This window comes from Echiichthys vipera (assembly GCF_963691815.1).
Source record: "Echiichthys vipera genome assembly, chromosome: 14".
Taxonomy (NCBI): domain Eukaryota; kingdom Metazoa; phylum Chordata; class Actinopteri; order Perciformes; family Trachinidae; genus Echiichthys; species Echiichthys vipera.
In genome coordinates this window covers 15,610,747-15,754,925 of record NC_139839.1, presented here as the reverse complement: position 1 = coordinate 15,754,925, position 144,179 = coordinate 15,610,747, and the positions used below count along the sequence as shown (strand labels likewise).

General features: G+C 39.9%; 5 protein-coding genes across 7 annotated transcripts in view; 1 reads left to right on the top strand and 4 right to left on the bottom strand.

Moving 5' to 3' along the window:
• Positions 1-11,138, bottom strand: part of LOC310956449 (uncharacterized protein) — a 17,225-nt gene extending 6,087 nt beyond the window's left edge. The window contains exons 1-7 of the mRNA XM_083926671.1: positions 11,058-11,138; positions 9,740-10,337; positions 5,363-5,507; positions 5,045-5,147; positions 4,104-4,142; positions 3,966-4,007; positions 2,297-2,579 (exon numbers count right to left, since the gene is read on the bottom strand). Of these exons, the coding sequence (XP_083782797.1) occupies positions 2,297-2,579; positions 3,966-4,007; positions 4,104-4,142; positions 5,045-5,147; positions 5,363-5,507; positions 9,740-9,911 (784 nt within the window). The 5' untranslated portion in view covers positions 9,912-10,337; positions 11,058-11,138. The remainder of the gene's footprint in view (positions 1-2,296; positions 2,580-3,965; positions 4,008-4,103; positions 4,143-5,044; positions 5,148-5,362; positions 5,508-9,739; positions 10,338-11,057) is intronic.
• Positions 11,139-13,750: 2,612 nt separating this feature from the next.
• puraa (purine-rich element binding protein Aa) lies at positions 13,751-17,199 on the bottom strand. Its single transcript, XM_083926885.1, has one exon. It carries the CDS (start codon positions 17,143-17,145, stop codon positions 16,288-16,290), a length of 858 nt encoding a protein of 285 aa, XP_083783011.1. The 5' UTR covers positions 17,146-17,199; the 3' UTR covers positions 13,751-16,287.
• Positions 17,200-48,256: 31,057 nt separating this feature from the next.
• nrg2a (neuregulin 2a) lies at positions 48,257-102,772 on the top strand. Of its 3 annotated transcripts, XM_083927493.1 has the most exons (11): positions 48,257-48,412; positions 58,027-58,192; positions 59,350-59,468; positions 80,696-80,816; positions 86,294-86,352; positions 90,177-90,200; positions 91,803-91,905; positions 92,156-92,279; positions 92,432-92,559; positions 92,805-93,026; positions 99,546-102,772. In XM_083927493.1, the coding sequence occupies exons 1-11, from the start codon at positions 48,325-48,327 to the stop codon at positions 100,198-100,200; spliced, it is 1,809 nt and encodes a 602-aa protein (XP_083783619.1). In that variant the 5' UTR covers positions 48,257-48,324; the 3' UTR covers positions 100,201-102,772. The 3 variants fall into 3 exon arrangements, with proteins under 3 accessions (XP_083783619.1, XP_083783621.1, XP_083783620.1); XM_083927495.1 differs by lacking the exon at positions 90,177-90,200; XM_083927494.1 differs by lacking the exons at positions 86,294-86,352; positions 90,177-90,200 and adding an exon at positions 85,798-85,874.
• Positions 102,773-104,800: 2,028 nt separating this feature from the next.
• On the bottom strand, positions 104,801-109,589 carry slc22a6l (solute carrier family 22 member 6, like; the record flags this gene model as incomplete). The annotated part of the gene is made up of 10 exons (XM_083926554.1): positions 104,801-104,888; positions 105,032-105,235; positions 107,412-107,520; positions 107,605-107,819; positions 107,917-108,032; positions 108,125-108,248; positions 108,388-108,556; positions 108,641-108,795; positions 109,009-109,112; positions 109,194-109,589. 10 exons carry the CDS (start codon positions 109,587-109,589, stop codon positions 104,801-104,803), a joined length of 1,680 nt encoding a protein of 559 aa, XP_083782680.1.
• Positions 109,590-117,294: 7,705 nt separating this feature from the next.
• Positions 117,295-130,454, bottom strand: LOC310956713 (glycogen phosphorylase, muscle form-like). Its single transcript, XM_083927052.1, has 20 exons — positions 130,096-130,454; positions 126,938-127,039; positions 126,734-126,812; positions 126,486-126,589; positions 126,226-126,357; positions 126,026-126,137; positions 125,849-125,931; positions 123,498-123,641; positions 123,190-123,282; positions 122,819-122,965; positions 121,885-122,048; positions 121,608-121,722; positions 121,423-121,524; positions 119,866-120,013; positions 119,697-119,755; positions 119,449-119,590; positions 119,077-119,284; positions 118,303-118,437; positions 117,950-118,016; positions 117,295-117,769 (listed from the first exon to the last, which is right to left on the bottom strand). Exons 1-20 carry the CDS (start codon positions 130,336-130,338, stop codon positions 117,620-117,622), a joined length of 2,529 nt encoding a protein of 842 aa, XP_083783178.1. The 5' UTR covers positions 130,339-130,454; the 3' UTR covers positions 117,295-117,619.
• Positions 130,455-144,179: the final 13,725 nt, after the last annotated feature.

Below are 144,179 nucleotides of genomic sequence, written 5' to 3'. Positions count from 1 at the left end.
AAGGTTGCTTATGAGCCACATGAGAGACAATGGCAGTTTTTACTCTTAATCTGAGTGATGCCATTCATCTCTCCTAGAAAACATTCAAATACTGAAGAAGAAGTTATATGTAAGCCTCTTTGTATCTGAAAAAACGTAACAATGTCTTCCTACAGTAATCAGCGTGTAATTGATTAGTAAATGAATCAACAAATCTGTAAAAAAAAATATGCAGAAACATCACACTAAATCTTGTGTTTAACAAAGATGTACTCATAAGTTTCTTGGGGAAAAGTCATGCAGCCTGAATAAAGCATTAATTACTTATCGACTAAAGAAATCCTAGACCAGAATGATTGCTGGACGGATCCACTAAAAAGGGGGCAGCCCTGGTAACCTCCGGGATCAGTTGCAGAGTAGTTGCAGAGTGTTTGCAGTGTGGATACGCTGTAGGATGAACAGTTTTCCAGCAGAGGGACCTTATAGAGATCAGGTTTTCTATCCAACTGGACTTTTTTATTCTACAGTATCATTTTTTTCCACTGGATGGTGCTAACTTCACCCTATACTAAATAACTGGGTCACTGTATGGTGAATGAGTTTTTGGTCAATTCATGAAATTGAGTGCTTTGTTCAGAACGGGAAGTATCACAATGGTAATTCAAACAGTAAGTCATGCGTGCAACATAACTGTAACTGTATGCCTATAGACCATTATATCCATGTCTAGGCCCCAGATATATTATGAAGAAAAATATCCCTATGTCTACATAGTGAACATCTGTATGGACAAAGGCAGAGATTTGCAAGTGACACAGATCACATAACAGAAAGGAAAAGACAGATACAGCATCCCACTGGTTTGTGAAAACGGAATATAATGGCAAAACCAGTTTCAATCTAATGCCTGTAAGGGGTGCTGTGAATTGGTTAGTTTTGCCCACACTCTCCCCTCATGCATTTGTGTATTACAAAGTTACCTGTTCTTACTGGTTTAATGAAGGCAAATGTTGCCAAATAGCACAGAATCTTCTCATGTTACATAACTAAACCAGCTAAAATAAACCAAAATAAATGTTTTTAAATGCTGTGTTTCTAGGATATTTAATTTCCGTGAAAGTATCTGATTTAATATAAATTGAATTCAAGGTTCATTGTGGTTTTGGAATAAATGGTGGATACTGATGATGTCAGATAACTGAAAAGCAGAGGGGAAATAAAAGATTTGAATTGATTTAAATATTATTTTGAGAATTCGCCTCTGAAAACTATTCTTTTTAAAAACTCGGGCCAGAGTGGAGATTCCAGAAGACTCTGGGTGCGCGTCGGCATGTAAACAGAGAAAAACCGACAGCCGACATCACAGTACGTGAACTTGCGACTGCGTCATGGGTGTGACCTATGTTTCCATTTTCATTTGCCCGTGGTGATCATGGATGCATTGGCTAACGTGGGTTTGAGCTTCTCTATGCACTGCCACCTACAGGTTTGGCATGCTCTTGATGGCATATTCACACAGGTTTGTGTAAACAAAAACTTTTCTGAAATGGACAGATGTGCACAATGTTATTTTTGAAAACGGAGACAGTGAAATGTCCGTTTATGAAAATAGCCGGCCACATGTAAACGTATTTCTCTGAGGGACCAGCAGTCCATCTTATATCAGTTTGTCTGCTAGCCCCAGTCTTTGCCTTGTTATATGACCTCTGCACCTCAACCAAGATAGAGTTTTTATTAACAACTTCACTGCTAGCAAGTGAAGCACAAGCAGGGGGTTGGCGGTGATGCTGTACCACGACACAACTCCCAGTCACAGAGACTTTTTTCCCTGCAGCCTGGCCTCTTCTTACTCTGCCTGTCCATAAAGATTCCAGCGAGCTGAGGCACTATTTGGCGAGCACATCAGGTTTGGAGAAGTAGTAAATCTAACTTCCGTGCCACTTCCAGCACTGGGAAAACTATCTATCTGATGTTCAGACTGGTTCTGTTCAGGAAAGGGGGGTTCTCTTGTTGGCTCAGTAGTTTTTGGTGATTGTCATGTAAGCTAGTTGCAATATTGTCGACTTCTGTTACTAAAAAAGGATGGATATTCAGATTTCAGGGACGTCTCTATTAGCTGTGTTTATACATGATGAAACCAACCATCATTATGTTGCCGTTTGTGTATTTCTTTTAATATTCCAACAAGTGAAAGACTGCAGGGACTGGAAACTATATGATGGGTATTACAGTTAATAGGCATAGAGTAAGATTTTCTTTCTTTATTTTGACATCAGACCCATCCTGTACCCTTACCCGCGATGCTATGTTGACTCACCTTTCTCACCCTGTGATTCCAGGGGCTTCTGAGATCCCTGTGCGTGCAGACCAACTTTGCCCGCTCCAGGGTCTATTTTGACAGTGCTGCTGGGGGAAGGGGATGGTGCAGCAGTGGCCAGCCTGAGATTCGCAAGGCCGGGTCTCGTGTTGACAGAGCCTGGTGCTGCATTTGCAGAAGCCGGTCTCACATTGACAGGGCTAGCTCTCATGGGAGGCCGGGAGCAGATGGAGGGCTGGGGAACTGACTTCTCCTCAGTCGCACTGGCTGGCTTCAACTCGGGCTGCAGAGGGAAGAGTGACAAAAGACGACAGCAGAGCGCGATCAGTGTTGACAGCTAATTCACATACAGTGGAATTACTGTCATGTTTGATTAAATCATTGCGTAAATGATTCACCAGATTACAGTTGTTCACTGCGCCATAATGAAACACACAGGACTATGACCACTGATTAAGGGTTAAAGGATGTGCGAAGAGAAAATTATAAGGTGACTTGGAAATCAGGCAGCCGCGCCAATCTTCCTCCCTGATCTCACGCCTTCTTAATCAACAATCTCACTCTCTCCTCCTCTCTCCGGCTGACTCCTTCCCTCTCTAAATCAAGTGGAGAAAACCTGCAGCATGGCTAGTAACAACCGTTAATGCAGCTGCCGCACTAAAGCAACCCCACCTTTTTTCCAGAAACAAATCACTCTACCTACAAATACGATATTCAACAGAATAATGAATCTTGTAAGGGGAGGTTAAGGTTGTCAGACCGGCCAACCCACTTAAGGTGTGCATGTTCATTGCCACATCAGCATGGGTTGCCCAGAGATCTGTTTGGGCCTGCAGTGTAGAGAGTCTGGTGTAGATATAAGAAGTAAGGGAAAGACATCTCCTTCAGTGGCAAAGAGGAGAGAAAAACAGAGGAGAGGAAAAACAGAGAACAGAGGAGAGCTCACGCGCCCAAACCTCAAGAGACTATCTCACAATCCCATCCATCTGCGACTGACGCATTCTCTATCTCTGGCGTTTAATTCCCCGATCAAGTTCATCAACCATCTGTTCTAGGGCAGTCCAGAAATCCTGCCTTGCCTCTGTGATTCAGCTGTTCTCACGGCGCGTGTCACCTGCACACACACATTTGCGTGCACATAAATGCAGAAAGGGAAATAAAGCGAGGGAAAGATGGAGAGCGTACTCCCCAGACAGCCCAAGGCTGGAGCAATGATGGAGCCAGAGGGAGGACAGTTTGGTTCAGCTGTTCCCCGGAGAGAGCTGTGAAGGGGTGCGGCAGCTCAGACGAGCGAGAGCATAGAGAGGGGAGAATGCTAGGGGAAAGATGATCTGCAGAGAGGCTGGGAGTGAAGGGACAGCTGGCCTAACCACCATTTCCTGTTACTCAGAGGGTGAGACTGCCATTAAAAGACACGTACACACAATAAAAGGCACATTTCAAAGTGCTAAAGAGAGGTTTGCTATAGCCTACTGTTATTCACACCTTGGTGGGCTATGTGACGCTGTGTTTGATGTGTCGTTCAGTGCAGATGGCATTGGAACATTACCTGTTCTTTGCTTTATAGACCATCTAGAATGTATACTAAGAGCAGAGAAATACATATGATACAACTGGATTGCAGCAACTACAAAAAGAAAACCCTGCAATTACTTTAATTCACAGATACCTTTTCTGCTGCTGGAGCTGATGAATGCTCACTCACTGACACCTGTGGGTTTAACAGAGACATTACATGTGCGTTACAGGCCATGATGCAACCCCAGAGCACAGAGCTCAATTATGACAGGCAGTTGCTCCAACTCACCGGCAGAGGGAATAATGCACTCGTCTGCTCACACTTCCCCTGTTGGGAGAGACATTACATGTTAGATGATGCTAGAGGTGACACGTCATTCTCCTTAACTTTGAGTCAGTACTTGAATGAGCAGGGAAAAACAGAGAAACAGAGTTATATAGTTAAATAGGAGTTTATCATGTACAGATAGCAAATCTTAGAGTATTTAGAAACGTATGTGTACAGTGGGTGTGTTAATGTGACTGCAGGGAAATCAGTGACTGGCTGTGATGCTCATATTTCCACTGAGTGAGCAGCGTGCAGCTTTAGCTCAGAGAACCATCGTGGTCAGGCCAGATGAGACCCCGGCTCACTCTGGCTCCGTGAGTGCAAGGTTGCCATGACAACGCTGCAAATCTCTTTTAAAGATAGTGTGAAAAAAGACCCAAAATCAACAGCTCACACACCGCCACACACCGCCACACACACACACACACACACACACACACACACACACACACACACACACACACACACACACACACACACACACACACACACACACACACACACACACACACACACACACACACACACACACACACACACACACACACACACACACACACACACACATTATCACCACCCTGGAAATGATGTACAGTGATTGATTCAATTCTTTAACATGGCTGTATATATTTAAAGGTAAGGGTTGATTTTGAGCGGTTAACATTTTAAATTGCACTAAATCTATTTACATCTATCCTATTGGATCCTATTTATGTCATATACAGAGTAGTCCAACCAAATAATGATTTTCCTTTATCAGGTTGTTTTGTTTGATCAAAAAATCAAGAGGCCAGGAGGCACCAGTCATTTCACATTTCACAAATAAAAAACAATAGTATATGAAATCACTTTTGTTCCCCAGCTTGAGAATCATTATGACAACATGAAAAACAGCTACATACCTTTAAATTCAGTGAAATGCCAGGTTGTGTTTTAGGAGGGAGGTTCTCTCTCTCAGTTCTGGCAGGTTCTGTGGTTTTTCTGGTCTTCAATATGGTTTGATGGCTTCAAAACATAATCAGACCATGTTATATGTCTTTATATAAACAGTACTTATCTTTCATAATGCCATATTATGATTAGGTTTACAACAGAGACCCCTGATGACCCTTCAAATTACAGTCAACAACACTGAGACACTAACAGATCGTTTACATGTTGTTCACTGGCTGTAGTTTTAAAAATAACCCTGTCTGTGTTATATTACAAAAGTATATTACTATGAAGTGTTCTGAAGACTCTGCGCCTTCTTCTCTCCAAATCCTGCGCAGATGAATTTGGAGCTCAGCTCATCCAGCTCCCCGATAACAATGACCGCCACATCTCCGTCCCGGCCGGGCAGCCAGCTCACATTCTTACTGTTGGCTGGAGGAAACACACGCACACGCACATGCACACGCACACGCGAACGCAAACGCACACACACACACAATATGAGTTAGTTGGCTATTAAAACACTGCGCATGGAAATGCATATAAATGTCATTTATAAAAAGATCCTCTACTCATTGAGAGGTTAGACGAATCAAAAGTGAAACCACATAATTACACGTAATAAAATAAATATCTATGATGATATATATGTGTCCTCTTCAGTCATTGGCCAAACGTGCTCCGCTTTAATAAAACACTACATTTCTGCCCACTTCCTCTGAAGATAGACTTTTGATAGACTGTCTAGACAAGTATTCCAGATTTCTCAGATAACCAGTTAAAGCTCTGTTCTCACTAAAATAAAACAGTCAACTTTATCAGTGTATCTGATATATTGAGGCTGCTGTTTTGGTGTAAAGACCAACGGGACCAACAGCTGGTGGGGCCCAATCAGCAGATCCCAAATATCTGAGACAGGACCTTCATATAGATGATATAAGAAGAGCTGACAGGGGAAACCTCTGCCCTCATTTATGTTCTATTTACTGTTTTCAGTCCCACATAAGCGTGCAAAAACAGTAGGACACACACACTTATAGCAATGTCGCTGCTTTGAAGTGGTGGAAGAACTATTCCCTGAGTAAGAAATACTCTGTTACAAGTTAAAGTACTGCATTTACAAAACTACTTAAGTAAAAGTATCAAATATTTCAGTATTTCAGTAATTGTATGATTGAATGATTTCATTGTATTATTTTGTCATGCAAGAACAATATGCCAAGCCCGGAAGAGCTTACAAGACGCCAATGTTAACACAAAAAGACCAGAAACCTAAAGCAGCAGCTTGACAATACTGACACTAACAAAATAAATCATCCTGATGTTTCTTCCAGGCTTTTGCGACAAAAGAGGCTGACTGATAAACACAGAAAGTACAACAACCGTTCCATCCTGTCATCAACGGTGCTTCAAAACATTCCAGGATTTCTAACAAACGTTTCGTTTAAAGGAGGTATTCTCAGCAGGTCATGGAAGGGACAATATAAAAAAGAAAATAAGATCCATTCTCAACCTCTCCTAAATCACAAAGTCCACAAAGTCTGTGTTTCTCCAGGGTGTTTTTAAATCTGCCGACTTCAAGGGCCAGAGGAAGGTAAGTTTTAATAAGAATTTAACCACTTTTCTTCAAATGTATTTTTAGAATTATTGATTCATTCAGTGCATCACTTTAATATTGCAGCTGGTAAAGGTGGAGCTAATCTCAACTTCTTTGTATACTGCTGGGTAGGTCAATCTAATAATATATCATAATTGATTAATAGATTCATATTTTGTTCAATCGTCTAAATCTGCAAAGTAACGAGTAACTAAAGCTATCAAATAACTAGTGGAGTACAGAGTGCAGTATTTGCTCCCAAAGTGTAGCGGTGTAAAGTTTAAATTAGCATAAATACTGATGTAAAGTACAGGTACCTGAACATTTTACTTACTAACAGTAGCCTATACTTGACTAAATGTTATTTACACCACCGCTGCCTTGTAACCAATATTTGGGAGGCTACAGAAAGGCAGGCTACTTTATACAGAAAAAAACAGCTGACGTAGGCTCAGAGGGTGAGAGCTTGTTGGGTTGAAAACAGGTTAATGTACTTTCATAGTGAACTGGTTTTGCCAGCCTGCCCTGTAGATCCAATAGCAGGACATACCAGGATGACTACGAAAACACAGCCGTGCCTTGGTAAACAAGTTATCAGGCAAATCTGACAGCTACAACCACAACACCATTGTCATGTGGGATGAATCCTGACAGCTAGGGACATTTAACAGATGAATGTGTTGGCGTGTGACCTAGGTCCTCCTACTGTAACAGACAGTGTTAAACACATTTACGCATGTACTTTTTCCATATCTCAAGAACAAGGCCGAGGTAACTAAAGAAACTCATTGCGGCATGTCTCTGCCTCGTGAATGTCACACTCTGCACACAACATAAACATGTGCACACAAACACAACGGCATAGAGTCATGAGTCAGAGCACATAAACGCAAATTAAAGTCAGTCTAACCCCAGCAAGTCCTGTGATTTAAAAAAAAGGCTAGAGGCTGAAACTGTTAACATCATTCAGCTTCATTCTATGCACAAAAACAAACTTAACTTGTGAGCTCTCCCACAAGGCCACGCAGATAAAATCAAACTCTCTTTTTGTTTTTTAACACACATACATTTCCTGCACGCTTCCTGTTTCGCTCTCTGTTAATTGTTTGAGGGTCTTGACTCACTTCCTATTTTTACACAGAAACACGAACTATCCGGCATTTCCTCTGCGCTGTAGATGCTGAGCCTGTTGTGGGGAAGAGTTGGGTAACCATGTGATCCCAGTCCCGCAGTCTCCATCCAGCCTTAAGAACAGCTGCAGTGGTTAATAAGAGATAGAAAGAGTACTGTTCTCTCACTCGGCTCCACAGTTGATAGTAAGTTCTTTGTTATAAGACGAGACAAGACAGATCACATTACTATGTCAATGAGAGTTAATGCACCAACAGCAGTGCGTTGATAATTGGCTTTAACCCCTGTGGAAAAACATTATAATTCAGTTCTGTTTTTTTGTTTTTTTAATTTTGCACAAGCGCATGCTATAAGTATTTTTAAATTTAGAATTCATTTCTGATGTAGAATTAAAATGTTTAAAGGTGCACTGAAACAGCTTGACATATATATTAAAATGCACTTTTTAAACATATACTTCGAATGAGGTGAATTTAAAGTACACTTTAATAAATAATAATAATAATTAGTAAAGAATACTAATTGTGTATTGCAAAGGAATACTAACATAAGTATTTGCGATTAAGTATACCTTTTATCAGAATTAGTAAAAATATTTAGGCTACATTGAAGTTGAACTTTTTTTGCTTCTTTTTTTGAAAAGTATATCTCAAATATGCTTTAAATTAAGCACATAAACACATAAAGTAAAGGTATAGCTGTAATAACAACTAAGATATGCTACTTTTTGACCTGGGTGGATTTTTTTAATCAACTGTATACATTCCTACAACCCCCCTGTAGTTTGCTTTTGTCATCTACAGTACATAATCTTTCTTTGCAATATAAAAATAGAACAATTTGTTGTGTCAGAGGAATTACGCCGCATGTTCTCATACAATACTAGTCCGTGCTACCAACAAAGAGGAAATGCAGACGGACAAGATTCTGTAGTATGCGTCAAACCGGTTTCAGGATAGACGTGCGGCCTCCTGAGTTTCTGGTTGTTTGGTCGTATGGCTGCATGTATACTGGTGACTTCAACTGCTGCCTTTGAGCAGAAACCCATTTACCTCTTACACTGACTTGCATCACGGACATAACTTTCTCATCACCTCTGTCCATCTAGTTTTCCATCACAGACAAATTCCAGACGTGAGTGACATCTCTGACCCACTGAATATTTCCTGTCTCTTGCTCTTAGGCTCCTGTTGCGTTGTGCAACCGGGAACAAAATGATCCGAGTGAGAGCCTGAGAGCAAAATATGTGCGTGTTAACACTACACCTACTTTACATTCACCGTTCTGTAAATATCTATAATAGTGCCTCTTAAAACACTATTAATACACACCATTCATTTAAGAGTGAATATTATTTTACCATGACATCTACTTCACTGCGCTTGGGTAAATGTTACCATCGCCTGTGAGTGTGATGTCAACATTGATCCACTAACATCATCAATCTGCAGCAATTGTTTAAGACTTCATATATAAATAGAACTGTTAGTGAAGTGTAAATGCTCATTGGTTTCTGTCTGTATATCATACTGCATGACAGACACATTAATGCAGAGCAGCTGGTGTTTGTTAGCCCAAGTTTGTGTTGCAGGAAACTCTAAACTTGCCAAATGGACTTCAGGTAAACGCTGTGCCTGTCTTGGCACACAGCTGTTGAGGTGACAGGGAACATGAGCTATACAGCAACAGTACTTCCAGCAGCCAAACGATATCTGTCAAAACCAATGCACACGCTTTGAAACTCTCAGTCGGGTAATTCACAGCAGACATCTTTACTTAAAGGATTCAGGTGGTTCTCTAGGAAAAGCTTTGTTTGAAAGTGTGACGGGCTGTATGTTTGAAAAACTTGATGCAGCACCCATATGACAGTACACATACAACAGGAAGGAGAAGAGTTCACACAGCAAAGAGGGTGGCAATGTGTTGGCATGGTTACCTTTTTTTGGCTCTGCATCACCTCCTTCTCTCTCTAGTTTCTCCTCTCGTTCTTTCCAGCGCCGCACCTGCTCCTGGCGCATCTTCAGGAACAGAGTCTTTTTCTGGTCCTCGTTAAGAGCGTCCAGCACATCGGGGTCGATGTACATGTCCTTTAAAATCTGCTGCAGCATTGTTGGGCGTCTGAGCGTCGGGTTAACCCGGTACCACCTGTTCAAGCGGGCAGAGGTAGCAGGCGCTGTCCTTTGGCCAGCAGCTTCTTGAGGTGGACAGTGTTGGTTTAGAGTCTCATGTCATCAAAAGACACATTCACAGCGTCTTTATCCCAAAACCACGTTCATTGACATACACTCCTCTTCATGAATCGAGGCGCACGCTCATCTTCACACAAGCTTCCATATATAAGGTACAATTTCACACATACACACACACTCACTCACACACACACACACACGCACACACACATACACACACACACACACACACACACACTCACACACACACACACACACACACAATCCTGTTTCCTTTCTGTGTTGACAGTTTCACTACTAAGATGTCATGTTTCCTTTGTCTTTGGAGGTCATCATTGGGACAATCTACGAGAAAAATAAAATGCAGAAAATGCTTGTAACAAATATTTGGAAGATAATGTCGTACCCTGTAGATTCTACATTTTTTTCTCACTCTCGCATATTCTTGATCCCACCTTTTTAACATTCAGAAAACGTTCTCTTCCAGTCATTCCTTTAGAAAGTCTGTTTTGGTGGTGCCCCTCCCTTAATGAATACGGAAGCGCCCAAACCTTGTTTCCAAACTGACAGAAAGACTGTAGCCCTGAATGGGAGGAGATTCCAAAGGAATGGGACTGTTTCTGTCATCAGTGCCCCCTCCTCCCTCCTCCCCTCCACACATCCCTTCCCATGTTCCTTTCTCCCTCAAGACTCCCACGAGATAGCGGCTCCATTTTACCATAGACTTCTGGTTGTAAGAGGACAACAAAAACCAACAATAACAACAGGGTCACAGCCCAGGACAGCATGAGCCGGTTTCTCTAACAAGGGGATTGAAATGGACTCCTCCAGTCACAGTGGGTAGTGAAACAATGGCTACCACATAAGCAACACTTGGAGGGAAAGAAAGCTTGTCTCCGACTGAGAAGTATCACACTGGTGGAATACAGATTGGTATCTACTAATCACATTGTAGGGTGCAGAGAAGGAAACCCAGGGAAAAGGGGGGATGTTAACAGAGAAAGTAAGTGATCACAAAACAAAAGGGAGTTTTAAGAGAAGGGTAGCATTTGCTGAAGTACTCACAGTGGGATGTAGACAGCAGCTCCACAGCAGTGTGTGCTAACTAAGCTGAGAGAGTCAGAGCGCCTGTGGGTCCTCCTTGTCTTTGTGTGTATGACTGGGCTGATGACATCACAGCATTCCATAATCTCCCTCCCTCCCCCTCTCTCTCTCTCTCGCTCTCTCTCCCTATGTCTCTCTCTCTCTTTCTCTCTGACACACTCATATGCACTCACACACTTGATTTAAAAAAAAAAGGGAAGAGAGCAATTCAGGAAGTTGACCTCACACATTAAATAAGTTGTAAAAAGAAAACAGTGCTCTTCCACCCAAACAACTCTCTTACATTTGAATACAATGTTTTTTACATCAAGAGTGCATGTAAAATAAAAGTTGTTGCAGCATTACTATTAAATAGACCTAAACCTACAGTTGCTGTTGTTGTTTTTTTATTGCCTGTAGTTTATACAAAGTAATTCTTTCATTATCAAATTATGAAAAAAGTAATGAGAAATGTATGTTGATATATTGCACTTTAATACACATATAATACACTTTCTTCTTCCTTTAAATTACGATTTTATATTGTATAATTTGCATGATGGCTGTATTGATAAATAGTGGCCTAAATTGTATGTTGGGATTCTATATTGTATGTACATATTATATGCAGGTAAAAGCTAAGCTCTGTTAAACTGCCCATGTGGCTCGTAGCATTTGTCTGTTATTAATCCTACCACACTGAAGTCAAAGGCAACTTTCTTTTTCTTTCCTCCCCTCTGCCTTCAGTTTCTGAGCCTATATCATTTATAGGTAAAGACCACCCTCCAGTGGCCAAAGCCAGGGACGGCTGCTATGAATTACGTCACCACCCAGCCAAACTGCTTCAGCATTATAGCACTACAATACAAAGATGAATAGACATGGAAGCAACTGTGCGGCAAATTCAAACACATGCTGAAAAGCTTTGCAACAGCACAAATATGAAGGTGCTCTTATACAAAAGGTAAAAAAAAAAAGTGGCAGGGTGTCGTACATTGTAACAGGCCTTATAGTGTTGTCAGGAGTGCTCAGGTGATGATGACCATGTTGCAGCTAGCGGTGTGGCAGCTGGACCACACTACACCTGTTATATTAACAGCATTGTGCTTCTAAGTATAGGATGACTCCTAATGGAAATTGAAGAGATTTCTATAGCCTTTCATCAATAGAATACATTGTGCTTTCACAAAGATACTCTGTGTTTGACTAAATTCATCACCAGTTCCACAACCTGAAACAATCTCTTGGATGAGGAGTGTGAGTTGGCATCTGGGATGGAGTCTATCTCAGTTAAGCGCACCCCCCTTCAATTTTTTTTCACCAGCCGTCCTCCTGGCCAGCAGGGGGGCCGAGAGGCTGAGAGACCATCGCCTGCCAAACAAAGCCCCGACATATAAACGCACTGCAGAAATGGTTTTGAGCATGTTGAGTCCGTGCACTCTGACCTCCCTGGAGAGTACGTTTTTTTCTTGTATGATTTAATTTTGTTTTTTGGCCTTTTATTGCCTTAATTAGAGAGTAAATCCCAGACCGAGGGAGAGAGAAGCAGAAATGTGGTTCCTTCTAGTAGGTGATCGAGGAGAAGGTATAGGACTGTTTAATAAAGATCCGCTCAATGTTGACGGTCCTGGCAACGTCCCCTTACGTCATAGAAACTCGGCCATGGCCTGATGTTGTGAAGGATAATGCCTGTTTGCCTATTGTTTAATACCATCTATGAACATCTACATCACACTATTTTATCAATATGCATTTAACCCGGAATCTTAAACGGCAATTGTTGCATACAGATGATCACAAATCGCAGTCAAGATGTTTGGAGAACAAAGTAATGCTTTATTTTACAGCCTGGTATTATACAGTACTAATGTAGAAATGTCTAAGAAGACATGAGTCATCGGTCACTTGTCATCGCAAAGTTTGTATTTTAAAGGCTGTAAAATCAAGCTTTAGTAAATAGTATAGTAGGTGGTTGCAAATGTAGAGTAAGACATTGTGGACAACACTACATCAAAATTAAACATACTTTTCACCAGTGAATTGTAGACATTTGGGAAGCCCCCCCCCCCCAACAAGAAATGAAACATAATAAAAACACATACATTTTCAATGTAGATTTTCCCTCATTGGGTAAATTAAATTTATTTTTGAAATTTGTCAAATGTACATAAATTATATTTAATGCATCAGAACCAAAATGAGCAAATCAAATACTTCTTTATCTTAAAAAAAAATAGAGAACGACATTCTTTGTTGAGATCATTTTAAACAAGTATTGGTCAGGTATTTCATTAACCTGGGAAAGCAAAGTGCTACACACAACAACCACTGAAGACAGTTCACCATACACCTTAATGAGAATTGAAGCACCTTTTCTTAGCGTAAAGCTAAAATGGAGAGTTCAATGTTTTTTTTTCGTTTTCCTTTTCACAAAAACTCCATTGTGTGTTCATAGTCTACCTTCAACAACCCATAAACAGAGTTTACCCTTTTCCTAAAGAGAGGCTTACTTGCAGGGACATTGTTCTATTTCAAGTTAAAGTACGTATGTGAACTGCTTGACCAAACAGGCTGCTAAGACCTTGGTTTACTATATTCTCCTCCAGGATGGAGCTTTGAGTGCAAATAAAGGCATACAACTCCTTCATGAGAAATAAACATGGAATTCAGCCACATGCGTTCAAATAGTAATCATATATTTAATTGATATACATATATTGCCACCATTGGCACATACGATATTGCACACAGTGATGAAATGTTGCACAGAAAAAATAGATATATTTTTTGTGGGCGAAAACATTCCAAAATTACAAATAATGTGGAATAACGCTGAAAAGGTAAAACTACGTAAAACAACAAAAAAAAAAACAAGACATGCTTGCTGCTCCCCATTAATTGAGCGACTCACAACTTACACATTTGACTACCCAAGCCATAGAACGAGCATTTCAAAACGGGGCTTGCCAACAATATTTTATAGAATTTCAGGCTACTGATGTTCCCAATCAGCCCCTGCTCTCACAGCTAATGCGCTTGGCTAGTGAAGCTAGTGACTCTTCTGCATCATCTTGCATCTAGGTGACCACCCCCTTCCATGTTTACAAGTAGGCCGATACCTGGATGGCTGAGGAATGGGGATGGCAATGAAGTTAGGAAAGAAGGACGGTAGCAGAAAAAAAGTTAAGAATTCTGCTCCAAATTTTTTTAAGGGTTTTTACCAAACCCTCTTAGCACCACGAGTCGTGCGCTAGCACACAAGGGGGCTGAGACACAAAAATGGAAGAAAGAGAGAAAACTATACCAGAAAAGAAGCCAAACTGCGATCCAAAGCACCAGGCCAGCGTGTAAGCATGCGGAGTGTGTAAGGCACCAGGTTGTTTATATGCTGAAGAGGATGCTCCCAATCAGGTATCATTTAGACTATACCAGAGGCTCCAAAACTAGGTGGTCAAGGACTGTCTAGTGTGCTGGTTTCCAGTCAATCTAAACATGGGAGCCATCATTTAATTCAATGCTGAGGTAAATATGACATTATCTGATTGTTGCCAGTTTCTCTGGAGTTTACTGACAGAGTTTATAAAACTGCTATCACACATCTATGAGATGCGACTGAACTGGTTTAGAACCAGTTGTTTTCCGTGTGGCAGCCCAAATATTTACAATTAGACCAAAACAGAATCTCATGCCACCCCTCCCCCCCCCCCAATAGATATTTGGACCTACAAATCTAAAGTGGAGCAATGAATATGTGTACAACGTAGCCCCACTGAACTTCACACCTTCAGATCTTAAACTTGTAGGGGATGGGCAGATCCATGGACACACTACTGGAGGTTCACCAGCGGGTGAATCGAACCCTCTTCACCTCGGCTTATCCAGTTCTCCTCAGTGGCCCTCCTCGTAGTGTGATGGTGATATTTTGATTACTGTTCGCGAGGTTGCTCCTTTTACAATCACACTTTGAAACAACTTCCATTACAACTACGCCAAGCCTTCGGTTGGAACTCACTCGGTGCTCAAACTTGAGATTCGTACACTACAGGCAGATAAAGATACATATGGAAGGGTCGTTGAGCCAATAATTTGGGAGACCAACGAAATCTATCTTAGTGCAGATAAACATGCAGCAACAGCACTCCTTGGCACCATTTGGACTTTGATGACTAAACAAGATCACAAAATGATTCATAAGATGTAGTAACCAATAATGCTCCGCTGAATTTTGCCATTGTTTTTTCAGACCACTAAGCCAATCAGCACAGTACGTGTAAAGTGTTTGTCTTGTTAATTAATCTGCAATTCAGGCCATTTGCTACATGTTGTCACTGCATTTCCTCTATCATTACACATTTAGTACCTTTAAAATGAACACATTGCATTAACAACGAGACACAAAGGTAGTCTATAATATATCCATCTGCATGGCAACAATTTTAACTGAAACAAAATTACAATATTAATTCTTTGAATGCTTTCGGCAAACGTCATATCAAGATCCATTGACCAGTTCAATATATTTGATTTTTATGCAATGCATATTGCACGACAATTAGAGCACTTGTTTCATTTGATGAAAATGCCTATATATATGTTCCTCTTTTTTTTTTTACTGCATGACATCTAACCAGTTTTTCAAAGCAGGCCTAGCCCTCATATGATTTATGTGTAAACACATCTCTACTCACAGGTAAAGGTAAATAACATGGCAAGTACATGTGACAACCTTTTACAAAGTTTTTGAATTTTGGTTTTTAAAAATTAAAACATCTGATTTGTGCTGAAGTCATTAGCTCACATGAAAAGGAAACTTCTCCTCTGTACTCGGCAATAATTCCATTTGAACATTGCAGACTCTTTTTTTTTTTACAATAGCTTTAACTGGTACAAAAGTTTTCTGTTAATAAGGGAAATAAACACTCGGTTCAATATTGTTTGTCAAGTAGGAAACAATGTTCAAATATAATGTTATTACTTTGTTTAGCAGCCTGTTACTGTATTAATGGTGGATAAGTGGGGTAACATCCAGCGATGAGTGACAACATGTCAAAACTGTCAGGTTGTGGAGGTTTCTTATATTGTGGGTGATGCTCCCTTGGAGTTAAACCATTACAGTTAAATCTTTAGATTTCTTTCTTTATACAGTAGAGTTTTTAATTATATTTCTCTTGTTATTTTCATTACTCTTGCATGTTTTTTGCTATCTATAATATCAATCCTCGTCTCCATCGTCCGCCTGCATCTCCTCTTGTTGCTGCAGCTCGCTTGCCCTTTTCTCCCGCTGTTTCTCCTGGATCTTCTTCATCTCCTCGGCATATTTACAGAAAGTATTCCCAAATTTGGACCACACTTTGTAGGGCACCGTGATCGAGTTGCGGTACGTTGGCTTCACCTCGCTTACCCTCATGAACACACCGTACTTATTGGATCCGACGTCGAAGAAAAAGCGTTTGTTGTCCACAGTCAACGATGACCCTTCGGGCAACTCCGCAGGCTCGTCCTCTACACCATAATCGTCAATAAGTTTAGCCAAAGCGTCACGAAACTCAATAAGTCCCTGGGCAGGCAAAGCGATCGTCTGGCCTTGTGTGGATCCCAAACCGGGCCCCCGGTTAACGGTCTGTCGGATCCTCAGGAACCGTCCCCTCTGGTTCTCTTTCAGATCCATATAGTATTTCCGATTCTCCCGGACCAAGAACTCGCTTTTGAGTGCTCGCCTGGGCTCGTCTTGTACCAGCGCCGGGTTGCTCGGACCCAGTTGGGCGTAATGTTCGATGAAGTCCCCCAAGTAGTCACGGAACTCGACCGCCACGGACATGGAGAGAGTGAGGCGGCTCTTGTTTCCACCGGCCCCGACTTCTGCTATCTTTAAGAAGCGGCCTTTTGCGTTCTGCTTAACGTCCAAATAGAAGCGTTTGTTTTGGATGTCAACCCGCTTCGACGCCAGCTCTTGTGTCTCGTGCTGGAGCCCGGAAGCCGATCCCGCCCCTCCTGTAGCTGGGTGCATGGGACCGAAGCCTGGGCCCGTGGCCGCTCCTCCCTGCTCACTACCACTGTCTCTGTCCGCCATGATGCTGCCTGCCTGCCTTCTCCCTCTGTCTGCTGCAAAGCCACGGCCAGTCACAGCGAACACACGGAGCTCTCGCGAGATCTACACAGAGGTATAAAAATGTGAGGGGGAAAACGTTAATGCAGAGGGAGAAACATGGGTGTTTTTGCCTCTATACAGTCAAGTTTTCCCGACACACAAATGATCGATAATGTCACGAGACGTCACGGAAACGAAAGCAACCGTTGTTTGGAAGAAATGCATCTCTGCGGTTAAGTTTCGATTCGTCGAAACAGCCTCTCAAAATGCCGGTATGTTTGTTGCTACCTGGAAAGACCCCAGCTTGCCCTCTATTTTAAAATATCAAGGAGCAAACATCTGCCCAACGTAGAATCAAAATCATGAATTCATGCATGACTTAATGCATGAAAAAAATCATGAAATAATTCATACTTCATGAGCTATCAGAAATGTACAGTAATTCATACTAACACGGGCTAATGTAATAACAAACGCCTACGTTAATTAATGCAACAAATAAGGTTTATCATCATGATTATGGTTATTAATCATCTTTATGTCTTATTCTTTTCAGGTGGGTTTGCAGTTAAAGGGCCCTGTCAAAGAAGAACTACCCACAGCAGCAGCGCAGGTGTATTCTTTTGATTTCAAAGCGGTGGTCCGTATTTAACACTTATATATAGCTGATATATGTTTTATGCTGGTGTGTTACCTGTTTATTGCTTATGACTCAATCATCTTTGTGACGCCCTCCAGTGTATACAGGCATGCATTTAGAAAATGCATAGAACAACTGCATCCTCATTTTGGACACCATTTCAGTTATCAATACTATTTAGGAAAAGGACATTAGTAGGCTTCACACTGTATTAGCTCAAAGCTCACAAACCATTTAAGATATGTCACTTGTATTTACAAACATTAATTGATGATTGAAAGCCAATAATTATCGTACCACTTTTTTGTTGTTAACTTATTTGTCACAAAGATAATTGACTGAGTCATAAGCAACAAATGGCTAACAACACCATTAAATATATGTGTTTTATGAGTGTTGAAGACAGACCAGCACTTGATTTGAAGGGCTACAAACATGATATAGTCCTGAAAAAGTCATGCTTAGTTAATCATGATTACCACACTTTTTTGTTTTTTTGTGTCCTGTCCTTTTAACTGCAAACTTGCCTGTATGAGGACGACTTGAATAAACATTATTAATAATTCATAAATCGTAATAAGTTAAATAGTTGTTGTATTAGCATATTGTTCTTGCATTAACTCATGCATGAGTTTATGATAATTTGTGAACCCTTATCATAAAGTGTTTCTCTGTGCATGGTTATTTATTTATTTATTTTACAAACAAATTAGTATTGGTAAACTGACACAAAGTTTACTGCTTATTTTAAGTGTAAAATGTTTGTGTATGGATACAAAATCTGGTAAAACTCATTGATTTCATGAGAACATCTTTGTCCTAGTCTAAATCTTAAACTTTTGTGCCCTAAGCAAGTAATTAGGCCTCATCACTAGTTATTATAGACATATTCGGATAATAGATTCTGGTTTGACATAGTAGTAGACATATTTATTTCAAAATGCATACTACTCGTGTGAATCATGCAACATCTCCATATTTGTTTTCAGACTTTACTTTAAAATTTGGAAAAGGGCAATTTAGCTTAGGATACTGGTTTTAGGAACAATATACATACCTCACCACATTGTGTCAACTAGTGGATAGTTTGCCTATACTTACCTTTAGTTAGATTAAAAGTACTACAAACAGGCCTATCCATCTTGGTTTGAACGAGGACTGGTAAAACCTGCAGCTTATGGTTTCTTCTTTCAGTGTGATCAGTTTGAAGGCGTTTGCAAAATTTTCACAGAGGTAAAATTAAATCAAAGCGTCAATGAGATACTTTCAAAACAGCTCCATGCTTAGAAGGCTTTTAGTCCAAACAGTTTCACCCAATTATATAACACTCTCTGAGCCTGAACTTCCATCATCTTGTGTTTTGTAGCGCACAAGCACACGGGAAGCACAAATGGAACAATAGCATTATTTCTAGTCTTTGGCCTTGGGGTGACCATCAAGTTATCTCTAAAGTCATCTGATTTATGACTTCATGTCACACATTATAGTCAGGAAACTATTTTCAATGTGTCCTTAGCCGGGAGTCTGAACATTGTGTTGTATACATACATATTGATGCTGCTAATAGGCCCATCTCTTCTTCAATTGTTTACATGGCCAACCGACTGCATGCTGCTATCTCATTGTCAGAGCTGCATTCTTTTTCTACAGTCCCATATCATAAAGTAGAATCATATTTGTAGAAATCTGTGTTGGATAGGCCTATAAATAATACCCAGAATTCATTATGCCTGTGTGTGTGTGTGTGCATATATATTCACACATTTATAGATGTTTATAAGCTACAGCATATACTGTCATGTGAAATGACCAAAACTTGCATATAGTAGTAGTTTTGCATTTATGTTTACTCCAAAAATGTACTCAATAAACACACTTTAACACATTTTAATAATCTACAACATTAACCTTTTATTGGTCACTTGTGAAAATACTGTTCCCATGCTGCCAAAACTTTCTCCACAGTAATAAATCTTCCTTCTTATCCACCGGGAAGGAAATTTGAGTGCGGGCCTTTCACTTGAAGCGCTACATATGGGCTTTTTTTAAAATTTATTTTCAAGTTTGTTTTATTTTTTTTAGCCCAAATTCGTTTTGGCAATTTTCTATTGCTACATATTTATTTATGATCATTTTGATATTTCCCTCAAACATTCCCTGACATTAAAATCATATAAGAGAATTGTAAATAAACCTATTCTATTTTGAAAAATGCTGAGAAATGGCGCCAGAGTTAAATTAAGAGAAAATGACGTTTAATATGAGTAATTAAATCAGCAATTTGGTTGCATATTCAAAACTAACTAGCCAGACTATTATTCTAATAATTCAATCTGGGCTTGCGATTAATAATTCCTGTCAATAAAGTCGAATTAAGCTTTTTTATAAAGCATTTTATGACTAGTATGTATAGCTGAATCTTTTAAACCATGGACGTCCTCTCACTCTCACCAGTGGTCTCATGGGAAGATGTGCGCAGGACTCCTCAAAGTCTAAATAAAAAAGGGTGACCAGCAGCTGAACTCTGTTTGAAGAAACGCTTATTCAGAACTCTTTCAGTCAATATTCGTTATGCACTTCACAAATATTCATCTTGAAAAGGGCGAGCATTGACCCGTGGCGTTTTATTTCATTTAAAACAAGTCGATTATCCTATGATAGATGGACAATTCTGTAATTATCTCCGACAATGAGATAGACTCATGTTTTGCGGTTTGTTTGTCTGCCAGCAGGATCCCGGGGAAACACTGTATGACGGACCTTGGCGGAAGGCTTCATGGAGCGGATTGGCCTTGGCGAAGGTCTGCGCTTTGATCTGCGATCTTCCGGTTTTGTGTGCATGCAATTTGATTTTATTGTATACTGAATAAATAAATACATTTTCCACATTGACAGATTTTTCAAGAATAAGCCTAAGTAAGAATCGTGGACATTTCTTCATGCAGGCGTCCTGACGGCAGCCTGAAGGCCTGATAGAGGAAGGAAGCCTACAATAAAACATTTCAATACATATATAGATGCCTTTTTATTTACTATAGGCTTCCAGATATGTATAACTCTTGATTATTATCACACAGTGAAATACAAAGAAAAATAATAGTAAAGTGAATGAGCATATGCGGACAAAATAATATGAAATGGAGTTTAGATTGTGACATTGAGTCAGAATATTGATAATAGAACAACTGTTAGGGTTTGAATGCTGCAATAAACATGCTAAGGAATAAGTGACGTTCGTTATTTGAAAATATCATCTAAAATAGCGTTTGGGCCAAAAGCCCATTTACCTTCATGTGAGGCGAAGTGAGCATGTCGGCCTTAAGGGATTAGCCTGCCGTTTAGCTGATGTTCTCTTCTTTAACTTTCTTATTTAACCTCGATGTGTAGCCTACATTCGTTTGTTAATGATAAATAATTCAGATTCTGTATATGTCCTGCAAAGGTCGCACGACTTCCTGATTGCCTCCGCATTTGTCGTCAAGTCGTATCTGACAAAACCAGTAATGCTTTGGGGAAGTAAAAAAAAAAGTGAGTAAATGCTTATGGTCTTAATAAGACAGGCCAACATTCACGGAAGCAAAAGGGAATTAAAACGAGTCCAAACAAATAATTAAAAAGAGGCAAATTCATAGTTTATAGGCCCTACATGTATCATACTGATGTAGGCCCACGGAGGCTATTATGCTATAGCCGGTTGGTGGTTTATCCTTATCTTAACATGAACTTCCCATGGACAAGCATTCTCATTTATTTTGTATTATTTGCAGCAGGCCTTATAGCAAGGACATGCGCTTCCTTTTTTGTTTTTCTCAACCAGGAAGCCTATGTGAGTCTGGATGCATGCATAAGTAAGTCATTTATATGAAATTGATCATAATGAAACTCGTTGTTTTGGTATTGGATTTGTATGTAGGGCTACCCTAAAATGTAATACCCCCTGCCTCTTGGGGCCCCAATGCCCCATAAAACACATTTAAATGTTTTCCATCTCACCATGCATGTTACATTTCTGTCTATTTAATTACCTATATAGACTGTATCTTTGTGCAGTGGTTTCTCCGATGCTCCGACACAACACACACACGTTATTTAATTAATTTACCATCACTGAGCAGCAAACTTGGCGTATTTTGGGGATACATTCTTTAAATCATGAATATGAATCAGCAAAATCAGTTGCGTTTGGATGCCGAGCCCACGTCCAACGCAGACTTCAGCCTCAAAAAAGGTGTCGTCGCAGTTTGTAAAAAAAAAAAAAAAAGGCAGTCGCCGTGATCGCCTCATAAAGTTTTGCCCTACATCCCAACACCGGAATGCAAGGGGCGCTGCTACAAATGCAGCTACATTGTTGTTTCAGACGCACGGCACGTTTGCTGCATATTATGCTTCTGTAAACTCCGCGAAGCGATGGCATATGCTTGGCTGCACGTTTGGGCACTCAAATGATGCGGCAGGTCGTTAACAATCCGGATGACATGTAAATGAAGCGTCATTCCAACCAAGTGAGATCCTATAACCTACCTTACACCGCTCAGTCTGCAGTGGTGGATGGGGTGGGGGGAGAGCGTCTTAAAGCTTCGACGGCTTGCCGCAGGAGACGAGACAAGGAGCAAGACACATGTGAATGCGGTCGGGAAGGCCCTTTGTGATGCCACAGCGGACTGCTTCTGCTTGCTTCACAAGATGGACAAGAAACGGCGAGTCGTGGCACGGAGAGAGACACACGCACAAGTTGAACGCCGCACGCTTCACCTCTGATGTCAACACGCACTGTGGGAACTCAGAGGACGCGCGCCTCCCCTCGGTGCTAGTGAGGTATTGCAGTTTTGCCTTCTGATGGTAACAGGTAGGGCAACACTTTTTTTTCGCAACTGTAATGGAGGGCAGCGTGTCTAAAGAAGTAAGCGAACATTGCTGTCACCTTGTACAATTTTGGGGCGGTATTAGCCTGTGACACGCATCTCACTCTGGTTGAATTTTCCAGAGAATACTTGTTCACACCCATGCTCAAACTTGTTTAAACAGCGCATTGGCAATTCTTGTTACACGGAAGAGCGCTTCAGTTCACACAGCAATACATTATGGTATATGCTTTGTCCTACATGAGCACTATTAGGCCTAATGTATAGGCGTCGTAGAATTTCAGCACCACGGAAAGCAGCCAGGTGTCAGGTCTGCAGAGCATGCTAACAAATGAAAACATAAGTAGAGGTGTAGGTGTCTTTTTTTAATAGTAAATTTGCTTTTTACGGTGTGCTTGTTCTGAGATTCATAAGCTTTAAATTGTTTTGCATAATTCAATATAAACATGTGCCCTTATTGCCCTAAACTGTAAGCTATTGGCCACGGGATGACTTCAGTCCACACTGAGCATATTTTATTGGGCAAAATTCAAATTGTATACCCTGCTTTTCAATTTAGTACCATTGCTGTTTGATTTACAATAGCATGTACAGCAAGTATGGTGTCAAATAGCTCATAAATACCCTATGGTCAGCAGATGTCGCTCTTTGTGAAAATACTGTCACCACAACATCCTGTATCCGCATTCTGTTTGGCATTTAGGCAAAACCAAACCATTACCATCATAACTTGACCTAAACATTGCAATTAGTGATAATAAAACGTTTTATTATTCGTCAAATGATGTTTCTTAGTTAGGTCTATGTGTCAAAGTGTTCCCCCTGAGCTATGATGTGAATACATTCAATTGTAATATTAAAACCACAGAGAAGCATACTTTCATTGGTTTTTTTTACCCTTTCCAAAGTGATTTAAAACATATTTTCCCTGCTTTGAACCCCGATATTGCAGCTGATTTAGCTGTATGGATTTAATGCGGTGCTTCAACATCAGTTTTTTCAGAGGCAGAGCAGCGAATGTGACCTGAATGCAGGGCATGACTTAATGGGATGAGACGCAAAACTCATTCAAAACAGTCTCTTGAAGAATCTGAAATGCTTTCGCAGCCTTAGTCATCGCAGCCATATGTTTTTTTTTCTAGGCCCACCGGACTATATGCGGCTGCATTTTTCAATGTGAACATTTATTTATTTTTTTGAGTGATGCCTTGGCTACAGTAAGATGCGATTTTGAGGAGGGACGGTCATGGATTTAAGATTCCGTTTGTTTCATTATAACGTGAGATCTCCGCTGATAAAACACCATGGAGTGATTGACGTACAGTAACTGGGCTTTGGGAGAGAGGAGATCGACCCTTTGGTCCATCCGTTGCCTGTGTCTCAGTGCTCTAATCCTGCGTTTTTTTTGTGTTGACGGAGCCCCTTGGCAATCGGCATTATTTTCTTTCCGTCTGTGGCTAGTGGGGGAGGCGGAGAGAGCCACGGTGGAAGGCTCCGTATTAGCGTTATAGCTGCCGACCAGAAATATTCTTGTAATTTTATTTTTTTGGTTGGGGGAATGAAACGTGGCTTATGTTTTGCGACCGGACTACCAAACTTGTGGTTCACTGCAGCATTTTGCGTCTTTTCCCTCCGCTGCAGATGATACAGAAACCCATCATAGCGGTACCCCACCACTGCAATTTTTGGGCAAAGATAAGAGTGGCGTCGTCTTGCAGTTAAGGCTACTATGGCAGCATAGGGGGCATCTTCTGGAGGGGGAGAATCCGCCGATTCCTTGCTTAATCTTTCTACAATGCCTTATTATTAGCAGATAGCAAAGACTGGATTTGAAACCCAGCATCGTCCCCGCGGTTTCCCCGTTTCAAAGCTGCTGTTTACCCACTGAAATCACTCGAAGAAAGCAGCGGATCCCGATGGCATGGACACTTATGCAAGGTCTGCCGCGCTGCCGTGCTACTGGAGCCTACTCGCTGTCTCTTCATTCAACCCAGCTCCATCGCCATCGCCCCGCAGCCGAGAGAGCCCTGCCGCAACGCGACCAGCGACCACCGAGCCAAAGCAGGCGGCATGAGGCTTGATTCAGTACATTTATCCATGCTGGTCATCGGGGTCTCATTCGCCTGCTACTCCCCGAGTTTGAATTCCCTGCAGGACCAGGTTTACAAATCCGCCGTGGTGATCGAGGGCAAGGTGCAGTCTACGCCTGTGAACGTCTCCGCGGAGCCGTACCGTGTGAATGTCAAAGTGCTGGATGTTTGGCCCTTAAACAGCGGGGGTTTGGAGCGAGAACAGCTCGTCACCGTGGGGGAATTCGGATCCGAGGCGCCGTGCACCAAAGTGAAGAAGAACCACAAGTACATTTTTTTCATGGACCCCACTGACGAGCCCTTGGTTTTCAAGGCATCGTTCGCGCCTCGGGACACGAGTGTGAAGAGCCTAAAAAAGGATGTTGGGAAGATCTTGTGTGAGGACTGCGGTAAGTTAATGTATTGGGGATTACCGGTGTGAAGTCCAACCCGGAAGAATGAACGGTCTGTAAACAGCACCCTGGCTTAGGGCTTTTGGTAACGGGGCACTCTGGTGAATTGTGGTTATTATGGCCACAGCATGGTTTGGAGTCAGTGGTTACAAGATAGGTGCCTAAGGGGCGTCTATGCAGCAATTTTCGACAACTCTCGCAGGCTCCCATAGCCCACATGATCAATCAAACTCTCTTTCTCTCTTTCTCTCGCCCATTCTCTCTCCCCCCTGAACTGCATCAGACATGCGCCTCGCACTGTTGCTTGTGAGGAATTGCAGTTTGTGTGTATCGAACTATCTGCATCCTGCAAAAACCCGCATTCTACTTTAAACGTTTTAGACACTTTCCAATGCAACCTTTTACTTCACATGCTTAACATACAGATGTCTGTTTTCTGAAACTGTAGAAGCTTCCTATATGAACTTCGACCACATGTATTTCACGGACAATTTCAGGACCAGGGACAGCGGCCTGTATCACCGGTATCACGTGTGGAAAATCAAACTGCCTTAAGCAAATTGGTTCCTAGGCTATATTTAGGCTCACGCACTGCTGTAATGCTTTAATACCCCCCTCACTATGGCATCGCCTATCTTAGATCAAGTCCTGTATGCACACATGCATCTTCAGTGCTAGCAGTGGGTTAGCAGTGTGTGATACAGTCCTCCCCAACCATGGGGTTGATGTTGAAAAAGATCTAATTATCAACTTTACCAACACCAGGCACATTTTATTCGTAGCAAGGCGTTACTTATTTGTGTGATCATATTTTTTTTATTATTACTGATAATATTCAAGTGCATTTATATTGTTTCAATGGACAATGAAAATCAAGGCTGATCATGGCTTTGCAAGTAATTGATAAAGAACAATGCAGCATAGGGTTGCACTTTTGTTGATACAGTGGGCTGCACACAGATACATTTGTTGAGGTGCATGTGTACGTGGATGCACACACACAAATTTGTGTTTGAAAATTGCGTATTGTTTAATGACAGAATGCATGGTGTGCCCTGTCACCAGAACCACTTTACAACTTCTCACATGTCACATGTGTCTTTTTCGTGCTCATCACCATGACAAAATGAGTCTCTACTACGTTAATTAATAAGTAGTGTCAGTTTCTGTAACTGGATCACACGCAGTGTTTGTCATGGAGCCACTCATATACTTGTGTCTACAATACTACTTACTTGAACCAATAAGAGCATATGTACATATCGTTTAAAAAAAATACATGTTTACTACCATTGTATGGTACACACATTTGTTCTTCCACTCAAGTGTTGCGGCCTAGGACATGATGTGTGCCCTGTACTGCCGCCTTCTTAAATCCTCTTAGCCTGTACTCATGAGACACGAATGCTCCCCTCTCTTCTTGATTTTTCCACACTCAGTCTGGCTTTTAAACTCATCATCCCATTAGAGAGGTAACACAAAATGGACCTTATTACCTCCTGAGTTCTTTGAAGAGCCTAAACATCCCCTGTCAATTCTTCTGCCACTTAGCAAAGCTCGTCAGTGACGTGATCAAACTGGCACGGCCACCTCACTGTATTACCTGAGAGAGTTGCCACGCCCGCTACCTGGGCCTCTGTAGATCTCTTTTATTTAGTTCAAAGTACCCAACAACATACCGGATTTTGCTCTTGTGGGCCATTGTAGTTGAGGGGGCTTCTTACTCAGTGTAATTGATCCCATCACTGTAACTTTTCTGACCCTAATCATGCCATTTCAAACATAGCATTTCATACAGACAGATAAACAGTCAGTCCCTTGACATCTTTTCCCTTTGAGCTCCCTCCTCCAACAGCAGGGACTCAAGATCAACAATGTTCTGTTGACACCTTTTTTCATTCATATTAAGTCCCTTAACACCATATCGCTGCGTCTATATTTTAGGCCATTAGCCCTGAACCTTGAACTGTTGCATATGCAGCTTTGTCTGGGTCCAAACTTTGCCTCCAGGCCCACTTAGCACACATCTTAAACTTGCCTTAAATCCCTCTCGTGCAGAGGCACACAAGCTCCCAAGCGTGTGAACCTAGGGACTGAAGAAACAAACTGTATGTCTCTGAAAGCTATGCAGTTGTTGTCTTCCGGCTGCTTGATAAACAGGCTACCTACTGTGCTTGCCACCTGCACCCCTTCAGGACTCAGCTGGGAGCACTGAGTTCCTGCCTAAGAAGAAAAGGAAAACAAACAAACACATGCAAACACTGGGTCACGTCAAGATATCAAATCCGCGTTCTCATACTGAGCGTCTCGAGCAGACCATATTGTATCTGACTGGAGCTGCAACATTGTCTCTAATATCAATGTACTGTAAAGAAGAGAGAGTGTACAGACTGCGAAGGTCTGCGAAAGTCCAATAGTGTTCATACATACAAAGTGTTAAGATCTAGCATATCATGATTATCTATTATAAGCAAAGTTGATTGTGTGCTGTGTTATACAGGTTGCTATTCACTGCTTTTTTATCTACTGAGGATATGAGAAGAGATGACAGAAAAGAAAAATTACCTTAATGAGAGTGGATATGTTTTCAGTTGGAACAGAGTCATTGCTGTACTTAGAACTGCAATTTCATATCTGCCTTTTAGCTCTTATTATTTAGTATAACAATAGTTCTTTTTGTCCCTCATGGCTCAGCCTAAATCAAAAGTCTGTGTAATGAAACAACTGTGGTAGGTTAGGTCCCTAGCTTTTTGTCTATCCAAAGACCTCATGGTGAAGACCAATTGCATTTTGTGCTTGCGTGTGTGGGTGTGTGCAGACTGGTGGGAGCATTGTGTCAGTAAAAAACGCTGCAAACTCACACAAAAAGAAAAGGTTATCTAAGTTGAGGAGTAACACATTGCCCCTAAACCGCCTTCACACTTTTTGCTCTTGCATTTATTGCTTGTTAAGCCTGTTTATTTTTCTGAAATAAATGAATGTTACAGTGCCGCTGTGAATGCACACTGTATCACTAATCCGTGGCCGTGAAGTCCCACTGTATGCAGGTCGCAGCTGCTGCAATGAGGTGGTAGACAGGCAGCATTTTGCCCCCGAGCTATGCATCTTTCTGTGAATTGAGAGACTTCCTTAGAAGAGCTAGACATAGAACATGAATGACAGCTGCTGATGGCTACTGGGTTTTATCTGGCAGCTGCATGAATCAACAAGCTTCTACAGGCTGGTCATGATACAACACACTCAAGGGCAATGTAGCAAACAGCTGTTGATTGTGACAAAGGTGCTCATTTACTGTATTCAACCATCAAGAGTATTGTCACGTACAGGATGTGTGTTTGTTAAGATAAGAATGATTGAAGTGTTTTTCAACTGTCAATGCTGTAGTGTCTCTGGCCAAGGGCAGAGGCACAGGCTAATGAGATTGACCAGCAGGAAACTTGGATTTGTTGCGACTGTATGTTTGTGGGGATTGCTTTCTTCGTTCACTGGGTCATTTACGTCGACTTTCTGCCCTGCCGAAACTCTGTTCCGGTTCTCTTCTCTGAATAGACAGCTTGATGTATTTTTATAAGATGTATGAAAAAAGGGCATAGCCATTTTCAGTAATTGGCCCCTCATTTTCCTTTCCTATTAGGCACTTTCTCAGAATCACTCAGACATAATTTTACAAGCCATTATTATGACAAAGTGAGCATGTTGGGTCTCCGCTTTTGTGTCTAAAAATGTCAATATTCTGCAGTGACAGACCCCTTTTCATGGTTGAGTTCAGGTTTACAGATTGAGGGGTCATGGTTGATAACTGTTTGCAGAGCACATATTTGTGCATTTGGTAGTAGTATTGTGTAGCAAGCTGATATTTTGGCTAGTCCGCTACAGTGTCAGTTGATTCATGTGTTCTATAAAGCACTGTGAAGCTCTTAAGAATGATGCCTGTTTGCAGAGGTTAGGTGACTAATACAGGAGAGGAATTTACATTCCTTTTTAGCATTTACATTTAAGCATGGCACATTCAGCAGTCCTTTCAAATTCAATCAGTCTTAGGCTTCAATATCCATCAAAAAGTCTGATCATATTTTCTTAAAGGGGCTGCACTCCAATGTATGTAATCCAATGTTTTGGGCATGTATCTGATACCGACACACAAGGCACTCCCATGCACTCATATGCACACGCAGTTGGACCCAAACAAGCCGAGAGAAACTACAAAGAGGGAGAGTGACTTCATTCTCTGCTCAGGGCGCCATTACGGCACTATATCTTTACACATATCTTACATATCTTTGCAAATAATAATAAAAAAAATAATAATCTTTTATCTTTAAGATAGGGACAGTGCACATTCATGAATATCAATATTTACATACTCTTTAAACATGCTGGATTATAGCAAAACTGCTAATTTACAGCCGTAGTCCGTAATAAAAAGAAAAAATATATATATACTGTATATAGAAAATAAGAAGAATCAGCAAGTAAATAGATAAAATACAAACAGAAGAGACAGGACACACAGCAAAATACATTACATACTCAAAAGGACACCAGTTATATAATGCTCTGAATATTGAGCCCTTTAACTGGGCTTAAAGCCCATGCACTATAATTATTTGTTTTATTATTTCATCCTCAAATTAATTTGGGAATTTTGCTAAACTGTGTGTTGTTAAGTGTTTTCTTTCATACCTTTTTTTTATGTCACCCGTGTTACAGTGCACTTGCTACATTATATAGTCCAATTGTGCTTGTGTGCAGCATCTACTATTGCTGTATCTTAAAATAATATGCTTAAAGCCCTGTAATGTCAGGGTAAATAGGTGTGTATTGTTTAGAGGTTCTAGTCTACCCTAGAGCTATGCAGTTAGTTAAGCTGTATTTCACTGTCATAACACAGTAGCCAAGATAATATGCTGGTATTGCCCAACATTAATACGCTTTCTAGACTTTAAAATACAACCTATAGCTCAATGTAGTTCTTACTGAAATGTTTGCTAAATGGGAAAAAAAATACAAAATTTTGTCAGAAAAATGTATGTTCCCCCATTGTGTTTACTCACACACGATTTGGAATTGCACCTGCAAAACCATACCTCACATCAAACCAGTATAATAATATGCTAATCATGAATGTTGCATGCTGTCGGAACAGTTTCGCATAGCCAGAACTCCATGGCGCTGTGTCAGTGCTCAAATATGGCCTGACTACTGTCTGTCTTATCATTCTCAGATAAGGGAAAAAAAACCTCTCACTTGTTTGTATTTCTTTAAACCAATCCCGATTATCTTGGGCAGAGCTAAGCGGATGGTGCCTTTGCAAAGTACCTTTGCGGAGATAGCGTAAGCGGCCTGACATCCGGCGCCAGATTCGTAAAGCCAGACTACTGTCGGAATGACTTACCAACTTTGTTCGGTTTCATTAGATTTTTATGTGGTTAGATATAAGTATATCATACTGTATATTTTTGCCATATAAAACCAAAAGCAAATTAACTAAATTGATTTAAACGTATATGATCAGCTAACCTGTGTTTCTTCAGTTACAGGCTAACCTAATGTTTTGCTAGCTAATACAAAATGCAGTCATACCATACAGAGTAATTCCGACAAAGTTTAAAAATACAATTTACATCATAACAAGGTGCCATGCACAAACTTTGACTTTAGTTATTAGTTGCCTTAAACCTATATCCATCTACAGTTACACAGGGCAATATTAACACCTCATGAATGTAAGTCTAATAATTATTCTCCTTGTGTGTTTGTTTTGGTGTCTACCATGTGTTAAAAAAAATGCAATGGATCTGTAGCTTGCTAGCTAACTTTGTCTTCCATTTGGTGCTGGGCAGTTTCTTTAACAGTTTTAGTAAAGAACAGCTGCCTGGTGCTACTGGATCAGTAAAGTGGACCAGTAAATTTTGCATCACACCCTCTGAAGTTCAAAGATTGTTACTGCGGGGCCAGAACGCATGCATCAGCATCGCATATGCATTGCATATGCATCAGCATGGCATGTGCATCAGCATCGCATGTGTTTTTTTTATTTCTGTGCCAATGTTAACAGGCTGGAGCAGCTCAGGCGCAGCTCAGCTTTGCGTTGTGTTTGTTTTTTGTTTATTTGGATCCCCTTTAGCTTTAGCGTAGCTGGAAGCTATTCTTCCGTCAGCTACGGAAAATCTCAAGATTCAAGGTCTCGCCTATTTTATATGGGAAAAGAGACAGTGAATGGTCTTTTGACCATTGTATTGACGTCATATAACAGAACTTTCACTAGTTTCAATGAGTATATATGTAGAATATGTCACAGACATTCGTAGATATTTGTGCCTAACTCAACACTCTTGGTTTCTGTTTCATTTCTAGGGACAAAATCTAAACCTAAAATAAATATAAATGAAATTATTATAAATGAATCATTAAAATTAAACACAGCAGCAAGACTTTTATCTGTCTCAGCGTGTACAATGTGACTTGTCATACTGTGTCGCTTTGCTAGACGTATCTCCACAGCACTGTGTCAGCACTGGGGTATGGTTTGGGACAGGTGAAAAAATGATTGTTTCTTTAAAGTATTTACGATTGCCTTGGGCCCGCTAAACTCGCATGTTAAACTCTGAATGCAGTGTTGGTGCCCTTGAAAAATAGATAGTGGAGATAGGCAAGGCAAGGTTTTTTGTAAAGCCCAATTCAACAACAAGGCAATTCAAAGTGCTTCACATAAAACATTAAAAACACTGGGAGAAATAACACATAAAACATATACATTTAAAACATATAAAAGGTCAATTAAAACAAATACAAGATTTAAAATGCATAAAACCTGTGCTAGATGATCTGAGAGGTCTTGATGGTTCGTAGCTGAGCAGAAGATCTAAAATGTATTTCGCTCCTAAACCATTCAGTGCTTTGTAAACCAACAGAAGCACTTTGAAATCAATTCTTTGACACAGGAAGCCAGTTTAAAGATCTGAGGACTGGAGTGATATGATCGACTTTTTTGGTCTTAGTGAGGACTCAAGCAGCAGCGTTCTGGATTAACTGCAGCTGTCTGATGGACTTTTTAGGGAGACCTGTAAAGACACTGTAGTCGAGCCTGCTGAAGATAAATACATGGACAAGTTTTTCTAAGTCCTGCTGACACATAAGTCGTTTAATCCTTGATATATGCTTTAGGTGATAGTAGGCTGACTTTGTAGTTGTTTTAATGTGGCTGTTGAAGTTCAGGTCTGAGTCCATGATTACACCTAGGTTTCTGGCTTGGTTTGTGGTTTTTAGCATTACTGCTTGGAGTTGGGTGCTGACTTTTGATCGTTCTTCCTTGGCTCCAAAACCAATAATTTCAGTTTTTTCTTTGTTTAATTGGAAAAAATTCTGCTCCATCCAATCGTTGATTTGCTTGATGCATCTGCTCAGTGCTTGTATTGGACTATAGTCGTCTGGTGATATAGTTATGTAGATTTGTGTGTCATCTGCATAGCTATGGTAACCTATGTTGTTGTTTTTCATGATCTGAGCCAGTGGCAGCATGTATATATTAAACAGAAGAGGCCCCAGAATGGAGCCTTGGGGAACTCCACATGTAATTATTGCCCGCTCAGATGTGTATTTCCCTATAGACACAAAGTAGTCCCTGTCCTTATAGTAGGATTCAAACCATTTTAATGCTGTGCCAGAAAGTCTCACCCAGTTTTCCAGACAGCTGTTCATTAACAGGAAGTTAATGAGATAACGGTAGGGGAGGATAATGCCTGTTCATTTGGCACTAGAGAGACACACTAGATGTACAGACATTATCCCAGTACTGTGCATCTGGAGAGCCAGACTATACCAAGACAAGCACAGGTGTAACATGTAACAATTAATGCTCTGATGTAATGCAGCCATCACAAAGGTTATCAGTTGAGACAGGTCTAAGCAGCTTTTCTTGTATGTCACACTAACAGACCTTTGATAGGTATATCCATAATGTGATTACGTCACAGATGAGATCATGAGCACATTAGTGTAATAACCGTGCCAATGTCCAAATTTGAGAAAAGGAAATGAAAAGTAGGTGGAAAAAGAGAAGAAATTCATTGTCTTTTTGGGTGTAGAAAAATATCTGAAATTTGATTATGTTAAATTGTATTTCCCTTTCATTCTAATTGAATTAGTTAGTTAATTATACAGCTTCAAAGTTCACACTGAACTAAAGGAATGCCAAGTACAGGAATCGTGTGAGATTTGTGAGATTTTCAGCTTTACACTCCTAAAAGACTTACAAAATGAGAAAGTGAAAACAAAGTTATGTTATGTTTTGATAGACTACAGTAAGTCAGAAACCTCAGATTACACTGTACATACTCTTATCCCAACAAAAGATCCACATCTGATGAAAAACGACTTTGATGAGCTACAGCACTGTTTGCTTAAGTTGATATCACCTGCTCTAATGTGCTTCACCACAGAACTAAAGTACTGGCAGCCATTATTAGTGGTTTAACATGAGTTTAGTTCTACATGAGTGGTTTAACTACTCTACTGTGACATATATTTTCCACAGTTTTGAGTGTCTGTTTCACATGCCCTTTGATTTCACACACACCAAAGCAATACTTTGGATGATTATAAATTTCCATGCTGTAATACAGAATTATGTCGGGGCTCGTGGAGAATAATGGGCTTACTCTAAGTTCGACTGCATAAGAACTAGGAGAACAAGTCTGCAACGCCATGCAGTTAAGGCTTGTAATGTTATCAAATTAATTCTCCACATAACTGCAAACTTTTTCAGAGAGAGCTTCAAAGAATTCAAATGTCCCATACCGTAAAACATGATATTTCTGTGTCCTATTTATTATAAAGCAGGTCTAAGTGCTATATAAATGTTGTTAAAGTATTATTTGTTTTGTGTTTGCACACAGTTGACAGGACTTCTGTATGGTTGGGATGTCTCATCTGTACTACTATATACAGGTAGAAAGGGCTTCTTCAGTGCCGTTACTGTCATTTCCTGGCTGCAGTGACAATGCAGAGATGCGGAGAGTGCAGATGCATAAAACGCACGAGTCAGGCTTGTAGTAAGGGCAAAAGTGTAATAGGAACGTGTGTGTGTGTGTGTGTGTGTGTGTGTGTGTGTGTGTGTGTGTGTGTGTGTGTGTGTGTGTATTTAATGGGGGTAACATATAGGGGACGGACCGGAAATAGAGAGATAAATGTTTTTTTAATAAAGTTTTCAAAAGAGCAGAAAAAAGTTAACACACATAGTGACTGCAAATATGACAAGATGGAGGGCTCTGAAAGAACAGGCAATTACATATTACCACCAAAGAGGCCGCTAGGAACAACGTATTTCAAATCTTACAGGTTATGACTTTAAAACATGTTTTATCGCCTGACTGTGTTTTGTATTAATAATCAATAATAATCATATCCACATCTATGTCAGGTGAGCCATATGCTATTTTATATTCATATTTGTAGGTACAATGGTTAAAGAATAGAGGACGATGTGTTGGATTTTATTGGTTCATCTTCTAGTGCCTCGACATGATAGCCAGGCTCTTTCTACCAACGTTTTCCAACCAAGGCTACATGTATTCTCATTACGAGAACCTTAACAAACAAGTCAACCTTTTCTTTGTATGAAAAGAGAAAGATTGTTTTTTTATCTATAATATATGTAACCTAATTCTTTTTAGAAAATCCTCATCTACAGTACTGCTGCAACATTGCAGCTTGCAAACAGCCAGCTGAAATCTGCCATCAGACAGAGGAGCGAGATTGGATCAGCTGCTGCTGGTGTGAATGCAGATTAGTGTTGCAGTTAGTACATAATGTCACTGCCAATAATCTCCATTAATCTCGAGTTTGAATTCATAAAATGGGATGAAAGCTGCTTTTGGAGCTGCAAAACTATTTAGAACAGAATTGTACTATTTTCAGAGAGGACATGCATTTATGACTTGCGGCTTTGGTGGTAGCATTGCATTTGCATTTTTGTCTTATGCTGTCAGTATTAAGCCATGAGATATTTGGTATTTGTGTGTAATTCCACAGCTACATCTGCTAGGTCTGAATAAAGAATATGTCCTTTTTTCATAGTAGGCTTATAACTAGAGAAATATTTATGCGGAATTTAAGACATAACCTAGCTATAAATATAAGACGATAAAAAGAGGGGTCATGTAAACATCTTTATTATATGACCATGTATCTAAGATTAATTTGTAAAATGACAATTGTGGTGTTTGGTTTATCATAGGAGGGTTGTTTGATTACTGCTATGGGTAGCTTTTCCATCACAGATGTTGCACGTTGCACCATTTGCTAAATAACTTGAGATGTTTATCCAGAGCATTAAACTGTATTTACATCTAGCATTTATTCCTTAAATATAAACATCAGATGAACTGCAGTAAGGTGAACAGGAAACACAATCCCTTGCATTAAAGTTGCAATCACAATGAAATTACACTGTAATTATCATTTAATCATAGATATTTTGCTGGCTGCAGAACTGAAATAACTCTGAAACACGGATGAGATTCCTAAACCTTTATATAGTTTAATACTTTTGACTGTGTCCCTTATGTGTATCACTATTGGATACTGTTTCTGGCTAGCAGCTGTTTGTTCAGTAACAACTCCTTCATACTATCTATAACTGTAATCTGAGACGACAAAGAAGAATTTACAGCAAATGTTGTACTAAACAGAACAGCATTCTAACAAAAAAAAAAAAAAAAGAATTACAGTATTTGGGCTATAGCTTTTGGGAACACAGTGTGCACCCTATCTCTCTGCTTTTCCAACAATTAGGACTCTGATTTTTTTCAACCCACTGAAGAATGTTGCCTTCACCACAATGAGGCAGTATATGATCAGGATCAGGAAGCAGGAGAAACACTGAAAACTTGAAAGGGATGAGTCCGTTGGGAATGCCAGAGCAGTTGTTAGACTCCCTGCCCCTGCGGCTGGAGCTGTGTCAAAAACACTCAAAAGCCCACAGTCACGGCAACAGCCTGTGAGATATGAACGGGATAACAACTGTGAAAGTCCCTGCCATTTGGATTTTGACTTTGTTCACAAAGGAAGCCATCTTTCTAGTGTTACTCCTGTGCTGTTAATACTGCAGTCAGCTATAAGCCGGTGTGTTCTTTTGACTAAACTAACTGTAATGGGTAGAAGCCATCATGTATGGTGTGAGACTGTGGTCAAAAAGATGCAGTTATAATTTCCAGATGTGGTGTTGTTTTAAATACACCCCCCTCCTGCCCCTGGTGCTGGATAATTCCCAAAAACAACAGTAATTTCTAAATACAACAGTATTAGATAAGATTGATACCTTACAAACATGGCGTCCTGAATACAAATTTGTTTCTTTTTGATCATACTTAACATTTAGCAATATAAGGCACATAGCAACATTAAAATAACACATGACAAACAAATGAAAAAACATGGAACACAAACCTGCTTTATAATATGGCGTATTAAAACCACAGATGCCACTGTTTAATGTGTTTATACTGGCCTGCTCTTTACCACCACTCTGCTTTGTGAAGGCAGTTTAAGTTTACCCTGCCTTTTGAATCATTCAGTAATTTGCAGCTATCTTGGGCTGCAATACTCTCCCTTCGCAGGCTGCAGCCAGTGCATGTAATTAAATATTTAAAGCTTTTTTTTCTGTGCACAGCATGAAAGGTTTGTTGACTAAATTAACCCTTTACAGTCACAAATAGTATCAGTATAACAAGAAAAACGGGTGCCAAAGTAAAAGTAATAAATAAACGCACATTAGTAATAGGCAAGTGTGAAAGATACACTCACTGTACAACGAAAGCAGGTGTATAGGAAAAAATAGGTCTCTTTGTCTCTATTTTAGCATGACCCACCACCGATTTTTCATTTTGTAACCAGAAAACAACAGAACAAATCACATCAATCATTCACCAACAGTAAAAAAAATATTATTGCCAGTCTGCCAGTTTTAGAATCTGCATCTCAGTCTGGTATGTGTTCTAAACAGAAAATAAAGTAGTTTTATGCCCTAAATCTGTACTACATATACATGGCCAACAGGCTGGCTAATACTTGGGTAAAAAACAAAAGCTTCCAAAAATTTCTGTCAGGACTATTAACCTTTTGTCATACGCATTTGGCTTTGTTTGCGTCTATCGACAGCGCCATTATTAACCCTGTTTAGTTCGGTAAGCCAGCTCTGGATCAATGCATGTAAATGGCATAACTCTGAATACCCCAGATAAGCTCATTTTTCAATGATCTAAAACCTGATTAAGCTGCTTTGCTCCCTCAAATATCAGACTGGTTACTGTGGCATGTTAAATCTTTTTATACCCACGTCTGGTGCTTGTTATCTCTGCAAACTCATACTGACACAGGGTCAGATTCACTGTTGATGGATACTTCTTATGTGCAGTATAATTGCCCGTCACACCAGGCTTGATGTCAGGAGCGTCAAGATCACACAAATTACTGTTGAGATCAACATTGTTTTGGCATGTTGTAAGTAACTTACTATTGCGCCGTCCAAGAAAGGAGGGTGAAGCTGGCGGGCACAAATTTTTCATGTTCTTTCTCTTGTAGATTTTTCTAGCTGTGGGCGTAGCACTCCGAAAACACATTCCATAATATTCCATAAACTGGTTTTATAGATGTCTTCAGTGATCCTCAATCGCAGGGTATCAAAGGTTTGTGTAAACAGCTTAATGCCTTCAGTGTCAGCCTCAGCTTCAGTTTATTTATAGAGCAATGACACACAAAAGTTTAAAGAATATCTGCATTGTCTTGTTGCCAATGTGGACGGCAGACACAGGTTTAAACTTGAGCAATGTCGCAATTTTTATATGCTACGTGTCTTCGTTTTTTTTTAGGTGTGTGTTTATGTCTGTGCATCTTTTTGTGTTTAGTAAGTGGTGCTCGGATGAGTCAAAAGTGCATGGAAGTCAGTGCTGTTCAGAATTAGATTCGGACAACTTTGTTTATCCCGAGAAGGTTGATTTGTTTGCAGCCAACACAGTTTATATAGAATATTCAGCTTGTAGGATTGATTTTATTATAGTGGCTTGAGCATGAAACCTGCTCCTCAGTTACTCATTCTTAGCAATGGGTGCTTCTCCGTTGCAGGGTCTTCTCGCCAATGTGTCAGGCAGTTTCACAGGAAGCAGCATGACACTGAAGGACAGTGCAGGAGATAACATTTCACTGCAGACTCATTCTCCGGCATTCATTTACCATAGCACCTCCTGGTCACAGCTTCACTCTTACTATGCACCAGTTTCTGCGTCTTCTCCTGGATTTATTTTAGCATGTCATGTATCATGATTTAAGTATTATAAACAGCAGCCCTTTGGCCATTTGTTTTAGGTCATGTTTTAGTCATAAAGTACTGGGACTGGTATGCGACTAACATAACATGCCCACATATTCTACCTTTACAACCATTTTTGAAAACATGCATGAACTAAAACATGTTTCTTCCTATTGAGCTGCATCAAATTTAGCTTCAGAGAGTTCGGTATGCACACAATATACTTTAAGTCCATTTCCTCCGAGGTCTGTGTAGATGATTGTCAGTGCTTGGGTGTGTTTTTTCTTTCGGTAATTGTCTGAATTTTCATTTCCAAAGTGCAAAGTGCATTTGCTATAATTCTGTGTTGGCAAGCAAGTAAGATTAAAGTTTGTCTGCATTTGCTCAGTGATTCAAGTATAATTAGCGCCACGTACTCCTGAAAAAAAAAATTGCATTGAAATGAGTGTTTGTCCAAAGGTGTAATATAACTGTCAGTTATAAATGTCCAGAGAGAAAGCTGACAGAGTCCATGACAGGAACTCCAACAAGACGATAGGGAACAAAAGGACCATGGGAAGGGCAACTGTGTTTGTGTGCAGCGTGCCGAAGTGTTGAAAAGAGGGGCTGCCGGCACTCCCGCTGGGCGCCTCCTGGTGTGTTTAAGGGACGTGTCCGGCCATGTTCACCCCACACACACTGCACATATCCTGAGAGAAGGTTTGTTTCCTCAGGTATGTTGTAGGTGTGGATTGATGTGTGTCTTAACATGAAAAGACTTTAAACAGAATGGAATGGCTTGTTAGCAGAGAAAAATCATGACTCCCTCAACAGTGAAGGGGTCTCCTACTTGGAGCCTGAGGTCTGTTTCAGCGGGGTTAAGCGAAACACATTCATAGAGAGGCAGAGATGAATTGCCTAATTTATGACAATTAATCCTTGCCATCCTGAACGCAATGCAGAGGAGGAGCTGATAAAAGATTAGGACATTGCTGACTCACAGAGTAACTTGTAAACAACTCGACACACGTATTCCTGAAAATGTACAGTATGGTTTGGGATATTTAGACGCATTTCAATTCACCGTCATCCCACTATGAGATGCCCTACTCGACACCCACAGCCACTCATGCGTGCTGACTGTGTTTCTAAAAAAAAACTGTGACGCCATCAAGTTGTAAATTTTGGCGCTTTTTCAGAGTGAATGATTTGGGAAAGATAGCAAAAATTCCCCACAGGGGTTTCATCCATATTCATACAGGGTGATACTTTAACATCACATGTAACACACTTGAATGGTTACACTCACACCCAAAGTGCAGGGGACACAATATCGCTAATTTTGATATCAAGTTCTGATTATTAAAGATAAAAGCACACGTTTCTAAATATTTCTGCATGTATGCGTGCAGGGGTGTGTGTGTGTTTTGGTAGTAGGCTGGGACTCTATCCTTTACCCTTGCTTTCTTCTGACCTTCCACCGGTGCTTCTGCTCATTATTGTGTTGCTCTAATCTGGAGGGGACAGGACTGGGTGCAGAAGTGTATTTATCTTCCTGCACAAATAGGACCTCTTTCCGTCTGGTCCCTGCTCAGCTTGTTGTTGAAAGATAGTGAGCAGCGTAGAGAAAGCCTCAGTATGCGCGTGTGTTTGTGTGTGGGTGCGTGTGTGTGCACGGGTGAACTGAGATGTGTCCCAGCTGGCCCACAGACCAGCACACTAACCATCACCTCACTGCAGCAAATGTAGACAAAAGAGGAATATATCTCCCTTGTGATATTGATACCCCTTAACTCTGGGGGTATTTTACCCTAAATGAGAAAGCAACATTCCTCACAGAGGTCTGTTGTACTTGTAAAAGCTGGTAAGATCAGCGTTACAGAAAGTCCCTGTAGTGTGAGCCCTGTTGCTCCATTTCCGTTTTTTCCTCCATCACATCTGTTGGGATGTGTACTTTTGCTACGCATTGTCTAGGCATGTTTCTTTTCATTCCCTTGTTGTCTCCATGACATTTGGCTAGCAAGCCAGCAGTTATCATACAACACATGGCCATGGGCCAAGAAACCACTGTAAGAAAGCCAGCATTACAAAACAACACTAATTGTACCATGACAAATAATACCAAGGATGGCTTCTTTTTTTTATCCTGTCAAAACTGTATATAATATTGGTCAACAGTTTGTATTTTGGAGTCAACAAGTTTACAATAACCCGTGTTCCCCTGTCTACAAGTGTGGTTTAGTATAATATCATTACTGCATGACTTTTTGAGCAATAATTCCTAATAATTCTCTGATTTTACAACTATTAGATTTTTGGCTAAAGCCTTTGGACTGCTGCTCCATCACTAAGCCACTCATACTGGTGGTGGCTTGTCTATTTAGAACAATTACAGCTTTAGCTAGCTTTGACCTCCTTCTTAGTACTGGGGTTGTCAGTCACTGGTGCTCTTGGTGATAAATTCAACAGCTTCTAGGGGGATGGAGAGGGTTTTTGTATGCATGTGCAATCATCCTGTGGCTCTGAGATGACCCAACCACGGTCCTGGCTTATTTTCAGCCATGTTTGGCTTGCCTGAGCACAGTGTGAGGCCATCCTGGCACCGTCAATTGGGGCCACTCTCTTGCCCACCCTACGAAGCTCACTCAGTTTGAAACCGCCTTGATCTGGGCTTATGCCGACAAAGCGTGATCTAAGCTTACACATGCGTAGTGGCCTGTTTTCCAGGAAAAGCCTTCATTGGTGAAAAACAAACAAAGAGATAAGACAGACTGTTGATAAGCCCAAGCTCAGTCATGAGAGGCAAAAACAAAAATGCAAATGATTTGACCAAGAAGCTGGTTTCACTCTTGTGTGAAACTCCTCAGTGTCCTCATTGTGACATGTTTGTGCTGCTCTAAGAGCACATTCTGGAGATAAAGGACAAGTGCAGAGCACAAAAGGAATTTGATTTGATGCGAAGAATGCAAAGCAGAGAGCGGATGCACGCATGTTTTTGAAGGGGGACGGTTACTGATAAGAGCACAACCTTCCCTTGTTTTCCCTCATTTAAATTTACACTTGTGCAGTTTTTGATTTTAAACATGTACGACAAACCCTAACCCTTAAATAGATACTCATTTACTGTGATGTGAAATGTATCATTAATGTATTTCAATCCACAGTTTAAATGTTTATTTACTATTGTAGTAAGGGTAGGGTTTGCTTTAAAATAAATGTGTGAAGGTTCAGGAATCATTTTTTAAGATCATAAATAATGCAGTGTCCAAGTGTGCAAGTACAAACGGTAAAAATTATAACATTCATGGCTATAGAAAATGCGGCCCCATATTATACTTATTATCAGGTTCATGCTTATATTTTGGGTTTCTACTGGAACATGTTGACGAGCTGCACTGAAGCGGCAGTGTAATAGTGACATTACAATGATACAGAAGCTTATTTTAACGCAAAGTTTTTGAGTAGGGGCAGTGTGCATTTCTCTGTGGTTTGAGCGTTTTGCTACTTTCACATTATTGATATAGCAACTTGACTGCTTTATTATCAAAAAATACATGGAATCTATTTTTTTTTACATTATGGGACCTTTAAGACTTATTAGTTTCTTTAATTTTTATTTGCATATTTTTTTCATAATGTAGACGTAACATGTCTAACAAGTTAGTCGGCCTGTTTTCTAGAGAAATATATGTGCGTAATGGGAGAAAACCCACAACAAGCCATGATTCAGATGCGGTGTCTTAAAAGTCTGTTTCGTTTGTATTAGGTGCACTATGAGTGGAAAACAGGCCCATTTTGAACGCATCAGTGACCCTTGTGCTTCTTCTATTTACATTTGGATGCACCTGTGTGTTTGTATGCGTATGCGTATGTACGTGTTTGAGGGGGTCTGTTTGTATTTGAGTGTGACAGTGTATACTTTGTCGGCCCGGGGACACTTAGATTGAGTGTGTGTTGTTCTCTCTGGTGAGAGCGCACATATGTGTTTGCATGAAGACCTGGTTCATGTGGGTGTGTGTTTGATAAACTGTGAGAGCATGTGGGAGACCGTTTGTCTATTCATCTGGGCGAGAGCGGGAGAGAAAGAGCAGAATGAGGAGGTGGAAGAGATCTGCTTCCAGCCTCTATCTTCAAGTCAATCTGCTCACAGTCACACAAACCTTTTTCAAACAAACCTCTCTCTTAGACAGAAGGGAGGGAGACAGGCATAGAGAGAGAGAGAGAGAGAGAAAGACAGACAGAGAGGAAGAAAAATAAATATGTATACATCTGAATCAGAATCAGAATCAGAAATACTTTACTAATCCCCCGGGGAAATTATTTTTTCTACAAAAATCCAGATATACAAACAACAAAAATCATACAGACAACATATATTAGAAAAACTCAAATTTAAACTTAGAAATTAATATTTACAGTAGTAAAAAAAAAAGAGGAAAAATACAGAAGTGGCAGAGAGATTCAATCTGGCAGCCTTAAGAAGATAGAGCGGATTTTTGTTTAAGAGGATCATCAAAGTCACGCTCAGACAGCATCTGTCATTAGAAATATTTGTGCTATTTCAGTATCGCCAAAAATGTACAATAAGCTATAATTGTTCTATCCAGAGGCCCCTTTGTTATCATCGAAGAAATATGAAGTTGTAGCATGGCTACGTTGATACTCATATTTTTATCTACTAATCTAATGTCATCAGCAAGCGGAACATTATTTTACTGCATTTGGTACTTTAGTTACGGCAGAAGTTGAGTGGCGATTGACATCCTCTGCAGTTTCTATTGTTCTCTCACACACACACACACACACACACACACACACACACACACACACACACACATACATACATACAGTGCACACAAAAATTTTGTCTCTCTCACATACACACGCTTCATCGCATAACTGTGACTGATGCCCAAAAGAGGCGTCAATTTTCAGGTGATGAAACGGAAAAGCATGCAATTGTGCCTCATCGGGAGGATGTCTGTTTGTCTGCCTGTCAGCGCAACAAGCAGAAAGAGCGCAAAATAAATAAATAAATCAACCTCAGGTTAATTGCAGGTCTGACACAAATGTATGGCTGTCATTTGCGGTGCAGCTCTGGCAGCATTCCAGATAAGGAAGACGATCAGTAAGAGTTCGCAGGCGCAGAGATCACATCTGGCAACACGGCTCTGTTTGTGTGTGTGTGTGTGTGTGTGTGTGTGTGTGTGTGTGTGTGTGTGTGTGTGTGTGTGTGTGTGTGTGTGTGTGTGTGTGTGTGTGTGTGTGTGTGTGTGTGCAGGCTGCTGGCCTGTTATTGCAGTATCATGCCCCATTGGCTGATGAGTTGCTATGCTCATCTCTCGTTCCTCTCAGCCCCAATCAAACCTGTCACAATATGAGTCAGCCGGGCCATAAGTGGGAAAGATGCCTCTTACCATTAGATCAATCAGTTATCTGACACATCGGTCAAATTCTTATCTAGCGTGGAGCCACATCTGAAGCAGAGAGAGAGGCAGTGGTGGTGTGATGTGCTCATGCAAGCTGGATAAGTGACAGATGGAGCCTGTATTGAGCTGGAGAACTGAACAAACTAAAAGAGGCGAAAGAGCTGAAACCTCATTTCCTCAGTGGCCTTGGGAGTGGAGCATGCTCAGTGCTGATGTTTGTCATCTCTCCCTCTCTGAGATGCTACTGCAGTGCCTTCCCAGCAGGCTTGGCACAGGCTTTGCTCATGGACATCTCTCTTATGGAGCGATACAGTGGCCGGGCTGCAGCTGCTCACTGGATACCTCTCTGTGTTTCTTTGTTTCGCTCTTCCGTTTTTCTCTGTTTTTGCTCCAATTCTCCATCGCTCTCCTGTTACCTTTTCTTTTATTTCTGCCTCTCCCACTCGTCCTCCCATTGTATTTCTTACACATTATCTCCTACCTTCTCGCTTGCATCCTTTCTTCTCCCTCTCTCTCTCTCTCCCCCTGTCTCTCATCCTCACTCCGCCCTTACACATCTCTCTCACACATACTCTAGTTGCTACCCTTAAGACTGCGGTTACCATGGTGACAGCTATGTGCTGCGCAAACGTCAAAGAGCCAAATCCACCCAGGATCACTTCCTTGCTTTAACACTTTCTCGCTGTTTCACTTTGATTTCTAAATGTCAAACAGCCACGCTTGATTTTGAATGCATCCATCTAGTTGCTGCATTGGAAATGAGGCAGTGGTTGTGATATTTTGTCTCTTCCTGTGAGCCCGATCTCAGCTGTTGCTAAGCAGAGTCATTAGTAGGCTGACACTCCGGTTTGGAATCTCAGTTGACCTTGGCACAGCTGACCTTGAGAAAATAGCCCCCTTCCTCGGGGCCTCCAGATGTCACTGACATTGATTGTCATGTCTGTCTTTAAGGGGGCTTCACCAGCACTTTCCGGTCACATAAGTCATTCACTTCACACTCACAGAACATACATTGAAACAAACTATATTTATGTTCGTTTTTCTTTATCTCCTCTGTCTGTACTGACAATAGATATTGCTTCTGGATGAGCAGATTTTTTTATTTCAGTAATGAGGCAGCCCGCCCTATGTTGTTCCGACAACACACCTCAGTGCGTGGTCAGCTGAGTAAGCAGATGCCTTGTTAAAAGGTGAATATCAGCAGGTGGGGCTGTTTTCTATCATCTGATGAATAGGACATTATTTTCACTCCCAAAGCTCTCTTTCACACTTTTTTTTTACCTTCTGCCCTTCCCTTTCTTTCCCTCCTCTTTTTTTTTCTCTTCTGTCCCTGTTTCTCTTAGAGGTTGTGTCCTCTCTTTGCCCCCACCCCCCTGCCCTTGCATCACCTCTGAAAGTCAAAACTAGAGACGTGTGTTAAAAGCAGGCACCCTACTTTAAGCCCCCCCACACACATCCATGTACACTTTGTTGGCAAAAAAGCAGACAGATGTAAACAACACAACCTAATGGCTGTTTAAAGCCATTATGTCCAAAAAGATAAACTCTGGTGCTTGAAAGGGCAGGAGCTGTTGAGCGGTATCACTGTGATGATGTGCAGGTATGCTGTTGTTAGGAGGGAGGTGCTCAGCTCCATCAAATGGGGAAGCTGTCTCCCCTTTTTGGGGGGTCAGCAAGGAGGGATTAGGAGGCAGGCAGAGATGGGGCCTGTGGAGCATTTATGAGCAGGACACACTAAGGATCCATGTCAGAACTTTTAGGGGTTGGCTCCATTTCTTTCTTTCTTTTTCTTTTTTATATGCTCTTCAAGTGATGCACCTCCCACACTGGCCTACTGTGCCCCTCCACCTCCGTACCCTGATCCAAGGATGGCCCACGGCTGTTGAAAAACAGCAGATGCTTTTGACTAGGAAAAAAGAGAAAGAGATTGAGATGAACATGCCCATATTTGTGTCTGGTTGTGAAGTTCATTTTGGAGTCCATTGTTGTACTCCACAAGCTCATATACAAAAGTTCAATCTTGTTCAGAGCTCTTCACACAATCCAAAAGAATCATACCTTAATTTTCTTACAGCGTGTAGTCTGCTAGGACTCCATTTCCTTCCCTCTCTTGTGTATGTGCATGCACCTTTTGCATGTCCATGATTTATGTAACTTCAAGTAGATACAGGTTCGATCGTCAAACATTTTTTTTGCATCCATACTGCTATATGATGCATATTTTAGAATTTGTCCGCAGTTCAGCAGCAGCTCTGCTAGTTTGAGAGCTCCATATCAATGTCCGCACGAACATGCTTCCAATGCTCCTACAGTTATGTGCAACACACTCTCATAACTCATGTCAGCGAATGTTATATTTCCCTAATTTGCATCTTGTGTGGTTCGGCTTGAAGACAATTGTGGGATCTTGAAAGAGCGGGTTGAGAAATGTCTACATCCTATCATCCTTAAAGTGCCGTTTCTTTTGTCCTGACGTCACATATACTCTCATTTCTGACACATACATAAACCGCACGCCCACCCACAGACACACAGGCCTGGGAATGAGTCTCATCTTGTTGAATAGTAGAAGAGGAAGTGAGTGTTGAGGTTAGGGGGGGAGATAGGGCGGCAGGGGCAGCTCTCTGACACGCTGTAGCTCCTGCCAGTCCTCATTTACCTTTGCTGACAGATTAGATCATCGAGAACAACCACTGGGAGGCAAGGAGAGGAGAGGAGAGGAGAGAGGCAAGAGCAAGTTGTTTCTGAAGTACAAAACAGCACTAAACTGGATCTGATTGGCATTTCACATCTTGGACTTGGTTTGACCCCTCCAGTCTCGTTGCCCACAGATGAGACCTATGCTACTGAGTGCACTGACCTGTTAAGACATGACCCTTCCGCTGCCCCTTTCCAATCCACGCTGCTGCTGCCGCCTCCTCCTCCCAAGAAACGTCAAGAATTCTCGGAGGGCTGGACTGAGACTAACCCCAGGAGGGCCCCGCAGATGACTCATCTACGAGTTTCATTGAGAGTCACTCTGCTGTTGTTGCGACGTGTTTTTATTGCCTTGCGACTAAGCATGAAATTAGAAGACCTTACTTCGGTATAGCAGCTTCAAATAATACTGCGATCATCATGTAGTCAGAATTGGGGCAATGTCAAATGAAGATAAAAAGATAAGCCGCAGCTTTGTTGTTGAAGTTATGTTTGCATCATAAATTGTTTCACACAAACCTGAGTCAAATATCCTCTTGTTGTATTAAAGTCAGGCCTGGAGTCAATTGACACTTTTAGAAAGTGCTGCACTTTAATTTATATATGTGTCTCCCCTTGCCTTATTTTCCTCTGTGCTTTCAAACCGACTATTGAATATATAGAAAATCAAATAAAAGGTGAGATGCCCACTCGCCTTTCAGAAAAAAAAAATGTATTGGACTTATTTGCAGAAGGCCAGGGGCTGATATATAATTTGCATAAAGTGAGTTTTTAAAAGATGAAAAAATTGTTTGAATGGTTCTGAACTGCTGCATGGACATTGATGACACCTGGCTAACAGCGACAGTAAAAAAGCGAGATACAACCGCAGACAAGCTGAAACTCGCCTGAAGTACTGAGAGGGGGGGCTGACAGACAAGAGAGGTGAGGACGGGGAGCAGCTAGGAAAGACAGGAATGATTTTGTGTAATTTGCAAGGAGCAGTCTGTCGCAGATTGTGATCTGACATTCAGCACCTCACACACTGCTCTCCTGCGCATAACCGCAGGATCAGTGAACAAATCTGAACCAGATGCGTATGGGTTTTGGGACCCCCCAACATCAACCTGGCATGGACAGGTCTCTGCCTGAGTTATCTTGGTGGGGTCAGCAGTGCAGAGGGGACAACTTAAGTGGTTTCGCTGCACTTTTGCATGGGTCATTAGAAAGGAGAAGATGCTCCTGAGGTAGGAACTAGATACAGAGTTGGCTACAAGCCGGGGCCATGGAGCTTGAATGGACACACTTCAGATTTCTGTGTGGACTCCATAGGACTGGACAATCTCTCCCTGTCCTCAGTTGTGGCTGCAGGGCCTGGAAGAGCCGCTGCTTATCTGATAGATCCAGTAAGGGAACAGTTGATTGCCTGAAAGCAATGGGAAATGCCTTCCTTGCTCCCTCCCTCTTTCTGCCCTCCCTCCCTCCCTCTTTATTCCCTCACTTTTCCCCTCTTAGTTTCTTGAGCAGTGCCTCTCTACCTTTCTCTCCATATTTTTCTCCCCACTCCCTCCCTCCCTCCCTCTCCCTCCCCTCTTCTCCCTCTCTCTCTCTCTCCCTCTGCCCTGCTGAGTAGGTGGTTCCTTGATTGGTGTGAGTCTATATAGGAGGAGAGGCGCTCTAACAGGCTCAGAGTCTAGTGGTGCCCACTTGCCACACGTTCCCAATAGGACTACCTGTTTTTTTTTTCCTGTGTCTTCTCCTGAGAGGATTTACTTTCTTGTGACAGCATGACAGAGAGCAAGAGGAAAGATAAGAAAGGGAGAAAGAAGGGGGCTAAGAAAGGACAAAAGGAGAAAGAGGGCGATCCCACTACAGGTAAAAAAAAAAGTTAAAGGTGGTTTCAGTGTAACATTTTATGTATACATTTATGTGTGTGTGTGTGAGAGAGAGAGCGAGAGAGAGAGAGAGAGAGAGAGAACGAGAGAGACTTGGAGGAAAAAAGAGTGAGATTAAATTTGTGTTACTGTATCACGGAAGTGTAGGACAACGTTAGTATCCCCTTGGCTTGTCAAAGCTTTCCGCAAGGTTGTCATATGGATCGGTCTCCTAACGTGGACAGCGTGGACAGCGTGGACAGCGTGTAGAGGCACATCTGGTTTTGTCAGTTGTAAGGAAGTGAAATGATATGACTTGTGTACAAAATCAACTAAAAGTTTTAGTTTGAGCTAAACCAGCTCTGGGCTTCACAGAGCCAAAATACAGCTGTATCACAAGCTCTCTTAAAACTAATGACAACTATAACTTTGCTTTAAAGATTTTCGTTAATTCATGTCATGATTTTTAAAAATGTTATTGTGTTAAAAGAAAAAAGTGAGTTTGTTTTATCATAAGTAATGTTTGTCTAGCAGAAACAATATTTCATTACGTACTTTTTGACAGGGTTAATAATTCAACGGTTTAGTTGCGTTAATCTTAATTATAAGTATATGGTGAGTCATCCAATATGAAAGTCTGTCTTCACATTCGTTGGAAGCTACTTTGACATTGGGATAGTATGTGAGCTGCTTGTCTTTCAGAGTCACAAACGGGCAATATGCTTGCTCAGTGGTGGATCCTACAAGCCGCAACATGTTACTGTAGTTCGACCTCAGGTCATGGGGAAGCCCAACCCCCGTTTCAGTGACACTTTAAGGACAATACCATGATTTCCATTGGAGATGCTATGTGCCATTGTTGGTTTGATCAGATACTGTATCTTAGACAGCATCTCTTGATGTTGGTAGCCATTTTGTACCTCCTGTCAGGTTCCAACAGGGTTTTTTTTAAAGATGATTTCTATAATATTCTAGATATTTAAATTACTTTTCAGTTTAAACATGCATGCATGGTAGTCTGCTCTTGAATCATCATTTTCTTCGTTAAAATGAGATATCTCATTGATTCATCGCAAAAGTGGGAAAATGGGTAGCCTGTGTCAAGGTACATGCTTACCCATTGTAAAATGGAGCTTTGAAAGTAGGCCAAAATGATGACATCCTCATGAGTGATGCTTGTTGTGTCTGCACTAATGGTACTTCACTCACTGCATCAGGTGTGTTCTGGGCCTAAGGCTCTAAAATGGGTCATCCAAAACAAAAGGCGAAGATCCAAAACACCACTTTAAAAGACTGATAATATACCCACTCCTTCTCCTCCTCCTCTGATTTGGCTTTGATAAATGTTGCCAGCTAATTATCCACAGTGACATCACTTCATTGAGGATGTGATTTTATCAATATATCAAGTTCAAAAGAAGCAATTATTTGCAAATCTGGAATCAAGTCTGCACAAACACAAGTGCGGCTATGCATTATCAATGTACTAATTAAAATGAGTTGAATGAGTAGACGTACTGCATACTACTGCATCAGAACAGTATGCCAGCTTCCTGTGTCTATCTTTGTTGTATGTGCTTAGTTCAAAAGCTAATCATAGATCGTTTATCTTGCTAGCAGCTTTGCTGGATTGCTAACTGACAGTCGCAGCACAGTTTCATCCAAATGTAGTGAAATGTGCTAAAACTGACAAAGATTAGCGTCTGTCGTGCTGCTTGTTAGCTGTGAGGTATTAGATGGAGATGGCTTAAATAAATACTATGGGGGTTTTTTGACAATTTTCCCATTTGTTGCACAAAAATACTTCCAGTTACATTTAAGCTAGTTTGCCTCCCCGGACTGTAGTCTAATGTTATAAGCCTACCATTAGCCGCTTATTTCAGCCATCATTCTCCTCTCCTTCTGCTATCTCCACTATCTATTTTGCAAGGGCACAATAGCTGTATCCGTGGTTACCGTCCAAAATTATTGTGATTGGCTTAAAGAAATACAACAAACCAGAGCATTTTATCCCTCTGTACCGGAATGATCCAGACCTTTCTTCAGTGCTGTGGAGATGCCACGTGTGACTACATTTAAGCATATAAAGAAAAGGCAAATTACAAAGAATATAATATTTTTAAGCAACCAAAATGTTGTATTATCAATGTAATAGTTTACTGGGGACCCCTGGTTCGTCTCAGTGCTTCTAAACATCACTGCTTCTTTGTAGATTTTGATTACAGCCGGTCAAGTTGTATATGACTTTTTTTTTTTGTTGAGGTCGCTGATATGGCTGTCATGTACTTTCAATTTGTTTAATGCTATACAATTATTCAGCCTTCTTCAAGAGGTAACTCTAACTCAGCTTTTTGCAGTATGCTGCATGGTGGATGTTACCTTATACAATGTACTGTGTCTGTGTGTGCTTGTGTAGAAGAGGTGTGTCAAAATATAATTGTATGTAATCTAGCCAATAAGTGCTCTGCTGAAAATCAATCATGCATCACTGACATCCCTGGAACAGGACAGTATTGTCTTGTGTACCATATATTTCAGAAGTTTTCCACATTTAGTTAAGGTGATGATTTCACAGTAGGTTCCTCCTCTAAAACAGCCCTTTCATAGGCTATGATGTCTCCAGGATTTTGACCAGAAAGATTTAGGGAATTCTGCTGCTGCGATGTTACATGATGATTTCCTTTCAGGTCTCTTTTTTGAAAGGCCTGTGTATTGTGGCTGAAAGTTGACACTCTTTAAATAATGTTGCAGGACTTTTCTAATGGCCCAGAGTTAGAAAGGGAAAACTTATGCAGATCCCAACAGAGGCATTTATGCTACAATGCTGGATTTTGGGCTTACTTATTGGAAAGAAAATACCCTCAAGGGTTGGAAAAAACTGTGCAATTTTGGTGTCTTGTGAATAAGACAAGGAGAGCAAAATGCTACAGGCATTTCATCAAATCTGTCATCAATATAATACAAGATAAACGTCTTCAAGAAGTTAGAAATTCCCAGAGAGTCTGCCTAAACTTAACAAATATCCTTCTGCTTGTGGTGATTTTGTAATACATAAACCTTTATCATCCAACTTTTAAATTATGCCAAGACAAATCACAACAAGTTCCTTTCTGACTGGGTTTGCGTGCATTGTAATGCTGGTAATAATTATTTACGGAAGTGAAGAGTTGGCTCCTTCGTTTTTTGCCAGATGCTTTTTATGCTTTAACACCTACCACGCCTTTCTAATTGAAATAGAGCTACTTAAATTATTCAAGAACAAACTGTTTTATAGAGGCCAGTAGTCAGAGGAGGGGGTGATGAAATTTCAAACAAACCTCAGCTTCCAATTCAGGTATGATCTTGCTTCATATAATGACTCTTACAAAACTACTTTTTAGCGTGCTGGTTCAAACAACAACTGGAAACAGGAAAACTAATCAGAAGTCAGCTTCAACTGACCTATTCTTAAAGCGTTATAGTTCCTTTAAAATACCTTGAAATCAATGCAAATTTGTTTTGCAGTTCAGTAATAGTCTCAACACGGTTAATCAAAACCACAAATTAGTAAGCAAACAGAAGTGACTTGAAGGGTGGTTCTCAAAGAAAATGTTGAAACAAAGTATAACAAGCTTTTAATCTGAAAGTAATCTGCAGATGAAACTTTTGAAATTGCTGGTTTACCAACTAGCCTCCATATGATGTAGTGAGTACATGTTACTGTATGCGCTTTAGTTTTCTGTGCTGTTACAATGTTATCCATTTCTGCAATTACTTTGACAACAAATGCCCGTCGACCAATGTCAGTAGCCCAGGTTAGGAAGAGGGCAAATATAGTTTTAACCAATCCAAAAATCACTCCATCTGAAAGGGTATTACATATCTAGCAGAAACTGCGTAACATGTGCATCCTATTGGAGTCCTCACTATATATAATGTTAAAGTGTAATACAGTATTCAATCTGGTTTGATCTACCAACTCATGAGAAACATATGTCTTTGGTTTTCTTTCCCAAACCTGTATTTAACATCCTCTCTAGTGTGTGTGAGCTTATGTTTTGGAAACATCTGGCTACAGTGTTATACGGGGAAGTCAGTGAGACCCAGAAGGACCCAAGAAATGGGAAAATGGGTACCAAAACAGAAGAGCCGGGAGTGGCTGAAGGCTTGAAAGGCTATACTGGGGCCAGTAACTGCTAATGAAATAAGGACTATTAACAACCTTTTCACATGAAACAAAACAAACAAACTTCGAGTTGATAATGTTTTATTTAAATTGTCCATATATCTTGAGTAACATTATTTAATTAAAACCACAAACCACAGATAAGTTGATATGAAACGCAAAGGTAATTCATGCATACATAGTTTGCCATGGCCACTGCGACATCATATCTACATATGACATACATGTCCACCAAATGTGTTTGCAATAACACAAAGCATTCAGGAGATATGGCCTTTTTTGTAACATTAGCCCTGCCCTACAGCATTTAAGTACACTTTAAGGACCAGCTTTACCAAAGTTGTATGGGAAAGCAGAAATACGAAAAAGTAACTTTTTTCCGGCTTATTGGTCCAGAGATGTTCTCTACCAAATTTGATGATGATTGGTCAAAGGACTAGTGAGAAAAAATTATTTAGACACAATTAAAAAAATGGGCGTATGAATTTTGTTTCTGAGACTTATCATTCAAAAGTTAAAGGCCAAAATGTAAAGTTCTTTGTTATAGTGCCACCATCTGGCCAAATTGCACCAAATGTGACACAAAGCATGTCATTGGGTTCCCGGCAATACACCTGCCAAATGTGAAGTAGATTGGATGAATGGCTCATGAAAAGTGCGAAGGACACGCATAAAGACAGAGATTCTTTGCTTTATAGTTAGATGTCCTATTTTAGAACACATAGTCCAGATAACTGTATATGCATGAACATAGATGTTTACTTAAAAGTATTAAAAGTACTTGATTCTGAATATTCTAGCCCTACATTATCCTGAATATTCCCAAATCATTGGAAAACAAGTTTATAGTAAAAAACTGCAATATTGAGTTTGTTAACCAATGAAAAAAAGGCACAGTTTTTAACCTATTCTCTGGCAGGGGCAGGCAGAAATGCTCGGATTGTGGCCGATGGGTAATATTTTGGTTCAGCAAGTTCAGCAGTGACCAAATTAGAATAGCAGAACTGATTAAAGTCTGACATGCAGTCTTGGACTTCTTCATGTTTTACTGTCGCAGGCAAACACATAACATATGTTAATAATTAGAGTAAAAGAAACACTATTAGTCCGATGTCTGTAGAGTTTCGTAGAGGCAGAAGTAGAGTGTTTTGAGTCACATATAAACAATGTCGCAGATAATTATTTGGGGAAAGTTTCGTTGTGGTGGGAGGCTGTTGAAATGATCTCTTTGAACAGATGTTGGGTTACAGTGACTAGTGTGCTGCGTCTGAAGACCATTCCCACATGCAGAACCCATTTCTCGAGCGGTCTCACCATGTAATTTGTCTTTTGACAACGTGCAGTGAAGTGACATAACACCAGAGTAATCAGGGATACTTTGTCTAGAAGCGGAAACACAAAGGCATGCCTCAGATTCCTTTTGTAAGCTCCTGGAAGTAAAACTGAAATGTTAACTCAATAATACGAGCAAGGCATTGTTAATTCATCAAGTGACTTTGTTTTTGAACCCCTTTCCGGGCTGAGGTTTCCAACTGTTACCCAAGGCTTGAGCTGTTGACACGCCGGTTAGGCTTCTATTCTCAAATTTGGTTTTTATAGTCCATGTCTGCAGCTGCCCCTCTGCTTCAAAAAGAGAGAATCAGGCTGTTGTTGCTGCCTGATACTTTTTCCACTGGTGTAATTGAAAATGAGATAACCATTTGTCTCCAAGAAATTATTCTATTTCTAATGATAATCACTTGGTTTTCCTGTTGGAAAACACCCATTTTAAAAAGAACGTGCTTTATGTCAAATACAGTTGACTTGACTGTCATCAAATATCTACTCTATGATACTCTGTTTTTCACATATGCCATTCCAAACATGAGCAACTACTGTATATCACTGACCAAGCTGTCACAGTTTACTTTTTTACGATTTTTTAGCAGTTTATGGATTTTAAGAGGCATTTGTTTTGTTCATTTATGTTGTATTACACAGATGAAAGAGCTGTAAAGACATTATTTAACATGAACGAGAAGACTAATCTCTATGCTGTATAAAACATCTGTATCTCAAAGCTAGTGTGTCTGATGGACTCCTGTGTCTTCATTAGAACTGTATTCTGTAGATGGAGCAGACTCTCTTACACATCTGGCTCACTGGCTTGATGAGAAGTGCAGTCCTGTATATCTGTAACTTTTCCAGGCAAGGACAAAGCTTGTTTAATTTGCTTGGCAAGGACCAAATTTTGTCCAGGCGAAGTACAAAATATTCTTTCTATATGGTGCAACCTCATTCTTGCTAGTCTCTGACTATGAGTGACGAGGCTTTCCTCGGGCAGTACGCTGGGTTTATTCTGGCAGAGTTGAGTGTGTATGGAAATCCTGTAGAGTACATATGCAGATTTGAGAGCGTAGACTCTTACAAGTCATTAGATCATATTTTCATTAGATTCAAATGTATATTTTTTTCTTGTCAAAGTAAATTTTTTAACTTAAATGCAGCTCATGGAAATGTGTGATGAAGCTGCTTATCAAACACTGCACATACAGTATATTAATACCATGCAGTTACAAAACGCTGTCATTAAGTACAGTACAAATGATTCAGTGTTCAGCCAGCATAATGTGAAAAATAGGGGGATCAGTAGACCATAGAGCATTTTGCAGTCTGATCTTTATTTAACATCAAGTCCCATATAGCACATTACATTTGTTAAATAACAGAAAATGTTTAATGAAGAACATCTGGAGCATCAGGGGTCTCATGTTCGTATGGTCCTGCTGGGGGCTAAACAGACATTACTTGCAGTTGATTTGAAATGGTGATGCACAGTAAATGTGTAGCCTATATAATGTTATGACTTTCAGCAATTTCTTTACTTTTTTCTTTTTTTTTCTGTCCTAAACCCTTTTGGGACAGCGAAAAAATGACTAAATGCTGGGGCATTGGCAGCACACAGATCCATTCTTAAAATAAGCTCATTAAGGCACAAAGGCACATCCGCCTCATGTTAGATCTTTGTCTTTATTTTCCAAATGTCATAAATATCAACACTCACATTTTCCAACAGGAAGCTGTTCACAGATAAAAGTCCACTATCTTACCAGCTACAGAATAATTTTAGTAACAAATAGCTGCTATTGAACTAAGAATAGTTATGTTTCCATTGATCTGAGCTGTTTGTGAGCTATTTAAAATTTGACATTTCACTATCTGTGATTCCAGTGGAATTCAGCACAAAGACAGCTCTATTAGTATGTGGTATCAGGACTGTTGTGTAGACCAACTTAATCCAGTCCAAGCTAAGTCCAAGACCAGGTCCAGTCGAGTCCAAGTCAAGACCTAGTCAAAAGGCAGTTGAGACCAAGTCGAGACTGAGTCCTGAGCAAGTCGAGTCCTGTTCAACACCATAATAGGCAGTAGTGTCTCGTATGCATATACAGCATTGAGACTAAAGAGTTAAGATGGATGTATGAACAAGATTGATCTATCTGCTAACATCAAACTAACCAATGTATAAAGTTTAGGCAACGTTCTGTACAGCTGATCCGGAATCAGCAGCCAAGAACAACTTCAGTAGTTCTCAATAGCCCAGTCCAGACTAAAGTACTAGAGCCCTATGGGACATTCAGTATTGTATGTGGTAGTCAATATTGTGGGATATCAAGCCTGCTTATAATGAGAGTTACTTTTTGTATTCTGATAAATTGGTGCCCCTTAAATTGGACATGCCAATGCTGCTTGAATAATATTTAAGAAATCAATATTATTAAAAAAGCAGTAAACATCAAAGGTCTTCAGCGCTGTCAGTGATCCCTCTAAGATTCTTAAGACTATACATTTCTAAAACAATATAGACATCATTTTTTTCCAACTTTATTATTCGATGCCCATCACGTGAATGCAACCATCACTCCACATCAGAATGATTTTTGCATGAATACATTTTGAAAGTGTTGAAAATTGTTAAAATACTTATTAAAAATGTGTACAAAACTGTACAATGAAGTATTATGTGGGCATGACTTTACCACGCCATAGACTGTGTGGGTTGTAGCTGCTACAGTAGTGTGCCAGTCACACGTCACATTAAATCAAAGACCGCTTATGATGATTGATTGTGAGAAAAATAATACAAATAGTCCTTTTTTTTTTTCTAGATTTGGGTCCAAAAAGAATCAAATGCAGGTAGTGACAGTGGCAACGTTGAAATTGTAGTGAGAAAATACCATTTTAGACCCAACGTAGCCCAAAATCAATCACTGCTGGCCACTTACGTCCACAAAGAGATGAACAATGCAGCAATATTAAGGTTTTTCTTTCCGTGCAGACGTGTCACCTTTTTGAGGTCAGTGAAGTGGGACAGTCTCTCAAAAAAGGGGACGACGGGATAATTTTGGTGCACCTCAATGTTTAAATGAAATAATTACCTAAGTATACTTTACTTTGCTTGTCATGCTTTGTTTGCCTGAGGTGATGCAGCGCAAACTGCTCAGGACTACTCAGTTAAGCATATGCATGAAATTGTGAACGTTACACATGCTGAGAGAGTGTGTTTGTGTGTAAGATAGAGAAAGAGTGAGAAGGAGAGAGAGAGAGAGAGAGAGAGAGAGAGAGAGAGAGAGAGAGAGAGAGAGAGAGAGAGAGAGAGAGAGAGCGATAGAGAGAGAGGGGGGGGGGCATCTTGGCCAGCCCCTGGTTGACCCTTGTTCACCCCTTCTCTCTTGCTCCGCCCTGGATGAGTTTTCTCCTAAACATGTGTGCAGCTGTCAGCTGGCAAGTGTTTGTGTGAGTGTGTGTCTTGTGTGCATCTTTGTGTGCGTTTCATTTTTTTTCACATCAAATAATTAAGGAAAACAGATTAATATATAACGTGTGTGTGTGTGTGTGTGTGTGTGTGTGTGTGTGTGTGTGTGTGTGTGTGTGTGTGTGTGTGTGTGTGTGTGTGTCACATAATAAACGCTGCTGTATAACATACGAACATAGCTTAGCAGCATAGTACTGTAGCAGATGAAAGATTTATGATAAAAAGATTTTTCTGTTGATGTTGCCATCACAGCAAACTAGTTATTATAGTGTCAACCTTTTATCTTCTTATTTACCAGTTGCCTTTAATTGCACATACGTTTGTGGTTGTGAATGTTCTTCATCAGCTTGTGGATGTTTGCAAAATATTGCTTCAGGTGTTTCTCTATCAGCAAAGCCAAAGTGAAATTCAGCATGTTTATTAGTCTGAGGCAAGTTGATAATGTCTCTAGTGACAACATCTGGTGGTCACATGAGAGAGTTGTTGGCTCGGTCCATAGAGATGTTGATTGGCTCTACTATTCTTCTTTGTCTCGGTGTTTCGCCTAAAACATGGACACACACAAACATAAACCAATTGTGCAAACCAAACTATAAGCAAGTTTGTGTCTATATATAGCTGTCACTAACGTTGACTTTTTCTCTTTGTCTCCTTCTAGCTGCTGCTCCAAAGTTAAAACCGATGAAGATTCCAATAATAGTGGACGAGGGAAGAAAGCTCATAGTAAAGTGTGAGGCCACAGGGAACCCTCTCCCCACCTACAGATGGTTCAAAGATGGCAACGAGCTGAAGAAAAGCAAAAAAGTCAGGATACGGAACAGCCAGTGAGTCACCCATGTCCTGTAAACCTAAAACACAAACAGTGTAAGATGAAATGAGACAGAGGTACTTCAACAGTGCTATTATCAGCATCAGTTTTTCAGAAAACTGCAGTTTGAAACTAATTTCAAAATCAATATAAATACAGAAATTGAATGAAAACATTGATTTAATGTTTGGGTTTACCAAGACCTACTGTTTATTGAAATGTAATGTAATGATTTATTCAAAATTAAGCCAATTTACCATCCCCCTTATGCCTATGTATCTTTCTCATACAAATAAAAAGTGAGAGGCAAGTTACCACATTTACATTTGCCTTGTAGAGTGCAACCACTGGCTAATATTTGCTAACTTTAGCCTAGACAATTACCCTGTGTATAACTGATCTTAAAGGGTCATTGTTAAACATCTGAGTGATTTAATCACTAGAGTAAAACTGCCTATGTCCCACAGTATCTTTGCACAGTTGTTTTTTCCTGTTATGGTCCTGTTCCATGGATGTTTTTTTTATATATAAGAACTGGATATAAGACATAAGATAAGTTGGTGCCCATTCAAGGGAATAAAATGTACTCAGCGAAACTAGTTTTCTCTATTCCTGGTTTGCTGCTAAGTTACCTTTAGTACTATTTCTGGGGGGGCAACAGTAGATTTTTTTTTAAATGTTGCAGTTCCACAAGTGGCCAGTGGGGCAAATTAGCAGGGTTCTGAGGCGCCACCATATTTAGGTCTCTTAATACATCCATGGTCCTGTAACACTCTCTAACAGTCAGGTCGGCTGATGATATAGATCTAATTAAAGAAACTGACTCAAGATAATATCTAAAACGTTTTGGTTGTTTGGCATTTTTAGGAGAAAATACCCAATGGCCTATGTACTGTAGATAATATTGTAGTAAAGCCTCCTTCTGATGTAAAGATATTGACATGGGCTCTAAAACCAACCACCCCTTTTATGATACAGAACCCTAAGTAACACTTGGTCCTGTGCTTTATTATTGTAAGCATATCCCTACCAAAGCAAAGAGTTGTTGCCATGCTGCCGCTTGCCCTGTTGTCTGCCTCTCTGTCCCCCATGTTTCCACTTGTTGCGTTTCCATGCTATTTCCTCTATGCCCTGATTCCCCTGACTCAGCTGTGCACTCGTTGTCTCCCACAGGAAAAACTCCAGAGTCCAGATCAGCAGAGCGAAACTGGAGGATTCTGGGAATTACACATGTGTGGTGGAGAACCCGCTGGGAAAGGACAACTCCACTGGCACTGTTAATGTCCAAAGCAGTAAGTATTGACTCCTAAGCAACAAGTGAAGTGGCACAGATGCACGTTGTCGATGTTGTTATGGCTGCTCTCTCGCCAAAACGAGAGATGAAAAGGAGCCGTCGCAAACAGGCATGTAACAACGGTAACACGCATGAAGAGCAACTGTCCACACATGTGGCTGCGGCCCCATTAATCAGCGGAGCAGTAAATTGTACTCGCAGATGAATGGAATTTAAATGAAATGTATGGTGTTGATCTCTGTTTTTTTTTCATTCACTGCAGTCAATGTGAATGGGATGTGAATGTCCCACAAAACTACGCTACACAGCGCCTTCAACCATCAGCAAAAGCAGGAGACTATAAAATGTAAAACATAGCTTGATATGAAATATGAAAGTTGTAAAAAAAAAAAAGAGTTCTGATTATATGATAGAATCTAACAGGCACGATCAGTAGTGGTGTGTGTATGTGCATTGCTGGGTTTTGCAAAGTACTGTAGCAGATGAAAGAGTTTTGATAACAGCTGCTTCCATTTGGTGGGGTGGTGAGTTTGTGTTTGTGCCAAGCAGTGCGGGTAGTGAGTGTGTGGCTGCTGTGGGTAGCTTGTTGTCAGAGTGGATAGAGCCAAGACCTTACAGAGCAGATATAATTAATGTAGTTTTGCTTCGGCCTCCATCAAGGAAAGGCTTGTCGTTATCTGGTTCTGGACACATATGAGTCAGAAACTGGATGTTCACCTGGATGCGCTATCTGAAAAACACTAAGTTATATCTCAAGACTTTGAGGAGGTGCAGACAACAGGCTGTGACATTGAGCAGAGTCAGTGCAGATTTTTATCAAAACCTAACACACGTGACATCACGCTGTAGTCATGCTGTAGCAGGTGAACCATGTCTGAGACTCATATATTCACTGTGCTTTCACTGCTTTTGGATATTCGGAAGATAAAGTGGTGCCATGGGAGACTCCTTGCACCGCACCAGAGAGGAGATACTCTCATTTACATTGCTGACCTTGACAGCGGGATGATTTCTGTAGACATCCCACACACTGGCATGAGAGGTATAGCTGGTAGGGATAGGGGAGGGACTGGAGTTTAGCCATCACTCAATGTCCTTGTATTCACATTCAGGCACAGCGATCACTCCCCCTTCTGTCTTTATATTTGTCAAGGCCACCTTTTAGCGCTATTGTTTATGGTTAGCAGACTTAAGCTGAGCTGCGTTATTAGAGTAGCAGCTCTTTTCAGACAAAGAAAGGGCCCATTGTGTTTGAAAACACAAAGATTCTCAGTGGTTTCAACATGCAAGTTTGATCTCCAGCAAACCATTGTTCAGAAAAGAAGTCATCCATCTTATATTTAAATGGGGCTGCACGTGGCCTCTTTTTTTATTTTTCCTGACATCTAAAAAGCTTTGGTTGAGTTTTATAGCCGGATCATGTGACTTACAGCTTACTGTACGCTTGGTATGACACTTGGCTTGATTCCAGAGCGATGATACAGTTATTTTCACTCATGAGCGTGTCATTTTTAAAGGGGTCACTGATGCAGCATTCAAGGCCCCAGACATACTGCGCTGACATTTATGAAAAATTAAACAGTAATCACTGAGTCATATTTAATTGCAATTAAATAAAATAGGTTAAGTCGTGCTGTACATCCTGCAGAGGTCAGGGGAATCCCTGGGGGTAGCACCTGTTTGCCTGAGTGTTTAATGAAAGCTTATGAACATGTGACTGGTGGCCCATGAAACTCTATATGATCCTAGCAGGCAAAAATGCTTGTAATTTAACAATATCAGAGAAAATATAATAATGGAAAGCAGTGAACAAGTGGGCTGAGACTTATAGTAGCTACAGTAGATAAGACATGACTGAGCAATGAATAGGGACAAATAGTTAAAGCTGATGTTAAAGGGAAGGGGACGTGCTCATTTTCAGGTTCATACCTGTAATTTGGGTTTCTACTAGAACATGAAACATGCTTTAATGTACAAAAAAAACCCATTATTTTTCTCATGCTGTCTGTTTGAATATACATGTGATCACCCTCTGTAATGAAAGGCTCCGTTTTAGCGCCAGTCTCTCTAAGACCCCCTCCCCCAAAAAGCCTGAGGTCTGCTCCGATTGGTCAGCATTTCTGCATTTCAGTGTTTTTGTACCGTCATTCCACAGGGAATAGCTGTAATGACACTGTAGCAATACTATCTACCTATATAAAGTATAGTGTGGATTGAGCATTTTGAATCTATCAGTATTTATATATTCACTCGAACAGCCTAACCAGGGACAAGGACTGCAAATTAGCTATAACTAGAAGTCCTACATACACTGCATCAGTTGCACTTTATTACCTTTATAAAATACCTTTAAAACAGTGTATATTTGTACCCATTGGCAAACATTTTTGCACATTTTTGTGTGTTCTTTGCGCGGCTGTCTGTTAGAACTACCTTAAATTACACCTGGATATTCAAACAATGGCATCACTGTATGTCCTATCATGTGCTGTGATCATCAGATGTCTGTCTCTGTGTGTTTTTATTTGTGTATGTGCGAATTTGCCTGTTCACTGTTCAATAAAAAAAGTCCCATTGTGTTAGAGCAGCACGCCTAGTTCCGTCATGCTTCAGGGGAGAAGGCAAGACAGGGCGAATCAGGGGTGGTATGTCCATGGGCAGGGGGAGGGCTTCACTGGAACTACGTGTGTCAATAAAAGGAAATGGCAGCAAACTGAGCATGTTGCTGTGATTGTCACATGCTGACGATAGGCTGAGGTGAAGGAGGGGAAGACACATTTGCGTTTGCAGACAATAATGGCTTCTCTCTGCCTTTTGAAACAGGTTGGATTTAAAAACATCAGTTTGAGCCAAATGTGCTATTTGCTTGATTTTGAGGGCACATTTAGACCAAAAACTGCTTTTCATCCTAAGGTCATAAAAGAAATGGCTATTGTGTTAAAGGGCTGCAGTGGAGTATGCTTGCCTGCTGCAGTATGTTGCCGAAACAGCGTGTAGCCGCAGTATTATCTGTGTATATGTGCCTTCCAGGGAGGGAGAGCAAGGGGAGGGGTGCAGATGTAGATGGACAGAGAGAGAAAAAAGAAGAAGAGAGCGTGAATAAAGGAGGAGGATGGGGGTAGGGGGGTACAAAATGAGGGAATGCATGACAGGAAGCAGACAAAGACATTAGGGAAGAGAACGAGAGGGGGGATACAGCCAGAGGAAAGAGAGGCAGACAGTGAGGGAGAGAGAGAGAGAAGTATGAAGAGGAGGAAGACAGAGGAGACATTCACACCCATTTTAGAATGCAGTTAGCTCTTGCTAGCTTTGTCCAAGGCACCTACTGTATTTGATGTCTACAGTCAGGTGCCAGAGCACAGGCTTTTTCTGCCTGTGCTATGCCAAGCAGGCTAACACTGCGAGAACCCTACTTCACCAGTGCAGTAGTATGTGAGGAAAATTATGAATAATCAGATATACAGGCTTTTGTACTGGCTTGCACGGACAGAAAAGTGAGCAATAACGACCATATACAATAATGTCAAACAACAGCGTCATTGTAACCCAGAGAGACAGAGAGACAGAGAGAGAGAGAGAAGAGAGAGAAGAGAGATAGAGAGAGAGAGAGAGCGAGAGAGAGAGAGAGAGAGAGAGAGAGAGAGAGAGAGAGAGAGAGAGAGAGAGAGCACATGGCTGTGCCTGCCTGCTGCCTGTTCTGGTGAAGGCAGACTTTGGGAAACCATCACTCAGCTCCACCACATGGTGAATATAGGCCACCACAAGCTCAGCAGCTCTCACAAACCCCTGCACAGATCTGATTCGTTGTTGTGTTTGTGTGAGATTGGGTTTTTTTAAATTATTATGTATCAGTTTATTTTTTTCCATTATTTAAGCGGCAGGGGATCTTTTTACATTTTAATTTTTGTCAGTCATTAGTAGTTCACTTATACAATTTCAGCTGTACCAAACACAGCAAAACAGTTTATCAACAAGTTTGAACATACTTTGAGCTGAGGATATGCATAGCATCAATTACACAAGGAGTGCCACACAAACCTGACACGTAGCCCTGAGGTGTGATGAAATTCAACAAAACATTCCATAAAAAGCGATAGCTCCACTTACAGTAGTATAAAATGCATCATATAATGTGCTATGTGGAGGGGTAGAATCACTGCCGCTTGCCATAAAAAGCAAAAACATATCAGCCGTGATTATTGATACGAGACATAACAGCTGGTCATTACTCAGGCCAGCCAACCCATATCAGTATTTGTGTAGCAAGACAAATGGGACGCCCTTGTACGTTTGAGCCGAGACATGGAACATGATGTGCAAATTGCCCTTGGGTGGAAAAAAAATACCCGGTGTCTTGAAGGCTGGACCTAAATTCAAAGTAAACCCCTTATGCATTTTAAAGCATGCAGTACATTTTGGCTTCATGCCAGCCATGCAGCGCGCCAATAACGTTGAATGATTGGACCTACGTGGGGATTTCACTCATGTCTTTTTGTTTGACCGGTAGAAGAGAAACACACGCTGTCAGCCGAATGAGTGCCAGTTACTGTGCAATTTATTCAGCACAGATGGTTGGATGTTCTGCTGAGTTGAACATTTAAGTTGCTTGTTATCAATGTTTCAGGCTTAAGGCTCATTTTAATACTCTCTCTTTCTCTGTGGCTGCGTTTTAGCTGCTTTGGAAACATGACATCAATCAGTGGAGCAACTTTTACATTCTTTTCTGAATCCACAAGATTTCCCTCCCTGTTTTATTGTTTGTATTTTGCCAACTACGTGACAGAATGCATAAGAGTGCACAGCATGTCTGTGAGGTTGTGTGTGTCTCCTGGTGGTCTGGAATATCAAATGTCCCTTTTAGCAGTTTCTGTAACAATTGCTGCCTTTTCAAGAGTGGTGTTTCCAGCCTTATACCCAACCCCCAGTGTAGAGGACCAGGGACCATTTGTTGTCCACTTGGTCTGACCTCTACCCTGTAATCAGTCTGGCATGGTAAGACCTGCTGGCCTTCTGCAGAACGGTGTAGTATATCATCGACTGTTTTCTATAAGGCCAGTGTGAAGGAGCACTAGTCAAAGTTTGCTTGGCTCCACGTGGCTTCAGATTAAGGCCTCCCATTATCCTACAGGCTGCTGTGTTGTGATAAGCGCTTGTGAGGCAGCCATGTGTCTGCAGGCTGCAGGTCACATCCTTGGGGGGTGCTGTGCGCAGCTCCACTGAGAGAGTGTGTGAGCGTCCAGGAATGTGTTGATGGAAATCACAGCTGAACATATGATTGCTCCAACCTCAGCAGTCATGCTGGGGCCCACCAGCAACAATTTCGCGCATGCATGCACGCAGGCCCACACACACACGCACATATGTGCACACGCACATATGTACACACACCTTTAGCATATCATCCAGCTACAGAAAGAATCTGATGTGATATCTCAATTTAAAGTTATTTTATCGATGCATACCTTTAAAGAATAAAAGAATGGTTCTGATTGGTAGTGATTTGGCACTACAGTGCTGTGCTCTGGATGGACCTAAAGTATGCCGGAAAATCAGACCAACAGCAGGAAGTGATAAAGCATCAGAACATGTCACACTTTTGGTAAGCAGTAAACTCACCAAAACGTCATAGAAGCGTGCTTCACATACTGCATTTGCAGCTATAAAAGTCATATATTTCAAATTAAGCTCAGTTTTCAAAGCAGATGTGTAAGACTCCAGATGATCCTGAGTAAAATATGGATTTTCTTGTCAATGATTTAAACCTACTCTAATTATTTTTTAGTATAGTTTTAGTGAAACGCAGAGCTTTTAGACGCCTAGACAGATGAAGTCATGTCCTGTAGTCGTTTTTTTCCTCATACTTGCTGAAGGTACTCAGGGGCACACAAGAGAAAAAGCATCAATTGATGTTGTGATACACTTTGACTTTGACTCATCTTGTGTGATTCACTAACACTGTAGCCTCGTTTTTTAACAATGAATATTTAACGTTACAGAGAACATGATCTAACACAAATAAACACCAGACAAAAAAACTCCCAGAGCCTTTTTATGTTTTCTCCCAGTAATTTATCATATCAGTCCTACGTAAGTGAAGTGAGGCATTACAGTAAGCACTACTTTGAACTGGATAAACAAAAACTTCCTTCATTCCTTCTATGTCTCTATTTAGCCAGCATAGTAAAAACAAAACTTACTCACTCTTACTACGCAAGCGACAACATAAACTCATCAAATGACGCTAAAGGATGTTAGTTGTGGTTGCGGATGAATGCAGAGTATCTGTACACCAGTCAATTGTATTGATTAGTGGGTAAGCAGCAGCAGCAGCCATGTCTGAGAGGAACAGGCTTTCACATCTGCCAAGCGTTCTGTATTTACAGGCCACTGGAGAACAGCTTGTCAGGTTCTGTGGATCAAGCGGCTGTGCAATTAGTCATGCCTACTTTTTCAAAATTATCCTCAGTCCTGGGGTCTGGACAGGCATTCCTCCGAGGTGGCGGTCTGATTGCACCAGGATCTCAGCTCTTGATCCAGTTTATGCTCTGTGGAGCAAATAGGATGTTGTAATATAAAAGACGCACACAGCACGAAAAAAAAAATGTTCTTAGCATGGACACTGTGGTTTTGAGATGCTGCTGTATATGTGTGTCATTTAAGGAATTGATCCTGATCTTGCCATTTGGAAGCATAACAACAAAGTATCTGAACAAGTTGCTGTGACCTTCATTGCCAAGTTCTGCATAGTATTCATAACAACCTGCAGGCAAATTTTATCCAAGAGATTCATGTTGCTCTAGTTTACAAGTGTTTAAAAAAAATGGTTTATGTTTACACCAGCTTCCCACAGCACAAACAAGAAAATGAGTTCAAAACAGCCTTGATTTAAAGGTCAAAATTTAATAATATCTAAGTGTAAAACAGTGACCACACAAAACCAACACTTTGTAATTCATTATTTTTTTCACAGTCCAAGTAAAAATGTCATCGACTGAAATGTTTGTTATCCTGTCCGGTGTCACCTCTTACCTCATGACAGCTGGAGCTTGTCAGAGTTCAGACCTTGTTTTGATATTCACCCACGGTGATGTTTAGTTCTTGAAGCAGTCACAAAATCGTCACTTCGCCCACCCTGTGTTTTGTTTTTGTTTACTGTTAGGGCCTTTCTGTATTAGTGGGCAGCATCCTGTACAGTGGGAAGATCCAGAGTAGATGGAAGAGTTTATGTCATGAGCGGATGAACGCCCACAGCATCGTGAGCACACATCGGCATTGGGAATTTTACGAATGGTTTCAGTGTATACATAGAGCGCAGAACAGGGGAGGTGGACTTGTAGCTTACGCTTTGAATATCATCAAAAGAAATCATCAATTAAAGGGGAAAATGTATTCCAATTTTCAGGTCCATATTTTCTTTTGGGGGTTTCTACTAGAACACGTTTGCATACATTTTCTAATATTATCTGTCTGAATGTACTGAAGAATTCATCCCAATATAGGTAATTTCATATCTTGATAACAATATACAGTATATCAAGATAAAGAATGTTTTCCGGTAATTTAATAAATAAATAATCTATATGAAATAGGATGAGACCTGAATATTCAACCATTATAATGGAGTCAATTTCAGCCCATTTAATGGAGATCAACACAGTTTACAGTTTATAAAGTGCATAATACCAATGCGCTCTTGCCGGCTCCTTCCCGACTCACGGTTCTCACCGACCTAAAAATGTCCAGCTATACATCAACTGTTTTTTACATGCACGCACACAAATCGTGTGATGTAAAAACTGTGCTTGTTTATACCAATATAGGCAATCTAACTGTACATCACAATATCTCCATAAATGATGAATTATCATATTGAATAATCGCCCATTCGTACTTATATTCACCCTTTGTCTGGCATGCTCCGTTTTGGCGCCCCCCTCCTGAAAAAGCCCAGTCTGCTCTGATTGATAATGGTTTTCTGCATCTGCACTCTCTGCGTCTCAGCAACGTCATTGCAGCTGGGGAAAGACTGTAATGTAGCTGCACTTTCTACCAATATAGTGTAGTTGTGACATCACAACCGTACAGAAGTCCTGATGTTTCGTTTAAAAACACAGTTTCACAGTATTTATATACTGTAGCACCTCCACCTGCTTTGTATTTCAAAAAAGAAATGCAAATCCCACCGTTTATAATATGGGACCTTTAAGGGGAAATACTAATTTCTGATGAATATCAGTCAACTTGATAGGCCACTAGGTTGCTTCTAATACATGTATGGAAATAAACCTCCATGCTCTTTAGGCATCTAGGTATTTTCATAACCATTTAAGCCTGGGGCATGTGCATTTTAATTTCACATGTAAAAATCAGATTTGGTAGCGCTTTATATGTATGCCATATTTCGTAAACCCTTTTTCAAATCTTATCTCACTTTTCAAATGTATTTCGGTGTTTTCTGACATAGAAACAGGAGTATAGTATACTGAGCCCTTTAACAAGCTCAACTTAATGTGGTAGAAGATTTGTAATGTTAGGTGGCTGACACTTAAAACATAAATCAGCTCCCTAATATGTCAGTAATTCATCACTTTTTGACAAGTGCTATGCATGGTATGAGTTATTGGCTTTGTTCGTATAAGTGCTAATGCGTTGAGAAGACGCAGCTGCTGAATCCTATCATTATCAGATCAAAATCACTCGAAAATGGGTAAAAGATATTAAATAAAATGACTCTGCAAAAGTCTCTCAAAACATCATTACATTTTGCTTGCTCTCTTAATTCACTTTAATCCTGTCGATCCAACGCGATAAGTGAGCGCCCCTCCATCAAATCTTTGCAAAGACAACTAAGTTATTGGAAATCAAAACACATCTCACTTGGTAGGATATCCAGTAATCTCACTGTGTTATGTGGGACAGTTAAGCCCTCAGTGTGAATGAGTGAGGATATTGCTATGTGTGTGGAAGGAAGCAGCTGTTACACTTGAAAAGCTGAGTGATGTGAGCAGGAGGTGACATGAGGTTTTTGCAGTGTGCAGGGCTTTGTTAACTCTTCCAAGGTCCAAGACCAAACTTATATGAGACTTCATTTAATAGCATTATAAAAGATTCCCTAACCCCCCCCTTTCAGCTGTCCTGGTGGTCTTTCCACTATGGTGACCCCAAGTGTGGGTGACTGTGCAGGATTCTATTGTAACTAACAAACACTGCACTGTTTGTTAATACTTCGAAAAGGGAAAAATTATTACCTAAAAATTAGTTATTGCGTCATAAAGGCTTGCTTGTACTGTAGGTAATAATTAGCGGTGTCTTAGATGTCCAGTGAAGTCAATATACTGAGAACAGGTCTGTGAGCACACTATTGTTCACCCACATCAAACAAAATCACTGCTCCTCCTATTATTTTGCATTTGTCAGAAATAGACATGAGTGATCCTGTATGTCTTTGTACATTTTAAAGTTTTCTTTGAGCACAAGGGGGAACATATACTTACCATTCCATTGCTTAAAGCTCAGGAGTGTAGTACTATAGTTTGGTTGCCACAGCTGTCTCTCATCCTAAACCTTCCATTACTCCATCATGCTCCTTCCTTTTGTTGGTGATTTTGCAACTGTATTCCTCACATCACGTCTGTTGGGATGAGTAAGACCTTTCCCGGGGATTTTGTATGAGGTCAGCGGTGTTTAAGCCATTTTCTTTCGAGTGGGTAGATGCGAACTATGGATGGAATAGGCCCTTAATTTAATCACAGATACACTCACAGTGAACTCATCCTTTAGTATACAGAGGGCCGGCAGCTTAACAAAACAGTGGCGCTCCATTGCCCGTTTTAAGGACGTAAAGCGAGTGTGGGTAGAGGGTCTGTATATGAGCGAAGAAGGCCTGCGGCACACACACATACAGGATAACTGTGTGCTTACTGGCTTTCGGGGAATAGCAGAGGCAAAACCTTTAGTCCGTGCAGCTGGCCACTACTGTAGCTGTGAGCACAAGACCCAAATATGGAGCTGTGGTATATGTCTTCTGCATCTGGTACAAGGTTGCAAAGTCTGCCTTTACTCAGAAAAGAGGGCCAGCTGTTGAAGATGAAGGGCAATGGAGAGATATGGATGCTTTAGGTTTTGTCCTTTTAAAGTAATAATTATGTAAAATAAATTTGTGTTATTAATATATTGTTAACATTTTTTGGCTATAGACCTTTTCAATGGAATTCCATTGCTAGGCAGCAGCCTTTGTCCTTGTTAACTTCCTGATGATAATGTTTGGGAGTCTATGGGTAACTCCTGCTCACTAAAACTACAGAAGAATTCCTCTCACAATACCAGGAAAGAAATCTGTACCCTTACAGTGATACTGATAAAATACTTAATTTGATACCTTGTTTTTCTTCATTTGATACCAATCATGTGAATGGAAGCATCTAGACACACTGAGCCAGTCACATTAAATCGAACACTTGGCTGTGACCAAAACCATAGAAATTGTCATCTTTCTAGATCTGGGTACTAAACGGATAAATGCAGGTAGCTTTTTACTAGAGAAGTTGTGATACTAGTACTGGGTTATTTTGGTCAATATCTTATAGGTACTGTGTGTAACTTTTTTTTACTATTAATCGTTTGCCAGTGGTCAAACGGATTGTAACGTGACTTTAAAAATGAGACCTTTCTCGACTTACATGGTTGCTTTTAAGCCTTTGGACTCACTTCTATGTAAAGGACTCAGGATGAATTTTCGGAAATATCCAAAGGATGTGATGTTTCCCCATGCCTCCCTCTTCAGCACTGCTATAGTCAACAGTGAGCAACATTAGCAAGTACTAGCTCAACGTTAACAAACGAACCGGCAGTCCCCATATGCTGTATTTTCATTATACATTCTGCAGACAGACCTAAGGTTGGCAGCTGTTCTGCGTAACATCAGCAACTAGTTTGTTGATACGACGGGGAGTCGGACTCTGGGCAGTCTGGGATTAGATCCCCGGTTCTGGGGTTTACGCTGGCTGAGGGTTTTTTGTAGCGAAGGTATAGCATGTATGCAGAGGAAACTGATATAAATATGAAATATTGTGGTTTTAGCTGGCGAATGTAAGCTAATGTTAGCTTGCTTGCTAATGCGAATGACTTGCTAGGTAGACTCCCAGTCTTGATCTGGCTGGCTTGCGGTTTGCTGATTACTTTATCAGCTAACATTACATAGCAACTAATGCCATATCCAGGCAGTGTCACAGCCAGCTGGCTATTAACATTAGCATGCTTGCTACCTAACTTTCACTCACCGTAACCTCAGCTAAAAGTTGGCCAGCTGGCTGTGGCTTGGCTGTGCAGCATGAATCTGCCATCCGTTGCTTTGTAGCATTGGTTGACAGAGTGATTTGCAAACAGTAAGTTTTATTCTAAATATTTATTCTAAATGTGATTAATTCATAATTAATTGTACTTCAATCCACCTGATGCCGGTCAATCATGTTCAGTCTCACTGTTTCGAAGAAATCCATCCAAGAGAATCAGTTATGTGTATAAATATAGTCATCAAATGCCGTCTAGATTAAGGTTAATATATATAAAACATTGTATTTATATGAATTGTATTCCAGTTCACAGTTAAATCAGGCTTGCTTTATGAAAATACATTACATTGTTATCTAATCTGGCTTTAGTCACTTTATAATGTTCGTACATCACTCAGGATAAATCCTTGTGCCTCAATTTTCTCCTGAAGTGGGAAACATCTCCTGTTCTTGGTCACTGAGCTGCTTCAGCTTAGCAACATCTTGCTAAATACCACTTCAGCAGTATATGCTGGCAGACAAGTTTAACACTTCCTGCTGGACCAGGTTAAAATGGCCCACCTTCAAGTTAAGAATGTGCTTCTCTGACCTCTACCACGAGTGATGCTGCCCATGAGTTTAGACAAAAGATGGCAACAGGCTTAGTGGCTCTGTAGTGGATGACCATGTGTACCAGAAACATGTGGTGGATTTCCCTTTTTACCAGAGTTATTCTGTGATTTGAAATGTTGCAACTGGTTGTTATTCCTGATGCATTTTGGATTGGATTGGATTGAAGATTTCATTGAAAGTTTTCTGTGGAGGTGTCCTCTTGGTCCTTATTTGTGAGACTGCAGTGGCCAGAGACAGATGTAAGATGCAAGTGGAAGGATGCAGAAAACAATAGAGTGGGAAAATGAAAGCAGCAGGCATCCTCACACTCAAAACAAGGAAGCAACAGCAGCGGGAACACCACGCTGAGGGTGTGCTGCTTCTAAAAGGACAGTCAGAGCAGGGAACAGCCCTGTCTGGAACTGTGCCGCGGAAAACACCATGTGTCACTTTGTTGCCAACTGCACACATTGTGGTGCCTGCCAGTGGCCATAACAGCACCCGTTTATGCACCCGCACCATACCTTGCCCTTCCTAAGTGCACTTTGCTTCTTTGCAGTGCATGAGCAGCTGTTGTGCAATCACACACTGGGCTGCTCTTTGATTTCACTTCAGTGCTGAGACGATTGTGGCAGGCAAGACCAGGCATATCAGCTATGTGACTGAAAAATGGTAATAGGAGACAAGAATATAAAAGAAGACACACTGGTTGTGGCAGTGGCAGTCTTGCTGAAGAGTGGGTGGTGGTAGATTAATGCTCCTGGCAGGCTTCATTTTGTTCATTTCTAAACATTCCTGTTTCATATTGAAGGTGTTTGAATTGTGGATAATTTTCTATTGAAAAAAAGCTTTAAGTGCACTCTTGTTCATAAAGGGTTCTTTCGTGCATCCTACCTACAGTAAACAGTAATTTAATTCCTTTATAGGTATTTGACATGAAATCTCTCTGCTCATTTTGAACTCTGTACAAAATGCTTGAAGACATAGATGCTGGATATGGCCATTGATTGGGTGTGCCTATTGTGTAAAGTGTGGAAATTGGTGTGTGCTTGTTTTCTGTTGGCTCTGGCAAGCTGAAATATTTTCCAGGTTAAGATCCTGTCAACAAAACTTCTTTTCTCAACCCTCCTCTTCCCTGCATTACTCCTGTATCCATGTCTTTTTTCCTTTTCTTCTCATTGTTTTCTGTTATTCTTTTTTCATTTCATGGCTGCTACATTTGTCTAGACTTGAGCTCCTGTCAGAATATGTTGCAGTTCAAAATCTGAAAATGAAAACATGTTGACTTTTGTTTGTAATGTATATTTTATTCAAAAAGTATCAATCTTTCATAAATAAAAACGTTTTACATGCAGCAGATCCCTTTTGTAACACATACAATGTCTGAAAACATTTATCTTGCTTTGGTAGTGATCTAATTTGCCTCTGGCTCCACTTTCTATAGAACTATAACACTATTCAATACCACCAATATAAACAACAAAAATGGCCCTGACTCTGTGGTGCATGCATCATCTTAACTCTCACTGCACATTTTCTTTCACCACATCAGACCCAGCTGTTAACAGCTTCATATTAAACCAAAACCACACTCACCAATGTGCTCTTTTGTACTTTTTAGTGATCTGCTCAGTTTATTTATCATTCCATCTAGGATAAACCGTCTTTTCAGATTGCAGAAAGGAACAAAATGCAGTTACAAGAATGCATGCAATAGGAATTAGCCTCTAGTATAGAGATAAAAGATCTTAGTCCCAGGTGTAACAGGAGACATGTCAGACATTCCCTGCCAAGAGTTGGGAGGTGGGGAGACAAGGGGGGCGGGGGTCACCTCCGAGCTTTTTTCTGGTACTTAAAAAGGACTTGTGGAAAAGCGTGTCTGGGTGGCAGAGCTATTACAGATACCATCCTCTTTATGTGTCTCCTGAAGGGTGTGTACTTAAGACATTTATCACTCTCCCATCCAACTGATTTTTATGACCCAAGTTTACATTTTGTCCTCGTTTGAATTGTGATGATTTACATTATCCGATAAAAGAAAGAGTTAAAGGTTCTCTTTGTGTTAGTTCAGTATGATGCCACCTGTTGACAGTACTTCCCAGCTAGAAAATTTTTTTTTTGTTTGTTTGTTTTTTAGTTTTGCATGTATCTGAGGCCATCAAAAGTTAGTTTATGTTGGTAATATCATTTAACATAAGTTCAAGATCCTAATGTTCGATATGAGCCTTGGTTTTGGACATTTGTGTCCTTTTTCTCTTAGTCTCTTCACTGCAGAAATGTAGTGCTGGCAGAGACGGACCTGGTCTGCACACTGTTCTCACTCACTGACAATCTCCCAAGTAGGCTACATTATTTCTACTTTTTATCCTGATAACATTGCTTTTACGAGCGAAAACACAAAGCCATAACAAAGTCCAGATGGAACCGATCCACTGCTGGTGGAAGAACTGCCTTGGCTTCCTGTGCAGAATCAGATTCTGTCTTGTGTTTTTGAGATGGCTTTCTGTTCAATTGCAGTGCAGAAGTGAAACAGATTACACCAAGCTGCGGTAAATTATCAACATTTGTCATAAATTAGGACGACATGTGTATAAGTCTGCACCATATACAGGCCAATCAAAAAATGTATTTCATTACACAGTTCAGCGTGTGGTAGCTGGGTTGTGAGGTGCAGTGCAGGGCTAGGATTCAGTGTGAGTGCTTTGCTGTTTGCTGCATATGCACAGGGTGCCTCAAGAGGAAAAAAAACTGTGCAATAGGGACCTCTCTTTTCATTTTTACGATTTTCCTAGAATCCTTTGGAGAGCGTGGAAAGACAGGCATGTTTATGAAGGTTTCCAGATGGTCCCGCCTGCACCCCCAGCTTTTCTTTTCAGTTCTTGGGCCATGAAGGATTAATCAAAGTCAGTGGCAAGGGCTGATGGCTAAACACTGTGGCTCTCACTAACCTAGAGGAAACCCCTCTTCAACTCTAACTTACATTCAGCCCCTGGGCTACAGGGGCTGAAGAAAGTTGAAACCTGAGGTTAAAAAAACCAAGCAAACTTAACTAAACCCGGGCCACATAAGTGCAGATAAGTGAACTGTTTTGGCAGCGCAGATGATCTCCTCCATGGGTTAGGAGAGAAATTGTTGCCGACATCCAGCCAGGAAAGCAGAGTGAACCTTGACGAATACACCTGAACTCTTGTCCCCTTTGTTAGGTGGGGGAACTTACATGTTATTTATGGATTCTATGTTACATGTAAAGATTGTAATGGAGTTAGATGTCATTCTGGACATAAAATCTATTTGCAGTGATTGGAGTGCATTCTCACTGGAATGAAAGACGAGTATGAAACATCCAGATTGCTATGATCAGGCTAAGGTCTCTCTCGACCATTTTTGGCCTCACCATTACCGTATTGCCTCTTGGGGATAGATGCAGATGACAGTGCTGTCTCTGGAATGAGGATGACAGCCAATAAAATACACAAAACTGTTAATTTCTACTAAGACAAAGCTATTTTTGTCAAATGTGCTGCACACTGTTGTCCTCCTTAATTATCACTTCAAACACTATATAAAAAAAAAAAATCAGAAATAGAGTATCAGTCCTTCAGTTGACAAGACTAACTGGAACAGGTGAAACAGAGGAGAGCTCAAGTGACAGAATATGTGCCTTGATTCGTTCAATGCAATGCGCTTTCTTTATTAGACACAGAATCACTGCCACCACAACCCAGCTGAACAGCTGCTGTGCATAGCAATGATGAACATGCACAGCATTCATTAACTACACATGTTATTATACCAACTGTCAATAGAAATTGCTGTGGTCTGTTCACAGCTGCGTTACCGTATGATTACAAATATGTCCGCCTCAGATCTGCCCGTTTAGACTCAACACTGTTCATATACAATAACTTAAATAAATCAGAATCAGCTTCAATAACCAAGTATGAGACGAAACACAGCAAGTTGGACAAAAGCATTGTAACACGTAAGGCACAGATCACATGCAGTCAACATTAGGGCTTGGTGTCGGTACCCAATACCTACAAGGTACCAAGGAACATCAAAACGATACCTGCATTTTATCCTTTTTGTACCCAGAGCTAGAAAAAAAGACTATTTGTATGCTTGTGGCTTACAGCCAATCACCCCAAGCGTTCAATTTAATGTGACGTGTGATTGGCCCACTACCACAGCAACTACAACCCAATACAGTTGTAGTGTAGTGAAGTCAAGTGTATTTCACACAGTTGGCAGTTCAGCATGCTCAGATACCAAAATATTGGAAAGGTTATACTGCATGCCTCTGGCGTCTGATAAAAATGAATGCAAACAGAAGGCCACTCATTGTTCTTGATAACAGTTGTTTCAACATGCAGTGCCTAAGAATGTTGTAAAGGTGGAGGTGGAGAGGAAATGTATTCTCAAAGTCTTGCCAAAAGCTATCTTATCAACCATATGACAACCACACTAGTAAAATAAATGAAATGTGTATTTTCATCCACATTTTAAGGCACTACATGAGATACTCCTCTGTTTGCACTTAATTTCTAACCATGTCAATACATTTTTCTGCCTTGTCATTAGTTTTAATCTGGAGTAAACATCTGGCGCAGCCTGAGTAAACAATGTATTGGCTCAAACAGATCACCTCTGGAGACACTGTTCCTGTTTCATCACTGGGAACAGGGTCTGTATGGACTGCTCCATGTATGGGTTTTCCCAAATAATTCCCCCCTGGGATTATTAAAGTATTTCTCATTCTGATTCTGATTCTGATGAAAGTGAGAAAACTACTAATGGCTCTCTCTGTGGTGCTTCTGTCATTCTTCTAAGTTTGTGGTTTAGCATGTTAAAGTGCAGTCAGACTCAAGTCATTGGACCAAAAGAAGTTCTGTGGGTCACTACAACTCTTGCTGTTTGTTTTTTGTTCGATTGTGGCGAGATAACAAGAATGCAAAATGCACTTTTTTTTCAGTCAGTAAATGGTAGTGATGTGCGAGAAATCTTTTTAGGTATGCCTCAGGTCAGCCTGCCAAACGTACTGAGTGCTCATGAATCAGTGCATTGAAATGAATATTGTATCTTTATTAATGTAAACATAAATACATAATGAGTGGTAAATCATTGAAGAGAAGTTTTGTGGGACAGGCAGGAGATTGCATGCACTATAATGGAGTGTTGCAGAGAAACTGATGCCATATTTTGCACAAAAAAAAAAAAAATATATATATATAAAAGGTTTGAATATGTTACATAACATGTATTCTGTGAAATGCATTGGTCCACCTATCACTAATAGATGGCCTTCCAATTTATTGCACAATCATATCAATCACTTTTGCAACAGAATGTATTTTATTGGTATTGTAAAACATCACTTGTTGTAGGAACACATCATTTATATCATTATATGTCAGACTCTAGGAGGCACTTGGAAAGACCATAATCCAACCAAAAAATGGAAAACTCTCAAATCTAAGTTTTGTCATCCTGAGTATCTCTTTGGTCAAGTTTAGGGAAAAACTTTTGCTTAAAAGTTAATCAAATAAACATGTCACCTTTGAGTCTTTAACTTTTATTCAACCCAGGTTACAATTCTTACCCAACCTCAACCAAGTGCTGTGAGTAGAGTAGTGTTGTAGGGAAAAATAAAGAGCAGAAATTATCGTTTCTTCATTATGTTAATAGAAAACATACTTCAGACAACATTTAATTTCTTTCAAAACGTATTTGATGTTGCAAATTAGTAGTATGTTATCACAGTTTCTTCTAGGAGGCACAATAATGACTAAAACAGCATATTTATCTAATGACGGAAAGTCCAGCGAACTAACCGGTTGCTGCTACATCTCATGCGGAAATACGTTTATATTATCTGCTGATACTTGGACTTAAGTTCATCTTGACCAACGGGTTGTCCGTGACAACAGATAAAATGGCTAATTAGACACTACACCGCTGGCTGAAGGTGAGGATGGGAAGAAGTAACAGACTCTCAAACATGACAAAGTCCATGACATCTCAGGGTCATCAACATTTTACTGCAGCTCAGCAGGTTTTTACTTACTATTGTCAGGTTTTACAAGTTTTTTATAAAACCTGAAGAGGGTGTGCATGTGTGATTTATTGATGCTCGGTGCATCCGTTTAGTTGCAGTTCCCCTCGCTTTTTACTCCAGCTGTTTGAATCAAAGTAGCCATACTTCATACTTTAAATTTGACGTTGTTAAATCTCTAATTATTTTACTTCTTCAAGCTTTTAATGTGTGTACAATATGTACGCAAGGTCTTCCAGAAACAAATATGATGAATATTACAGATTACAGTTTAATGGAGTCCATGCGGGCCCTGTATGATGTATTATAAGATTGTGTATACAAGATGTACTGATTTTTTCTTAACTCATCTGTGTTACAACCGTGTGTCTGCTATGGAGGAGTGATTTGAGAGGATGACAGGGAAAATGAGGAGAGGAGAAGGAAATTGGGACACTTGCATAGATTGGATGTTAATTGATGACTGCAGGCAAATAAATGTTCTCAAATGGATTGTTTTTTGTGTGCCACTGAAAGCTTGTTGCTGTTAGTTGATTGTTTCTAAGTTGTGGGGGAAAGAAAACTCTTAATCCTTTTACAGATTGTGTATAAGGTTGATGGATATTTACTGTTGACATTTATCTGAGGTTGTGGTTCTTCTCAGACTATACATATGTCTCCTATATTGATGTGCAGACCAACATTCCATCATCTAAGGATTTGAGTCTTTCTTTACAACGGTGGAGAGCGATATGTTTCATTTGTGAAATTAAGTTGACAAAATATTATCAAGAATGCATTTTCAAATGTCTTATCCCTGAGCTCCACCCAAGGCAACGATGTTGAATTCTTCCTCCCTACACTGAATTTTAAGAAAACATGCTGATGGATCAAAAAACGTGTTATATGTGTTTTATAAAGTGTTGTATACGTTCAATTTCTGTTATATTGTAATCCCAAATGTCATGCAAATCATGCCAACACAATGCCATTGTGCACTACAAAAATGTTGATATAGAGAACAATGCCCATGGAGTTATCGTGTAAAAGGGAATCTGTGATCTTAAAGTAGACAAAAGTAGGTTTTTGTCAATTACAATATATTTGGAGAGAATAAGCATTAGGTCATCTAGCAGTCCTCTGATGACAACAATATATCATTATTCAAATCACTGAAACTAAAATGCATTCTCAAAAATTACCAGATTAAAAAAACTTATCTTTTTGACTGAAAATGATGAGAGTGAGTGAAAAAAGTGAGCACAGTGAAACAGATTTGGTGTGACCGGTAGCAAAATAAACTTGTCCAGGGTTCACATATCAGCCTTCAACCCTTCTGTGTGAAGTTTACATGTCCTGCTACTGCCTGTGTGGCTTCTGCTAACCCCCCCGCATGTAATCCAGGTGTACTGGAGATTATGTGTGGGCATGATGTGTCAGACTGATGATCTGTCCAGGACGTTCCCCTCCCTTCCACAAGTGCTTTCTGGGATGGGCTGCTGCCCCAGATAGAGATTCATGCAGCTTGTTTTGCCACCTTTTGTGTTGTGTGTTTTACAGTTGAAGTCTGCACAAGGCTTCTATTTTGAGCGTAGGAGGTTTTTACAATGTTTTGAGGTTCCTTCCTCCCGACGGCTTTGTCTGATCTTTTTTATGAGGCGTTTTACACGCCAGGCACTCCGAGTGAGAGGTCAGGTGTGACGATGAGGTAGTTCTGATTAACTGGTAGACCTGGAAACGTTTTTGGAAAAAATTTGAGGTGACAGTGGATGAGTGCTGTGTTATGTTGGAAAAAAATAAATCATCTTTAGGGAACTCGATAACATGACAGCTTATGAGTTAAGTAAAAAAACATATTTAACTCCAATAATGAAAGGTATTGAATCTCATGCTTGTTGTGATTGTCTGTACGTAGTGGGTGTGTTGGACATGTTTGGCTGCTGTCTTTTTAACTTTTGAGATTTTCCCACTGTTCTCTCAAGAGGCTTTGGCATTGTTTAAAAAAAAAGAATTTGATCTTAATGACTTGCCTGTTTAAATTAAGGTAAAAAGAAAATAATAACAACATAAGGTCAGTTATAAATCACAACTCATATCAGCATGTCTCATCGAATTAAACCAGCTAGATTTATGTCGTGGTTTGTTGTTTGGATGGAAGTTGGTAATAGGAAACCTGTATGTCTGCCAAAACATTGAGAGCCACCTGAATACCTGCCAACAGTAACACTGCAAGGAAGTAGACATCCTATTTTGGTAATATAGGAAATTAACTTTAAAAAAACAGAACATTTTTAGTTTAAGTTATTATAGTATGTTTGTGAAAAAGTGCTGACTTGTTCATGTTCTTCACAGACTGATACTGGCAAGTCGAGTGCACACTGATGTCATCTGTTTGCTTTTGTTATGCTAACTAGCAAGGGAATTAACCTCTGTTGTTTTAGCGAAAGCATAAGTGAGCTTCTGAACAAGACAGCACACTTCTCTAACCAGAGGAGAGAGTTTTACCGACTTCTTTAACCGTGCAACAAATGGGAATTGTGAAATAGTGTGCCTTTGGCAAAAAGCTGTCTATATGTCAGAGCCAGTGGCCCAGCTCAGTAAAATTCTAGTGCAATGTCTTGACACAACATTCTGCACGACAAGTATCAGACTGCTCAAGCTGATTGTGCAAAAGGCTTCCGATCGGAAAACATCTGTATTCCTACCAACAAACTGTCACATTCTGCTAAGGTGCTAATAGCGTCTGACAGCAGGTACACAGTTGCAATCACGTGTCAACATCTGACACGCGAAGCGCACTCCTCCCTCCTCAAGCCCAATCCTGCCACAGTGCTCCTCTCTCAGCACTCCCCTTCCTTCAAACGTCCCTGCTTTCGTCCCCGATAAGCAGACTTCATCCCAAACATATTATATCTATTCAGTCAGGGGGATTAAGTGCAGATACATGACATTTTGGGTCATTCCAAGGACCTGAGTCAACGTGTAAACAACTCCTACGCCGTGTCAGGGAAATATTTATCTTTGCTCATAGAACTTCTTGAGATTGTGTCAACACTGCTTTGAGGCACAATTACATTTGTAGATGGAAAACTAAGAGTTCTTGGAAATACAAGTGTATAATATGAGTAAAGCTGAGGATACTCGTAGAGATGCAAGACTATCATACTGATAAAAATAACAGCCAAGCTTTTTTGAAATGATAATCCTGTGCTTGGTCATGTATCATGATGTCCCCTTATTTCTATATCTAAATCATCCAGAGAGTAAAATTGAAAAGCTGATTTTGTCTTTCTTTGTTTTTTTTCCTCTCAGTAACCACAACCCTATCTCCGGGCTCAGGCCACGCCAGAAGATGCAACGACACAGAGAAGGCCTACTGTGTGAATGGCGGCGACTGTTACTTCATAAATGGTATAAATCAGCTCTCCTGCAAGTGAGTTATCTTCTTTTGTTTTTGTTCACCTCAAAAAAAAGGAAAAAAAATTATATATATATTTATATATGTATATGTATAATAGGGTTGTCAATACTCTTGGTAAATACTCGATACTTGATACCATTTCTGATACCACATGGAGAAAATTACAAAAAATGGAGGTAATGCAATACAATTTTTAAAATAAAGATTAGAACAATACAAACAACATCAATAACACCACTTTTAAAAAGTTGTCTGACATAGCGAAAAGGAAACACATAGCGGTAGGGTGTCTCTAAATGTAATATAAACATTTTTTTCAAACTATCTTGTGTTGTATAGCTCAGGGATTTCTGTGTACATTAAAATGATTCCACGGAGGAGGTTAAACCTTGGATTCCGTTTGCTGAATAAGTTGTTGTTAGTCAGGGTTCTCCACAGTGTAAACAAGGAGAAACAATGTATTCAGCTACACATTTGGCTCCATATTATCATTGCTCATTAAATAGAGTCGTTATAGCAGACAGAGCCACTGTCTCATCGGTGGTTGACTTTTCAGGCACGTTATTGTGTCATCCTTTTAAATGAACGTCTCTAACGTAAGGTGGGCAAGACTAATGATGTTAGCTGCTTAGCTCCACCGTTAAGGTTACTGCTTATTATTAGATGCTATCCCCTAGCGGCTTGTTTACATCCTAAGCCTTTCCCTGGTTGTTAGCCTCATATGGTAAATACTTTTGCTTTGTTCGTTTTCTTGTTTTTTTTAAAGATTATTTTTTTGGTAGTTATCAAGTGGGGTGAGAGAGAGAGGGGGAGACATGCAGCAAAGGGTCAAACCTGCTGCTGCTGCCTTGAGGACCTTCAGCCTCTTTACATGAGGCGACTGCTCTAACCACTGATCCACCGACCGCCCTGCTTTGTTCATTTTGTACTAAAACAGGTAGCGAAGGTCCTCCAGCAGCAGTGCTAGCTGTGTTCAGTCAGCTCAGCTAGCTTCTGTCTTGTTCTGTCTGCAGCGCGGCTGCAATGTTGATGGCAAAAGTATCGATACTTTTGTAATTGAGTATCTAATCCGATAACAATTTATAGTATCGATTATTTTTAAAGTATCGATTTTTTTTGACAACCCTAATATATGATATATTTTTCATCATCAACCTTTCTTCCAGCTCCTTTCATGCATTTTTACTGTTTTACTGTATTCCTAACTCATTTCTTATCCTGCTGTTCATTTTCCTGATAGCACTTGATCTCCGTTCTCCTTTTTTTTCAGCAGCAGCAGCAACACATCACAGGGAAATGCTGCCAGTCTGCCTAACTACCCACCTGTTGTGTATTTTAAGACTAATAATGGAGTGAGGCGGCGGTGTGCTCATGCTTTTAAGTCATGTTTAGTGTACAGGAGGGCTGCACATTAAAAGCCTTTTCAAAATGTCATGAGTCACTGGTTTAGTAGTGAGCAAATATTTATGCCTGTTAGAGGCCCCCAGTGAGGTAAATAGAATCATTGCTTACATTTGAGGTCTGCGGCAGAGGGGATCAAGATCCATGTGTAAATTGCGCTGGAGGAAGCATGAATCTCAGCTTTTCAGGAACAAAACAGATTGACATTATCACAGAAACAACCTTTTTTTCCTACATTTTAGTTTGTATTGGACTAGAGGTCAAGAAACAGTATTTGGCACGGTGTTCAGGAGAAGTTATCATTTAAAATAAACAGTTTTCTTTCTTTTTTCTGAACACTGACAGATTTGTATAAGTAGAGATGCAGATGTCAGAAATTTAATCGCAACTATTTTGATCATCATTTAAGTCATTGTTTTAACAAAAATAGGACACAGTCACTGGTGTAAATACTGGCTGGTTGTCTTAGTCTTCTATCGTATTAGTAGGGCTGTACCAAATGTTTTTATTTTACATTCAAAGCTTCTATTGAGGTTTTCCAGTGACACTTTGAATGTCTGTCATGTTTTATAACATCATTTTCCTTGAACAACATCCTCAGTTTGAATTAAGTGATTCATTAGATTAAATGAGTTTGTCTTTTGTTTATTAAATCAACTTTATTTGATTGATATAACTTGTCAACATAAAAACATGGCAGCCGGCTAATCCAGTAATTTGATAATTGATATAATATTGTCAGCATTATGAATGGAGCTTCAAACTATTCGGTACAGCCCTAAATATTAGATTGAATATCTTTGGTTTTTGGAATACAGACACAACACAATTAATTGAAAAAAATAATAATTAGATTAATCAGGATTGAAATAATTAGTTGCAGCCCTCATCATGTAGTAAAATAATAATGAAAATTTTTATTTCTAAAGCATTTATCATACAAGTGCTGCAACTCAAAGTGGAGTGCATTAAATAAAGAGAAAATAGAACAAACAAGCAGAAAAGAATAAAAACTGGAAACAGATTCAATGAAAAAGAAAAAAAGACCTATGAAAAACCTACAAGTATACTTATATCACAAAATATGCACATTATCTTTCAGCATGGTGGTCAAATATTATGTTGCGTGTTCTCTTCGACCATATGTCATGATAGCACAAGTCCTCTGGCTGGTTTGATATAGAGCTAAAACATTGGCGAGGCTTCTGTGCCCAGTTTGCCAAAGGAAGAATGCTCAACAAGCAACGAGGACATGGCTGCAACAGCCATTCAATATGCTGTGTACAAATTGGAGGCACCAATAACTCAATTGCTGCAGCTAATTCACTCACGGCCGGGGCAGGGGTCCAGAAAAGTTGGATAATGCAGTGAAGGCCGGCAGGGATTTGTTGCCCCACCGCCATCTCATTCAATATAGGCCAGGCTTCAGTTGGTATTACTCACTGGCTAAACCAGTCCTGCAGGCAGCTAGCCCTACTTTAATGCCCTGCCCCCTCACTTTGGGGTATTAACTTTGTTTTGGGGAGAAGTAAGGTTAATAAATGACCCAAAGGAAGTAACTCACTGATGTAAATGTATTTATTTTCTGATGGTTTCCTTTACATTAATTGATTCTGCAAAAATGAATTTTGCCTCTTTTGAACATATCAATCATAAAAAGATAAATAACTGTCATTTTCCAAAAAAGCATAAACATAAGGAATCTTTTTTATTAATCATATCTAACTTATAAACTGCGTGTGTCCATATGACAAAAGTAAGTGGAATATATAATCATTTAAAACTTTAATAAAAGTTTTCAATATTTTTTTCTTTTATCTTGATCAATTGATCAATCCTTTTTAGTCTATAAAATAAATAAAAGGGTGATAATTATTATTTCCTCACCTGGATAGTATTTTCAAATGTATTGTTTTGTCTGACCAACAGTCCAAAACCAGAAGCTGAATCTAGAGAAGTGTTGGGGTGAACTGTACCAAAATAATTATTTTCATTTAAATTATCATTTTTTTACTAATGGGTGGAGCAACCAATGGTGTTAGCTCTGTGAAAATGTATAAAAGTACATAAGCAGTCTGAAATTAAATAATTTGCTCTCTTACCAAATCAACTCTGTGGGGGACTTGAGAGAGGAATGGCCTGTGTAAGTCTACTGTATATACACCATGTAGAATATAGGAACAGGTCCTGCTTCATGTCTCCTAACACATGGTAAAACGTCCCCACTTTCCACCTAAATGTTTATTTTTGATCAAAGCATAATACATAATGATAGTGATTTGTTTGAAACTAAAGATAAAAGAGTGGTAATAGAGTTCGCAGCTGCGCCGTAGACACGTAGACCGTCTGATTTTTAAATTATGCTTTGACAGTTTATTTCTTTCAACTTTCAGCCAAGTTTCCTAGTCCTAGTCTAGGTGGATGCTATCCCCCTGTTAAACACCATCACTCAGGATGAGTAATTTAATGCTGAATGTTATGGTGCTCCTGGGAGGCGTTGTGTGAAACCAGTAAATCACGAGCAATGACCTTTGTTGTACTGGTGGTCTAGTTGGGACTGTGAGCGGAATGTCGATGCCCCTTAAAGACCAAGTACTTATCCTAATGGGATTATAATGAGGAAGTACGGTTTGCTGATGATACAGTAGTCTGTCGACAGTTACAAACATACATACATACATAACTTTTCTTGACCTCTTATTTATGTTTCAAACCAGATGTCAAGAGAGTCGTCTAGTCATGTTTTCCCATTCAGATAATCTCTGCATTGAAACTGGAAATTCAGGATTGGGTTTCCTCTTGATTTGACTCTTTACCTCCCTGCCTTATGGTTTCTGTTATAAAACTCTCACATTTGGAGATGATGAACACATACCAGGCTCTCAACAGGCACCAGGAGAAGAAACCGCAATACTGTTTTCAGCTTCCTAGGATTGATTTATTGTGCACGGTTTATCCCCAGATACATCCAGTTTTTTGTCCATACTGTACTGATGAACTCTCTTCTCTCATTCCACAAGGACTGGGATCAAAACAGAGCCCCTAAGCATGTAAATATATATATATATATATATATATATATATATATATATATATATATATATATATATATACTGTATATATATTCCCTTATTTATTATAATGCATCATTTTATGTATGTATTTATTTTATTATTATATTTTGTATTATACTGTGGGTCACTTTTAAGAGTAGTTTTTTGTTTCTATTGTTTTCCTTTTCACTTTTTTTAAATTATCTGGATGGTGAAACAATTTATTGGTGTCTTATCCTTTTTTCATAAAATTACAACAACTAAAGTATTGGTACAATTATGATGTTAATAATAGAAGCAGTTCATTCTTCTTTCATTTTAATGAGAATATGATCAGGTCATCACAGTCAGCACTAATGTTGGGTCACGTTTGGAAGTAACAATGTTTCCTGGGTTTTTCGTTTGTTGTTGTTGCATTATCCATGTGGCTTCACTGTGACCTTTAACAATGTGTTTGACATGATTTAAATCCATAATATTTACAGTGCACCTCACGTTGTGTGTTTTCCTTTTCATAACACTTGTCTGCTCCTTCCCAGATGTCCGGATGGATACTTTGGCCAACGGTGCTTACAGACTGAACCGCTGCGGTTGTACATGCCCAATCCTTTCAAAAGTATGTCTACTTGATATGAGCAGCTGAGAACAGAGACAGTTGTCACTGGATTACCTCTCTGGACTCCTGCTGCCCACCCCCAGTTCTCTTCCTCCTTCTCCTTCTCTTTCTCCTTCTCAGGTCAACACGCAAAGAGCTGTGCTCTACACCATGCACACGGTGGTGTCATCCATGGAAACACTCTGCTTCTGCTGTCTGTAGTTTTGCTGTTGTTCTAATTCTCTCCCTCTCTCTCTCTCTCTCTCTCTCTCTCTCTCTCTCTCTCTCTCCCACCCTCCCTCCCTCCTCACTTTTTCTTGCGCATACTCTCCTTTTCACTCCACCCTTGCCCTCTCTCTCTGTCTGTTTTCTTCCTCTTTCTCACTCACCCACCACCCTTCTCCTCCCTCTCTTTTTGTGGCTTTGTTTCTTTCCATCAGGTGTCCAAATGACTTTACTGGTGATCGCTGTCAAACCTACGTTATGGCCAGTTTCTACCGTATGTCAATTTCCTCTGTCAGACTGTCCTTGTGTCATGCGTGCATGCTGGGTGTAGAGAGATTGCATTAATTTCCTGTTATTACCTAATAGCAGTTGTGTCTGTGCCTCCTCCGATGACTCAGTCACAAGCTGGCATAGTTTAGTAGAGTCTGTTATTGTCTTTGGTCTGCATGTGCGTGCCCTTTAACTCGCATTGTATTGCATGCACACTCTCAGAATACGATCTGATAGTAAGTTTGATAGCAACAAGTGGGCGGCTGAATTTAGATGCTATGTGGATGTTGATATGCACAAAGTCTGCTGCATGTAACAACACAGTCTGATGTCAAAACAGTCACTAAAAGCCTACGTTTACCTCACTACTAATGTTGCTTGTAATCAGCTACAAACACAAGCAGACAAGCCTGAACAATTAGCATTAACTAATAGGCATGACAAATGATTTAATCTGTTAGGTCGTGCACTGGCTTAACTGATAAAGAAATGTTTGCTGAGAGCCGACAACATGCCATGTTGGATTTCCTCATGAATATATTAGTGTGAAATTGTGACTCATATTTAGTATGTGAATTCATAAGTATTTAGGTAATTTTTGAGAGAACATGACAAAATTCCACTCAGGTTATTCCTAACTGAACTTGATTTTATCTTATCATAATTGACAATTTCCCAAAGGTCCAATTATTTAGAGCAAATATTTTAAATGTTAGTGTTCTCACTGGGTTTATCACGGTTGCTTTTAGTAGAATATACATGCACATACACGCCTAGTGACATTTTTTTTTCACTTCCAAGTCTACCGCAAAACTTACTTAAAGCAATAACAAGGAACTTTCAAACTAAAGTGGCCTGGTGTCATAAATATCTTGATCTGGCTAGCACGTGCAGTTGTTTCAGAAGCGAGTAATCTCACATAGACACACCATACTCCAGTGCTGTTTTTTCAGATAGGGGAAAAAAAAGGTTCTGGCCTGTTTCTATTTCTTTAAATCTTTCACAATCGTCTCAGGTAGCAGGGTGTCAGGCTTTATCCCAGCTCTGGACTTCCAATGAGCCAGACTAGGAAGCAAGTGAAAGAAAGCACCTTGTTTTTTTAAAATACTATTTGCTTTATTTAAACCAAAGTTTACTCATATTTCATTTTACTTTATCACTGTCCCTTTTAGCTATTTTTTTGTTCTTTGGTCAATTATATTATTTGCCGATCCTGCCCCAGTATCAGCCATAACCTCAAAATATATCAAAAACAAAATGATCTGGCATACTACTCACTGCAAAACTTTGCTTAGGAAAACGTAAACGTATTCCTTTCCAGTACACGTGCAGTAAATTGTTTTTGTCTGATTTCACAGGGGACATGCATTCAGAATAGCTACATAGAAATAGCCAATCTTCTCGCTGATAGTCTCACTTGCTTATGTTTGTTGAGATTGTTTGATAACCAGTCAAAGAGACCTCAGGTAGAGCCGGACTCTGCTTTACATCAGACATCGTTGAGTCTACATCGGAACATTCAACAAATTGCGTTCGTTGCTAACATTGCTTCAGAAGTAGCTACTAAATGGTGCTCTCACAGCAGATGTCCTCAGCATCGAGTTCATGCACTGCGCTAGAGTACCGTGTCAAAAAGCTAGGCATTGGGGTAAGAGAATACTGTTGCACCAATCCACACAGCAACATCAGAAAACAAATCCATCAATGGCAAAATTATACCATGAGAAATACGGCTTGATAGATCTTGCCCTCAAGGTTTTTTGACTTGAAAACCATCCACTACTGTGGGTTGATTACTTGTAAAGTATCTCAAGTGATATTCAAAGGAGTGACGTAACATGAATGAAACATAAATTGACATTTTATATAGTTGTTGAAGAAGAAAACATATACAAGGTTAAAGATAGCGTATGGTAATAATATACAGTTAAATACAAAGCCTATAATTCATGTTAGAGAACAGCAAAGAATCTTACTGCATTCTTCTCAACGTCATGTCTTTGCAAGCCCATGTGGTTGCAATTCAGTGCAACATTACAGTTAAATAACAAACTGCATCTGCTTTTGGAGTTGCCTGATGTTACCTACAGAGTCTCGTCCCTGTGGTCCGACTCGTAGAGCTTAAACACACTGTTTGTTGTATGCTGGCTGAGAGTACAATGCGAAAAAGCCCCTTCTTAACTGCAAGTAATTTCATCTCACATTAAGTCGTAATGCACTGTGCTGAAATTGCTTGTTTTTTTGGCAGAGTAGACAGTTGTGTGTGGGAGCTCTTTTTCCTCCACTGTTTTCTGCATTCAGTCGAACTTCAGTGCAGCTGTGCGACTGCATCACGGACAGCGTTTATTCCCAGTTCTCGCCCAGCCACATGAACACAGACTGGGCTGTAATTACTTTTTTTGACATGTTTTTACATTCAAATCAATTACCCGGCTTTTTGTCGGCTTAAAAGCAGATTTAAAAGAAGTGAAAACAATCAGATGTAATGTGCTCTTTCCATGAGGAAACTATCATCTACCGAGGAACTTGCATGCACTTTGTAATTTTTTGTATTTTAAGGCATCATCTCTAAACTTGATTAAAGGCTGTAATTTAAAATAGGAAAAGATAAAGATAATAGATGAAAGATAAAGCGTGTGATGTCATATGACATTTTTCTTCACAATAACCTCATTGCTTCAATGAAAGAAATCAGATTTATGAAAGCCACATTTAGAGCTGATAGATGTGCTTTGTTTTTATTTTTTTGTGTGTGTAAAACTACATAGCATTTGCTAATAGCCTCTCACATATTTCACATTCTCTCCTCTCAATTAAGGAGGATAAATCATATTTTCTCTAAAAGAGCGAGCACATGTGCACACACATCCATTCGATACTTAAACACCCGCCTCCTGGAGGGGCGCCTCCCATCCCCAGGAGATACCAAAGAGAAGGAGGATGGTTTCTGCTCCTCAGCCATAAGGGCTTGGCTTAACAAGGCATGTTGTCATAAGAACAGCTGGGACTTACTCTAACCCAAGTAAAGCAAGTGAGCTGCCAAAGATATGGACTCTGGCTGGTTGGTGCAGCCTCCCTTTGGCCTCACTCTGCCATATAATATAAAGTCCGACTATAATTCTTCTTATTCAGGGTGATTATTCCGATACTGCACAGATACACTCCTTTTAACTTGCCTGTTCATGTGATGGGTGTGTTTGGGAACTGAAGCGTTTTTTAGAAAGCAGAAAACTGAAAGCACAGGTAGTTCGAGAAGATGACGCATGTTTTCCCCCTTTCAACAATAATAACAGTGGCTCTTCGCCTAATGTGTCCTATTCCCATTAGGAAACCTGCAAACCTGAAACTCAAAAACTCACTTGCAAAATGTAAAAGTGAGGTGCCTCCTCTGAACGCAAGATGACTGTGTTGAGACATACAGTAGATAGAAACTGCACACAAAAGGGAACATCCCAAGAAGAAATGTTGTAGTTTGATAAGAATGTATTAAAAATAAAAATAAAAAAACTGAGGAATCAAAATGGTAGTTGTGTAGCCATGTAGTTTTGTGTCGTATGGTTGGTAAAGTTTGTGTTTTTGTGTGTTTGTGTGTGTGTGTGTGTGTGTGTATGTGTGTTCGTGTGGGTGTGTGTGTGTGTGTGTGTGTGTCTGTATGTGTCTGTCTGTGTTGCATGCTGTCAGTGTCGTTACTCACTGCGTCAGGCTGACAATTACTGACAAATGCTTGGTTTAGTTTGCTCCACTTTATGTTAGAAGGTGCCACTCTCTTAACCTGGACTTTTGTTTCTTTTTGTTTTCCTTCCAACTGTCAACCCTCTGCAATGGCAGAGCATCTTGGGATTGAATTTATGGGTATGGAAAAATCCATTTTGACTAAATAGATGTCCTTCGTTTTGACTTGCTCTCACTCCGTCTGTGGTGTAAACTGTAACCAAACTGCAATCAATCTCTCGACCGATCATACCATAACTCATAATAACGACAAACCCTGATCCTCCATCAATCATTAACATGGATGTCATCACCTGCACCTCCCATACATGTGTAATGGAAACGTAGAACTGTTAACTGGGTTTTCTGTTTCTGTTTCACACAGTAGTAAATTTTCCTTTTTTTGGACTGATTTTTTGATTCTTCATTCCATCTATAACGAGCATGATGTATCATGTTTGTAGCTACCAGATGTCCTTCCTCAATCTTCAACTTCTTCATCTATCCAACCCTTTTAGTCTCATGCCTCTCATGCCCTTGATATGCCATCTCTTTCTCTTTTTATTCATATGTGATCTAACCCCGACGTTAGCATAGCTGTAATGTAACTTTGAAGTATGAAATATAATATCTTACTCGTTTTAGTTATCTGTCAAGTAGAAGAAGCTGTGATGTTGTGAGCATGCAATGCTATTTTAAGAACCTGCAGTCATGTTTTTTTCTTCTATCTGCCACTATTTCCATCCTGCTCCATCGTTAGCTCTTGCTACCTTTTCCAGAAAAGCGTTTTGGTGGTTGAGAGTGTAGAATAAACGCTATAGAGGCATCTTTCCACAGGTCATGTAATTATAAAAGTACATTTAATAACTGGACCATGAGGATATTGTGTTGTTATACCAGCACCAATATCATTTCTGAATATGATTGATTTTGAAGTGTCAGAAACCTGACAAAAATTGATATGTGGATGTAAAATTGCTACTTCAGATGAAAGGAGTTACACAAATTCTCTTCATTTGTATTACATTATTTATCAGGGACTGCACTACCTCTTTGCTCCATCATTTTCTCCAGGAAGACAAAGAGTCTTCCTCAGCCTAACACAGCTCTTCTCTGGAAAAGCAAAAAGCATCAGTCAAGATTTCTCTAGTGTCATGTTTAATGATATTTCATTTCAAAATTCACTTAATTCATAAGTAACTGTTAAATAAGATGTCATTATTTTTGCTTGCTGAATGCCTGAGTAGAGGAAGACTTCTATAAGAGATCATTGATCAAGATCATGCACATTTCTAAAGCACATATGCGTTGGTGCTATACTGCACACTTTACATATTCCAATGGCCATCCATTAAGGCCCCCGAACCATAAAATGACTTCAGTTTTTAGAGAATACAGTTGCTTAATAGATCAGTCTCACTCTTGCTGAGCCCCTGCCGACACCCACGCTGCCTTACTGCAGCGCAGGCAGCAACTGCATCTGTTGTATTTGTGATTATGTGCGAGGAAAAGGTTTGACTGTGAAGTGGGTTGTCAGCGAAGGGAAGATGAAGCTTCATACTGCTCAGGATTTAGTAAACAAAATATTTAGATCTACAATGAAATAATTGGGAACCTGCACCTTCAAGACGCTAATTTTGTCCCTGTTATTTCTCTCAATGTGTGTGTGTGTGTGTGTGTGTGTGTGTGTGTGTGTGTGTGTGTGTGTGTGTGTGTGTGTGTTTGTGGGTGTGATGTTGACAGAGGCAGAGGAACTCTACCAGAAAAGAGTTCTGACAATCACGGGTATTTGTGTGGCTCTGTTAGTGGTGGGCATCGTGTGTGTGGTTGCCTACTGTAAAACCAAGTAAGTTCTGCTGATAAATGGATCTGCTTCTGTCTCCCCTACTTTCACATTTCACCACCTGCATGTTATTAAAAGAAATAACTGTATATTGTGATATTGTGATGTATTGTGATTTTTATTTAATATTGTTTACAGATAAAATAGTTGATCTGGTTGTTACATCAAGTAAAAAATGTATCATGTTAAATCATTACTTAAGGCATCTTGACAAAAAAAGAGTGAGCAAGAATGACGGTGATTTGCTCAACAGGAAACAAAGAAAGAAGATGCACAATCATCTGCGACAAAACATGTGTCCAGAACATCCCAATCGCAACCTTGCTAATGGACCCAATCACCCAGGACCAGGCCCAGAGGAAATCCCTATGGTAGATGTGAGTTTTCTCTGAAAGGATTCCTAACGTTATTAAAGTAAACGCACACAGATGTACACCAAATGGTTTTATGCTCAGTTATATAATCAAAGCTTGTCTCCCCCCACCACCCCACATTTTTCCATCTGCAAAATCCATTTTTCCCAACACAGTACATATCAAAGAATGTCCCTGCAACTGAACGAGTCATACGGCCTGCAACAGAGGGATCATTCCCCGCCAGCCATGCCTCTTCCAGATCTCACAACTCTTCCACACGAGCCCATTCATCAACTCACAGGTAAGCCTGCGCCATACAGTACGTGAGTTTACCCTCATGCCTTCCTCACATTCATCACTCGCTATCCTTTTATTTAAGTACAGACTTGTTATTGATTATTTTAGTGAACTGTTTAAATGCCCTGCCTCTGGAAATAGGTGAAACCTCTTTTTCAAAAGTCATGCATATTTGTGAACAAAAAAAGGATAGAAAAAGAATCATGCTGGGGTGTGTGCATGTTAACACCTTTTTTTATTATTTGTCAGACATGAAGAACGGACATGGAGCCTGGAACGTTCTGACAGCATTCTCTCTGACTCACCGGGAATGATGTCATCATCCGTGGGGACCAGCAAATGCAGCAGTCCTGCGTGCATGGAGGCACGGGCCCGGCGCGCTGCACACTGTGGTTACTCTGACCCCCATCGGCCGGGCCTGCAGTACGGAGACTCCTTCGACTCGCTGGGAGACTCTCCGCACAGCGACAGGTGGGAAACAGGCCTGTTTGGCTGTTGTGGCACTGGGTTTGTGGTGAACATTTTGAGAAGTTTCCTCTCTCTGCTGGTTCTCTCTCAGCCTCGAGAGGCCAGTCAGGGCACTCTGAGAGTCTCAGTGGAAACTGACACACAGCAAGCATGATGATGAAATACGCTAAGGTAGGCAAGAGTGAAAACAGTGCTTATTTCAATGGGAACCTTGTGCCTAAAGCCCCTATAACATTATCCCCTGTCCCATATGTAGTTCCGATTGGCTTAAGCATTACCTTTAATTATCCTTAAGGAACAATTTGGCATTTTGGGAAACACATTTATTTGCCATCTCGCCCTCAGACGATTTCAGTCCAGCATAAGTTTAGCTCAGCTTAGCACTAAGAGCCTTTCAACAACTCCAAAGCTGTCTATATTTATCCTGCACGTATTTCCGTATTGAAGGCACAGAGATATCAATCTTCTCATGTGACTCTGGGCAAGATGGCAAACAAGCATATTTCCTAAAATGTTGGAGTCCTGCTTTAACACAAACCACAACATGACAGCTTTTAGGTCTTCCACACGTTTACAATTTTAGTAGTACTTTATCTCACCCATGGCCTGAATTTGAACTTGCTTTTTGAGTGCCTAAGATACACCCCCTGGTTTTGTTGTAGGAGCCAATAGTGATCCTCCAAATCCCAAAATGCTCTCCCTGCTGATGTTTTGAATTCCAACACATTTCACAGCTAAGCATCCATCACTCAACAAGCCTGCATTAGCACTGAGCTGGGAGGAAATGTGCGGATATGGGAGCACGATTTGGCCTGATGCTAAAAGTAAAGAGTATATGTTTAAGCATCAATGCTTTGCCCATAAAAACAGTTGGTTAGGTATTTTTGCTTAAGGTACACATGTTGTTGAGGGAAGGGGATGATCCCCCAGTTAGGTAGAGGAAGTCTGTCTTTGTTGACCCTGTAATTGAAGACCCTGTGTTTAAGGTTTGAAAAAACATGCTGAAGGTCGCTATATATATGGTTGTCCTTCCCTTTCCTTTCATAAAGCTTATACTTAGGCCCTCATTCACCTTTGTTTAAAGTCTTCAGAATTGCCATATCATTAGCTGGGTCACAATAAGAGAAGGTCCCATACAATGATAGCTCAATAGAAGCTGAGCAGTGAAACCATGTAAGATCCCATTGACAGGTTATTCAGATGGAAGATCGAACTAAATCTGAACCAAGGTGGACATAAAGCAGACATCCTTTACTGAGATAAGTTTTTGACAAACCACAACATAGTCAAATTCACAGGCGAGTGGGGCCTTTGTAGTAATTAAACCCTTGTACAAGGTTGTCATAGCAAAAAAGCATAGTATTTAAATGAGTAACATTTGCACAGGTTGCAGGACAGGTATGACGCCACCTCTCCTTCTTAAAAAATGGAAAAGTAGAAATAAAAACAAATTAAGGTCAAATTAAGATTAATTAATTATCATTAAGCTTACATTCATTTAAAAAGGTGTGCAGTTTAAAAGCATCTCCGGATCAGTTTTCATGGTGGTCTGAGATCATCTGCACAAGGTTCCATGACCTATACAGTTTGGTCCTAAGGCACACATAGGACCAGATGTAAACTGTATACACTTAACACAAGAACTAATGCCTGCTATTGCTGCAAAATACGTACTTGAGCTGTTTACTGTGCAAATCAGTACATCTCCAAGTACAAAAACATAATGTTTTTAAAGCTGTATGTATCTATTAAGTATTTTAACATTTCTATAACTGACATTGTAACTGACAACACCACCGGCTGGCTGCAGCAAAAACGTCAATATAACGTAAATCACGTTTACTACGCAGTACTAAAGATATCTAAATGTATCTAAAGCAAATGACCAGTGCCTTTTAGACAGAAAAACTAACCACACAAGATGCGTCTTGCTTTTTGTGTGCTTGAGCTGTAAGGTTTCAGCAATGCCATCTTACAACAAGTATTTACACACAAATAGAGCCTTGGACGATGAGTTGTTATGCAGAGCCAGATTGCATAACCAACATCCCCTCAGAGTCATTCCAGGTAACAAACGCCTCTTCCATCATGGTGACAGCTTCTGCTAAGGCTGAATCAGCAGTGTTGTGGAAATACCTCAGGCTTGTGTCTCACACAGCATGTTGTGGTTTCTTGAAGCCAATGAACAGTCAATACAACACACACTGTATTGACAATAATGTTTAGTTGTTGTCTAATTATGGTGTTATGACTGTAGTAAAACATGTTACTAACGCTTGATTTGAAAATCCATGCAATCCAAATTTGGAGTATACGCCAGTATATAACCAGGTAGAAGGAGGGATATTAAAGTAGCAACCATAACAACTGAGTGTGATGCTCAGACTCCTGCCATTTGAGAAAACATACTCCAAAATGTACATTATTTTATAATATTGACCTACTTTGAGAGACAGTTTTTAGAGTCGGAGACTTTATGAGACTTTATGAGTCTAATTCTCATTAGTGGCTTTGCATCTTCAAAAGCCTCCACATTGACTTCAGAATCTTGCCTTGGTGCCCACCAGGCCATGGCACATGTTTGAACAAAGCTTCCTAAGATGACATAATGTGAAGGGTGGGCTGAAGATTCAGGAGGTTGCACCATGCAAATAAATGAATCGCTGACAGTTTGGTTAAGGTAAGGGAGAGGATTAGGAATAGAATGGTCTGCATGGTGATAAACCTATGCACTAACATGCTAAAAAATAGTGTCTAAAGTGCTGCTTCAAAGTATGCTTAATGTAAATAAACAGAGCTGGGTGGCCCTCCTACCTTACCCATAAGCCACGTAAACCATTTGCCATTGCCATACAGTCACACCCCAGACACCCCACTGCTCCCCCAATCCTCCCCCCTTGAAAACAGTTTGCTCCAGATCGGTTTAATAATAAATATACCTATAATAAACAGAATGGGGTATAAACAAACAAAATTGATTGAATAAAATATTTTATGTAGAATCTTAAGATAAGTGAATATCAATAGAAAATGGTAGAAAAAAACCTTAACAGTATTATACAATGTAAACATGTTGGATATTGCTGCAGCTTTATGTTTTAAAATCATAAAATAAAACCTAATAATCTATACAGCTGTGTGGCTCCCACAGGTTTCATTTAATACAATTTCAAATATAAAATACTATTTAGACAATGGCTTGGATGAATACTTGAAAGTTATTATTTAGGGAGATGTTTATCCATATTGACTGAGAGACTAGATCGTCATTGTCTTGTTTTAAAATGCACATTTTATATTGTTCAGACTCATAAGAAAGCGTGTTGATGTGCAACTCTATTTTTTCGGAGCTGCAGTTTATATAGATAGCCGCCCGTCTGCATTTATCACTTAACATAATAAACATTTGTATTTCTCTCTTGCTTTTGTCAGGCTTAAAGTCACAGAACAAAACACAGCCCTGGAAGTGGCTGCAAACAAGCAAGACACAGAAGGACAGAGAGATGCATTGATTGTCCAGATACGTTAGCATGACAGCCAGACTAGATCCAGTGCAACACTGTTATTTTCTGACATCAAACTTGAAGAGGAGGGAACACAAGTTTAGCTAATTACTTCCAGCAATTTAATCTCATTGTCTTTTTCTTCTTCTTTTCTTTCCATGATACTTCTGCACACTCACCAAAGTTAAAAACACTGATACATGAGTAGGAGGCAGGGCCCTTGCGAAATTTGTGTGAAAGTAAGCATATTGGGTAAACCACCCAGCTCTGGAAATAAATCACCAGTAAAGTGTAATCTTAGTTTCAAGTAAAAGCCAGATTTGGAAGGTTTGTTTTCAAAATTGTTATGAAATAGGACACTGGGTTGGCTGGAAAATCTTGTTGGATAGGCTGGTCCATAGCCTAGGGGTACAGAAGAAAACAGTTTAGTCACTGTCAGGCTTCAGTAAAGACTGAGGGGCAGCCAACACAGAACTTCTGCCTAAGTACCTGACTTAGACTGTTTAGAAGGTCCGATGCAGACAGGTGATAGTCAAAGAAATGCTCCACATACTATTCAAAACCGCCATTCAGATTCATCCAACTCATGTCTGAATTCCGAATCAATTTTACAAATCAGCTTTATCTAAGTACAATGTTTGTACACTATAAGACCCAACAATGTTAATAAAATAGGTGGATCCAGTATGGATCCCTGGGGCACTCTACAGGAATATTTTGCCAGTGGTGATGTTAACTTACTATTGCAGACATTTCAGTTCTGCAGAAAGAAAGAAAACAGGCTCCACTGAATACTAATACAAAATGACCAACTACAGTATATTCAATTATGCAAGGCAGAGGAAATACATTTTTTCCCAAGTAAACCGCCTATGATAGAAGTTCGGCTAGATAGTTCTAGTATTTTGAAGTGGAGTTGTATGAGGTACTTATCTATAATCTGTATTAGCTACAGTAAATGACAGTTAGCAAAGCCGCCAGTTTGGAGAAGCAATGTACTGCTGTGGACGGGGGAACCACTCTCAACGTAGTTTGGCCACCTTTAAAAAAATCCCTTTCAGTTTAAATGTATGCTATGTTTAGGATATTTTGACACTTTACAAAGCAGTTAGACAGCACTTTCCTCCAGTTTCCATAGAAATTTCCCCTCTCTCACTTTCAGCCGATAAGTCTACCTCTGCAAAAGTTCTTCTTCTGTAAACTCGGGCTCATAAAGGGATCCTCTTGTTTCCACAGTGAACAGCATTTTGTCATTGCAGTCATAATCACTCATTTTTATTTTATTTTATTTGTTTATTCCACAAGCTACAGAAAGTCTGACCCAAACAGCTGGCTTGTGGCTTAATACAGTGCGCTGCACAGTTGCAATTACGTGTAGGAATATGTTGAGAAAATGTCGTGCCAAAGGAAAGGGCTGTCTGATAGCAAGGTGAAGTGGTGAAAATATTCTTGATATTGCATAAACTTAAACTGATAAAGATTTTTTTTAGGTGACTATAGTACATTTTGCTACACATGCTGCCCCCATCCATAGCAGCTTTTGTATAGGTACTCGTGTCTGCATCTCCACAGTGGTGGCGCACGAACCGTCATCTAGTAAAGGCAATATACTGACTATAGAGAAGTACCTCATACAACCCCTCTTCAGCTCAAGGGAAAGTCTTCAGTTCAATCTATGATAGAGCTCACTCTCCGGCGCTGACTACAGTATATTTAAGAACAGATGAAAAAAGAGAGACATGAGATGTTACATCTGCATAAGAACTTTATGGGATGGGAATGAGCAATTGGTAAAGGCAGTAGCAGGCGTTGCTTTGTCCGCCAGAATCTCTCCCATAAACTGACTTTTATCCAGACTTTTTTATTCAGACATTTTTTTTTACGATACACTTTTTAGATCATGGTTGTTTTTCACAATATTTTTTAACTGGATAAAGGATTTTACCAATCAGACATCTGGATTTTAAGTTATCAGAGATACAGGCTGAGCACACACTCAAGGAGCCATGACTCCACCTCACCATCTGTTTTCAAGAGCTGTGTCTGTCTTAGGGAGAAGATCACTGAGCTGGACCAAAATATTTCCACTCTCTCCAAGATCCATGAGGCTGAGAAACTTCAACGCTATTCCTTTCTGCCCTGAACAAGCTCATCATTCCCTGCTTCTGCAAAGATGATCTAGAATCAGATTTGATCCCAATTAGATGGTTTAACAATTACCTTTCTAACAGACAAAGTTTGTAAAAGCAGATAACGTTAGATCAGAGTTTCTACCAATACTAAAAGGCATCCCATAAGGTTAAATCATAGGACCAGTCCTGTTTCTATAGATGATATAGTCTTGTCTTTGTAAATCTGTAGTGTCCATCTCTATGCAGATGACACTATTTTATACCGTTGGGCTTACTTTATAAAATTGGCTACTAAAAATCTGCAGCTTTCTTTTAGGGCTTTGCAAGATGTCCCTAAATGCTGTCTACCATTCAGCTCATAGATGTATAACTGACGACATCTGTGATACTCATCCCTGTATTCTTAATCAAAAAAGTGGGTTGGCCTTCTCCTCCCATTAGAAGAGACCAGCATTTGTTTTTATTTATTTATTTATAAAGGGATTCTCCAAAAGTTGCCCTTATATTTGACATCACTTATTAGCATTTATTATATTATATTACTTTTTAAAACTATATTAACATAACCATCACGATTGGTATTGTTAATTTAAATGGTTGCTTTATGTTTTTTATGTACTCAGGTCTCCTGATCTCTCGATCTCAATGGGACTGAACAGTGCAGAACCATGCATCAACTTTTACTGTATAACTCCAGGCCTTACAGTTTGAGAACCACTGGATTGAATAAAGGTTTAAATAAAAATAAACAAATCCATTGATGCTCATTTAGTTAACAGAATGCCTATGAAACATTCAGACTGTCTTCTGTACACCCCTCCTCTTTCTCACTTGTGTTCTACGCTCTATTCTACTTAACTGTTTAATCTCCTCTGTATTTTCTACAGATACGTTTCAGCCCTGACGACACCAGCCCGCCTCTCACCAGTGGATTTCCATTACTCATTGCCCTCGCAGGTGCCTATCTTCCAGATCACATCACCCAATGCCAGCCATGCCATGTCCCTCCCTCCTGCTGTCCACAACCCCTACCCTCTGGAGGATGACCAGCCTCTGCTGCGCCGCTACCAGGTACCCCTACACGATGCCCAGTGCCAGGAACCCTACCGGCAGCAGCGACGTACCTATCTTAATGACAGCAGGGGCAGCCTGCCCTCCAGCCCCTACCGGCTGGCTAAAGACGAAGACTATGAGACCACCCAGGAGTATCTCTCCTCTCGGGAGCAACCAAAGAGAAGTGGGTCCAGTGGAACTGGTAGCCGGCGCTGGCGGAGATCCAGACTGAATGGCCACGTGGCCCCGCGTGGATATGAGGCATCTCGGGACTATGGGTCCCGAAGCTGCCTAACAGATAGTGAGTCAGAGGAGGACGGTGAGAGCACGCCCTTCCTCAGTATGCAGAACATGAACGCCGAGCCCTCCACCATCTACAGGCCGGTGGACAGTCGGACTTCTCACTCATCGGGGCGGCACAGTGGGCATGGGAACATGCACACGAGACTTACACACTCACGCTCCAAACCGGACAATACACCCCATTAAAGAGTGAAAATGAACAAACAAAAATCAATATAGTATAGACCTGCATCTATAAGAAATATTTTTATTTTATATAACTGACAGATATTCTAAACAAATGAAATATTTATTTTCATTTTAGCAAAAGTTGTCTACTAGTTAACAGCAAAGACTTTTTTATAGGGAAAACTCTATTTATATGTACATTTTGATTTACAGCATAAAAAGATGTGCCAGTTTTTTCACAACGTTAAAAAATAGAGTAATATTGTGGTGCCTTTTGCTGTATGCCGATGCCAGAGGGCCAGTGGAGGTTTTTGTAGCCTTTCTTATATGGACGCCTCATTTTTTATACACATTTATGTTTTCTTTTCCTCTCTGGTTTTTCTGTTTTACCTTCTTTCCAAGTTGCATTCTTTGAGGAGTCTAGCCCCACTGGAACACAACCCCTTCCATGTCACGCAATATAAACCAATTCAACATAAAGTGTATGTTTACATTAATATGATTCGCCTGTAGGGTTTATGATTTGGGATCTAATAGAACGCCTGATAAATACTATGTGGATCCTTTTTGCCCTATGACTAACGTCTAGAGAGAGAGAGAGGAGAGAGAGATTGTGTGTGTGTGTGTGTGTGTGTGTGTGTGTGTGTGTGTGTGTGTGTGTGTGTGTGTGTGTGTGTGTGTGTGTGTGTGTGTGTGTGTGTGTGTGTGTGTGTGTGTGTGTGTGTGTGTGTGTGTGTGTGTGTGTGTGTGTGTGAGAGAGAGAGAGAGAGAGCGTGTGTGTGTGTGCACGCATGTCAGTTTGCTTGCATGTATTTGTGATTGTTAGATGAATTTCATTGTTTGCTGTGATGAAATCAAACGTGTGGGTCTACTGGTGTCTCAGCAGAGCTGACAGAAAAGTGTGTCAGAGGTTCACAGAATAGTGCTTTATCAGAACAGTGCTCCACGGTGTAGGTGGACAGGTAAAGCTGCTGTACGGTTGTATGTTATGCAGGTCATTGCTTGATGTGATTACAGCTATTATGCCCCTTTCCCAGCCTGCTCCAGTTAAGTCCCCCTTATATATCCCAGCAGGTTTTTCCTCATGTTAGCCTGTTATGAGGCCAACAAACACTGAGCCGCTTGGCGCAGGGTGACCCCTGCCATCAAAGGTGATGGCAAAAACAAAAAGATTGCATCTGTTTTCACTCAACTCAGCCCCTAATCCCCATGCCCCATCATCCTTCTGTGTCCATTCTGTTCTTGTGGCTCGTGTTAAAGGCCACACAGTGTCTCAGGATTTCCACCCCCTCCACCTCAAATTCTGTTCACCCTCTTCCTCAACTTAAGGTCTACCTAAGACTAAGGTTCTCAGATAATGAAGGCCGAAATTTGAACATACAGTCTACCAGTTCCCTGAACACCCCCCTCATGCAGAAAGAAAGAAAGCCAAGTGGATGCAGTGGAGAACAGTGCAGAACATACTAGACAATATAAATGAACTAGCTGTGAAACTTTGGAGGATCATACAATGCAAAAATATGCAAACTTTCTATTTTGCTGTTTGATTACATCATTTTCTAAGAGGTGACTGTCGTGTGTTGTGTGTGAAAATGTGTTGCCTATAGTCTAGAATGAAATAACATGATATAAATGCATATTTACGTGAGTTAGTTTTTAAAGCCATTATGCAGCCATCTATAAAGTTGTCAGCCTCTCTTGTTCACATACTCCTGTCCATTGAATGATTGGCCTGTGTCCATTAATCGTTCGATCACTTGGTTTAGACTGCTCCACTTTACATGCACACTTCCAAGTAATGTCAGATAGTGTCTCCTCCAATAGTACTTTACTACAAAAACGATAATGATTTTAAAGGTAAACACTTAAGTCCCCCTGCCCTCCACTGAAGGAAAAGTAAATATTTCAAAGGTAATTCAAGAAATGTCAAACCCATTTTAAAGTGACTCGGTGAGATTGAACAGTTGATGTTTCATCACTGTCGGTATGTTTCTACTCCTCGTTATGAAAACAACTGTATGCTGAATTATTAGATTATTATTGGTTTTAAAAAAAACTCTTTAAGACAGATCTGCAATTCTAACTGCTCTAGGGTAAATGCACCGTGGTATTGTTATAGCTAAAGGTCTTTGGTGGTCACACCTCACTTGCAGATATTTCATTGAGTTTCTCATCTCTGGGTCTAATTTTGTACGTCTGAAAAATGCAAAAAGGAAGCGCTCCACTAGTTTAAATGTGATACTCCTTTCACTTTGCCAGTCCTCTCACCCAATTGAAATGCAGTTTCTTCTTTTATAATTTCAGGAAACCCCCACCCCACCCCAACCCCAACCCTGCTTCCTCACCAGACCCCAACCTCGCTTGAAATGTTTGAACACCTCTCCTCTGCATGTCCTTGTGGTCACGGTTAGATGGGTGCATGGTAAAAAAGCAGCAGACAATTCTTTTCCAGTCAGTGAAAGTGTATTTCATTTAACATTCAGCAATAAAAAATAAACCTTTCTCCCATGTCATTCCTGAAATATGCTAGAAAAAAAAGGAAAAAATGCGAGATTGTCATAGATTGTAAAATAAAATGAAAAATGAATCCACCTGTTCATATGAGAAAATAAATCTTTATTCATATCATTTTACGATGTAGTCATTTATGTAGAAAGCTTTGCATTCTTTTTGATTCACCTTTTATCTTGACTTAAGGGTTAGACTTGCCTGGCGTAATGCATACCATACAGAGTGTGTCTCAAGAGTACACGCATAAAATATGATTATGATATATGTCTAATGTGGTGTTTGGGAGGTGGGGGAGGTGGATGGATTATAACAAAACAGTTTCACATGGTAGTTGTGCTCTCTGAAGTCATAACTCATACCGTAAGCACCAGACACACAAGCAAATAAAAACACACATACTGTGTGAGAAATGAGCATTGTGACATTTTTAAAAGAAAACAAAACGTATGGGCCAATGTCCTAGAATTTTAAAAAACTTTTTTATTAAGTTGTCACAGGGTTTATTTAAATAATCAATTTAGATTCTGATGTTTCTCCTGCATTATTGTTATCAAAAAATCCCCTATTGCATATTTGGGGGGGGGGGGGGGCACCACAGTTGAATTGATCAAATATGCAGGCCTAATTTTAGACTTTAACCTTAAGAACAACAAATACAGGTCAATATTAAATGTTTTTTTTAGTTTATAGCTTTTAAGTTTAACATTCTGTATATACAGACATTGCAATGACTGTGTTGCTTAGTTTGGCTTCTGCATTAGCATGGATATACCACTAGATGGTGTTACGACACCAAGATTTATACTTCACACCAGAGGAGTTGAGTTGTAGTATCCTGTATTGAATACAGTAATATTTCCTCATTTTAGAGGAACACTATAGATTTAAAAGTGGTATTTATGAGCCTGGGTTGGCTGTGGACCTGGACTTTAGGGCTGACTGATATTTATTTCAAGATCCATGTATCCATCATAGCAGGTATGGAATATCAATACTGGCCATTTAAAATACAGTTCATTATTTGTGTGTCACTAGATTGTGACATTGCAGTTGCAACCATTAGATGTCAGGGGTCTTTTATTTGTTTATATATTCACAGCATTTAGGTTTTTTTGATCTTCTGACCACCAACAGATTATCAACTGACAAAGTTTGTCTCATAACACAAGGAACAATGTTCAAAACAGAAACTCTCCCCTTCTATTGTTCTACTTTACTGTGACTCTTAGAAGCGCCCACATGTATTCATTGACCATATCTCGTTACCCATGGTTCCGTTTGTTCATTAAAAGTCCCACAGACATTAGGTAGACTGTCTGTGAGACTCAAAGTTTAATATTTAAAGAGTGAGTGACAATTTTACCTTGTTTTTGGAAGAACCAAAGGTTGTGGTGAACATGAAGTTAGTTAATAGTGATGGGTATCAGGTATTCATTGATCTATTTCTCTGAATAAGAAAACCAATTGTCCTTTTTTCGGTGGTTATTGTTGTATTTCTGTCTACCACTCGGGGGTGCTGTTTTTCTTTGTTTAAATGTTTTATCCTTGATTTCTTCAAGCAAACTCTTCATCTGATATGTTTCAGTATATTTAGTTGACAGTGACTCAGCTTATTGAAATAGGACCTTAATAACAGATCATCAGACTGTAAGAAAACAAAAGACACAAGACTTAAATGCATAGCTGTTGAATTGAATGAAAATATTTATTTTTATATATACAGGATTGTATATAAAGTAATAAGAAGTTATACAAAAAAAATAGCAGTGAAAGCATAGCATAGAGTTCAACCTGTAGAAGGCTGATATGCTGATAGCCTATTTATAGATATTCTTTTTGGATGCAGATATTAAAATATACAACAGAACTGGCCCAAATCCAGACAAAAGTCTACTGCATAACAAAAACATATAGGCCTGATTGTTGGCAACTATTCATTTCACTGTATTGACCTGTTCAAAAATAACATCGCAACTCCATTAGTCCAGCAGTCATACAACACAATAAACTCCACATGGAAATCAAACCAATAAACAGGCCAGATAAAAAGCAGTATCCACTCTACTATGTTAATTAACTCAAAAACACCAGTACAGTTCAAATGCCCTCAGGCAGCCTGCTTTATGAGATCCGCCTGGGTGTCTTGCAGGATTATTGCTTCCTTTGGTGGCGTTTTGGATCTTCTCCCAGATCCCCTGTATTTAAAAAAGAAAATATGGATAAATACTTTTTTCTCTCTCTCTTTCTCAACTATCTGAGCTTTTTTTTCTTTAGTAAACCACGATGCCTGACCTAAAGCCTCCTATGACGCATCATGTCTCCCGGAGCTCAATCTTACCTGTCCTCCACGTCTTGAATTGTGTCTGGAAGGGGTGAGCCGAGTGTTTCCGGAAGAAATATTGCAGCCACTCCGCTGAGAATCGGAGCTCCTCCATAGATTAAACCTGGTAGCCAAGGTATGTAGTCAGCCGTGAGGAGCACCATTGGGGCCACCATGGCTCCCACACGAGCCATCATGGATACCCAGCCCATGCCATTCTGTCTGAGAGGGAGAAAAAAAAAGAAGCATAACTACTCTTCGTTGCAATCAGTGATTGTGGTGACAAAGGATCAATGCATACACTTATTTTCCTAATTTGGGAAAGTTCTTCAAAATGGGTTTAGAAGCACCAACATTATTCAAGTGTTTGTTTCACAGGTAAGTGTGTAAAGAACATTTGAAAAGGGACAGAGGGTTTTAAGTTACTATTTAACTGAACTGTCAAAAATCCTTGATAACGGTTTGTTTGTTTGGTGTCAAATCTCACATTTGAAGTTACTTTTTAACTGAATGGGAAAAGAATCATAAATGTGGTTTTGTCAGTATAACACCTAACATGGTTACATGGCCTTCTACCGATTTAGATGAACCATGTGCCTGGAGTACTTAAATGGAAACATCACCTAAATTGAGAATTCTAGGAAAGTTCAATTAATGTCTTTTTCTGTCAAACAAGTAAAAAGGATATTAAAAAAAGATATCAAAATGAAATGAACTATAAACCTATATGCAACCTCGACTCTCTCTCTCTCTCAAAGCCAGAAACTTGTCTTGTAAAGTCTGGAGCTGCTCCATATACAATGAATGGGAGACTGATTTTATTTGTTTCCTTTTTTATACCCAGATACGCATTATTCTTTTAGTCTGAAAGATACTCAGAACATATTCCTGGGATGTTCCATGATCCATGATCACGCACCAAAAGCCCTCAGATATTTCCAATACCTTGTTAAATCCATTATGGGAAAAATGTTTGAAGGCAAAATGCATCTCCGTGTAACAAAACGAGCATATGAAGATTTAAGGTGACTGACTGACACCACTTATCTTTATTTGCTCATCTGACCTCTAATCTTTATTTGTTCGCCTGCCCTTAAAATGAACTGGAGAGGAATTCCTTCTTCTAGATTTTATTATTTGCTACAAGCTATTTCTGTCTCAGCACAAAGAAGTATTTGTTGCAGCCCAATTGCTAGACTTAATCTATCTTATGAATTAAACTCACATATGAGTTTGCCTGCCCATTGTTCCATTTTGTTCAGTGAAAAGCAATTCAGTCAGTCCAGTAGAGAAACTGACTGAACTAGATAAAACTGTATAATGACATGAGCTCAGTTTCATATCAACGTTCCCTGTTGTTCACAGAAGAGATGCAGAAAAACATGGAAAACGCTGACCAATCAGAAGAGACTGGGTTTTTGGGGGAAGGGCGTTTAAGGGCCGTACAGATGCTGTGTCTTTTACCGTGTGGCAAATGCGAGGCTCGTTGGTTGGGCGTTACTGACTTCCAAAAGTTGAACTTTGTTGTACCCACTTCGCTGTCAGGCATTAAGAACAATGGATTTGAGGGTGCAAAAAAACTGTGTACAGCCCCTTAAAGTGTTAAATAATCCCGTGGTCTTTTTTGGCACTTACATACATCAAATAAGCCATCGAGACAGTAAAACGGCTTTTTTAACCACTAATGCTACTCAAAATAACACCAAACCTCTGCAGTACCATGATGAGAGTCCCTACACATAAAATAAAGCATCAAAGGGCTTCTTCCTTTTGGATTGTATTTGTTAATGGTCTTGAATGGACTTTACTGCGAGAGGAGCTGGTACCAGGGCCAGTAGGTAAATATTTCAGAACACTCTTTTAATAAACTCCGGGTTTGCTACCTTGTTGGTACTTCTTCTTATGTGTAGGGATTCTCAGCATGCTGTGTGCTGAAAAAGACAATGGGATGATTTTGTGCCGGAATCACCCTTTATGTTGTATATACCTATGTTGAACCACAATGTCCGTTGCACTCTGTCACATTTAGTTAATGTTTGATTTATTTTATGTTAGCTTTATTTTGATTTGATTTATGTTAGCCTATTGTCACTCTGATCCTTTCCCACCTTTGTATTGAAACTGTTGCACTATAATTTCCCTCTGGATAAATAAAGCTTCTTGAATCTTGAATCTTGAATCTTGAATCTAGGGGGCAGGCGCTAAAACGTGATGTTTTAGACAGAGGGGTGATACAGGTATATTCAGACGGACAGCATTAGAACAGTAATGTGTTTTTCAACATTAAAGCATGTTAAGAAATTCTAGTAGAAACCCAAAATACAACCTGAAAATTAGTATAATAAGGGACCATTAAAAATAACTATTTGACACTTGTCTGTCGGAAAATAAGACATACCGAATGATGGTTGGGTACAATTCTCCACTATAAAGGTAGCAGCAGTTGAAGGAGGCAGCAAGACAACCTTTACCCATTACAGCCAGACAGGTGCGTACAGTCTGTTTATCTGCAGAGGAGTGAAACATTCGTCAGATCACTCTGTTGTTTCTGTGGTATAATATTCAACCTGTACGCACATGTTCAAACATACCATAAGGTACCAGCAGGTTAATCAAAATAGTGACTCCAGCAATGATGAGAGCACCACACTGTGATGGACGCCTTCCAATGAGACTCATAGACACAGTTATGACGACTTTAGCAGGGATGTCAACGGCTCCGAAGATCACTTGGATTAAGTAGATGTCCACCCCAAACTTTTGCAGATCCATAGCAAGACCATAGTAGGCAAAGCTTGTTGATAACCTAAGTTAGTGTAAATGCACATGCACAGTATTATTGCAGTTTTATAGAAAGTGCTTCTAAACTGTGAGTTTTTCTACGACAAGTGGAAGACATATACCAGACAGCACTGAGGCAGATTGTCATATTCCTCATTGTGGGTGTGCGGAACAAATCCAGGACAGAGTAGGAGCCATGTGAACAGGACATCTCTTTCTTCATGGACTCTTGCAGCATCTACGCATAAAGTGAGAGTTCTTTCAATTCAAAAGTAATTTATACACTGTTATAAGCCCAGATAGACATGCAAACATACCACGTTCCCTTACCTTAAGGTCGATTTTCTCTCCCTCTTCGTGTCGTCCATTAAATTTGGCAACCCTTTTTAGGTTCTTGATGGCTAGTTCAGGCTTATTACTCATGACTAACCATCTCGAAGATTCATGAAACCACCTGTGTGAAACATTCGTTTGGTTAATTTGTTAGTAGTGCAATATCTGGGATCACTGAATCTTTGCAACTTTAAACATAAATCATCAATTCTGATCGCAACACTAACTTTTATTTGCAGTTTAATACTTTGGCCTCTCACCATGAGATGAGGAAGAAGACGTAGAATGGCAACGACACAGCCAGGGTTAACCACCTCCAGTCCCGGATGAAGTAGGCTATGACTACCAGGATCAACTGTCCCACTGTGTAATTGTAACCTGTTATTGTCCCCACCACAGTTCGCACACGAGTGGGGATCCACTCCACGACTTGAAAATGAAACACAGAACAAGAGATATTTTATAGTCATGCAGTTAAGTCATTCTACGCTGATTGTACGCTAATCATCTTACTGAGCGAGAAGGTATTGAGCCCCAAGCCAGACAAAGCCATCCCACAACCAAAGCGGAACAGGCAGTAGAGGGAGAAGGAGGTGGAGAAAGCGACACATGTTCCCGCCGTTGCCATCAGTAGGTTAGAAATGACCAAGAGGATGCGTCGACCATATCTAGAGCCAGGTGGATTTGGTCAGACTACATCACATTACAGTGAAATGAATAAATGACTTTTTTTTTTAAAGAACTGCATGAAGAAGAGGGAAATTGCCTTCTGTGATATTAATTCATATTTTAAGTTACATATGTGATTAACTGTGCCGGATAACTGCTGTGTTAGTAACAAAACCATACTATAACTGACAAATGAACAGGAATAAGATTACCTGTCTGAAAGACTTCCAAAGATGATAGCTCCCACAAGCACGCCTCCCATATAGACCGTTTGTCCCATTTGCTTTAAAGAGCGCAGATCACACACCAAATTCCACTGACAAAAACGGAACACAGTTAAATACACATGACAAAAAAAACACTTGTGAAAAGAAAAAAAATCAACATGAAGTCCTACATCAGATATGATTGTGGAGGTCATCTCAGTCATGTTATAGGACCATCCGTCGGTGCATCCCTGCAGGTCAGTATCATCCTTGACGTCCCCTTCCTCCCCTGAACTGGAATTCCCATTCTTAGTCAGGAGATGCCACTGCGGAGCAATGTAACGCTGGCACCTCTGCGGCTTCCCTGTCTGGTCTAGCGGCACCGTGACCAGCAGCGATTCCTCTGGGCTCAGGGACTGAGAGAGGTTTGTGTGTGCACTGCAGTAGTGAGGGGGCACCACAGCAACAAAGTTCTGCAGCAGGTTGTGACTGGCCATCATCAGGACAGGTATGCAGAGAAGGGTCACATGAAGGATCTGGAAGCGTCCTGTGCTCCCCACCTGCTCTAGGAGGTCACCAAACGCCATAGCTCTTTACAACCAGAATTCCACAAGGTGACTTGATGTTAATGGCACTAGATCCTGTTGTTGGTAGGTCCTGTTAGAATAAAAAAACTGTGATGTTCTTGCACCTGTGAACAGTTGCTAGTCAGTTGCAAGCTACCCCAAAGTATATTTCTCTCATGCATTTAATGGTGCAGACATTACCAAATATTGACAGACTTACCTGCTGAATGAATTTCCTCTCATTACATGAAATATATACAAAATACGATAAGAATGCTGGCTCACAAACTGTAGCACCTTCATTCAGCTAACACACGATACCATCAATCAACTAAAATAAAAAATGTTCCAGAAAGTGGTCCTCGAAATAAAAAGCCAAAAAATCAGAAAGAAGTAAAAGTCGTCTTGTTGCTTGTTGCTTTATGGGAGTAATCGGCTCTCAAATTCCAACGGCTTTTCAGAACTCTGGATTATTAAAAGTTCACTCTAACCTCTTGAGGTATTAGCAGTTTGTTCACTGAATGCTGAGGTAGAATGCTGAGTCCTTGCAGTGCAGGTGCAATGTTTGGTTAAAATGTTCAGTGCAAGTGAGCCTCAGCATTGTGAGTGGGCAAATAACTATGCTCAGCTATTTTCCCTCTTTCCACTGAAACAAACTCTCTGCCCTCTATTGGTTACATGTTGGTTGTGTGTGTGTGTGTGTGTGTGTGTGTGTGTGTGTGTGTGTGTGTGTGTGTGTGTGTGTGTGTGTGTGTGTGTGTGTGTGTGTGTGTGTGTGTGTGTGTGTGTGTGCCCCTGTTAAGACTTTTGCATATATATATTTCAAAGTAGTCAACCATCTACTTTGCTAACCATATCTGCTTTAAACATCATGACCTTTTCTAATCGTCTGTCAACTTGTGTTAGTAAAATGCTGCCTGTCAAGAAGTGACAGTTGAACTAGCAACAGTTGCAGGATTTCTGATCTCAGGCATGTAATGCTGACTGAATGTTGTGAAACAAGAATAAAAAGTAAAAGAAGTAAAATATTTGTATTTTCTATTGCATTGTGCTTACAGAGTAATTGTTGCTAAATTTTAAGATGTTTTTTTCCTTGTTTTGTGTCCTGATAGTTAGTTTTGAGGAATGTGCCCTTATGTAATGATCAGCATGAGATGTCAGGCTGAATGAAGCTGCAGGTGCACCAAAGCAAAACAATAAACTTTCAGTTTTTTCAGCTGCCAGACTCGGCATCTGGGGGAAGATTTGTCCTTTTATATTCTACTTCTTCAGGGTGTTTTGTAGTTTGAGCCCTGAAAGTACAGCTATTTGACTGAATATATGAAAGATTATAGAAAAATGAGAAAAATAAAATAAAAACAGTCACATACAGACTTCCCAGGGGCTCTGAGGCTTTGGGGGAAAATGTGGACAACAAAGAAACTGTAAAGTGGAGGGTGAGTTCAGTGTTTTGCAAAGAAGGAAAAGGCCAGGACAATGCTCTGAAACCAGTTGATATTTGTACGCTACATTCTGGGTTTGAATAAGTAACCAAAAACAAGAAAACATCAGAAATACATACATGTTGAAAGGGGATCAGGTGATGAGATGATTTCAGTCAGAGTGAATGTTAAGAAGTCTTATCTGGCATGTTACAAGTGGACAGAAATCAGACTGGTTTGATGTGATTAAAGTGACGCTATTATAATTACATTGTTTCACAATGTCAGTCTATTCCGGTAAAGAGGTTTGAATACAAAAAAACGTGCACAACTCTTGTTATGAAAGGGAAAGATTTAGCTATGAACCGAAACCCCTTTTAAATAGAGTGATAATAGTTAAATTGTACTCATATAACTTTATGGCTGAATTCCCAGATGTAAGACATGATATTTTGTGAAAACAAGCCCTGGAGTGTACCATCACTGCAGCAAGCTAAATTGGCAATGGTGGTCAACAAAAGCAAGATTTTCAGGTGAGGCTACTATTGAAGTTTAAGTTACTTTATTTTTTAAAAAAGAAGCGGCTCTTCTTTTCTATTCCGCAACTGTCAGCAGGCTGGCTAACATGCTCCCAATGATAACTAAATATTCTAAGGGTTGTTGACAAGCTGACACTACACGAGATCTCAGAGAAGGTCTGAAATATTTCAAAACTTAAACTGAACTCAACATTCCCATTATAATAAAAACATGCAGAGTTCACCTCACTGAGCACAGGATGTTCCTAGATGATGCAATTTGAAATGTGCTAACACTGACTGTACACAAAACACTGTTGACAGCTACCTCCATGAAACCTGGCACTGAACATTTCCAGACAGAAATCACCACCACACTATCTGTTATCTATTTTTATTATCAATAATATTCCTTCAGTCATTATTACCATGGGTATGTATCACTATTATATTATCATTTTTTAAATTATTATTACTATTATTAATATTATTATTATTATTATTATTATATACCTCTTTCTTTCTTTGTTTTTTATTTTATATATTTTTGTTTGCGCCAACATGGCTGCTGCAGAAGTGTGTTTGCTATGATTTAATATATCGTTGGTATTTTACAGTCATTATTATTATTTTTATTTTATTTTTTATTATTATTTTTAAATGGAGTGTAATTACTGAATATAAATTGACTCACTTGCATTACCACTTTATAACCTGTTCTTAAATTTAGTGAATACGTGCAAATATATACATTCATTTTAATTTGAGTTTATTTTGATTGTGTTTTTAAAAGTTGATTAAACTAAAATGAACTCGTGAAAATTGTTGCCATATTTACGGAAGCCCTAAAGGGTCATACATACATTTTATTTTCTCTGTTTTCCCGTGATAATTTTCCTCCATTTTCTTGTGATAATGAGATTATTTTCCTCCATTTTCTCGTGATAATGAGATCAAGTTCATCCATTTTCCCGTAATAGCAAGATAATTAATTTGAGATATAATGAATGAAATGTGATAGGCCTTGCTTCGTAAAGACTTGAAGAACACTATACACAATAACACTGCCAGACAAATTCAGTTGGTTATTTACTGTTATGAAATTAAACTGTAATCTGTATATTTATGTGTATATTGTAAAACTCATCCCTATATTTATGTTGTTGTGATATAATTTTGTTGACAGTAAAGTTAAAAAAAAAACTTTGTAGTTAAGGAGGACATCAGGCTCACTTAGGTTGCTCCTTCAATAAAGCTGAAGCCTTGCTAACCTTCTTCTTAGATGCACACTAATGTGAACATTATCTGTAATAGCGAGGCATAAAGCTATTTCAGCCTGTCAGACCTTGATTAGAGAGATATGTGATGCAGTGATCAATATTCTCCTGCAATGATTTAACAGACTAAACAATCATTTGTTTTCTCAAGATCTCAAATAAATGATCCCGGAAAACGGAGGAAAAATATCCCTGTATCACAAGAAAACGGAGGGAATAAAATGTATGTATGACCCTTTAGGGCTTCCGTACTTTTTTGTTTTAACTTTTAAGAATGTTTTTGCTACTATATCAGTGTTGGCCATGATGATAATATTTCTTTTATCAAGAAACAGTTGTGAAGTAAAAACTAGTTGGCGGTCTCCTTTACTAAATTCCGACTCTCTATAGGGCCGAATACTGCATTAATTTACAGAATCATAACCAAAAAAAGCTATGGAGTAGTAAATGTGCTATTTAAACAATTAAAGGTTATTTGGTTTCTTTTATTTCTGCGGGTAGCAGCTATAAATGTTTGACTTTACTTTGAACTTTAAACATGTTAAACTTTACCTGAGGACTTATCTCACAATTTATTACACCAAACCCTCGGGTTAAACACTGCAATCACGTCAACAACAGTGACTCATTACATACGTCCTCTTGCTTAATGCCTCTTGCTCTGTTAATAGTTACAAACACAGGTGAATACGTTACACTTTGACCTGTCTGTCTGTAAAGCCAAGAACGGTTTAGGAAACACTTCAGGTCCAAAAGTCTGAGTATACTGAGAACTGTTTTTATATTTATCAAAGAAATAAAAAAATAGAAAATAAAAATACTCTGAAAACATTTGAATTTAAAAAGTCAGTAAGGTTCAAGATTAAATTACACATCCTCCATTTATTTCTCAGTCTTTGCAAAAATGTACTTAAAAGGGATGTACTCAACATTTAGAACATTAATACAGCAGCAAAACTTATTTGTTTTGTAAAGATATAATGGAGTAATGGCATCCTGAGTAGAAAATGAAGCCACTCACCCCTGTGTGTGTTGTGATCTGAGTTTCTCTGTTTGTTTGTCTTGATAGCCAGAGTGTGAGTGCTTTGTGCGTTGGTATCATACGCTGAGGGCTGTCCCAAAATGTCAGTATTTAAGAGTTGGGGAACAGTCGACAACTGTGCGGAGGACTTTTGAAGCCAATTTGACATGGTGGCCAAACAGTGGAATTGCAACTGGGTCCATTACCTGATGCCCTCTGCCCTCTGGCCCACAATACTTCTATGCTGTGACTTATATGGCAAAAGAGACATTAAACTATCACAATTTGATCCATTCAGTCCAATAACTTTTTTGATGTCTAGAAAAGATGCATTCCCCATTCAAGCTAGCCGGAGTGCTAAACCAGAACTAGTCGACTCATCCGGTGGAAGTCTTTAGTGGGCTACGCAGTGCAGAAGCAATGTTGATCATTCAGGTATTTTTAGACGAGACAGCTGTTTACTTGGGCTTCATGCCCAAGTAAACAGCTTTCGTAGGAATGAACTCTGCCTCGAACACTGTACCCAGTCCTCTCAATTCATCCATGGTTCAGACGGAGCACTGAGGTCATACTCTGATCAGCCATTTCACTGATGAGCCACAATCATTGGCTCATTCACAAAATTGCTTTTAATATTCTAACCTGACAAATCACACCTGGCGTCATCCCTATAATCCCCAAAAGGGTCCTATGTTCCCTGATTGCATAAGCCTATGCCTTCGCTGATTTAATTCAGCATTTAGTTAGGGTTGCGGTTTTGGTTAGGGTCAGGGTTAGAGTCAGGGTAACGGGGTAGGGTAAGGGTCTACATAAGCCTATTGGCCGGGGAATTCAACACTCATTGTGGAAAAAATAACAGACGGGGAACATAGGACCCTTTCGCTGACAACCGGGGAACATCCAACCCTTTTTTAAGAAAATAATACACATACAAAGCGGGGAACATGGGTGCGCTCCCTCACACCTCATCCTTGCTTATAATCACATGCTAGCATCACCTCAACATTCCATGACTCCTCCTACTATGCTTATAAACCATAGACTGTATAAAAAATGGACGTAGCAAACCCGTTGGGGGCCTACGGGAGTCGCCATCTTGTGTGACTTTGACTCCGCCTCATTTCCTCTTACCAAAAAAGGGCATTGATGTGCTGTTGGGGGGGGGGGGATACGTCCATCTGGCTGACGTTTACCTCCGAGGAGAAGTGAGGGCCAGCGGCTATCTGTCACTCAAGAGGCTGCGCCCCTAATTATTCATAAACTTTAACCTCCAATAAAAAAAAATTCACCCCCCTCAGTGATGTCATGGAGATATGGCCTAAACATACAGACTAGAATGTTTTTTGTACCAGGCCTTAAACAGGTTTATTTATGCTTTGAAAACGGCCTGTTTAACATGGGGGTCAATGAGAAATTGCTTTATTATGCTCTATTATGTATCCCCTAGTGGATACTCAGAGAATTGCAGTTTTTGGCACTTATTGGATCATCCAGGAAGTCTCTGTGGTAGGGGCTTGTTATAAACAGGATTTTGATAGCAAAGGATTATGTATATAGATTGATGTTCATAAGAGTTACTGACCCCAGGCATAAATAGCTACCATCAATATGTAAGATAACATACTGCGCTTGTTTTTGTCCGTGAACATGAATGTGTTCATTTATATGAAACGTACAATATTTCTGCTAAGTCTAAGTCCAGTTTGTGTCAAAGGGAAGGTTGATCCCTTCAATACTTTTCTACATGTTGGGTCAGAAGAAAAGCAAAAAACTCTGCAAGACCCCACAGGATATAAGACATTTTTTACCTTCATCAAAGAAACCGCTGAAGTGTAAATGCATTTAGAGGGTTGCACAGCTGGATAGCACAACAGATAGCACGTCTGTCCAGTTGGCTTGGCTCCTTGCTCTCACCTGCCACCTTTTCAGGTTAGTATGCAGGTCAAGCTGGATTGTCAGAAAAATGTCCCTGGTAAACATATGTCACACAAAACATTTTCTACGTAATTTGGGGGGCGCCCGGTAGTTCATTTGGTCGAGCTTTGCTGCATGTCGTCCTCTCTCTCTCTCTCTCTCTCTCTCTCTCTCTCTCTCTCTCTCTCTCTCTCTCTCTCTCTCTCTCTCTCTCTCTCTCTCTCTCTCTCTCTCCCATTTCCTGCCAATCTTCAGCTGTACTAAAAAAATGAAGGCATAAATAAATCTGTTGCTGTTCTTTATGGTGATGATGTGATTCATTCATTCATTGTTAGAGTGAAGTCCCTGGGTTGATACTGTACTGCAACAAAACACTGGTGTGTTATCAGGAACCGCCCATGATAACAGTTGGCATTCAGACTTTCTTTACTGCCACTGAATGCATCCCCTTCCCAGTAAAGTGGATAAGAGCTGCAGTGCCCTCACTTACTGTACACAGTGCGTAAGCCCTGTCTGCAGCTAATCTGAGTCTGGTGTTGGTGTGAATGGGGTCACATCCTTATCAAAGTGTCTTATCCCTTTTCTTTTTATGGTGCTATTGCTCTTATTGTTTAAATGATTACCATTTTCAAGGATTCTGTTTTTTGTTGTATCCTGTAAAGTATGTAAAAGTTCATTTACCAGCAATGACGGTGTTGTTTTCATCTTGTGAGTGTGTGTGCGTGTGCGTGTGCGTGTGCGTGTGTGTATGTGTGTGTGTGTGTGTGTGTGTGTGTGTGTGTGTGTGTGTGTGTGTGTGTGTGTGTGTGTGTGTGTGTGTGTGTGTGTGTGTGTGTGTGTGTGTGTGTGTGAAAATGTGGTTGTGGAGACACCTACTAGCACAGAGGTGGAATTTTTGCTAAGTGGTAAATGTCTGTCTGTCCGTGAACAGATTTTGTTGCCCCAATGATACAGTCATCATTAACTCAACATAGGGTAAAATGGTAAATTGAAATATTCCTTTAAAGATACAATGACATTGTCATCTCTTTTTGAAAAAGTAAGCAAACAGATATGACTGCTGGAATAGGTATGAATGGAGGTCAGAAAGAATGCATAGTCTCACCAGTTATGTAATACCATTAGTAATATATAAGTGGATTAAAATTGGCATATATTTGCAATACATTTGTGTATATATATATATATATATATATATATATATATATATAATTTTGGTACACATACACTACACACATACATGTGTAGTTTATGTGTACTTTATGCATATCAGTTAAAGGGTGAGGGTCTTCTACTGTTTTGAACTCATTGTTTCTCAAATCTGATTCATTTCCTCCTCTTCCCTTTGCTCTCAGTATACAGTAAATAATGAAATGTACTGTTGATTATTAAAGTGCACTGACAGAAGTGTTAGGCAATTGTTTAAATCCCTATTGCTTGTGGGTCATGCTTGGAATCATTTTGGACAATTATCACCCTACGATCATTGCATCTGCAAAAGAATTGTGTGCAATAAGGAATACCTGTCTTTCCCTGAAATAGAATGGGAACAGCTGAAAAAAGTCACACAGGTCGTTGTGGTATTAAGATGGATGTTTATTCAGAATGGGTCTGAGTGGAAAGTTTATATTTTTGAATAAAAAAATATAACCAATAAATTCACAAAGCCCACCACAACACTCTCTATCCAGTGTAACCCGGATATTGTGAATCTGCAGATATGAAAAATGTAAACTAAGCCAGAGCCAAGAGTTTGTGTTAGACACTAGCATTTAATGCTAATCCATTTTCGGACACAGGTGTGTGGGGGCTTTTATCAGATGTACAGTATAGGTTCTTACGGCGTCCATGTTGTGATACAAACAGAGAAAGTAGGGTGTTATGCTGTCTTTTGTACAGTTTAGTGCTTGTCGTCGGGGGCAGGGAGTTTCTCAAGTGTGGGCTCCATGCCCCAGATCTCACGAGCATACTGGGCAATGGTGCGATCACTGGAGAACTTGCCACATCCGGCAATGTTGTAGATCACCTTCTTGGTCCATTCCTTGGGGTTCTGATGTGAGAATTAAAATGATTGATAAAGTCATCAATCAGAGGAATATGATCAGTCATTTATATGATTAGTAGCTCTGAGTCCCCTTCCATTAGGGGTTATAGTCATACAGCAATATATTAATTAATATCCTAATATAAATGCATTAAAAGAACTTTATGGACATTTTAATGAACATACCTTGTAAAGCGCATTGACTTTCTCCTGGCATTTAATATAGTCTTCATAGTCAGCAAAGACCTTGAATCTGTGCAGAAAAGAATTAACTCAATAAAGAAACAACAGATATCGTGCAATGTGAATGTGTATGGTGTGCGTGTGCGTGTGCGTGTGCGTGTGCGTGTGCGCGTGTGCGCGTGTGTGTGAGAGAGTGTGTATTCTTATGAGTACTGATGGTGGTGTGCATGCAAAAGATTGTGAGTTGCTTTCTCTTTTCCTTTTTATGCACCAGCATGCAAGTTCATACACGTTCTTATTTGTATGTATGAACGCATGTGTGCGCCTCAGGCTGGTAATCTTAAATGTGTCTTTACCTGTCATGATGCATCAGCATGTTGACGATTTCCTTAAACAGGTCAGGCTGCTTTGGGCTAAAGAAGCCCCCAGCAATCTGGTCAATAGCTTGTTTCAGCTCAGGCAGGCGGTTGTAGTATTCTTCAGCATGGTATCTAAGCAGAATCGAAAATAAACAATACGCACCTTCAGAAAAGTAAAAAGAAAACCCTTGTTGCTGATGCAACCATCCCATTAATGAAGGCATAATAGTCTGTGCCTATACAGAGGTATCAGCAGGTTCCCCAGGGCCTCACCTTTTAGTGTGAAAAACCTAAGCTTGTTTGAAAGAAACACTAGTCTGGTGTAAGTGATCATTATCAAGACCGAGAGAGAGTGCCAAGCTGCTAGATTGTCAAAGCATATGGAGCACGGTCTTGACAGTTTGGCTATCTTGGAGGTATTCAGTTATGGATCTGTTGACAGCTAACACACTCTATTCTTGAATGCAAAAATATTACATACTGTAGTGGCACAAATAAAAAGACAGGGATGAACATTTTCCCTGCCTCTGCTTCCGTTGAAATCCCTCTGTGGGATTGTGTCAAGGTCAAATTATTTTCACATCGGTAGAAAATATCTTTCGGGACTTACAGCTGGGACAGCTATCATCTCACTCAAATGTGAACATAAAGAGGAAATGTTACATGGTGAACTCGATTTTACTATCTACAGAACAAAGTATGTTCGAGGTAGATGTGGAAAATGTAAATCATGTAACACTTGCACGATCTTCATAGAGGGTCTTGTCTTACCCTTTCTTGTCAAGTGCATCCACGTCATCCACCCTCATGCCGAAAATGAAAATGTTATCCTCGCCTGCCTCCTCAGCCATCTCAACGTTGGCTCCATCCATAGTTCCGATGGTCAGGGCGCCGTTCAACATGAACTTCATGTTGCCGGTACCAGAGGCCTCTGTGCCAGCTGTGGAAATCTGCTCCGACAGGTCAGATGCGGGGATGACTGAAAGATGACAGAAGTAGAGGGTTGATGATTCTCATAAGCATTTCGTGTTTGTGTTATTCTGCGTATAAAAAAAATCCGGACTGGGAACTTCTGCAGAAAAGTAAATGAAGAGGATGGTGTACATGAAAACAGAAAGAGAGAGGCAATGGTTTGGTAATTACCTCTCTCTGCCAGTGTGACTCTGTAATTCTCCAAGAAGATGACTTTGAGACGGTCACCAACCACAGGATCATTGTTGACCACCTCCCCGATAGCTGTGATCAGGCGGATAATCATCTTGGCTGTGTGGTATCCAGGAGCAGCCTGCAGGACAGGAACAATTAGAGAAAGAGCATTAGATAGATTCAAATTGAGTTGTGAAGGGTCTGTTTGTTTTTAAAGCCCAGTTGCATGTCGACAAACTACAAACCTTTCCTCCAATCATGACAGTTCTAGGAGTCCACTGCTTGTTAGGCTCCTTCTTGATGCCTGGCGGATATATGGAGAGATTACAGGAATGAGGTGTGTATCTGCCCTGAAATCTGGTTTAAAATTGGAGAAAATGTGTGTATGGCAGAAGATTTTAAACACGCATTTACGGTTAAAGTAGGTGATGATGTGCAGACAGTTGAGCAGCTGTCTCTTGTATTCATGGATTCTCTTGACTTGAAGGTCGAACATGGAGTTGGGGTTGATCTTCACCTTGTAATGCTCCTCCAAGTGCACAGCAAACTTCATCTTGTTTTCCTACTTTATCAAAACATTGGCTTCATTACATAAAAGGCAACAAGTTTGACTTGTTTCGTTATTTGTCGGTGATGTATAAACCACATACAGTTCTGGCAAAATAATATAATGACGTACAAACCAAAAAAACTAAAAAAAACACACAACAACATTAAAAGTCCCATATTGTAAAAAGTTAGATGAATTTGTATTGTTTTTATTATACTGTAAAGCTAGTCGTGGTACTATATACAAATACATAATAATGTATAAGTATATAAGTATGAAAACGCTTAATCCACAAAGAAATGCACACAGCCTTTATTGAGAAACTGTGACTTTACATGGGTTGTCGGCACTTTCAAGCAGTTGTGATGTCACAACTATACTATGAATCAGTAGAAAGTGCAGCTACAGTCCTTTCCCGGCTGCAGTGACGGTATACCTGGATACACTGACCAATCAGAGCAGAGTGGGCTTTTTCATGAGGGGGGCTTAAGTGGTCAAATGGAGGGTTTCAGACAGAGGGTGAATACATGTGTATTCAGACAGACAGTACAGTATGAGAAAAAGTAATGTGTTGTATTTAACATTTAGACCCAAAAGGTAGGAATCTGGAAATTAACATAATATGGGGCCATAAAGTTCAATTCCGACGTAAAATCATCCCATAGTCTTTTTCGGCAGTTACATAATTCAAATAAGCCATTGAATGAAGCATCAACAATGTAGTTAGCAAACCAGGAGTTTATTAAAAGAGTGTTTTGAAAGACTTACCTATCGCCCCCAGTACCAGCTCCTGTCATAGTAAAGTTGATTCAAGTTGGCTACCAAATGCAATTGAAAAGGAAGGAGCTCATTGATGCTTCGTTTTATGTGTAAGGACTCTTATCATGCTGCTGCAGAGGTTTGGTGTTGTTTTGAGCAGTATTAGTGGTTAAAAAGACATTTTAAGGCCTTTACTGTAATGCCCCGAGCTAATCATTGTTAGCCACGTCCAGTTGTTAGCGACTGTTAGCAACTCTCCCGGATTTCTCCGTTAATATTTCGTACACGAAAAAAATGTCTCGATGGCTTATTTGATGTATGTAATTGCCCCAAAAGGCCATGGGTTGATTTTACGTCATTATTACACTTTAAGAATGAAAATATCAAATGCTATGTGTCAGAAAAACAAACTCCATGACTTTCGTACACCGTACTGATGCAGAGGCTGCCAAAAAAGCTGTTAATGGAGGCTGTGACATTGATCACAGAGCTCTGGTTGGCTCTGCTGCCATGATAGCAGTAGAATAATCTGTGCATGTTATCATTAAAAGGCAATAATTGCTTTATGCTATTGCCATATAATAAAGCTGGCGTATCTATTCACAAGTATATCCAAACAGACACATAACTGTAAATGAAGTTGAGATAAAATCATACTTCACCTGCTTCACTTTGGCAACATCACGAATGAAAGCGTCATCGTTCACAAACTTGCAGAGACCTCGCAACTGATCGAGGTCGCGAATGAAGTCCTCACCAATTCTCTGTTAACAAAAAATTGAGATTAATATAAAAAAAAAAGGTATTTATAATGTTATCAAAGTGTGTTCATTAAAACACAGCTAACCTCAGCAATGACTTCAGCCAGGCCGGGGTTGCACATGACCAGCCAGCGGCGAGGAGTGATGCCGTTGGTCTTGTTTTGGAACTTTTTTGGCTCCATTTCATAGAAGTCCTTGAAACTGCAGGCAGAGTGAAGCATCACATATATTAGAACACACAGATGCTGCAGGAGTGTATGAAATGCTGGGGATTTATGAAAAACATATAATCCACCTACTATTGTATTTTGGTGATTTACCACTACAGAATATAACAGACAAATATTCATTTTTGGGACATACACAGTAGCTTTGAGGATGTCAGAGTGAATCTGGGCCACTCCATTCACTGCATGAGAACCCACAATGCACAAATGGGCCATGTTGATTCTCTTCTGTCCTCCTTCCTCAACGAGGGACATGCGGCGCATACGATCATTATCACCAGGGAACTTGGCAGCAACTCTCTGCAAAGTAAAAAAAAAAAAAAACAACAACTCATAGGTTGTATTTTTTTACTTGCTTTGTGAATAAAGATTTCTATCATCATTGTAAAATCGGTCAACACAACTATTCTAAAACAATAACAAACGAGCAGCAGGACAACTTCCATCAGTAAATGAATAAATTAATTTAAGTGTACAGTAGTCCTGTTGTCGGGCTACAGCTCATGAAACCCTGCCCACCTCTTTATGTCAGAAATATTTCTCCTTCCATTCAGCAGGAACGTGGGCCATGTAGTGTAATTCTGACAGATGTAGCAATTAAAAGCCAACAAAAAACATTTAGATCTTTGACATACACCATTTTGGTCCTCGTGCTAATCTTTAAAGTCATTTCTTGTATTTTAATCGTTTTTTCTGTCCTCTCTTTCCACAGTGGCAGGAAAAATACGCAAGGCATCCTTTCATAATTAGAGAAAACATCAGATATCTGAGTTATTGTGCTTCATAGTATTACGTTTTTAATTTCATATTGTTTTATAAATTGAAAGATAAATTGATTTAATCATCACCCAAATTCACTGATTGCACCAAGCTTTATATCAGCCACCTACCTTAACTTGTAACTTGTGTTCAAGACTTGTTGCAAGACTTCATAACATGTACCATATACGCACTAAATCACAGAGAACATTAACTGTGTGTGTTTGTGTGTGCTTCCTCTGGTGCCATGAATGCACATTGTGTGTAAGGAATTATGAAAACGATAACATGTTGCAATGTGTGGTACTGACCTCCAGATGGCGACGGTTGATCTCATAGATAATTTCCAGGTGGCGCGGCAGCAGATGAGCAAACAGGTCAACCGGCCAGCGCTCCAGAGCTTCAGGAAGGACGGTGTGATTGGTGTAGGCACAGGTGCGCACACAGATGTCCCAGGCCTGAAAACAAGTGAGAGGAAATACATTCATTTACATATTTTACTGTATAAAACATTATGATGATGCTGCTAAATAGTTTATTACACTAAAATGGTGAAGTCCCAGTCAAATTTGCAACAAGAAGCAATGCAAAAACAGTATTATGGTTTTAAAACACTAAAATAAGTTCTAAATGTGAGAAATAAAGCCATGAAGCAATTCAGTCTAATTTTGCTCTTTCTAACCTTGTCCCATGAAAGCTTCTCCTCATCGACCAGAACCCTCATCAGCTCAGGAATAGCCATGGCTGGGTGAGTGTCATTCAGCTGGATGGCAACCTGAACAATGCAGAACATTATTTAATGTCAATACAGAAGTAGAAGTGTCATGAGGTGCTTTGTTCATTTCAACTATTCTCATAAGATACAATAAAACCCACATACAATCTGTTCAACACACTGACAGAGGCAATTTGACAGAAGCACAGAGAAAATATCAGAGGGGAATCTTTTCATTTTTGACAGGAACTATTTTGTTGAGTTTTTCGCTTCACCTTGTCAGGCATTTTGCTGAAGTCTGTGCGAGCAATCTCCCTGGAGCCAAACTTAGAGACCTTGAAACGACGAATGATGTCTTGCAGGGTGGCAGACACCACAAAGTATTCCTGCTTCAGACGGAGCTCCTTTCCTTCAAAGAACTGAGGATGAAGACACATATTTGTCTGTTATTATTCTCTTTTTATTTAGTTATTCATACACAGACTTTTTCACATCATATATTCATCCATTTTAATGAAACAATTAAGTAGTAAGAGTTGCTTGGATATCTTATACTGTATTCTTTATACCTCCCTTGTGTTTTTGTAAGCTGCTGGAAATGTAATTTCCTTGTGGGAGTCATCCCAAAGGGATCAATAGAGAGAAGTCTAAGTCTAAGTCTAACCAAACCTAATGTAACAAGAAAGTGGTAGCACAACAGTAGCTCTTTATCAGTCTGTAGTATAATTGTCAGGCAATAATAATAATCATCAAGTACTGTTCTATCATATTGTGTCTTGTGTGCTAATGCACATTGTGTATACATTGTGTGTAGTCCCATTGCCACCGTATTCAACGAATTGTTGGGTCTATGTAAATCATAGATAAGTCCTAGAGTGTGGTCTATACCTTCTCTGTAAAGTGTTCTGAGATAACTTTTGTTATGCTTTCGCACTGTAAATAACATTGAATTCAATTGAATTGAAATACAGTACTTAACATTTATTAAGCCACAAAATAGTGACCACTTCCTCGCAACAGAAAAAAAGGTTGTTTTAGGGGTGAGTAATTGAGGAATAAATATATCTTTGGATTAAAGCATTGCATACAAATATTGATTGCCACTGTTTTTGATCATATTTACAATGTAAAGTAAGTGAGTTTGAGAAAACAACAATGCGCATACCCACAGCCTTGCCCTGGCACAGATCAGGCACTGGTGGATGGCCTGATTGCCTGATGCAATGTGATTAGCTGTTTGCCAGCATACTGATGTCCATTTGCTCGTTGTTGGCAGAACATAGTAACTGTGTTCAAGTGTTATATCTAAGAAGTTTTGGAGTGTTGAATCTCTTTTCTTTGATGTTGCTAACTCTGTCTACTCTCTTACCCTTAAAGATGTTATTTGCTCCTATGTTAACCCAGAAGATAATACTCTTGAACACCTGATGAACTTTGTTATCCTATACACGAAAATCCTTTCCTCCTGGAACTGACCTCTTTGCTTAAATCTCTGATCTTGGTAAATAACAAAAAAAGTGATTCCCTAACTGAGTCCTTGTGAAAAGTTTTTCCCTGAAGCTCCTGTTTGAACTATCTATTTATTTATTTATTTATTTATTTTTAGCTAGTAATATTTATTTAATTGTCTGTTTTTTTATTTATTTGTTGTACTTAATTAATATTAATTATGTCCCCAATGTGCTGTTTATTGTATACCTTGTATTTTTGTACATTTAAATTGTTCGATTAAAGAAAAGTAACTGTGTTCATGCTCCTTTTCTTCTGAAACTGAGCCCTTTGCCTAAATCTAAATAACAAAATAGTAATACTTCACTGGGTCATTATGAAAATTGTTTCCCTGAAGCCCCTGTTTGAACTATCTATTATTTTATTTATTTTGATTAGTATTACTTCGTTATTTAAAAAAAAAAAAAAAAAAAAAATATATATATATATATATATATATATATATATATATATATATATATATATATATATATATATATATGTGATGTTTGTTATTGTATACCTTGTAGTTTTGTACATTTAAATTTTTCAATAAAAAAAGGAAACGTGGTCACTATTACCAATGAGGATAAACCCGTGTGCTACAGTAGTTTTTAAAGATTGCCTTTTGAAGATAAACTTCAGATTAAACACTTTAGACAGTGATACTGTTATAAAAACCCTGATGTGTTACTGTGTGTTGAGATATTTTGATGAACTAATCAGTGAATTAACTAATTCAAATAAAGCCGGACTATCAGGTCCACCGCTGTTTCTGCTCTTACTTGCACAGACATAAATTACCAGACCTGACATGAGTTATAGCTGGAGCTAGATGGTTATCTCCCAAATCCTCCTTCTTGAGCCTTCAGGGAGTTAGCACATGGTGGGCACTCCTTATGTCATTATAGACAGCTTCCTCGGAAGCTGAAAGAGCACACAGTGGCTCTAGCTGAAGACAAAGACTACCAGTTGGGGTCCAAATTATGGAAATCCATCGTTAAGATTAGCCCTTCAGGCATACAGTCCACCCTAATAACATTCAACATTCCTTATTTCCTCTGATCCAGGTTTACAGCAGCCATGCTATGAGGGCAGTTCTGGTGGATTAACAGGTAATAAAGTCACATTTTCTTACATTATCGTTGGGGTACAGCACACGGGAGATGTTCTCTGCCAAGTTTCTGTCCAAAACAGCCTGAATGTAGCCACCAACATTGACTGTAAGAGGGAAAAAAATACATAAACTCCTGTTATTCACTCATTTGACAGCTGTTGCATGATTGAAAACGTTTGATCTCTGGCGGACACGTACAGTCTTTGAGGTTAAACTCGCAAGGCGCCTTCGCTGACCACAGCCTCATGGTGTTGACATAGTTGTTTCTGTAGCCAGGGATAGGGGTGTCATATGGCAACGCCAGCACTACCTGTCAATACCATCACAGGAAGAGACTTAAGTATATCCCCTCAGAAAGCTATCTAGTACTATTCATATTCATTTAGTCATATTTTCACCTGAGTGTCAACCCATTTGACACCATCGGGCTGATGCTCAGTCCTGCCATAGAAATGCACTGGACGCATGTACTCAGGACGTGCCTTCTCCCAGGGGTTGCCAAAGCGTAGCCAATCATCAGCCTCCTCAACCTGGAAAATCACAAATGGCATTGAAGGGAAAAACACTCATTAGTGGCTTTTGAGCTGAGCCAGACATGGAAAATGAAAATGATACATGAAACAAAGCTAGCAGGTTGATTAAGGGGAGAATTCCTAACCTGCCAGCCGTTCATGATTTTTTGATTGAAGATACCGAATTCATAGCGAATACCGTAACCATAGCCAGCCAGCCCAAGTGAAGCCATGGAGTCCAGGAAACAGGCTAAAATAAATCAGAGACAGCTCATCAAAAAAAGCAAAACAACACCTGACAAGCTCTTATATAAAATAATGTATTATTTAAGTCAGTCAACAGGGGTAAAAACTGTTTGAATTTATCTCATATGAAGGGTGAAAAGATGCTCACCGGCAAGGCGTCCCAGGCCACCATTTCCCAAACCAGCATCTTCCTCCATGTCCTCCAGTTCCTCCATGTCCAGACCCAACTACAGAGGACAGCAGAACACAACATGGACTTTTGAAATGTCGCCCCATTTAAAAAAAAAAAAGAGTTGGAAAACGGGAATTTCACAGCTATGAGAGGAATAAGTAAAGCTTCTTTTTGTCTCACCTGGTACATGGCCTCATCACAGGCGTTCTCCAGTGCGAGGTTCACCATGGTGTTTTGGAGGGTGCGGCCCATGTAGAACTCAAGGGAGATGTAGTACACACGCTTTGGTTTGGGAAAAAGGGGAGAAATAATCAATATCAAATGGAATAAAAACTAATAAAACCTGCCAGAAATGAATTACGTATTATGAGGACCAACAGAGATATTCTAGTGTCATTGTATGATCAGGGTTACAGAAAGGTCTCCACAGTAGCATGATGGGTACAAATCTGTAAAATCACAATGTCACAATAACATCCCCTCCAGACTAGGGGTGGCACAAAATATCCATGCGGCATACGTACAGTTTGTCCTACTACTTCCTCTTGTGATAAATTATTGATACACCAAATATCAATATTCTTAAAAAAGAGAGAAATCTGTATAATTTGCATAAAAGGTTGAATACACAGAATCTTTATTAAAGGCTATATTTTTTTTAAAAATGGGGGTTACAGAATGAAAATATTGGTATCCAATAAAAAATATATTTAGTCTTAATCAATATTTTAAAAAATGTTTTGAAGGGTTTGACAATGACTTTCTGTCACATGCTGTTGACGGATTGCCAGGGTTGTCTGTTTTTCGCCGCAACTACTGTAGGCTGTCAGTGGGTGAAACGGAGTTTACCAATCCTGCAGTTGCTTTTTTGTCCCATTAGCTGAGTGACGGGAGTCAATATAGGCCAAGCATTCACTCGATAGACTGAGATAAAGGAGTTCAATGACATTAAAATGCCGAAATGGCTAAATTTCTCTTTGATTGGTAAGCTAATGTTCATGTTTATGTAGCTGTAACGGCTCCTCTGCAATACATGTTTTTATGGTGCGATTTGCGGGAGGGGATGGGTTCAAACAGGCTGAAACAGACTCCAGTCTCCAGTAGGCTACTGGGCAACAAACCTGGCAACCCAACTGATCGAATTATATTTCAATACAATCATTCTCCATATTCAATCTTTAAATTATTTGTTGCTTGTCTTTGTTTTCTATAAATTATGTATACAGTAGTTATTTTACAGTGAAATCATGGCACACGTCGACACGGACAAGTTACAATTTTGTTGTACATTGATTCAGCTGTCAAATGTTTTTAACCCCACAATGCAGTGAATAAATGCATGATTCCTGCTTTTTGCCTTTTTAGGTGTATTTTGTACTTGTATCATAGATGATTGTCTTTTAATAAATCACAGAATTGCTGTATTGTGTTACCACCGTAACCGTGTGCACAACATATCGTGATAGTATTGTGAGTTACTCTGTGATCCCCGTCCTTACCACCAGACTGTGAAGGAAAGGTTTTTTATTCAGTTATTTAGCTTCATGGTAAGGCGTGCATAGAAATGTGCCACCTGAGCCTGTGTTTAGCCTTTGCCATTTAGTTGTTTTTTTCCCCCTCCTCTGACAAGGAGGGGCAGACACAGGCTGAGGAGGAGAGGCAGAGGAGAGTAGGAAAGCACAGGGACTGTGGGGGACAGATTGCTTTTGGTGTTACATAACACCAACATTTTGGCCCCGGCAAAAATAGCTCCTGTAGAGGTCGCTGTAAAGGTCAGCCTGAGCCTGATACCCTTTCATTGTGGAGTTCTAGTCTGGAGCAAAAGTGGTTTAGATATATGTATAAAATAATAATGAATACAACTGACAGAGCCGTATCACAGAGTAGCTAACAGGATGTCTTGAATTATATATGACTGTATGTTCCAAATCTTATCGGACTTCAGCCCATCTTTCATCTCATGCTGATTAGAAGTGGGGTTTTTTTTCCTTTTAGGCAAGGCAAGGCAGCTTTATTTGAATAGCACTTTTCATACACAAGGCAGACTCAAAGTGCTTCACAGCACAACATGTCATGAATCAAAATGCCTTACAGAAAGACAAAGAGAATAAAAACATAGACAATAATCAAAACAGTGCGGACGTTAAAAGTGCAAAGATTTGGCAGAAAGCTAAGGTGAACATAGAAGTTTTCAGTCTAGTACAAGAATCCATATGAGCAATGCGAAAAATAAAGCTTGTTGATGTAACAGTAACGTTGCAGTACGTGATCTCGCACGCACTACAAAATTCAAGCTTGAGCTTGGATTTCCTTCCTCCATCAGGTTTCTGCTTAGACCTTTGAGGGATTCACCTTTGACCTTTCAGCACCGTAACAAGGTGATAATGTTAGAGGTTGCAGCTCACCAACATCTGATTTAAACAGTTTCTCGCAAACTAGCTGGAAGTGTAAATGTCTCCCTACTGAGATTAATACCTAAAGGCCTTTGGCACTTATTACAGAACAATAACCCTGCGGAGTAAGCCGAGGGGTGCAGGGGAATTTTCTTCCCATGTTAAGAAAAGAAAAATCATTCTTTTTTTATTCAGTAGAGTTATTAATGATCTTGCAAGGATCCCCCCCCCCCCCCCCCCTGCTAAGTAACTGCAATTTTCACTCCGCTTCTGAACCCTCTTTTGTGATTTCACAGTTTTTGTGCAATAATGTGATTGCAATTTTGCTGCTTTATTCTAACGTCAGCTCCCTGTTGTTGTTGTTGTAACGCTCTTTCTGTAGCGGGGAGTCTAGCCTCTCTGATCTCACTGATTCTATGTATGAACTTAGATGTCCTCAGAGGCATGTGCTCATATGACACAAGTAAAGGCTATGTGCTTTATAGCCAGACAGGCCAGAAACAGAAGGTCATGGAGAGGTTTAATGTTTCAACACACTATAAGAACGGCAGCATACCGGCAGAGTGCTAAGAAGCGCAGATGAAGTTTAAATGTCATGACCTTACACTGACATCAGGCTGTTGAAAGTACAGTTGAGGAATATAGATCCTTGCTCTTGTGAAAATGATTCAGGGTATTTTGATTAAAGTAAGTGAAATGTGCATTTTATGGCACATAAAGCTAAAGAATAAAATAACCTAGAAATGAAACAGTGTACTTGGGCAGGAACTGACTGCACAATGTAAAGGTGTCAACCAGTATTAGTATTAAATGTAGTGTTTTAAATATCTTCACAACTTTAAGAGGTGATAATATGTATGCAATTCTAGGAAATTCGTCTATTAGTTAATCCATATATGCATGGTAATTCCTTTACTTTTCTGTGCTGTTATGACTTGCACTTACTTTGGGATCTTTCTCATAATAGTGCTGCTGGGTTCTGATCCATCTGCCAATCAAGTGCTCCCTCACAGTGTGAGCAAGAGCAAAGTAGTAATCCCTTCTGGTAGCCACATTCCTGTCCTTGACCAGCGTAAAGTGTAGATGTCTGTTGAAATCTTGCTTCAGCTCTGCAATGTTTTCAGCTCCGGCAAGGCCTCGCACTGAAATCTGTTTCTTTCTATCATGGTCAGACAAGGGTGCAGACATGGTGGCACGAGTTGTAGCAGCAGCTCAGGGCTCTGACTCTGGCAGAATGTAAACAGTAAGACAGCAGGGACACACACAGACAGGCCCAGACACACAGCAAGAGAGGCGCCCACACCACAGGCTGAGGTTCGGCTTCTTAAAGGCACGACTATGAATATTAACTAGAGGGTGGAGCAGATTGTATAAATTAGGTAAAGGGTGGGGCATATTTTCAGGGTAGAGGTTGTAACTTTTCAATGATGTAACACGATTAACGATGACTTCATTTACAGTACAAAATGGGGAATAAGCAGCTTTCTTATTTTGATTTACACTGGTCAACAATATGAATTGACCGATACTTTTCAAGCAACCTGATCAAAGCAGTGTTGAATCTTCCCATTCTTCTATCCTATTCTCCTTCATGGATGTATTTCATTTTTGCATAAAGAATGAATGTGTTGTTTACAAAATTGACAACCCACAAGAACTTGAATGTCCGGGCATTATTCATTATCATCATTCAAATGATACATCATAATGTTATCTTTTTATAGATATATATTTGAATGTCTTCTCCATTACCTGCCTGTGTAAAGCATTGTTTCATATTGGAACACATGCTGGTGATAATATCTGGTAGCTACAGTGGCTAACTCGTTTTTCTCCCCATAGCTGGCAGAGGTGCCTTGCCAAGCAGATGGTAATGATATATTAGATTCTTTTAAATGTATTTTGTTGCACCTTAAATGCAAAGCAATGCAAACGTCAGCTAATTCTCATATTTTATGATGACACTACATAAGTTTCTGCATTCGAGGGAAGTTACAGGACACATTTTGTTTGAGCAAAGCACACTGGGTCACACATGACTCACTTGTACCTTAGCCCGCTCTAAAACCCAAACAGCAGTGTTGGAGTGTTTATCATTTCCATGCTACTGTATCACCTGACATGTACTGTAAGTAGTAGTTATAAATCAGTGATCCAGAGTCTATGTAGATCACATCTGTTTAAGAGCCTCGAGCAAACAACAGACACAAAAGCAGCTGCAGCAGAGCTACTAAAACCCGCTCTATTTTCAGTTATCACTCCAGCTCGCCAAACTATCATGAAGTTCTTGACCTTCTATAAATAGTAACGCTGACCCAGTCCCAAAGGCCATGATATTTGAAAGGCATATCTTGTTAATGTCAGCAAGAGCCGGCAGACAACACTAGTATATTACTATAAGTCGGACCACAGTATAAGGGGGGGAAGCTTTTTTTGCCAAGCTGTTCTCTGTGGGATGCAGTACTGCATGCTTATCATTATCCTGTTAAAAGGGGGGCTCTGCCTTTTGGAGAGAAATTGGATAAAAGCTGGATGAAAGAGTGACTGTTGCTTTAGTGTCAAGATGTACTGGATTGCACTGCATTTTGGATAAATGTTGACAGGAAAAGTACTGGGAGTAACATCACATCTTTCAAACCATTTGCCAGTCTGTTGTATGAAGAGACAAGATGCAAAAAGGAAAAGAACATGCTACTGTCAAACATCACAACAGCCATATAGAAATCAAATAGCAAGTGATGGGTGAAGTGGTTGGCGATGTTTCATGGCCATTTCTGCATCATTTGAAGAATTTTTAGAACTTACACAGCATATAAATCCGGTCCACCATTTCCTATTATATTCCTTTTAATATTTCTGCGTGCCAAATGACCCCCAGAACAGAGGGACCATCACACAACACATGACAGAGATTGAAGCTGGCATGCCCCCGATTTGTCCATTATGATGAGCAAATTATGTTCTTACATGTCTACTGGCTGTTCTGTCAAATGGTACATCAAGCATTTTAAGACCACACTGAATGAACGCACTGCCTGATGGAAACTGGGGGAAAAACAGTATTCTTGATGTGAAGGCTAATTTTCAACAACAAATGGAGTTGTTACGACAGCGTAGCCACTGAACCATGTCCATATGCCAGCACAACGTGACCAATTTTTATTTTCCTAATCTCTGTATTAACAGAATCAGTCTGTCTTTTTAGCTAACACAGTTATTTATGATCTTCCCATCATATAATCAAAAAGACGCATGGAAGTTTAATTAATTTTGATTTTAATTTTAATCCCTAGAGAATATTAAATCAATTAACTGCGATGTTAATGAATGATCTGATTGCCCAACAGTAACCACAGTTAAGGCGCCTGTGTTGTCAGGCATTAGCAAAGGGTGTAGACGGCAACTGATTGACAGTGGCCGGTATGTACGTAAGCGGGTTCAAACTGGTATTTATGTGGCAATTTACAGTTTCTCTCTTTTTTTTTCTTTTCTTCAACATGGGTTTTTTTCTGTCCGACTTCAAACAAGAAAGACGTTATGTGTGCAGAGTAAAATCAGAAAGGAAAGAGCCCTTGTGTGTTGATTACTCAATGTTGACAAATGACACTTAAGATTGGGTTTGGAGTTTTCAGATACCTAATCATTTTCATTGCAGTAATCTTGCTCGGCAGCTGATTAACTAACGTTATTGGTGAGCATAATGTAGCACACATTAAGGGAGACATATTTTCAGGCTCATACTTGTATTTTGAGTTTCTACTAGAACAAAATGTTTTAATGTTAAAAAAAGATCTCTGCTCTGATGGGCTTGCATGAAACATACGGTGCACCTTTGCAAAGGTAGTTTCAGGTCTTGGGTGGAGATAATACTTCACTCTTCAAAATGTATCTGAAAGCTGTCACACAGAATAATGTGTTGTATTTGCAGGTGCAATTTACGTCTGGAACCTCCATGTCCTAAACATTGTGTTGCACTGCATCCTATTCATAAGCATTAGATTTTTTTCTCAATGATCCTCTTTTTCCTCTATAATTTCCCCCTCAGTTTCTCTCTATTATTTTATCTGGCTAGCTGGTGAATTCAGCTGTTTCCAGGTTAAGAAAGGAATTTTCATCTCCACAATGTTAGGATTCAGGATTCACAGGATTGGCTGTGGAGTAAGCATATGTGAAAAAAAGAGAATTATATAGAATTGTGATATATAGAATTATATAGTGATGTAAAATAAACTATATCTGGAGGGAAAAAATTTTCCCAGCCCTAGAATAAGGTCAGGTGGATATTCAGTGTGCTACTGCCAGTTCATCATACACACGAACACTAAGCAGCCATGTAATTACATCTCAAGTTGGTCTGGCTGTAATTCTCTCATGCCTCATTCACATATTGACTCCCAGACATCCTCATTGTTACACACAGTCGCTTGGTGGGAAAGCTGTTTCTTCTCTTTTGCCTGAAGGATGAGCATCTTTGTTTACATCTCACCGAATAGTATGGACTTAAGGTATTACACCTACTACTTGGCACACATTCATTTCTGCACATGGGGCTAGAGTAAGAAATTGTGACTAGGCCTCTGTATTTCCTTATCACAATGTATTGCATTTAATTAAGTTACATAGTTAAAAAAAAAAATGTTCTACTAAACTGTAAAATCGAAATTTGCTCAATTAAATTTTATGCACCGTGAAATCTTTTATCTCCAGTTTCCCTGCAACGATTTCTAATAGTGACAGACAAGATAAGTATTATTGTTTTTTGTGTGTGTGCGTGTAATACAATTTTATCTCTGATGGTGGAAAAAGGCATTTAATTGCACCAGCACTGACTTTCTGTTGTGTAGAGTTAAAAGGGTAGTGTGTGTGCAGAATACCAATCATCTCATTTCCATTGCATTTCTTGATGGCAATGACTCACAGCACAGTTGGTTCACAGGGACATTGTTCAGTTGCAGTGTTTTACTCCAGTCAAATGCTTTATGTTTTGTCTCTCTGTGAACCTGTCAACATTGGGCCAACACAGGAGGAATACTGTCACCTGGTGGTAAACCTGGTAATGTTTCACTGAAGACCACCAGCAACAAACAGACCTAGAAACTGAAAGGAGTGAGCAAGTTAAGTTTACTAATCACAGGGAGTACATATTTAGCCTGTGGAAACAGATGTCTGTCTTTTGTGGCTCCGGGGGAGCTTAGAAAAAATTAACCCCCATGATGTTGAATGGAAGACTATACTGAATTCCATTACAGGAAATGTGGGTTCCAGTGTTTTTTCTTATTTTAGTTAAACCTGTATGAGGAACTAAACTATCTTTCTCCTGTGAGACCCTGCATGTTACGAAAGTGTGGCTTTAACAAAATGATGAGTTATCAGTGTCTTTAGGCATCATAATCTCTTAACAGATATCGTCATATACATGCAGAATCTGTAGGCAACTGGACAAGGTTTAGGTAGTGGAAGCACTCTGGTTTCTGTTTCTTTGTCTGAGTAGTATTGACCAATTGAGCAGGCTTTGGTTGCATGCAGGTAAACAGTCCCAGTGGAGAGCAATAGAGGCAGAACGCATTGGCTGAAATGCAGTCTCAGAACCCTTTTGGTTGATTTAGGTCAATAATGAATTATTTTTTTATATCATTTTTTAAATGTATTTATCTGCATTCATACAGTATGTAGATATGTTTTATAGAGACATTGTTACTCACCTCTAACTCCATTCTCGCATCTCAAGATGCTAATCAGACCCTGTGGAAAAGGAAAAGGAAGTTTTGCCCCAGATATCAGCTGCCAACACTGGAAACCCCAGAAACAACCAAACAGTCAGTCTTACCGGCAGCTTTTTCTCACCTTTGTAAAGAAGAATTAAATGTTCCTTTCAGTGACAATCAGAGAATTTTTGTTCTTCACTTTTGTGATGAAATTATCTTCTGCCAAAGAAGCAAAGGAAAATGTTCATTGAAAACAAAGGGAACAGATGATGATTTGTGGGAGAGCATCAAAAATCATTCTTTGACTCCTTATGGCAATCACAATTCACACCCACGCATGTTCACTCTTAACTGGTAACACCTCAGGACTGTGTGGGCGTGTTCAGGTCACACTTGATTGACAGCTCCCAACTTGTTGGATCTGTTAAGGCAGGACAACTTGCATTATCACAGAATTCACAGCATAGCGCCTCCACCCATCCTCAAGGTTAAAGGGGAATTTTGATATTTTTCAACCGGGACCTATTTCCCCATGCATTTCTGCGTAAGTGACTCAGAGTGTGAGCGGTGCAGCCTGGCCACTGCAAACTGGGCTACAATATAACCAAATGGGACAATTCTGCACCGTCAATGTACATCAAACAAAAGTATTTGTTTTTGCCACTGACTGAGATTGTTATTTTAAGTGTTTGACTACATAATAGAAAGATGGCAAACTCTCGTCTGAAATCTCGTGAGATGACTTAGATGACTGTGTTTGCTGCTATGTTAATGTTCTGAATGTTGAGTACAGCCCTCTAAATGGAATTCAGCCTCCATGAATCTATTATTTACACCTGTGCTTTTCCTGCAGTGATGATGTAGTCATATAGTCATCACATATGTATCTCCAGTGGAAGGAGAGGAGTCGGTGCTAATCCTTTTGTGGTTTTATAATAAAATAAACATGGAATAACTGTTCAATTTACAGTATGTAATTGATTACAACCCTTCATTATTAACATATAGTTACAAATATATATTGACACTTGTCTTGGGGTGTCTTTTTTTGGAGATTTCACTTAATGCAGCCGGAGATAATCAGCTTTCAGACCAACCATCAGTGTTTACAGCAGGTTGAGGTGGGTGGAGGAGGGGTAGGCTATGGTTTCCAAATTCAACACGGTTGCGGATGAGGTCGCTTAATTGCGTGCCGGAAGACATGTCCTGTTGTTGGGGCTACTGAACCTCCAGTGATGCTTTTTCCCCTCTCCTTTGAATAAAGGCTGCAGCCCCGCAGAAATCTGGAATCGAGCCACACACCCCTATTGTTCCATTTCGCCATATGCCACATGCCGGTTTGGCTGGGTATTCATTTTTTATAATAGCTTATACAAAAGTTAAGGTGGTCTTTGAGTCATGCAGCATGCAGGGCCCTTGTCCCTGAAATGCTTGAGGTAGCCTATTTATTATTGCAGTGCCATGGTAACATATAGTTACAAATATATATTATGAATTATACTGTACATTAGAGTTACTTAAAACTTTAACATTAACACGAATAACTCATCAATATTTCATCCATGTTCACCCATTAACCAATATTGCACACTGTTGCAAAGCAATTTATATGAACAAGGATTAGCTTTTAGTTGGGTACTCTGAGAGTTACTATGACAACTTGTTTACTTGCACAGCAATTTTGCTGACTGTTTGTTATTTGGTTTGATTTGGATATTAACTGCTCAATTATAGTGAGAAAACCGCTTGAACTGTATAACAGAGTTATTTCCAGAACTGCACCAGCCATAGAAATGTTGTGAACTGGTGGCCTAATTGTTTCACAAAAAAGAATAACTTTCTATGTGCTGCCTAATCCCAGAAATCACGCTCAGTAACATGCATGTTTAAACCCCAAAGGCTTTCTCACATTACAAGCTTTGCTCTATATTTTATTGCAATTACAGATATCAATCTCTCTTCACAACAGATAAATAGCCTACATCTTTTTCCTCTTGTAGGCCGCAGAGCTTCACTTTGCCCAAGACCAGAATAAAAATCAATAATTGACTTTGACAGAGAACACACACACGCCACTGTCTGGTTAGGTGTTTTGTGGGCAGAAATACCGATAATGTTGACAATAAAAGTGTGTATTGGACAGTGTATGATTTTGTCCCAAAGGGAGGGACCAAAAGAAAACAGCTGGATCACTAAATATTATTATGATTTAGTATAACAAAATTAAATACACTTGCAATACTTTGTTGCACAATAGTTCTGCTTTGCGGGGTTTATTTAAAATCACAACATATCACCAGATGCCTTATATGAAACAAGAAGACTGAGTCTACAGACATGCTAGCAGCTGTGTCAGAGAATAAGACACAGCGGTGCTGTGGGCTGAATGCTAATATCAGCATGCTAGTGTAACATGTTCACTCAATGCCTATGCTAACATCCTGATGTTTAGAAGGTGCACCAATTGAGTTTAGCATTTTAGCAGGCTAACATTGCTAATTAGAAAGTACAACAAAGCAGATGGGAGTGTAGTTTTGCAGCTATTTGGTCAAAAAGTCTTGGACAAATGAAATTTGACCTGATGAACAGTGAGCGGATCACCAAAGTTACCACTAATAATCATCTGGGAAACATGAACGTCTGCACCAAGTTTGATAGCAGTCCATCTGGTCTTTGTTTTAGATAAACGAAAAAATCAACCAACTGGTGGCACTAGAGCTAAAGCCAGGGGATCAGTTAAGTCAGTAGGATTCATTCCCTGGGGGCCACGAGCGTCTGCACAAACTTTCATCACATTTAATAGCTGAGGTATTTCAGTCTAGACCAAAGTGTTGAACCAACACATTGTCTCTTTTAGAAATAAGTTTTACTGTTCCCTTAGTTTTTTAGCGACAACTTGTTTGGCAAACATACAATTATACAGCAGAGATGGATCGTGTATAATTAATTTAAAACACCCACATTCACACAGGTTGACAGCTTTGTTTTAAGACATTTCCCCGCAACATGCTGTACGTGTGATCATTAAAATCTAATAGCAAAAAAAGTATTTGGCAGATTAACGATGTTCAGACGCCTTAGTGTCAGAAGTGTGGTACTTCTTTTTCTTCTTCTCTTCGTACCTTCTTTTTTTAGACTCTATCAGCAATGAGTTGAGAGGGAAAACATTTTGAAATCAAACTTACAATTCAAAGCATTTTGCACAGTAAAAGCCTGCATTATATATTCTCTTAGTTAAAGTGTAATACGGGGCCAATAGTCACAGCTGAATCATCGTACAGATATTGGAATGCAAAGGGATGAGGAGAGAGGCTGAGTGAAGGTAAGATAAAATTACCCTGATGAAGATGGGGGATTTAAAACTGATTGACCTCTGTGCTAAGTAGAAGCAGAAAGTCATTCAAACTCTAAAATGTCTATGAACTTCCCTCTTCAAAGGATGGTTTGAAACAATCTGATGGTTTGGATTTCAGTGTACCAGTGTCTCTGCTATGTGACTGGCAGGCAGATGTGGTGTGAACGGGTTTAAATCAGCAATCGGGTTTTGGGTTCGTTAGCAGGATTTCTGGATTTTTGTCATAGAAATATTCAGGTTTCTGCGTTAAATTATATATAACACCACTGTTAAATTCTAAACACTTGTAGTCTTGATTTTCAGCAGCTGTAAAAGTATTCAACCCCATTTACTCGCTCAGGCTGAATTGTTTTGCAGGGAAAAAAACATTTCAAAACATTAATCTTTCATACCTCATCCTCAGATTGATGATTGCTTTGATTTTATCTCCCTCGCAAAGGAAGGCTTTTAGGGGCTTGTATGGGTGAGTCAACTGTCACTGATAAGTCAAATGTTCTACACTGACTTTACAGCAAGCATATGCTATACACCGTCTTCCAACATCCCAGTATTGCATAGACGACCTTGTATAGGAAAGTGAATGTAAGTTTTCAAATGATATGTTGTCTCTCAGGCCATCTGGTAGACATCTGTTGGCTGTTCTCAAAGTCCAAAGTGAACTTAGAAAAGCAGCTCAGATATTAAGCTGGAACAATCATCCAAAGCATAATCAGTTGCCCTCAACATGAGCATGTTAAAAAGGTTATCCATTTGAGCTTACACCCGGAACCTTCCTCTATGTATTTCTGCATTTTCATCTAGAACATTCCTTTCCTTTATCTGTTTGTACTTAATTGTTCTCATTTTACACATTACATAAAGGCATTTGAGTTTTTTGTGCAAGTAAGTGAATAATCTTTTGTTTTCTTGCTTCATGAATAACTTAGAGTTTGAGCATTAATATTCTCAATAATAATAAATGTTAAGCAATGCTTTTGGTCCTAAAATGTTTAATGTGAGATTTCCTATTTTACATTTCCACTTCACTAGAGAAACGACTTCTTCTATGATTTCAAACACCCAGAACATGAATCAAGTGAATGTATGAACAAATCTGTTCCATCGCCCCTGCCAGTCTTGTGATAGGGGAGACCCCAGGGTGGCTGTAGCACTTCCTGCATTTGTAATGGGGACCATTATAAAAGGTTTAAAACATTATTATAAAATATAATTATAGTTCTTGCTGCTCTACCAAATACAAATTCACTTACATCACTAACTGCTATACTGGGATGATGGCAACTAGATATATGTGATTTACCTGAGAATGTTCTTATAAACTAAAGTTTTTAATGAAATTGATTTTATTTAAAACTTTAAATCAAAGTTAAATTTAAATTAGACAAACAGAATACTGATTGATATGAATAAGCGGCTCTACATGATGGAGGTGCACCTTGTGAAACTGGTTAAAATTGTAATTCACAGGGCCAGCAGTAGGCTATGAGTCATTGAATAATAATGGGCTTGTCTTTAAAAACGTGGAGAGGTTTCTGAACAGCATCCAAGCAGCTGGTAAGCAGCTGTGCCTTGTGCCTTGCTCAAGGGCAATCCGGCAGCATAAAGAGAGGGCAGGGTGGGGGAAGATGAAGCTTTTGTCTTTCTTATCCCAATTAAGTAAGATTCCCTCCTATGTTGAGAGTCTTTTTCTAATATGATAGCCTACACCTGCTTTACGACCAAAGGTGTCGATTCTGTGGTTAAACGCCGTTTAATCCTCCATGGCAACGCTGCTGTTTAGTTTGATGGGGAGCAGGATTGGTCAACGGCAGCTGACCGCGCCCTCAACCCATATAAGCTACCTACCAAACTATTACCATCAAGTGTCGGGGGAATGACTGCTCTGCTGCTGCTGCTGCTCTCAGTGCGGCGGAGGAGAGAAAGCATCTTTGTCTGCGTGCGGAGAAGCTCCGGGCTTCCCTTGCCTGCCTGCCTCCGTCGACACGGCAACATCTAAAAGATAAAGAAGACTATCCTTTCCAAAGACAGAGGTCGCATATTCATCTGCCGCATTCATCTCCGCTCAATTTTAGGATTTCCCCCCCACCTTCCCGGTTTTGTGCTTGTGTTTGCTGGAATAATCAAACCCCCTCGCGCCGTCTCCATGTGTCGGATCGCTGGATGATGCACAGGTAAATGACACCTCCTACACAAGAACGACCTTATGGATAAGGTAATTAGCGTTTAAAGCGTGCTGCGGTAGAAAGCTACAAGATAAGCCGTGCCGTATCTGTGTGTGTTTTTTTCAATGTCAGTGGTCTGGGATTGTTTGTATTCCATTTCTGGGGATGTTGGAGCTGCCGCTGCTGCTCGCCAATTATTGACACTTGTCCTGGGGTGTCTTTTTTTTGGAGATTTCACTTAATGCAGCCGGAGATAATCAGCTTTCAGACCAACCATCTTTGTTATCAGTGTTTACAGCAGGTTGAGGTGGGTGGAGGAGAGGTAGGCTATGGTTTCCGAATTCAACACGGTTGCGGATGAGGTCGCTTAATTGCGTGCCGGAAGACAGGTCCTGTTGTTGGGGCTACTGAACCTCCAGTGATGCTTTTTCCCCTCTCCTTTGAATAAAGGCTGCAGCCCCGCAGAAATCTGGAATCGAGCCACACAGCCCTATTGTTTAATTTCGCCATATGCCACATGCCGGTTTGGCTGGGTATTCATTTTTTATAATAGCTTATACAAAAGTTAAGGTGGTCTTTGAGTCATGCAGCATGCAGGGCCCTTGTCCCTGAAATGCTTGAGGTAGCCTATTTATTATTGAGAGGGATTTTATGTTCTCTGCCAAAGGATTGGACAGTTTTAAAGATAAGAAGCAGAGATGCAGACACACAGGAAACAGTAGTTGAGTCAGGCAGCTGCCACATCAACTGCAACAAAGGAGACTTCATCTAAATATGAACCTAACGATTAGAGGGGAGGGGGGGGGGGTAAAAGGTTTCCTATCAGTGTGATAAGATAATGTTTCTTAAAACCTGCAGCCAGCCCAGTATCCACGCCCCCATATTATCCTGCTGCCTCCATACAGCAGATTATCTGGCACCACTTCAGCAGGGTTGACCACTGAGGAGGTGGTGTGGCTCAAAATAAAACTCTAAAATACTAAATGTTTAAAAAAAAGAAAAAGACACAAATGTGAGGTAGTCCTCCACGGTCATTTATAACACTTAAAACACTGCATATTATAAGTGGATGGATGTGAATTAACAGAGAGAAACGGTTTACTTTTTCATATTGTTCTTGGATTGCATGCATTGGTGTAGTATGGCCTTTAATATTATGATATTATTCGAGGATGTGTCTGTTTTTATTTTTTGACTGTGTTCTTGTACTGTTGCTTGAAATGGAAATGAGTCTACAGAGGTGCCCATGATTCTGAGCTTCACCTCCTCCACATCTCGCATACATACTGCTGCCCTTCCTGCACCTCCTGTCAACCTATTTGCTTTGCAAATTTAACTCCCAACAGTAACACAGCACATTTTGTTACTGAATTCTCTCAGAAGGGTAAACTGAAACCTCTGTATTTCCAGAACAGGAAAGAACTCATCTAGCTCAGATCTCCTGTTTACCTGGCTGACCACCTCTGCTCGGCTATTGCTCTCTACCCTTCAGCACGTCACTCGCGTGGACAGCACACAAGTGTTGCGTCTCACATCCGTTGCATGTTCTCTCATTACCACCTGCTGTCTGGCTTCACTTGACGGTTGAGCCAACAGACTCATAAATGCTTTTTTTCATTCTTTACTGTGCCACTTGGTTTCCGGAAAATGAGAGCCCCCTTTACAGCAAGGAAGTCATGTCTGACAATGTTCAAAACATGAACAATATACTCACGCAATGTTGACTTTTTGTGCATGTACTGTGGTTATGGTGATATTGTTAGGCAGCATTACAGCAGCAGGGTGTGTCACAGTCTTGGCTTTTGCTGTTCTTTTTGCCACACTGCATTTTATTTTCCCTCAGTCATACTTCATTTATGTTTTCTGCCGAGTATAATTCACGTTTATTTTTTTATTTCACATCTGCTCTTTTATTTTACTCACCACTCAGTAGTGTTGGTGCCTTCAGTGGCATCTTTACCACGCTCGTATTGCCACGGTCTGACTCACAAGACATCTGTCTCCATCACTGTCCAATGGGATTTAGGGTTTGGGTTTGAGTTTTTTTTTTTTATCACAGTACTACTGGAAGAAGTGTTGGAAGTAATATTACAAATAATTGGATCGCTCTTAATATAACTAAGCTTCATGGAACATCATGGTAATTTGCATACGGCTTAATGATTGAAATTCTTTAAGCCATTATTTCATTAAAGCAGCACTTGTGTGACTTTTACATTAGCATGGCAGCTGCCTAGTGTGAAAAGGAAATAATATTTGGAATTAAGATATCTAGTACAAAGCACCAGCCAATATGCAACAGGGAGATGGATGATTGGATGACATGAAGGAGGAGACTGCTTGAAATAACGACAGGCAGAGTTGACATGGTGTGTGTGTGTGTGTGTGTGTGTGTGTGTGTGTGTGTGTGTGTGTGTGTGTGTGTGTGTGTGTGTGTGTGTGTGTCACACAGCTCAACAGCTTCAGCATGCATACTGGGGAAGTGGAAGGTTATAGATATTGTGCGGCACTGCAAATTGTGTCGCTTCCTCTCTATCATACCCCATCAAGGTCATATCCACAGACTGAAAGTGGTGGCCCTGGCCTTTTCCACTCCTGGCTCTTGCAGAGAAATGGGGCCCGCGGACAACTGCTGCTTCTAATCAGGCTGACGCGTGACTCAGTTGCATGCCAGCTGCACAGCCAAACAGGGATTATATCCCTGGATGTTGAAGACAAAAAAAAAAGGTCACTGTTGAGATCCTTTTCTCTCTACACCTTTGGCGAGTTCGACTTATTTATTTTTATTTGTAATGAAAACGAAAAACTGTTATAACCTATTATATACCAGTCATATAGCTGGAAGCCCTTTAGTCAGAGTTGGGACTCCAGCTGCGCGCTGTTGGTTAAGTTACAATCTGGGTCATTGTGCCACTTGTTTTGAAGAGTAGATAGAAGGTTGCAGAACAGCATTAAAGTTGCAGTGCTGAACTTTTGTCTCCCCCCCTAACTACACAAACATTGTTGATGCGTGCTTATGATATATGCACGCAGGAGAGCTCACCTCATTGTACAATGATAATAATTATATTCTATTCCATCTTCCCCTCCCCCAGGAGCACCTTCCTTTCTTTAAATGCCAAGTTTCAATGCCACTCTAGAAACTTTCATGGAGGCTAGCATTTTCAACCATAGCTTTCGCCACTTCAAGCTGCTTTTCTGTCACTTTTGTCGCTACAATCCCTTCCCGCCCCCTGCACAAAACGCACCCTTCCGCTGCGTCACAGATGCAAATATTGTGAAATACATGAAAAGCTCAAATACTTTGAGGTTTCCCTGGTAACACTAGGCCAAAAAAACCTGCGTGAACTTGTTTGGAAAACGCTCGAATATAATGTTTGTGCGTTCATTTATATGTAATATAATTATACAGTATTTATATGCCCTGCACTCCAGCTCTAAAAGCCAGATTTTGACACCAACAGTTCCAGAACAATTGCATATGCAGTGGCAAAAGTTTTGGAAAGCTTGATTGATATTGCTATATATCTGTGACATAATTGTCAGTGAAATTGCCAGTTATTTTCACCACAGGTGGTAAAGTAGGTGGAATGGAACAGAGGGTGGTCTATAATTTTCTGTACGCAGAATGCTACTCAGGATTGAGCGAAGGTTGTTGCTTTGGAGCCTATTATACTGGGAGACGTGATGACAAAAATGTAATCTGAAAAGCTCAGCTGTGATTTATGAAATATGTGCACTACCAAAATGTACCAAATCAAATTTTCGCCTGAGACAATGCAGTTGTCATGAAGAGTGAATAGCCAG

Coding starts and splice junctions, on each gene's coding strand:
- LOC310956713 (XM_083927052.1), bottom strand. CDS start 130,338: ATGTCTGCACCCTTGTCTGACCATGATAGAAAGAAACAGATTTCAGTG. Junction 127,040..130,095: donor ATTATGAGAAAGATCCCAAA/GTAAGTGCAAGT, acceptor CCCAAACCAAAG/CGTGTGTACTACATCTCCCT. Junction 118,017..118,302: donor ATGCTGATGCATCATGACAG/GTAAAGACACAT, acceptor TTTTCTGCACAG/ATTCAAGGTCTTTGCTGACT.
- puraa (XM_083926885.1), bottom strand. CDS start 17,145: ATGGCGGACAGAGACAGTGGTAGTGAGCAGGGAGGAGCGGCCACGGGC.
- nrg2a (XM_083927493.1), top strand. CDS start 48,325: ATGACAGAGAGCAAGAGGAAAGATAAGAAAGGGAGAAAGAAGGGGGCT. Junction 59,469..80,695: donor CACTGTTAATGTCCAAAGCA/GTAAGTATTGAC, acceptor TTTTCCTCTCAG/TAACCACAACCCTATCTCCG. Junction 91,906..92,155: donor GTTGCCTACTGTAAAACCAA/GTAAGTTCTGCT, acceptor TTTGCTCAACAG/GAAACAAAGAAAGAAGATGC.